This window comes from Rutidosis leptorrhynchoides, chromosome 5, assembly GCF_046630445.1.
Source record: "Rutidosis leptorrhynchoides isolate AG116_Rl617_1_P2 chromosome 5, CSIRO_AGI_Rlap_v1, whole genome shotgun sequence".
NCBI lineage: Eukaryota > Viridiplantae > Streptophyta > Magnoliopsida > Asterales > Asteraceae > Rutidosis > Rutidosis leptorrhynchoides.
Genome location: NC_092337.1, coordinates 296095575 through 296239753, shown reverse-complemented (window position 1 = coordinate 296239753; position 144179 = coordinate 296095575). Strand labels below are relative to the sequence as shown.

Genomic DNA, 144179 nt, shown 5'->3' with positions numbered 1-144179 from the left:
GATGGGGTTTGTTAGGCCCAATAGATCTATCTTTAGGATTCGCGTCAATTAGGGTGTCTGTTCCCTAATTCTTAGATTACCAGACTTAATAAAAAGGGGCATATTCAATTTCGATAATTCAACCATAGAATGTAGTTGCACGTACTTGTGTCTATTTTGTAAATCATTTATAAAACCTGCATGTATTCTCATCCCAAAAATATTAGATTTTAAAAGTGGGACTATAACTCACTTTCACAGATTTTTACTTCGTCGGGAAGTAAGACTTGGCCACTGGTTGATTCACGGACCTATAACAATATATACATATATATCAAAGTATGTTCAAAATATATTTACAACACTTTTAATATATTTTGATGTTTTAAGTTTATTAAGTCAGCTGTCCTCGTTAGTAACCTACAACTAGTTGTCCACAGTTAGATGTACAGAAATAAATCGATAAATATTATCTTGAATCAATCCACGACCCAGTGTATACGTATATCAGTATTGATCACAACTCAAACTATATATATTTTGGAATCAACCTCAACCCTGTATAGCTAACTCCAACATTCACATATAGAGTGTCTATGGTTGTTCCGAAATATATATAGATGTGTCGACATGATAGGTCGAAACATTGTATACGTGTCTATGGTATCTCAAGATTACATAATATACAATACAAGTTGATTAAGTTATGGTTGGAATAGATTTGTTACCAATTTTCACGTAGCTAAAATGAGAAAAATTATCCAATCTTGTTTTACCCATAACTTCTTCATTTTAAATCCGTTTTGAGTGAATCAAATTGCTATGGTTTCATATTGAACTCTATTTTATGAATCTAAATAGAAAAAGTATAGGTTTGTAGTCAGAAAAATAAGTTACAAGTCGTTTTTGTAAAGGTAGTCATTTCAGTCGAAAGAACGACGTCTAGATGACCTTTTTAGAAAACATACTTCCACTTTGAGTTTAACCATAATTTTTGGATATAGTTTCATGTTCATAATAAAAATCATTTTCTCAGAATAACAACTTTTAAATCAAAGTTTATCATAGTTTTTAATTAACTAACCCAAAACAGTCCGCGGTGTTACTACGACGGCATAAATCCGGTTTTACGGTGTTTTTCGTGTTTCCAAGTTTTAAATCATTAAGTTAGCATATCATATAGATATAGAACATGTGTTTAGTTGATTTTAAAATTCAAGTTAGAAGGATTAACTTTTATTTGCGAACAAGTTTAGAATTAACTAAACTATGTTCTAGTGATTACAAGTTTAAACCTTCGAATAAGATAGCTTTATATGTATGAATTGAATGATGTTATGACCATCATTACTACCTCGAGTTCCTTGGATAAACCTACTGTAAATGATAAAAATAGATCTAGCTTCAAAGGATCCTTGGATGGCTTGAAAGTTCTTGAAGCAGAATCATGACACGAAAACAATTTCAAGTAAGATTTCCACTCGAAATAAGATTGTTATAGTTATAGAAATTGAATTAAAGTTTGAATATGATTATTACCTTGTATTAGAAAGATAACCTACTGTAAGTAACAAAGGTTTCTTGATCTTGGATGATTACTTGGAATTGATTTAGAAAACTTGGAAGTAAACTTGCAATCTTGGAAGTATTCTTGATTTTATGAAACTAGAACTTTTGGAATTTATGAAGAACACTTAGAACTTGAAGATAGAACTTGAGAGAGATCAATTAGATGAAGAAAATTGAAGAATGAAAGTGTTTGTAGGTATTTTTGGTCGTTGGTGTATGGATTAGATATAAAGGATATGTAATTTTGTTTTCATGTAAATAAGTCATGAATGATTACTCATATTTTTGTAATTTTATGAGATATTTCATGCTAGTTGCCAAATGATGGTTCCCACATGTGTTAGGTGACTCACATGGGCTGCTAAGAGCTGATCATTGGAGTGTATATACCAATAGTACATACATCTAAAAGCTGTGTATTGTACGAGTACGAATACGGGTGCATACGAGTAGAATTGTTGATGAAACTGAACGAGGATGTAATTGTAAGCATTTTTGTTAAGTAGAAGTATTTTGATAAGTGTCTTGAAGTCTTTCAAAAGTGTATGAATAATATTAAAACACTACATGTATATACATTTTAACTGAGTCGTTAAGTCATCGTTAGTCGTTACATGTAAATGTTGTTTTGAAACCTTTAGGTTAACGATCTTGTTGAATGTTGTTAACCCATTATTTATTATAACAAATGAGATGTTAAATTGTTATATTATCATGATATTATGATATATAATATATCTTAGTATGATATATATACAGTTAAATGTCGTTACAACGATAATCGTTACATATATGTCTCATTTCGAAATCATTAAGTTAGTAGTCTTATTTTTACATATGTATTTCATTGTTAATACACTTAATAATATATTTACTTATCATTTAACATAATTAACCAAGTGTATCAATATCTTAATATGATTCATATGTACCTAGTAAGACGTTGTTATAACGATAATCGTTATATATATCGTTTTCGAGTTTCTTAAATTAATAGTCTCATTTTTATGTATATAACTCATTGTTAAAATACCTAATGAGATACATACTTATAATAAAATCATGTTAACTATATATATAACCATATATATATGTCATCGTATAGTTTTTACAAGTTTTAACGTTCGTGAATCACCGGTCAACTTGGGTGGTCAATTGTCTATATGAAACCTATTTCAATTAATCAAGTCTTAACAAGTTTGATTGCTTAACATGTTGGAAACACTTAATCATGTAAATAACAATTTCATTTAATATATGTATAAACATGGAAAAGTTCGGGTCACTACAGACACTTCACCCCGAGTGGTGTCTTAACACTTCGACACTTCACTCTTCATTTTAATTGAGGTGGCATCTTAACACGTCGATACTTCACCTCGAGTGGCGCCTTAACACATCGGCACTCCACCCGTTATTCTCTTGGAGTGGCATCTTAGCACATCGATACTTCACTCCGGGTGGTGCCTTATCACATCGACACTTCACCCCGTCACATTACTTTGAGTGGTGTCTTAGCACATCGACACTTCACTCGTCACGTGAAATGTGGTGTCTTAGCACATCGACACTTCACATCTCACGCTACAACAAATAAATACATTATATACCTACGCATATAATTATTCCACTCACTATATTAACCCTTCGTCATTGGGGTTATATAAGTCCACATCACACGCCCATGTGATAAAGTACACACAAAGTGTGCACCTCGCCAAAGTGGTCAACCAAAACGCACAACCGTGCCAATTGGACCTATACACAAGTCTAACAATTCCACCTATACGAGAAGCGAGCTCTATAAGCGAGAACCCCTTCACCCGACCCGCACCCATCCTACAAATACATATGCATATAGGATATTAACACTCACCTTGTCGCCTTGATGAATGCTTCCAAATAAACCGCCACGCGCCAATGGAAAGTACCTAATCTATCATCACAAACACAACAACACAATTAGGGTTGACTTACAACTCAACCCATATGACACTTAGTGCAAATTCGACCCAAATGCACTTTCAAGCACAAACCGCGTCCAAACTAACCAATAATCACTAACATGAGTGAAATTGGTCCTAACACACCGAATAAACCCGAACACAAGTGATAAACACGTGTCATAACCATTTTGACACCAAAACCCTAATTTTGACCCATTTCAAAATTAGTTAACCAAACTCACCCAAAAGGGTTCCAACACTTCCAAAATCACCAAAACTAGTGATTAAACTCATTATCAACCCTAATCAAGGCCAAATCGACAACCAACCCAAAACCCTCGAAGTGACAAGAATAACTAGTCACCATGAACCTACTTCATCATCAAAAAGGGTTTCACAACAATCTAGCTCAAAACCCTAACTTGAATATCAAATCTAACAAATGAAATTCGGAGTTTGAGCTTACCAATACCACCACAACGTAGCTAGGAGCGAGATGAACAACTTTAGAACCCGAGCTTTTACGAGAAATTGACTCCTCCTCTCCAAATCCACCTCTCTCTCCCTAAAACCCTTGCTCTCTCTCTAAAAATGGTTGAGAGTGTTTTGTTGGTGAAGATAAGGTTGAATTGTAGTGACCCGAACTTTTCCATGTTTATATATATTAATTGAGATTGATATTAACATGATTAAATGTTTCCAACATGTTAAGCAATCAAACTTGTTAAGAATTGATTAATTGAAATAGGTTTCATATAGACAATTGACCACCCAAGTTGACCGGTGATTCACGAACGTTAAAACTTGTAAAAACTATATGATGACATATATATGGATATATATATATATATATATAGTTAACATGATATTATGATAAGTAAACATATCATTAAGTATATTAACAATGAACTACATATGTAAAAACAAGACTACTAACTTAATGATTTTTAAACGAGACATATATGTAACGATTATCGTTGTAAAGACATTTAATGTATATATATCATATTAAGAGATATTCATACATGATAATATCATGATAATATAATAATTTAAAATCTCATTTGATATTATAAACATTGGGTTAACAACATTTAACAAGATCGTTAACCTAAAGGTTTCAAAACAACACTTACATGTAACGACTAACGATGACTTAACGACTTAGTTAAAATGTATATACATGTAGTATTTTAATATGTATTTATACACTTTTGAAAGACTTCCATACACTTATCAAAATACTTCTACTTAACAAAAATGCTTACAATTACATCCTCGTTCAGTTTCATCAACAATTCTACTCGTATGCACCCGTATTCGTACTCGTACAATACACAGCTTTTAGATGTATGTACTATTGGTATATACACTCCAATGATCAGCTCTTAGCAGCCCATGTGAGTCACCTAACACATTTGGGAACCATCATTTGGCAACTAGCATGAAATATCTCATAAAATTACAAAAATATGAGTAATCATTCATGACTTATTTACATGAAAACAAAATTACATATCCTTTATATCTAATCCATACACCAACGACCAAAAACACCTACAAACACTTTCATTCTTCAATTTTCTTCATCTAATTGATCTCTCTCAAGTTCTATCTTCAAGTTTTAAGTGTTCTTCATAAATTCTACAAGTTCTAGTTACATAAAATCAAGAATACTTTCAAGTTTGCTATCTCACTTCCAATCTTGTAAGGTGATCATCCAACCTCAAGAAATCTTTGTTTATTACAGTAGATTATCATTTGAATACAATATAATAATCATATTCAAACTTTGGTTCAATTTCTATAACTATAACAATCTTATTTCAAGTGATGATCTTACTTGAACTTGTTTTCTTGTCATGATTCTGCTTCAAGAACTTTCAAGCCATCCAAGTATCCTTTGAAGCTAGATCCATTTTTCTCATTTCCAGTAGGTTTATCCAAGGAACTTGAGGTAGTAATGATGTTCATAACATCATTCGATTCATACATATAAAGCTATCTTATTCGAAGGTTTAAACTTGTAATCACTAGAACATAGTTTAGTTAATTCTAAACTTGTTCGCAAATAAAAGTTAATCCTTCTAACTTGACTTTTAAAATCAACTAAACACATATTCTATATCTATATGATATGCTAACTTAATGATTTAAAACCTGAAAACACGAAAAACACCGTAAAACCGGATTTACGCCGTCGTAGTAACACCGCGGGCTGTTTTGGGTTAGTTAATTAAAAACTATGATAAACTTTGATTTAAAAGTTGTTATTATGGGGAAATGATTTTTACTATGAACCTGAAACTATATTCAAAAATCATGGTTAAACTCAAAGTGGAAGTATGTTTTCTAAAATGGTCATCTAGACGTCGTTCTTTCGACTGAAATGACTACCTTTACAAAAATGACTTGTAACTTATTTTTCCGACTATAAAGCTATACTTTTTCTGTTTAGATTCATAAAATAGAGTTCAATATGAAACCATAGCAATTTGATTCACTCAAAACGGATTTAAAATGAAGAAGTTATGGGTAAAACAAGATTGGATAATTTTTCTCATTTTAGCTACGTGAAAATTGGTAACAAATCTATTCCAACTATAACTTAATCAACTTGTATTGTATATTATGTAATCTTGAGATACCATAGACACGTATACAATGTTTCGACCTATCATGTCGACACATCTATATATATTTCGGAACAACCATAGACACTCTATATGTGAATGTTGGAGTTAGCTATACAGGGTTGAGGTTGATTCCAAAATATATATAGTTTGAGTTGTGATCAATACTGAGATACGTATACACTGGGTCGTGGATTGATTTAAGATAATATTTATCGATTTATTTCTGTACATCTAACTGTGGACAACTAGTTGTAGGTTACTAACGAGGATAGTTGACTTAATAAACTTAAAACATCAAAATATATTAAAAGTGTTGTAAATATATTTTGAACATACTTTGATATATATGTATATATTGTTATAGGTTCGTGAATCAACCAGTGGCCAAGTCTTACTTCCTGACGAAGTAAAAATCTGTGAAAGTGAGTTATAGTCCCACTTTTAAAATCTAATATTTTTGGGATGAGAATACATGCAGGTTTTATAAATGATTTACAAAATAGACACAAGTACGTGAAACTACATTCTATGGTTGAATTATCGAAATCGAATATGCCCTTTTTTATTAAGTCTGGTAATCTAAGAATTAGGGAACAGACACCCTAAATGACGCGAATCCTAAAGATAGATCTATCGGGCCCAACAAGCCCCATCCAAAGTACCGGATGCTTTAGTACTTCGAAATTTATATCATGTCCGAAGGAGGATCCCGGAATGATGGGGATATTCATATATGCATATTGTTAATGTTGATTACCAGGTGTTCACCATATGAATAATTTTTATCTCTATGTATGGAATGTGTATTGAAATATGAAATCTTGTGGTCTATTGTTACAATTTGATATATATAGGTTAAACCTATAACTCACCAACATTTTTGTTGACGTTTAAAGCATGCTTATTCTCAGGTGAATACTAAGAGCTTCCGCTGTTGCATACTAAAATAAGGACAAGATTTGGAGTCCATGTTTGTATGATATTGTGTAAAAACTGCATTCAAGAAACTGATTTCAATGTAACATATTTGTATTGTAAACCATTATGTAATGGTCGTGTGTAAACAGGATATTTTAGATTATCATTATTTGATAATCTACGTAAAGCTTTTTAAACCTTTATTTATGAAATAAAGGTTATGGTTTGTTTTAAAAATGAATGCAGTCTTTGAAAAACGTCTCATATAGAGGTCAAAACCTCGCAACGAAATCAATTAATATGGAACGTTTTTAATCAATAAGAACGGGACATTTCAGTTGGTATCAGAGCGTTGGTTTTAGAGAACCAGAATTTTGCATTAGTGTGTCTTATCGAGTTTGTTAGGATGCATTAGTGAGTCTGGACTTCGACCGTGTTTACTTGAAAAATGATTGCTTAACAAATTTTGTTGGAAACTATATATTTTTAACATGTGAATATTATGTGATATATTAATCTCTTAACGCGTTTGATATTATGTGATAGATGTCTACCTCTAGAATAAGTCCCATTGACTCACCTAATAATAATGAAGAGTCAAATGTAAATTGGAATGATTCATGGACTGATTCACAAGTTCCCGAAGAGGAACCGGAAGAAGATTCGGAACCGGAAGAAGAATCGGAACCGGAAGAAGAATCGGAACTGGATGAAGAAATAGAACCGGTGTGGGAAATAATAAAACGGTTAAGTAAAAGAAAATCCTCAACCAACCGACCAAGGTTAATTATGGTCAATGGTGTTTCCGCCAAGGAGGCAAAATATTGGGAGGATTACCAATTCTCCGATGAATCGGATTCCGACGAGAATTCCGATGATGTTATAGAAATTACCCCAACTGAATTTAAAAAGGCAAAAGAAAATAATAAGGGAAAGGGCATAAAAATAGAGAAATCTAATTCCAACCCCGATGAACTTTATATGTATCGTCAACCCCCGAAGTCCTTAAGTTGTAACAATGACCCGGGAACCTCTAAACCAATAAGTTTTTCTAAACCGTTGTGGAAAACGACAGCTCGTATTAGGGGAACATCATATATCCCTAGAAACTTGGCAAAACGAACCAAAACCGAAGAAGAAGAAACGAGCGAGTCAGAATAAGATAGTTGTATTCGTGTGGTGTAATATATGTAATATAGTGTGCTTATGCTTTATGATATATGTAAAAATTGCTTGTATTAATAAGTATTTTTTTTTTAAGAATCTAACTCTTGTCTATTTTACAGTATAAAAACACAAAATGGATAGACAACCCAATATTTTAAGAGACCTACCCGGAGACATGATTGATGAAATCTTGTCTAGAGTCGGTCAAAATTCTTCGGCACAACTATTTACGGCGAAATCAGTTTGTAAGACATTCGAAGAATGTTCTAAGAATGTCTTGGTTTATAAGAGACTTTCGTTTGAAAGATGGGGGATATCACATTGGGAAACCCATAAGTTACGATGTGTTTACTTTGACGCATATATTGCGGGGAACCCAAATGCAATTTTACGCAACGGGTTAAGAAATTATTTTGACTCAATGTATCCGAATATAGGACTTCATGATTTAGAAAAAACGGCTAACATGCAACATAAAGAAACATGCTATGCTTACGGGTTAGTAATGTTCGCTTCTCACCAAAGTGAGAAAAAGAACATCGGGCTACAACTATTAAACAAAACGTTCCCACAAGTGACGGAGTCGGTAATTGGGGTAAGAAATGAGGTTTTTAGGTTATTACGAGACTGTTGGTCATTACGTAACCCTCATCCCTTTGACGATGTTACAACACACTGTCTTATCAACGGCCATAACAGTTATGTTCCACAAGACCAAGGATGGGAAGTAGTCCTAGTAAAACCAGAATGCATGACTTGTTTCTGGACGTATGAATTACGTGTCTTTATTGCCTTTGCTGAACAACTTGTGTACTAGCTAGAATTATCTTCACAACTATCTTGTATCAAATTTATTGTGTGCTATATTTCATGCTATATGTAAAATAAGCGGTATTGTAAGTTTGTAAAATATTGTGTAAAAGTTTGAACGCGAAATATTATTATAATCAGTTTTTCATATAGAATTGTAGTAGTTGAATTGTATATTAGCTACTAAGTATGAACTTAACAGGTAGGTACTACCCGAATTTAAACTTATAAAACGCTAATATGAATAAAAAGCTTTTATAAATGAGTTCATATTATGCTACGAAATACTATTAACTACTCTTAATATTCTGTATGATTAACTTGTTCCATTTGACTATTTTGAAGGAAATGGCACCGACTACTCGACACACCATGAATATGAATGAAGAGGAATTCCGTACTTTTCTAGCTTCAAACATAGCCGCAGTACAGGCTGCGCTACATACCAACAATAACCTTGGATCTAGCAGTACAGGAAATCGTGTAGGATGCACCTACAAAGAATTCACTGCCTGCAAACCTTTGGAATTTGATGGAACCGAAGGACCGATCGGATTGAAACGGTGGACCGAGAAGGTCAAATCGGTATTTGCCATAAGTAAGTGTACTGAAGAGGACAAAGTGAAGTACGCTACGCATACCTTCACAGGTTCTGTGTTAACATGGTTGAATACCTATCTAGAGCAAGTGGGACAAGATGATGCTTACGCACTACCGTGGTCAGCATTCAAGCACTTGATGAACGAGAAGTACCGTCCCAAAACCGAGGTCAATAAGCTCAAGACAGAACTTAGAGGGTTACGAACCTAAGGATTTGATATTACCACGTACGAAAGATGATTCACAGAATTGTGCCTATTGTGTCCGGGAGCGTTCGAAGATGAGGAAGAGAAGATCGACGCGTTTGTGAAAGGATTACCGGAAAGAATCCAAGAAGATATAATTCACACGAGCCCGCCTCCATACAACAGGCATGTAGAATGGCTCACAAACTAGTGAACCTGATTGAAGAAAGAATTAAAGAACAGACTGCTGAAGAGGCCAATGTGAAGCAAGTCAAAAGAAAGTGGGAGGAAAAAGGTGATAAGAATCACCAATACAACAACAGCAATTACAACAATAATTGCAACAATTATCCCAACAATCTCAACATCAATCGCAACTACAACAAACGGCCCAACAACAACAACAACAACAACAACAATAACAACAACAACAACAACAACAACAACAACAACAACAACAACAACAACTACAACAATCATCCCAACAACAATAATAACTGCAACAACAACAACAATCAGAAGCAGCTATGTCAAAGGTGTGAAAAGTATCACTCGAGGTTCTGCACCAAATTTTGCAACAAGTGTAAAAGAAATGGTCATAGCGCGGCGAAGTGTGAGGTCTACGGACTAGGGGTTAATAGAACGAAAGGAACAAATGGTGTCGGAACGAGTAATGGCGGAGCAAGTAGTGTCAGAGCAAGTTATGCCAATGTAGTTTGTTATAAATGTGGAAAACCGGGCCACATTATTAGAAATTGCTTGAACTAGGAGAACACGAATGGACAAGGCCGCGGAAGAGTTTTCAATATTAATGCGGCAGAGGCACAAGAAGACCCAGAGCTTGTTACGGGTACGTTTCTTATTGATAATAAATCTGCTTACGTTTTATTTGATTCGGGTGCGGATAGAAGCTATATGAGTAGAGATTTTTGTGCTAAATTAAGTTGTCCATTGACGCCGTTGGATAGTAAATTTTTACTCGAATTAGCAAACGGTAAGTTAATTTCAGCAAATAATATATGCCGGAATCGAGAAATTAAACTGGGTAGCGAAATATTTAAGATTGACTTGATACCAGTAGAGTTAGGGAGTTTTGATGTAATAGTTGGCATGGACTGGCTGAAGAAGGTGAAAGCAGAGATCGTATGTTATAAAAATGCAATTCGCATTGTACGAGAAGAAGGAGAACCCTTAATGGTGTATGGAGAAAAGGGCAACACGAAGCTACATCTTATTAGTAATATTAAGGCACAAAAACTAATAAGAAAAGGTTGCTATGCTGTTCTAGCACACGTCGAGAAAGTACAAACTGAAGAAAAGAGCATCAATGATGTTCCCGTTGCAAAAGAATTTCCCGATGTATTTCCGAAAGAATTACCGGGATTACCCCCACATCGATCCGTTGAATTTCAAATAGATCTTGTACCAGGAGCTGCACCAATAGCTCGTGCTCCTTACAGACTCGCACCCAGCGAGATGAAAGAACTGCAAAGCCAATTACAAGAACTTTTAGAGCGTGGTTTCATTCGACCAAGCACATCACCGTGGGGAGCTCCTGTTTTGTTTGTCAAGAAGAAAGATGGTACATTCAGGTTGTGTATCGACTACCGAGAGTTGAACAAACTTACCATCAAGAACCGCTACCCACTACCGAGAATCGACGACTTATTTGATCAACTACAAGGCTCGTCTGTTTATTCAAAGATTGACTTACATTCCGGGTATCATCAAATGCGGGTGAAAGAAGATGATATTCCAAAGACTGCTTTCAGAACACGTTACAGTCATTACGAGTTTATGGTCATGCCGTTTGGTTTAACTAAAGCACCAGCTATGTTCATGGACCTTATGAACCGAGTGTGTGGACCATACCTTGACAAGTTTGTCATTGTTTTCATTAATGACATACTTATTTACTCAAAGAATGACCAAGAACACGGTGAACATTTGAGAAAGGTGTTAGAAGTATCGAGGAAGGAAGAATTGTACGCTAAGTTTTCAAAGTGTGCATTTTGGTTGGAAGAAGTTCAATTCCTCAGTCACATAGTGAACAAAGAAGGTATTAAGGTGGATCCGGCAAAGATAGAAACTGTTGAAAAGTGGGAAACCCCGAAACCTCCGAAACACATACGCCAGTTTTTAGGACTAGCTGGTTACTACAGAAGGTTCATCCAAGACTTTTCCAGAATAGCAAAACCCTTGACTGCATTAACGCATAAAGGGAAGAAATTTGAATGGAATGATGAACAAGAGAAAGCGTTTCAGTTATTGAAGAAAAAGCTAACTACGGCACCTATATTGTCATTACCTGAAGGGAATGATGATTTTGTGATTTATTGTGATGCATCAAAGCAAGGTCTCAGTTGTATATTAATGCAACGAATGAAGGTGATTGCTTATGCGTCTAGACAATTGAAGATTCACGAACAAAATTATACGACGCATGATTTGGAATTAGGCGCGGTTGTTTTTGCATTAAAGACTTGGAGGCACTACTTATATGGGGTCAAAAGTATTATATATACCGACCACAAAAGTCTTCAACACATATTTAATCAGAAACAACTGAATATGAGGCAGCGTAGGTGGATTGAATTGTTGAATGATTACGACTTTGAGATTCGTTACCACCCGGGGAAGGCAAATGTGGTAGCCGACGCCTTGAGTAGAAAGGACAGAGAACCCATTCGAGTAAAATCTATGAATATAATGATTCACAATAACCTTACTACTCAAATAAAGGAGGCGCAACAAGGATTTTTAAAAGTGGAAAATTTAAAGAATGAAATACCCAAAGGATCGGAGAAGCATCTTAATATTCGGGAAGATGGAACCCGGTATAGGGCTGAAAGGATTTGGGTACCAAAATTTGGAGATATGAGAGAAATGGTACTTAGAGAAGCTCATAAAACCAGATACTCAATACATCCTGGAACGGGGAAGATGTACAAGGATCTCAAGAAACATTTTTGGTGGCCAGGTATGAAAGTCGATGTTGCTAAATACGTAGGCGAATGTTTGACGTGTTCTAAGGTCAAAGCTGAGCATCAGAAACCATCAGGTCTACTTCAACAACCCAAAATCCCGGAATGGAAATGGGAAAACATTACCATGGATTTCATCACTAAATTGCCAAGGACTGCAAGTGGTTTTGATACTATTTGGGTAATAGTTGATCGTCTCACCAAATCAGCACACTTCCTGCCAATAAGAGAAGATGACAAGATGGAGAAGTTAGCACGCCTGTATTTGAAGGAAGTTGTCTCCAGACATGGAATACCAATCTCTATTATCTCTGATAGGGATGGCAGATTTATTTCAAGATTCTGGCAGACATTACAGCAAGCATTAGGAACTCGTCTAGACATGAGTACTGCCTATCATCCACAAACTGATGGGCAGAGTGAAAGGACGATACAAACGCTTGCAGACATGCTACGAGCATGTGTTATTGATTTCGGAAACAGTTGGGATCGACATCTACCGTTAGCAGAATTTTCCTACAACAACAGCTACCATTCAAGCATTGAGATGGCGCCGTTTGAAGCACTTTATGGTAGAAAGTGCAGGTCTCCGATTTGTTGGAGTGAAGTGGGGGATAGACAGATTACGAGTCCGGAGATAATACAAGAAACTACCGAGAAGATCATCCAAATTCAACAACGGTTGAAAACCGCCCAAAGTCGACAAAAGAGCTACGCTGACATTAAAAGAAAAGATATAGAATTTGAAATTGGAGAGATGGTCATGCTTAAAGTTGCACCTTGGAAAGGCGTTGTTCGATTTGGTAAACGAGGGAAATTAAATCCAAGGTATATTGGACCATTCAAGATTATTGATCGTGTCGGACCAGTAGCTTACCGACTTGAGCTACCTCAACAACTCGCGGCTGTACATAACACTTTCTACGTCTCAAATTTAAAGAAATGTTTTGCTAAAGAAGATCTCACTATTCCGTTGGACGAAATCCAAATCAATGAAAAACTTCAATTCATCGAAGAACCCGTCGAAATAATGGATCGTGAGGTTAAAAGACTTAAGCAAAATAAGATACCAATTGTTAAGGTTCGATGGAATGCTCGTAGAGGACCCGAGTTCACCTGGGAGCGTGAAGATCAGATGAAGAAGAAATACCCGCATCTATTTCTAGAAGATTCGACAACACCTTCAACAGCTTAAAATTTCGGGACGAAATTTATTTAACGGGTAGGTACTGTAGTGACCCGAACTTTTCCATGTTTATATATATTAATTGAGATTGATATTTACATGATTAAATGTTTTCAACATGTTAAGCAATCAAACTTGTTAAGACTTGATTAATTGAAATAGGTTTCATATAGACAATTGACCACCCAAGTTGACCGGTGATTCACGAACGTTAAAACTTGTAAAAACTATATGATGATATATATATATATATATATATATATATATATATATATATATATATATATATATATATATATATATATATATATATATATAGTTAACATGATATTATGATAAGTAAACATATCATTAAGTATATTAATAATGAACTACATATGTAAAAACAAGACTACTAACTTAATGATTTTTAAACGAGACATATATGTAACGATTATCATTGTAAAGACATTTAATGTATATATATCATATTAAGAGATATTCATACATGATAATATCATGATAATATAATAATTTAAAATCTCATTTGATATTATCAACATTGGGTTAACAACATTTAACAAGATCGTTAACCTATTGGTATATACACTCCAATGATCAGCTCTTAGCAGCCCATGTGAGTTACCTAACACATGTGGGAACCATCATTTGGCAACTAGCATGAAATATCTCATAAAATTACAAAAATATGAGTAATCATTCATGACTTATTTACATGAAAACAAAATTACATATCCTTTATATATAATCCATACACCAACGACCAAAAACACCTACAAACACTTTCATTCTTCAATTTTCTTCATCTAATTGATCTCTCTCAAGTTCTATCTTCAAGTTCTAAGTGTTCTTCATAAATTCTACAAGTTCTAGTTACATAAAATCAAGAATACTTTCAAGTTTTCTAGCTCTCTTCCAATCTTGTAAGGTGATCATCCAACCTCAAGAAATCTTTGTTTATTACAGTAGATTATCATTCTAATACAAGGTAATAATCATATTGAAACTTTGGTTCAATTTCTATAACTATAACAATCTTATTTAAAGTGATGATCTTACTTGAACTTGTTTTCGTGTCATGATTCTGCTTCAAGAACTTTCAAGCCATCCAAGGATCCTTTGAAGCTAGATCCATTTTTCTCATTTCCAGTAGGTTTATCCAAGGAACTTGAGGTAGTAATGATGTTCATAACATCATTCGATTCATACATATAAAGCTATCTTATTCGAAGGTTTAAACTTGTAATCACTAGAACATAGTTTAGTTGATTCTAAACTTGTTCGCAAATAAAAGTTAATCCTTCTAACTTGACTTTTAAAATCAACTAAACACATGTTCTATATCTATATGATATGCTAATTTAATGATTTAAAACCTGGAAACACGAAAAACACCGTAAAACCGGATTTACGCCGTCGTAGTAACACCGCGGGCTGTTTTGGGTTAGTTAATTAAAAACTATGATAAACTTTGATTTAAAATTTATTATTCTGGGGAAATAATTTTTACTATGAACCTGAAACTATATCCAAAAATCATGGTTAAACTCAAAGTGGAAGTATGTTTTCTAAAATGGTCATCTAGACGTCGTTCTTTCGACTGAAATGACTACCTTTACAAAAATGACTTGTAACTTATTTTTCTGACTATAAACCTATACTTTTTCTGTTTAGATTCATAAAATAGAGTTCAATATGAAACAATAGCAATTTGATTCACTCAAAACGGATTTAAAATGAAGAAGTTATGGGTAAAACAAGATTGGATAATTTTTCTCATTTTAGCTACGTGAAAATTGGTAACAAATCTATTCCAACCATAACTTAATCAACTTGTATTGTATATTATGTAATCTTGAGATACCATAGACACGTATACAATGTTTCGACCTATCATGTCGACACATCTATATATATTTCGGAACAACCATAGACACTCTATATGTGAATGTTGGAGTTAGCTATACAGGGTTGAGGTTGATTCCAAAATATATATAGTTTGAGTTGTGATCAATACTGAGATACGTATACACTGGGTTGTGGATTGATTCAAGATAATATTTATCGATTTATTTCTGTACATCTAACTGTGGACAACTAGTTGTAGGTTACTAACGAGGACAGCTGACTTAATAAACTTAAAACATCAAAATATATTAAAAGTGTTGTAAATATATTTTGAACATACTTTGATATATATGTATATATTGTTATAGGTTCGTGAATCAACCAGTGGCCAAGTCTTACTTCCCGACGAAGTAAAAATCTGTGAAAGTGAGTTATAGTCCCACTTTTAAAATCTAATATTTTTGGGATGAGAATACATGCAGGTTTTATAAATGATTTACAAAATAGACACAAGTACGTGAAACTACATTCTATGGTTGAATTATCGAAATCGAATATGCCCCTTTTTATTAAGTCTAGTAATCTAAGAATTAGGGAACAGACACCCTAATTGACGCGAATCCTAAAGATAGATCTATCGGGCCCAACAAGCCCCATCCAAAGTACCGCATAGCACCCTTTCTTAAAGCACTTTTGAGCTTTCAAATAACTAATGAGTTTTAGCTTTGAGTTACCCTTCTCTCCATAAATCATTACTGGCATTTTATCCTTACGAGGAATGCGAATTGCCTTCTTGGCGCACACAACTTCAGCTCCTATTTTGGACATCCAGTCCATGCCGACTATTACATCAAAACTTCCTAATTCTACGGGTATCAAATCAATCTTAAATGTTTCTCCGGCTAAATTTATTTTACAATCACGGCAAATTTTATCGGCTTTAATTAGTTTACCATTAGCTAACTCAATCATGTACTTAGCATCTAGAGGTAATGATGAACAATTCAATTTAACGTAAAAGTCTCTACTCACGTAACTTCTATCGGCACCAGTATCAAATATAATATATGCGGATAAGTTATTAATGGTAAACGTACCCATAACAAGCTTTGGGTCTTCACACGCCTCTTTAGCATTAATAACAAATGCTCTTCCACGTGCAGATCCATTATTCTTCTCTGGATTCGGACACTGGCTCTTATAATGACCCTGTTTCCCACACCCATAACAAGTAACAGTGGCCAAGGCAGTTCTATTTGCATTGGTGGCAGGAGTCTTGGTACTGTTTGTATTTGTAACGAGAGCCCTACAATCTTCAGCAAGATGACCCTTTCGATTACATTTGTTGCATACCACATTACAGTAACCAGAGTGATGTTTGTGGCATCGGTTGCATAAAGGATTTTTTCCTTTGTAACCAAAGCTTAAACCACTACCCGCACCTTGCGTGATTTCTTGTTTCTTAAAAGATTGTTGTTGGTTACCTCGATCATAATTTCCATTCCACTTTCTTTTGTTACCTGATACCTTCACATCAGTATTGGATGCTTTCTTATCCATGATGACCTGATCCATTAGCTCGTTTGCCATGGTTATAGCTTCATGAATTATCTTAGGTTTCGATGCTGTAACATTTGCCTTGACCTTTTTGGGCAAACCATCTTTGTACATTTCAATCTTCCGTTCTTCGGTTGGAACCAATTCAGGACATAGCAAAACTAATTCCATGAATCGCTGATTGTAGTTGGTGATTTCAGTACCAATAACCTTCAGACTTCGTAATTCATCTTCCAACTTCCTAACCTCGTTCCTTGGACAATATTCGTTGATTAACATTGTTTTGAATTCTTCCCATGGAGTATCATAAGCTACATCTCCTCCTACAGCCTTCACAAAATTTTTCCACCACGTGAGTGCACTATCTTGTAAAGTGCACGATGCATACTTGGTCATGTCCTTTTCAACACAACCACTGATTTTAAACACAGTCTCCATCTTTTCTATCCACCGGGTTAAACCGATCGGTCCTTCTGTTCCACTGAATGATGAGGGCTTGCAAGCTTGAAAAGTTTTGTAGGTGCATCCTACACGAGGATTTGGGTTAACTGCAGCAGCTCTTGCAGCCTCGACCCATAACATTCTGTCAACATAAAGTTGGTGAGATATAGGTTTAATGCCGGCAGCAATATATATATATAGACCACAAGATTTCATATATAAACATTTTAATAAAAATATTCTAAGTGGTTGAGCACTTGGTAACCATACTTAACATTTAATCACGTCGCATATTCCCTTTATTATGAAATCTTACTACACCGTACCAAGTGTAGTCACGAAACGAAGTACTGTGCAACCGTTGAATACTGGTCGTCCAGTCCGGTTGGGGTTGTCAGGCCCGATAGATCTATCAACAGGATTCGCGTTTACAATACCGCTATAAATAGTAGTTACCAAGCTACAGGGAAGTATGCCAGTGGTACAACTCAACGTAGAATATATTTTTCAGTTACTTGTGTCCATATCGTAAAACATAAAATACATGTATTCTCATCCCGAAATATTTAGAGTTTAAAAGTGGGACTATATACTCACTTTTGCCTTGAAGATATATATATTTTGACTTGGTCTCCAGTTGATATCACGAACCTATCCATATATAATTTATCAATATATTTTCATTTTAAACAATCGTCACATATATATACTTATAATACTTTTAATGTCTTCTTAGTCCGTAGTTAGTAATTCAATTTTTAATGGTTCATATTTAGGTGTTTAATAAATAAATAAAACCCCCATCGAAATAAATAAAACCCCCATCGTATTCGTATTGGTCGGGATTAATCTTGACCCACGGTACCGTGTTGTCAAATGACGTGTTGCGTACATAAAGTACCGGTGTTGTCAAATGACGTGTTGCGTACGTACATGAGGTCTTATGATTAACCTTCTCGTGTTGTTTACGGGTGATCCTGAAATATATAAAATTAAATTATGAGTACATATATATAAAATATCATGTTATTTTAGAAAGATGTGATTTATTTAATTTTTCTCCAATTATTTTCGTGGCTAAACTAGTTTTGGATATCCGATCTTGTTTTAGTCATAGTTTCTTCGTTACAACTCCGTTTTCATTGATTCAACTTGCCACTTCCTTGGATCGAGTCCTTCTTTAAGAATATGAACTGTAAATACCTTAGTTTGTATTCGAAATCACAGGTCATAGGTCAAATTTTGGTGAAACTTATGAAGTTAATCATTTTCCCTTATGTAAACAACATTAAATGATTATTTTTCTAAAATACTTATACTTTGAGTTAAATCATGAAATTTTTATGTGTTAACATATTCATAAGAAATATCATTTTTCCAGAATATAAACCTCCAATTCAAAGTTCAAGATGGTTTTTAATTATCCAACCCAAAACAGCCCCCGGTTGCACTCCGACGTCGTAAATTCAGTTTTTAAGGTGTTCTTTGAAAAACCAAGTTATACCTTGTTAAATTAGCATATATTTATGATATATTACAGGTCTTGAAGTATTTTAAAAGTTAAGTTAGAAGGATCTATTTAGTTTGCAAACAAGTTTGAAATCATTCAAACTATGTTCTTGTTGTTAAAATTGTATACCATAAAATAAGATAGCTATATATATATGAATCGAATAAGGTTATGAATAAAGTTACTACCTCAAGTTACTTGGACAAGATTACTGTAAAAGAGAAGTAAAAACCTAGAACCAAAAGAGTGATGGAGTTGAATGAAAGATTGGAAGTAAACTTGTGTTCTTGGAAGGATTCTTGAAGTGTTTTTGTAAGGGTTTTCTTATGGTTATTAAGTGATGTTTTTGAAGCTAGATCTTCATGGTTGTGAGCTGAGATGGTTAAGGTGTTTAAGGCTCATAAGTGTGTGTGTATTTAGCTAGAAAATTGAAGTAAAAATGAATCAAAATGATGATCCCCCCATGGTCCTTAAAAACGTGAATCAAAGGGAAACAAGGACAAGATTTTAGGTTGTTCTTTTGTGCAATTTGTCATACTTGCTTCCAAATTCAATTACCTTATACCTAGGGCATGAACAAGGGCTGGTTGGTGGTGATTTGATGTGTATATACCAATAGTAAATATGTATAGAAGCTAGGTATGATACGGGTACATATACTCTAGATATACGTATAGAATTCTTGTGAAAATGGAATGAGAATTCAAATATAGCTATCTTTTGTGAATATACTTATATGGTTTTATGTATTTAAGTCCTTAAAAAGTGATTAAATACATTATATATACGATATATGTATAAACATTATAGGTCATAAGTATTTATGTCAAATAACGTTACGTATGGTTATCGTTTTGAAAACTTAAGTTAGTAGTTTCAAAATATACTTATAACTTATTGTTATTAATACAAAATGAGATATTAAAACATCCATAAATCATGTTAAATATGTATATATACATATATATACACAAACGTATAATTATCATATGTTATATAGTTCGTGATATCATCGGTCAACTAGACGGTCAAACGTTGTGTAAAACTCTTTTCAAAAACATAAGTCTCAACAATTTGGATTGCTTATCATGTTGGTAAGGTTTAGTTTATGTAAATATTAATCTTATAAGTATAAATTGATCGAAAAAGTCCGGGTCATTACAGTACCTACCCGTTAAATAAATTTCGTCCCGAAATTTTAAAATTGTACCTATTATGCGTCATCGGAAAAACAGATGTGGGTACTTTTGTTTCATTTGATCCTCTCGTTCCCAAGTAAACTCGGGACCTCTTCGAGCATTCCAACGAACCTTAACGATCGGTATATTGCTCTGTTTGAGCCGTTTAATTTCACGATCCATGATTTCGATTGGTTCTTCGATGAATTGTAGTTTCTCGTCGACATGGATTTCTTCAAGAGGAATGGTGAGGTCTTTCTTTGCAAGACACTTCTTAAGGTTTGAGACGTGAAAGGTATTATGTACTCCGACGAGTTGTTGCGGTAACTCGAGTCGATAAGCTACCGGTCCAATGCGTTCGATGATCTTGAACGGGCCTACATATCTTGGGTTCAGTTTACCTCTTTTACCGAAACGTATTACACCTTTCCAAGGTGACACCTTTAGCATAACCATGTCACCGATCTAAAACTCTAATGGTTTCCTTCGGACATCGGCGTAGCTCTTTTGGCGACTACGGGCTGTTTTCAATCTCTCCTTGATTTGTACTATCTTCTCAGTCGTTTCGTGTATGATCTCGGGACCAGTTAATTGTCGATCTCCTACTTCATTCCAACAAATAGGAGATCTACACTTCCTTCCGTACAATGCTTCGAATGGCGCAGCTTTAATGCTCGCATGATAACTATTATTATACGAGAATTCTGCTAATGGTAGATATTTATCCCATCCGTTTCCAAAATCGATTACACATGCCCTGAGCATGTCTTCAAGAGTCTGAATTGTTCTTTCACTCTGCCCGTCGGTTTGCGGATGATATGCGGTACTCATATCCAAACGAGTTCCTAGTGCCTCCTGTAGTGATTGCCAGAACTTTGAGGTAAATCTACTATCACGATCAGATATAATGGAAATAGGTATTCCATGCCTTGAAACTATTTCCTTTATATATAATCGTAATAATTTCTCCATTCTATCCGTTTCCTTTATAGGCAAGAAATGTGCAGATTTGGTAAGACGATCAACAATTACCCAAATGGTGTCGTATCCCCAGGCAGTCTTTGGTAACTTCGTGATGAAATCCATGGTAATACCGTCCCATTTCCATTCTGAGATTTCTGGTTGTTGAAGTAACCCTGACGGCTTCTGGTGTTCTGCTTTGACTTTGGAACAAGTTAAACACTCCCCAACATATGTTGCAACGTCTGTCTTTAAATTAGGCCACCAATAATGTGTCTTAAGATCTTGGTACATCTTTCTAACTCCAGGATGTATCGAATATCTTGTCTTTTGTGCCTCGTTCAATATCAACTTCCTTAATCCACCCAACTTCGGTACCCAAATACGATTTGCAAAATATCGAATTCCATCTTCCCGCATAACGAGTTGCTTCTCATACTTCTTCATTATTTCATTTCCTATATTTTCTTTAGTAAGTGCTTCTCGTTGAACTTCTTTGATTTGTGAGTTGAGATTCATGCGAATTTTTATGTTCATCGCTCGTACTCGAATTGGTTCTCGTTCCTTTCTGCTTAGTGCGTCAGCCACCACATTCGCTTTCCCGGGATGATAACGAATTTCACAATCATAGTCATTTATTAACTCGACCCACCTACGTTGCCTCATGTTCAGCTGTTTCTGATCAAAAATATGTTGAAGGCTTTTATGATCAGTAAACACAGTGCATTTAACCCCATACAAGTAGTGTCTCCATATCTTCAATGCAAACATGACTGCTCCCAGTTCTAGATCATGCGTCGTATAATTCCGCTCGTGAATCTTCAATTGTCGGGATGCGTATGCAATAACTTTATTTCGTTGCATAAGAACACAACCAAAACCTTGTCGCGAAGCGTCACAATATATTTCAAAATCATCGTTCCCTTCAGGTAACGATAAAATAGGCGCCGTAGTTAACTTCTTCTTCAGTAATTGAAATGTGTTCTCCTGCTCCGAGGTCCATTCGTATTTCTTCCCTTTTTGCGTTAATGCTGTCAACGGCTTAGCTATTCGGGAAAAATCTTGAATAAACCTTCTATAATAACCGGCTAAACCCAAAAATTGGCGTATCTGCATTGGTGTTTTAGGAGTCTCCCATTTTTCAATGGCCTCAATTTTAGCTGGATCAACCTGAATTCCTTTGCTACTAACAACGTGACCAAGAAATTGCACTTCTTTCAACCAGAAAGCACACTTAGAAAATTTAGCGTATAGCTGTTCTTTTCTCAACAACTCTAATATTAACCTTAAATGCTGCTCATGCTCTTGCTCACTCTTGGAATAGATAAGAATGTCATCAATGAAAACAATAACAAACTTATCTAAATATGGACTACAAACTCGATTCATGAGGTCCATGAATACAGCTGGCGCATTCGTCAATCCAAACGGCATGACCAAAAATTCATAATGACCGTAACGTGTCCGAAAAGCAGTTTTCGGTATATCTTCTTCTTTGACGCGTAATTGATGATAGCCCGATCTTAGGTCAATTTTCGAGTACACACATGATCCTTGGAGTTGATCAAATAAGTTGTCAATTCTCGGTAGTGGATACCGATTTTTGATAGTTAACTTATTTAATTCACGATAATCTATACACATCCTAAAAGATCCATCTTTCTTTTTAACAAATAGAATCGGAGCTCCCCACGGTGAAGTACTTGGTCGTATGAATCCACGGTCCAGTAATTCTTTTAACTGATCTTGAAGTTCTTTTAATTCGGACGGTGCAAGTCTATATGGAGCACGAGCCATTGGTGCAGCTCCTGGTACTAAATCTATTTGAAATTCTACAGATCTAAATGGAGGTAATCCCGGCAACTCTTCCGGAAAGACTTCAGGAAAATCTCTTGCCACAGGCACGTCATTGATGCTCTCCACTTTTTCCTTCGTTTCGACTTTATTAACATGTGCTAAGATAGCATAGCACCCTTTCTTCAAGCACTTTTGAGCTTTCAAATAACTAATGAGTTTTAGCTTTGAGTTACCCTTCTCTCCATAAATCATTACTGGCGTTTTATCCTTACGAGGAATGCGAATTGCCTTCTTGGCGCACACAACTTCAGCTCCTATTTTGGACATCCAGTCCATGCCGACTATTACATCAAAACTTCCTAATTCTACGGGTATCAAATCAATCTTAAATGTTTCTCCGGCTAAATTTATTTTACAATCACGGCAAATTTTATCGGCTTTAATTAGTTTACCATTAGCTAACTCAATCATGTACTTAGCATCTAGAGGTAATGATGAACAATTCAATTTAACGTAAAAGTCTCTACTCACGTAACTTCTATCGGCACCAGTATCAAATATAATAGATGCAGATAAGTTATTAATGGTAAACGTACCCATAACAAGCTTCGGGTCTTCACACGCCTCTCTAGCATTAATAACAAATGCTCTTCCACGTGCAGATCCATTATTCTTCTCTGGATTCGGACACTAGCTCTTATAATGACCCTGTTTCCCACACCCATAACAAGTAACAGTGGCCAAGGCAGTTCTATTTGCATTGGTGGCAGGAGTCTTGGTACCGTTTGTATTTGTAACGAGAGCCCTACAATCTTCAGCAAGATGACCCTTTCGATTACATTTGTTGCATACCACATTACAGTAACCAGAGTGATGTTTGTGGCATTGGTTGCATAAAGGATTTTGTCCTTTGTAACCAAAGCATAAACCACTACCCGCACCTTGCGTGATTTCTTGTTTCTTAAAAGATTGTTGTTGGTTACCTCGATCATAATTTCCATTCCACTTTCTTTTGTTACCTGATACCTTCACATCAGTATTGGATGCTTTCTTATCCATGATGACCTGATCCATTAGCTCGTTTGCCATGGTTATAGCTTCATGAATTGTCTTAGGTTTCGATGCTGTAACATTTGCCTTGACCTTTTTGGGCAAACCATCTTTGTACATTTCAATCTTCCGTTCTTCGGTTGGAACCAATTCAGGACATAGCAAAACTAATTCCATGAATCGCTGATTGTAGTTGGTGATTTCAGTACCAATAACCTTCAGACTTCGTAATTCATCTTCCAACTTCCTAACCTCGTTCCTTGGACAATATTCGTTGATTAACATTGTTTTGAATTCTTCCCATGGAGTATCATAAGCTACATCTCCTCCTACAGCCTTCACAAAATTTTTCCACCACGTGAGTGCACTATCTTGTAAAGTGCACGATGCATACTTGGTCATGTCCTTTTCAACACAACCACTGATTTTAAACACAGTCTCCATCTTTTCTATCCACCGGGTTAAACCGATCGGTCCTTCTGTTCCACTGAATGATGAGGGCTTGCAAGCTTGAAAAGTTTTGTAGGTGCATCCTACACGAGGATTTGGGTTAACTGCAGCAGCTCTTGCAGCCTCGACCCATAACATTCTGTCGTTCACTCGCTGGTTGATGAATTCCTCGACTTCTTGTTCCGTCATTCGATTCAATCGCGCCATATTCTTCTATAAGAATGAAAAGAAAATAATTATTCACATGGAATATTATAGATGTGGTGTATATTTACAGTACATTATAGCTTATTAATAATATGAACCAGGTATTATTATAAAAGCCTTTTCTTCTTATTAGCGTTTTATAATTATATCTAGGGTAGTACCTACCCGTTAATGTTCATACTTAATAGCTTAGTACAGAACCAATTACTACCATCTAAATAATACTTAACCATGGGAAATTATTGCATTTCATACTTCACTATTTTACATATGCTTATCTTACATCGAACATTAAGCAAACCACACTAATAATATTATACAAAACATTATATGATCCCATGGTTTAATACGGCAGCGCATCGTTTGGTCTATTTTCTAGGACGTTTAGGTTCAAAGAATCGCTTAACGCTTATCCTGGCTGTCTGCCTATATTTTGGCTGTGGGGCTGAAGAACTGGATGCCGGGATAGAACGAATAGGAATAGCGGGAATAGGGGTGGTAGTGTCTAGTGGAGTTGGTGCCACATCATCCTTACTAAACTCGGGATTTGAATTTTCTAATTCATTAGCCTTTCGTTTCTTTCCTAGTTCGAACTTGTCTTTTGTAATTTCCTGTATTTCTTCCTCGGGTTCACTTTCCTCCTCGGGTTCACTTTCCTCCTCGGGTTCACTTTCCTCCTCGGGTTCACTTTCCGGGTTCTCTATAGTCGGTTCATCCGGAATTTGTGAGTCTTCCCCAAAGATATTATTTTCGTCATCGGATAGGTTAATGACTGGAACACCATCTGAAGATTCTGGTTCGGAGTCGCTGAATGTGATAACAAGTTTTGAGCCCGACATCTATCACACAACAACTAACCCATTAGTACTACATAATATTTACATATAAATTTTAACCAACAATGATAAGCAATGGTTTTTAAATCAGACCCGGTCAAAGTCCAGACTTACTAATGTATCCTAACGACTTATCAGTTAGACACACTAATGCAAACCTGGTTTGCTAAGACCACCGCTCTGATACCACATGTCATAACCCGTCCTTATCCATAAGAACGAGTTAGATAACGTATGATTTCATTGCGAGGTATTGACCTCTATATGCGACATTTTTAAAAGAACAACTGCATTTATTTTACATTACAAACCATAACTCTTATTTTAATACAAGCTTTAGACAATAAAAAGATGATTATCGTTTAGCGATAATCTTAGACTTACAAACTTTACATGTGATGATAACAATACGATTTCTAGCATATTTTACATTACAATTCCTCGGATATGCAGTTTTATTTTTGACACAAATATGCATACTCAAGATCTTGCTTAAATTCAACATGTTGCAGCGGAAGCTTTTAGTTATCACCTGAGAATAAACATGCTTAAAACGTCAACATAAAGTTGGTGAGATATAGGTTTAATGCCGGCAGCAATATATATATATATAGACCACAAGATTTCATATATAAACATTTTAATAAAAATATTCTAAGTGGTTGAGCACTTGGTAACCATACTTAACATTTAATCACGTCGCATATTCCCTTTATTATGAAATCTTACTACACCGTACCAAGTGTAGTCACGAAACGAAGTACTGTGCAACCGTTGAATACTGGTCGTCCAGTCCGGTTGGGGTTGTCAGGCCCGATAGATCTATCAACAGGATTCGCGTTTACAATACCGCTGTAAATAGTAGTTACCAAGCTACAGGGAAGTATGCCAGTGGTACAACTCAACGTAGAATATATTTTTCAGTTACTTGTGTCCATATCGTAAAACATAAAATACATGTATTCTCATCTCGAAATATTTAGAGTTTAAAAGTGGGACTATATACTCACTTTTGCCTTGAAGATATATATATTTTGACTTGGTCTCCGGTTGATATCACGAACCTATCCATATATAATTTATCAATATATTTTCATTTTAAACAATCGTCACATATATATACTTATAATACTTTTAATGTCTTCTTAGTCCGTAGTTAGTAATTCAATTTTTAATGGTTCATATTTAGGTGTTTAATAAATAATTAAAACCCCCATCGAAATAAATAAAACCCCCATCGTATTCATATTGGTCGGGATTAATCTTGACCCACGGTACCGTGTTGTCAAATGACGTGTTGCGTACATAAAGTACCGGTGTTGTCAAATGACGTGTTGCGTACATACATGAGGTCTTATGATTAACCTTCTCGTGTTGTTTATGGGTGATCCTGAAATATATAAAATTAAATTATGAGTACATATATATAAAATATCATGTTATTTTAGAAAGATGTGATTTATTTAATTTTTCTCCAATTATTTTCGTGGCTAAACTAGTTTTGGATATCCGATCTTGTTTTAGTCATAGTTTCTTCGTTACAACTCCGTTTTCGTTGATTCAACTTGCCACTTCCTTGGATCGAGTCCTTCTTTAAGAATATGAACTGTAAATACCTTAGTTTGTATTCAAAATCACAGGTCATAGGTCAAATTTTGGTGAAACTTATGAAGTTAATCATTTTCCCTTATGTAAACAACATTAAATGATTATTTTTCTAAAATACTTATACTTTGAGTTAAATCATGAAATTTTTATGTGTTAACATATTCATAAGAAATATCATTTTTCCAGAATATAAACCTCCAATTCAAAGTTCAAGATGGTTTTTAATTATCCAACCCAAAACAGCCCCCGGTTGCACTCCGACGTCGTAAATTCAGTTTTTAAGGTGTTCTTTGAAAAACCAAGTTATACCTTGTTAAATTAGCATATATTTATGATATATTACAGGTCTTGAAGTATTTTAAAAGTTAAGTTAGAAGGATCTATTTAGTTTGCAAACAAGTTTGAAATCATTCAAACTATGTTCTTGTTGTTAAAATTGTATACCATAAAATAAGATAGCTATATATATATGAATCGAATAAGGTTATGAACAAAGTTACTACCTCAAGTTACTTGGACAAGATTTCTGTAAAAGAGAAGTAAAAACCTAGAACCAAAAGAGTGATGGAGTTGAATGAAAGATTGGAAGTAAACTTGTGTTCTTGGAAGGATTCTTGAAGTGTTTTTGTAAGGGTTTTCTTATGGTAATTAAGTGATGTTTTTGAAGCTAGATCTTCATGGTTGTGAGCTGAGATGGTTAAGGTGTTTAAGGCTCATAAGTGTGTGTGTATTTAGCTAGAAAATTGAAGTAAAAATGAATCAAAATGATGATCCCCCCATGGTCCTTAAAAACGTGAATCAAAGGGAAACAAGGACAAGATTTTAGGCTGTTCTTTTGTGCAATTTGTCATACTTGCTTCCAAATTCAATTACCTTATACCTAGGGCATGAACAAGGGCTGGTTGGTGGTGATTTGATGTGTATATACCAATAGTAAATATGTATAGAAGCTAGGTATGATACGGGTACATATACTCTAGATATACGTATAGAATTCTTGTGAAAACGGAATGAGAATTCAAATATAGCTATCTTTTGTGAATATACTTATATGGTTTTATGTATTTAAGTCCTTAAAAAGTGATTAAATACATTATATATACGATATATGTATAAACATTATAGGTTATAAGTATTTATGTCAAATAACGTTACGTATGGTTATCGTTTTGAAAACTTAAGTTAGTAGTTTCAAAATATACTTATAACTTATTGTTATTAATACAAAATGAGATATTAAAACATCCATAAATCATGTTAAATATGTATATATACATATATATACAAAAACGTATAATTATCATATGTTATATAGTTCGTGATATCATCGGTCAACTAGACGGTCAAACGTTGTGTAAAACTCTTTTCAAAAACATAAGTCTCAACAATTTGGATTGCTTATCATGTTGGAAAGGTTTAATTTATGTAAATATTAATCTTATAAGTATAAATTGATCGAAAAAGTCCGGGTCATTACATGTGTAAACAGGATATTTTAGATTATCATTATTTGATAATCTACGTAAAGCTTTTTAAACCTTTATTTATGAAATAAAGGTTATGGTTTGTTTTAAAAATGAATGCAGTCTTTGAAAAACGTCTCATATAGAGGTCAAAACCTCGCAACGAAATCAATTAATATGGAAAGTTTTTAATCAATAAGAACGGGACATTTCATGAATGAGCTCAACCTTTGCCCATTTGTGGCTTAAAACCGGCCACCATGTGAAAAGACCAACATACCCCTCTAAAAATCTTGAAATCCCACAGCTGGCCCGACAGACACATGGGACGGCGTCCCAAATTCTTGGACGGCGTCCCGTCCTTCTTTGCTGGACGGCGTCCCGAAGGTTTGGACGGCGTCCCGAATAACTAAAATGTCAGAAACAGAAATAGGGTCTTACACAAAGTCTTAGCCTTGAACTCAAAGTATAAGATAGGTTTTTTATTCCCAACCCAAAACAGCCCGCTTTTTACCGAATGGAGATTAAAGGATATATGTTAAGTTTCAAGGTGTTCTTCATATGTACAAGTTATAAGTTCTTATATTAACTTAATATAACATCATAATACATATAAATAAGTGTTATTAGAGTTAAGTTAGAAAGATTGAATTAGTTTTTCAAACAAGCTTGGTGTTCACCAAATCAAGTTCTAGTTTTTACAAGTTTTATAAGTATAATAAGGTAGCAACTATACAAGGAATTGAACAAGGATTTTGAGAAGTATTTTACCTTGATTAAGAAGAGGAAAGTTGCTGAGATTAAAGTATGATATGAGAGCATTCAAGTGTGTGTTTTTAGTTTAAGAAAATGTGGAGTAAAATAAGTTAAAATGGTCCTTATTTATAAGCTTATAATTTTGGCTTTTAGTGAAAATATCTAAGATAAGTTAAATTGTATTAAGTCATGCATGACATATTAAATTGATTAGGTCATGGATGACATATTACACAAATAATTGCAGATTTCTATTGGTATATACCAATAGTAAATACTTGTAGAAGCTGTGTATAATACGGGTAAAAATACCGTATGAATGCGAGTAGAATTCTTTGAGGAAATTGAACGAAAATACGAGTATAGCTATCCTTTATATGTATTGGTATATTATAAAGTGTATTCAATACTTGTAAGGATGTATTTACACTCGTAATACATTATATGTAAATACATTTTAACATAAGTTAATTACGTCGTTTAAATAGTAATATATATATATATATATATATATATATATATATATATATATATATATATATATATATATATATATATTGTTTGAAAACTCTTTAAATTAGTAGTATGAAAATATATATATAATACTTTGTTAATATACTTAATGAGATATTTAATTATCATATTTTCAAGTTAAATATATATAAATCCATATATATACACAATAATTAAACAATTAAACAATTAAATCAAGTTATGACGTTTGTGAATCGTCGGAATAAAAGGGTGGCCAAAAGCTTGTGTAAAACTCTTTTCGGAGGTTCAAGATTTATTAAAATTCATTTCTTATCAAGTCGGAATTATATAAAGATTAAATTTAAATTTGGTCGGAAATTTCCGGGTCGTCACACAAGGTCTGTTGAAGAATGGTGACGCAGAGATGAGATGGCAAGGGAAGATAGAGAAAGAAGAATTAGAGTTCTACATCATCCACTCGACTGACAACACTACATCAATGCTACCAATCTGGGATGACAATAGGTGCGTACCTTGTAGTAAATGAGCTAAGACTAAGCACTCCTGAATATCAAGCTCTATTTGCTGAAGGTCGTCAATTGGTCATGGGTATGGAGGAATATATCATTATTCTAAGCACAGAAGAAGGAAGAATCATAGCAGCCACAACCAAAGATCTAAACATGACTTATGAAGACTACATACTTTCAATTCAAATTGAAAAGGAGATGCAATCTGATTGTGAGTTTGCTAGAGATCTGAATGTTGTCGAGCAAGAAGGGAAGCTTGAAGAACAGAATATAAAAGCAGCCAAGAAGAAGCCTAAACTAAAAGCTCAGCCTGGTTCTATAATTCATGAACTAAGTCCTGTAGCTCAAGCAACTTGGGATAAAGTGCTGAGGAAGAGGTATGCTGAAGTGATGACAAGGAGACACAATCAAGCAGAAATCTCCGAGTGTTAAAAATGTACTAACATAGTTTTCAACCTCAAAAGAGAAAACAATGTGATTGAAAGAGTTGATCTAAATCATTTAATGGACTATAGCTATACTGAATTGATTGAGCTGCTGGAAACCTTCAGAGAGAAAAATGGTGAGCTAAAGGATAATGCCATTAAACTATCAAAGGGATTGCACACGAAAAATACCTTGTATGCTGGAGCACCAGCCCTGACTAAAGAAGACTTTGAGAAGAAAAAGAAGAAAGTTGGGACTAGCTCCACATTCAACAGAAGAGAACCAATCATACTGCCACCAGAAATACCGAAGCTAAGATCGGAATAGCTTTAAGAACTATTCCTGTTGGCGCTTTGAACTGAAGGATGAACGAATGCCTATAAGATATAGATAATACTACAAAAGATCCTAGAAAAATTAACCTAAGAGACAATTCTTTTATTGATTAATCACTGAGTCCTTTTTCTGCTAAGCTTTACTGCTGCCTTTTCATGCTGTGGTTTTTCCATCATTAAATAGGGGGGATTGTTGAGTCTTCTACAAAATTAATGATTTAATTATGTCAAAACCACCAGCAGCACTAAGTTGTTCACAACCAGCATATGTTAATCTTGTGTAACCAGCAAAGGGGTAGGCTGGCCTCCAGTGTTTGGAGTGTGCTGCTATCGACTGTTAGCTCAATATAGTCAAGTATAATGGCTCTTCGAAACTAGCATGAGGGATGAACGTAAATCCAGCAGAAGACTAAAGAAGAACCATTAGAAAATGAAGAAGCATCACTAAACACTTAATCAATTTACGCTATTTAGAAGCATGCATGTTTCCAATGTTGTCTACATCACAAACGTTCCATTCAACAGACATCGAAGATGAAGTGGAATAGATAAGGACACAAGTCTACGGTTGACAAGTGACCTTACTAGACAACATGGAATGCAGAGGTATAACCCATGAAAAAGTTCATGGTTATACCTAATGTCAACGCCTTGAGAACTCATCATTCTATCTGTTTATTCAAATGGTATGTCCGCCTAAACTATGCAGTTCCAGAAATAGCTTATATATAAATTGTGAGCCACGTACTTACTTACAAGCTTGTCGGATGAAGTACAAACATGTCTTGGACCAGCAGACAACAGAGGTTTTACCCGGTTATTAGACTCTCCATATAAGTAAGACTCCACCTATGTTTTAGTCAGTGGTGTGGGTTTTATTAGATTAATAGAGTCTCTAATCTAGTATATATGCTTAAGAGTTTTCTAGGCTATCTAGGTGTAATCTGTATCAACCGGTCATCTCTTTCGCTACAAGATGACCTTCATTCTTTGAGATTATATCAATAAAAGAATAAAGTTAAAATATACACTTGACTCTGATTTATATTTTTGCTTAATCAATGTATTAAATGTGTCAAACTTACAAATTAACAAAAATATTCACCCCATCTACAAAACTTCATGTTATAAATTGAGACCAACAGGGTCGCCTTGTTGCTCAAGGGCAGTGGCGGATCTTGAACACAATTAATCTTGAACATAATTTATGAAAGGTTAATGTTGGTCCCGATTTAACAACCAAGAAGTTAGTAGAGAGGGGGGGTATACAATTCTTTTTGTTAATTAAGTAAATCAAACAGATTAAGCATATAATTAACAATCAATTAAATCAGAGTCATATGTAAGTTTCAACGATATTCTTTTATCAATTAAATTTCAAAGAATCATGATTATCCTTTGGCGGAATAGATAACCGGTTGATAAAGATTACACATAGGTAGCTTTCGAACGAATGAAGCTTATATAAGGTTTGAACTATATCAATTTAATACACACACCACTAATTTATACAATTGTGATTTCAGCTATTTATAGAAGACCAAAAAATTGTGTATTGATTTATTGTCCACTGGTACAATGAATGTTTGTACTTAGCAGACAACTGTGGCAGAGAGCACGTGACTCCCCTTTCCTTGTTCGGTAGCTAATTGCAGGAACACCTCTTTGGACATTCAAATTGATCAAACAAATAGTATGTTGAGTTCCCTAGGCGTTGACAAAGCATTAACCATGAACTACGCATGGGTCAAGCTTCTGCATTCCATAGTTATCTTGTAAGGTCACTTGTCAGCCGCCGACTCGTGTCCTTCTCTGTTCAACTTCGTCTTCGATGTCAGTTAAACAGTGCCAATTTATGTAGACAACACAGGAAACCATCATGCTTGTAATGAAGCATGATTTTACTAAGTGTTGTGTGCTGCTTCAGCCTCTGCTGGTTCTTCAGTTGTTGGTTCTTCTTTGAATACTCGTACTGGTTCTGCATACATCCTATGCTGGTCAGAAGTAACCTTGAATCTTTGAACTACCTTGTGCTGATAGTGAAGGAAGTACACTTAACACTTAAACACAGCATACCAAGGTTGGAGAATTCGGATCTCGGGGAGATCTCGTTTGAATTTTTTTTTGGGAGATCTCGGAATCTCAGAATAATCTCGGGTAGATCGGACGTTGACTTAAGTTGACTTTGTAGTTTTTTAAAAAAAATATACATAAAAACATAAATATATGTATATTTATATACGTCTTTACGAGATTTTACAAAAATATCCGAGAAATGAGCGAGAAAATCTTAGAAATTAAGAATTTTACAAGAAAATCTTACAAATTAGCAAGAAAATACGAGAAATCGTGGCTTTGACTAAGTTTGACCTCGTTGACCAGAAATCTCGGGAGATGAACATCTCGTCTCGGTTGCCTTCTAAAAACGAGATCTCGGGGGAGATCTCGGGAGATAACCCAATGCTGGCCTAATGCCGGCCTGCACATTACATCTAGTGTTTATAGTAATGTATTATCATAATTAAATCCTTAAATCTGCAGGGGACTCAACAGTTAATCATGAACATAATATACATAAATATCAATATAAATCATATAGCTTATTAGATATCATGTAGAAAAAATATTTAATTTGTAATTAATTTTTAGTTTTCATGTATATATTATTGTTAAAAAATTATATCTTAATTAGTAATTAGTAATATAGCAATGAGTAATGTAAAAAAATGACGACTAAAATATTGAAAAAATAGTAGTTGCGGGAATTTATCATGCACCAATCCTGAAATCAATATTTTGATATTGCATGATAACAAAAGCCACTTAACCAATTTGATTTTTGTGTACTATACTTCAAAGAACTAGTATTAACCCAATTTTTTGGGAGTGCCATAGCCCACTCATGTCTTCCCAAAAATCAGTCAATGCTCAAGGGTATTCACAACTATCCGGACTAGACTTTGAGGAACGTTTAACAATTGTTGTCAAACCCGTCACAATCTGTACCATTTTTCAGTATAGCCATCTCGTGTTACCAACATATTCATCATAAAGATGTGAAGAATGCTTTTATAAAACGGTGATCCTTTAGAAGAAAAAACCAAACATGTGAAAACTTATTTACATTTTAGGATATGCGTTGTCATTGGTCATGTACGTGTATCATGTGTAATCTGCTCATTACTTTACAGATATAGTTATAAAAGGTTTGCCTACACAACTATTTTTGAACTTTTTGTCCAGTTTGGGCATCCAGGAGCCTCCCGCTTCACAGGGTGTGTGTTATATAGTTGATTATATAGTATAAGTTTTATCGTGTAATATTAGTTGTATCCAATATTCCGATGATACGCAATACATAAACCTAACCGGAATTTCCAAAAACTCCAACACTTTTTTACCGCACTTTCCATCCCAATTGATAGTCCAAAAACAAAAAACACACAATGTAAGAGATATTATCATATTGAACTCACTATTTACTTTAATATTTTTTCTTTAATTTTTTCCTATATTTTTGTTCTATGTGCATTAAATAAGGTAATACAAAAGAACGTTACCTCATTATTCATATTTATTTATAAAAGTGAACAATTAAATTATAACATTCTAAAACAAGAAAAAGAGTTATTAAATTAAGACACACGTGTATTAAATATATCGTAATGGTATTACTGTACCTTTTTGACTTATGACGGATTGTTTTATAGTATATCATGTTCTATTTTCAATATATGTAATTAGTCAACGCGGATAGTTTAGCTCTAAAATATTCTTAAGGTCACATTTTAAACCATTTGACCCCTATGTGATATATACCACCTTCTTAAAAAGAGCATTGATACATTCATTATCCTTTTTGATACATTCATTATAAATGTAAATTAACAAGTTGCACAACATAACATGTGAATGCATCATTTATAGTAGATATGAAAAAAAAATAATGAATATATCACCACCCTTTTTAAAGACTAAATAACTAAATAAGTTGTTTATTAAAGTGATAACCTGAATATTAAGTAACATAACTTGAATTATAAGTAACATAACTAACATAACAAAAACCTAATTTTTTTATAGCAGCGGTTAGGAGTCACTGACGGGGGACCGAACGCGATGTCAGAATCCACTAACCCGATCATTTTCTTGATTGAACTATTACAGTCCTATCACCTCTTAGGAGGAAAAAACTCCACGACGAATCTATATGAGCATCGCGTGTGGGAAAATTCCCTCGAGTGAGGTTCGAACGCAAGATGTCAGTAACCTTCAAGACCTATAGAATAGGCGGGTAACAACAAAGAAAATTTTGTAATGAGTAAGAGTCGAACCCTGACCTCCTATATAGGAAGTCAGGTCACCACCACTACGTCAGCTCCTTGTTTTTGCATTACAAAAACCTAATTACAATAGCAAACTAAATAATTACTAAATATAATAAATCTAGTCTAAATAATAACTTCGTTAGATTTCTACTTGAATTTTATGGGTTCTATCCAATCAAAATTTCTATATGTATATACGCTAACATATTTTATATAACAAATACTAACATAATTTTCATAAAATTAATCCTTTCACTATATGCATATAGGCTAACATATATTTTGTATAACAAGTAACATAACAATTAATCCAATTATAATAGAAAACTTGATAATTAGTAAACATAATAAATTCAATCATAATAATAATATATTCTCTAGAATATTCACTAATAAGTTTAATTTTTACTTGAGCCTAACTTACCACAGTTTTATATGCAACTAAATCTCTTTAAATACTTCAGGAGTCTCTGCAATTAAATTACCATTTGTTCAACTTATAACTAAGCTAGTATATGAAAATCAGGCGCTATTAGCTAAACAAAAGGTGATGGAGCAGCAACATGCATCAATACATGGTTTTTGTAGCATGCTACTTAGTGACAATAATTTGTTAGATAAAAATTCAAATGCCGATGCAAAACTTGCCTGGTTACGTTCACAGATCATAGGTGGGGTCGCAGAGCTTCACACTCCATTTGGAATACGGAACCTTACTTATGCAGACCATACAGCTTCGGGTCGCTCTCTGTATTGTATTGAAGAATACATTATCAAGAATGTTCTTCCCTTCTATGGTACGGTTCAATTCCTTCTTATAGTACTTTTCTAGTTTTCTAATACTGAATTGAAGGGTGAGACGAAATAATGGGCAGTAGGTAATTATAAAGCATACACTTTTAATTCCTTTATGTTGACAGAAACTTAAATGCTTTGGATTTTGGTTATGGAATTACAGGAAACACTCACACTAGTGACAGCTATGTTGGTGAACATACTTCGAAAATTGTTCACGAAGCAACTGAATATGTTAAGAAATGTTTAGGCGGTACGCAGGATGATGCACTAATTTTCTGCGGATCAGGTACTACAGCAGCCATAAAACGGCTTCAAGAAGTCACAGGAATCGTGATTTCACCAATCCTAAAAGAGAAAGTACTAAACTCGTGTCTAAAAAATGAAGAACGATGGGTAGTATTTGTTGGTCCGTACGAGCATCACTCCAACGTTCTATCATGGAGGCAAAGCTTGGCAGAAGTAATAGAGATCGGTTTAGATGATGAAGGATTGATTGACATGAATAACCTGAAGCGCCAACTTGAGATTTATCAACGTACCGGTCGCCCAATGCTGGGTTCGTTCTCTGCTTGTAGTAATGTCACTGGAATTGTTTCTGATACGCGATCTCTATCTCGTTTGCTTCACCAGTTTGGAGCTTTTTCGTGCTTTGATTTTGCAGCAAGGTACATCTTTTTGTTAAACTATCAAACTCTGTAGGTTATTATCCTTTTTTTTTTTAACGACAATTCTGGCATCAAATCCTATCATTTGTCACTCACACACTCGTTAATGAGAAACTCCTCGCATCCATCGCGCAAAGCGTACCCGGAATGTTTTAGGTTAACTGCTTGGCCCGCACAGAGTGATGGCACAACCTTGAAGAAAACTCCCCCGAGTTTGAATTTATTCCTATTTTTCAAGGATACGGGCCCAGAACTAATTGAAGCTTTTTATTGATTCACTATATATAGATTATAACGAAACTCTAACGGACCTTAAGCCCACAAACGGACTTACTTAGGTGATAACGCTAAATAATGAATTAACTTTTTTTTCTTTATTTGTAGCACAGAAATATATTCACCAATTTAGTTGGGTATTACTTGATTGATACTTCTTTTGTGTCAAGTTTTTTTCTACGCCATGATTTGTAGAACTTGGGTAGCTGCAAACAAGAGGGCTAAGGTTTTTATTTTTTATTTTTGGGTTTTAGAACATAGCGAAGCTAGGTGGCTCATTCCCATGATGAACTTGGTGGTGAAAGAAAAAAATAGAAGCAAAAGAAGTAGGCGGTATGCAAAGTAAATGTTTGTTTAGATTGATTGTTTATACAAACAACGACAAACTAAATGATTTTTGTTATGTCAATTACGAAAAGAGATTACATAAAGTGTGAAGATATGTGATATTCGTTTGATTCATGGACAAAGAACGCAAGTTATAAAGAGAGTGCTCATGGTGCAGCCAAATAGGTCTTGGGCACAAACGGACTTGGACCATAACACTAATTTATAATCTAATACTTTATAGGTATAGTCTTTTAATACCAACGAACTATATATGGACATGAGACTAATACCGTTAATGTTGGATGTATGTGGAAGTGGCCCATATGTAGAGATTGACATGAGATCACGTGCTTTTGATGGCTACGACACCGTATTCTTAAGTCCACACAAGTTTCTTGGAGGGCCCGGATCGCCGGGCATTCTTCTAATGAGCAAGAACTTATACAAGCTCAAAAATTTTCCCCCATCAACAAGTGGAGGAGGGACTGTTCACTTTGTTAATTGCTTCAATGAAAAGGTATGTAGAGACATAATTCTCTGTTGAAAATATTGGCTATGAACTAAACTATGTATCTAAACGTACAAGTCTTTTTAAATATAGGACACGTTATATGTTAATGACATTGAAGAAAGGGAAGATGCCGGTACACCGCAAATAATTCAACGATTAAAAGCAGTTTTAGCCTTTCAAGTTAAAGAATACCTTGGATGTGAACTTATTGGCATAAAAGAAGTTGAATACATTGAAAAAGCACTTAATAGACTTGAAAAGAATTCAAACATATGGGTATTAGGGAATACTTCAGTTAAGCGACAAGCAATTGTATCGTTTCTAATATATACAACTACAAGCTCTAATAAGAGAGATAAGCCTCTTCATGGGGCGTTTGTTGCTAAGCTTATTAATGATCTCTTTGGTATTCAAGCTCGAGGAGGATGTGCATGCGCATCACCTTATGGCCATTGCTTGCTTGGTATTGATAAATCACATTCACTTGCAATAAAATCTGCAGTAAAACATGTAAGTGTTTAATTTCTCTGCGTTTATAAACAAAAAAACTTGATCTTAATTATATGGATTAGAAAAACTAATTAATGCCGAACAATTAAGGATGTGAGTTTTCAAACTTAAATTTATAAAAGGGTCCATTGGGGTTATTTAGCCCTCATAGGCTGTTAGAAGCTTCGACGAGCCCAACACACCCACTATAGAGGACCTAGATTATACTACACTCACTATACCAACACTTTGACGTTGGTTAGCCTTTAATTCTATAAATCCTTAGTGCAAAATAATGCTTAGGCGACAGTGTTGACCATATATCATTCAGGCAGTATAACCGACCATATCACTTAGGCGGCAGAGCCGACCATATAACAAGAATAACACAAGTGCACTAAGAACAAAAGTATAAACTAAGACTTAACCGGGAAACTTAACAAATAATACTTTTATTAATACAAAATACAATTACAATATTACTTACTTACAACACTATCTTTCTCTTCTATACTTATAAGCTTTCTTTCACTCACTCACTCACTCTTTTCTTACTTCTTCACTCCTTACTCACAACTTACTCACAAATGAAATCACCACCCATATTTATACTACTCCATAAAAATTTCTACACACTAGATATTTTCATGGATAAATATCTAGATATTTTTACCACATAAAAATATCTAAATTTTCTTTTACATTTTACCATCTAGATTTTTCTTTTACATTTTGATATCTAGATATTTTTCATATACATATTAATATCTAGATATTTTACCCATATACATTTATTAATTTCATATTTTTCTAAATTTGCATTGTATTTTAACACTCCCCCTCAATGCAAATTTTCTTTCAAGGATGTCTTGTAGACCATTCCAAGTACTTCTCTGAATTTTGTAAACTTCAGTTTACTTAGGCTCTTGGTGAATATATCTGCAACCTGTTCATCTGTCTTTGTTGGCATCATCTTGATCTTCCCTTCAAGGACCTTCTCGCGAACATAGTGATAGTGCACTTCTATATGTTTTTTTCTTGCATGAAAGACTGGATTCTCTGCTAGTCCTATAGCTGATAGGTTATCGCAAAGAAGATTTACTTGATAATCTGTTGATTGATGAAGATCTTCCATTAGTTGTTTCAACCAAGTAATTTCTTGTGTTGCTGATGATGCCGATCGATATTCTGCTTCAGTTCTTGACAAGGATACTGTTGGTTGTCTCTTGCTGCACCATGATATTACTCCCGATCCAAGGCTAAACATGTATCCAGTTGTTGACCGTAGTGTATCATAGTCTCCAGCGTAATCGGCGTCACAATATCCGGTCACGTGACATTCTTTTATTTTATTGTACAAAATGCCAAAGTTAATAGTGCCTTTAACATACCTTAAGATGCGTCGTACAACATCAAGGTGAGGCTTCTTTGGATTGCTCATGTATCGACTAGCCACTCCAATTGCATAAGATATGTCTGGTCGGCTTAGTGTGAGATAAATAAGACTTCCGACCAACTGTCAATACATGGTAACATCTTCTAGACGATTTCCTTCATATGCTCGTAGTTTTACATTCGGATCCATAGGAGTTGAGATAGGTTTGCAATTAAGCATCTCGTACTTTTGTAAAATATCTCGCACATATTTTTATTGTCCAATAAATAATTCTTCTCTTTTTTGCTCTATTTTCAGTCCAAGAAAATGTTTGAGTTCTCCAAGCTCCTTCATATGAAATCTAATAGAAAGATTCTCCCTTATTCTTTGGATCTCATCAAAGTGATCTCTCGTGATGATTAAGTCATCCACATATACTAGCACTATGGCTAGTTGTCCTTGATCATGTTTCACAAATAAACTAGAATTTAAAGGAGCAACTGTAAAATCACTTTGTACCAAGAACTCACCAATTTTCCCGTACCAAGCTCTTGGAGTCTGCTTCAAGCCATATAATGCCTTCTTTAATTTGCAGACATGCTCAGGATGAATCTTGTTCTCAAAGCCTCTTGGTTGCTCCATATAAATATTTTTGTCAAGTTCTCCAAGTAAGAAAGCGTTCTTGACATCCCTCTGCCACAACTTCCAAGATTTTCTAGCAGCTAAAGCTAGTAGAACTCGAATTGTTGTGATCTTTGCCACCAGACTAAATGTTTCTTCATAATCCAGCCCATATTGTTGAGAAAAACCTCGAGCAACAAGTCGAGCTTTATACCTTTCAATGGAGCCATCTGATCGAGTCTTCATGTAACACCCTGATTTTTTTTTTTTAATCACAGCGGAAGTACATTTAGTTACTAAAATAACCCTGGTTAATACTTACAAACCATAGTTAACAAATCAACTTAGTTAACGTTATTACAATATTCCAAAACATCAGTGTTACGTGAAAACATCATTAAAATAGAAAACATCAGAGGTAATCACATAGTCCAACATGCCTTCAAACCCGTCCGCAACACCCATCCTAAACAGCAGTACCTAAACCTGCAAGGGTGGAAATGTGGGAGAATTAGCACAACTGCTAAGTGAAGGGATACTATCTAACAGATCAAGCATAAGCAACTAAATATGCAAGGGTCACAGATATGCTAACGTCCTGAACTAGCATATAAAAACAACTGACAATATGAGGATCGGCGGCTTGTACGAGCACACGACTTAGTTGATCAAGCTACAGTCTACTGATAGTCCGCTTTACTGACTCCACTGCATAACCGTCCAGATGCAACACATGCGTCCTTCTATGCTATACTGAACAATCAGTAACACCATAACCCGACCAGACTACCACAGTCGACCTCACATCAACCCTACCTTGCCGCCTCGATTGGTGTCCAACTAACAGTGCGCACATAAGAACACAGATAATCAGTCATGCAATCGTCCTAACTAGCATGGAAATAATTAACTACACATGGTATTCATACTGAACATAAACATAAGTGTAAAGAGTCTGAACAAGTAGCGAGTCAGCTACTTAATACTCTATCCGGAGATAGACCCACTCACCGAATACCAACAACTAGCTCAGATAATCTATCACTGAGCGGCTTCCTTATCCTTATCACCTGAACATAAGGCAAATCAAGTTAGTTTCTGTCTGTTAACACAAAACAGCACAATACCGTAAATCAGTCACAAAAAGCACCGCTAAAAGTCCACCTAACACTTATGCATTTTCAGAATTTACATCCTGATCATCATAAGTTACGCAGACAGCATAACGGCTAGAAAACAACTAAATTACACAATACTGCATCACTGATCTACATCTGTACGGTTGCACATGCATCCTTACGATTGCAAGTCCATCCGTACAGTTGCATAGTGCATCCGTACGGTTTCACACTTTCTGCCCGGTTGCACCACACCACTGCATCCGTACGGTTGCACATGCACCCGTACGGTTGCACGGTGTACCCGTCCGGTTGCAAGCTGCAACTGTACAGTTCTGTTCATCGAGCAGCAGCAACATAAAACTGACAGGTTTCATCCTCAATTCACCAAATCTCGATTTTGGACTCATTTTTTATCCTGAAAATGGTTACATCTCTTGCACAAAACCTTTTGGGACTTAAACCCACAAATTTCATACTCAAACAATATCAAATTAGACCAATTTGACATCAAAACCTACTTTAATAAAAACCTAACTTTAAAAGCTATTTTGACACAGATTCAAGCACGAATTGGAACGATTAATACCTTGTTAGAACACAAGAAATCACTAGACACTGATCTCCAACTAAATTAAAGATCAACAACAAGTTTTGGTGAATCTAGGGTTTGAAAGTAGAAGAGAAGTAGGTACGGTGTGTGTAGTAAGATTCAAGGAAAAATGTGAGAAAAGGCTGGTTCCTTGCTTATATATTTATGTTAAAAAACAATACCCCATCACACACGAGTATTTACCAGTTATCTGATAACTTTCGTACTTAATTTGACTGCCCTAACGGAGTCCAAATTAAATAAACGAACCTGTTCTGTGACCCTTGTCACAAACTGGTCTTAACCAAATAATAAAATAACACCAAGCATTTTATTAAAATAAAAGTATAATTAACCACACCATTATGCCTAAGGGTAAAATAGTCATCTTACGTCTAGGCCCGATCTGAGGATGTTACAAATCCACCCCCTTAAAGAGATTCTGTCCTCGAGATCTGGTCTTGGTCAAACAGACGCAGATAACGAGCATTCATCAGCTCTTGGGTCTCCCACGTAAGGTTCGATCCTAAACTATGCTTCCACTTAACAAGCACTATATGGATCTTCTTCTTTCTCAGCTTAGTTACCTTTCTATCGACTATCCTAACCGGTTCTTCAACTAACTTTTGATTTAAGTCAACCCTCAAATCACTCAACGGAACCAGTTGCGTTTAATCATCGACTTTACACTTCCGAAGGTAACACACGTTGAAAGTGTTATGTATCCCTGCTAACTCTGCTGAAAGCTCTAACACAACCGTCTGATCATTAATCCTCTACATAATCTTGAACGGCCCAATGTATCTCGGAGCTAACTTTCCCCGCTTACCAAACCTGATAACACCCTTCCAGGGAGAAACTTTCAAGTAAACACGATCACCCACCTCAAAGTTTACTGGACGTCTACGTGGATCAGTGTACATTTTATGTCTGTCACGTGCCGCTTTTAACTTTTCGCGCGCTATCGCTACCTTGTCGGCTGTTATCTGAACTAATTCTGGACCTGCAAACTGTTTCTCACCGGCTTCTAACCAACAAGTCGGCGTTCTACACTTGCGACCATACAACATTATATAAGGTGGCATACCAATACTCGAATGGTAAGTATTATTGTAAGCGAACTCGATCAATGGTAGATGTATATCCCACGGACCACCATACTCTAACACGCAGGATCGAAGCATATCCTCTAGTGTATGTATTGTACGCTCACTCTGACCGTCGGTCTGTGGATGATACGATGTACTCAGATTTACCCTCGTTCCCAAACTTTTCTGTAAACTGTTCCAGAAGTTTGATGCAAATCTAGAATCCCTGTCGGATACGATAGACAACGGAACTCCATGTCGACTAACTATTTCTTTCAAGTACAATTCTGTCAAAGTACTCAACGAAGCTATCTCTTTTGTAGCTAAGAAATGTGCACTTTTCGTCAGTCGATCAACAATTACCCATATCATATCATTACCTCTCTGAGATCTAGGTAACTTGGTTACAAAATCCATCGTAATATGATCCCATTTCCACTCTGGAATCTTCAATTGTTGTAACGAACCATAAGGTTTCTGGTGTTCAGCTTTAACTTGAGAACAAATATGACATCTTTCTACTAATTGAGCAACATCTTTCTTCATCGTTGGCCACCAATACATCAGATTTAGATCATTATACATCTTGGTACTATCCGGATGGACAATTAACCTCGATTTGCGCGCTTCATTTAAGATCAATTTTCTTAAATCTCCAAGCATAGGCACCCAAATTCGGTTCTTAAACGTCTTAAGTCCACAGGAATCGTCAGTCAATTGGTCCTTGATTTTGGTCATCAGTTCAGTCTTTAAGTTCTCCTCCAATAAAGCTTGGGCTTGAACTTTTCTTATCTGTTCAATAAGGTCTGAAACTATTTCGGTTCTCATAAATTTCACGGTCTCTACGGTCTTTTTACGACTTAAAGCATCGACAACAACATTTGCTTTACCCGGGTGATACTTTATTTCACAATCGTAGTCTTTTATAAGCTCAATCCACCGTCTCTGTCGCATATTCAATTCTTTCTGCGTGAAAATATATTGGAGGCTCTTATGGTCTGTACATATCACACACTTTGTACCGTATAAGTAGTGTCTCCATAACTTCAACGCAAATACCACTGCGCCCATTTCTAAATCATGAACTGGATAATTACGTTCGTGTGTCTTTAAATGACGAGAAGCGTACGTAATAACTTTATCTCTCTACATCAGTACCCACCCTAACCCGGCAATTGACGCATCACAATAAACCACAAAGTCATCTGAACCCTCTGGCAATGCTAACACTGGAGCCTGACACAATAACTGTTTGAGCGTCTGAAAAGACTGTTCCTGTTGGTCACTCCAAAGAAAACTTACGTCTTTTCTGGTCAATTTAGTCAACGGACCCGCTATTTTAGAAAAATCTTTGATAAATCGGCGATAATAACCCGCAAGACCCACGAAACTCTTAACTTCTGTCGGTGTCTTCGGCGAATTCCAACCCATTACCGCTTCTATTTTCGACGGATCCACTTTAATACCTGCCTCACAGATAACATGACCCAGAAACTGTACCTCTTGAAGCCAAAACTCACACTTCGAGAACTTAGCATATAATTGTTCTTTCTTTAACAACTCTAACACCAATCGAAGATGTGTCACATGATCAGTCTCTGTCTTTGAATACACCAATATATCATCGATAAATACAATAACAAACTGATCTAAATACGGTTTACAAACCCTGTTCATCAGATCCATAAAGACTGCTGGAGCATTCGTCAACCCAAATGGCATAACCAAGAACTCGTAATGCCCATATATCGTTCTAAACACTGTCTTCGGTATATCTTATTCTGCAACCCGAACCTGATGATACCCGGATCTAAGATCTATTTTCAAAAAGTATGACGCACCCTGAAGCTGATCGAATAGATCATCGATTCTAGGCAACGAATATTTATTCTTAACCGTTCTCTTATTCAATTCTCGATAATCTATACACATTCTCGGAGTACCGTCTTTCTTCTTTATAAACAACACCAGCGCACCCCACGGCGAGGAACTCGGTCTTATAAACCCCCGTCTAACAATTCCTGTATCTGAGACATCATCTCTCTGATTTCAAAAGGTTCTAACCTATAAGGAGCCTTAGCCACTGGAGTTGTTCCCGAAACCAACTCAATCTTATACTTTACTTCTTTTACCGGTGGCAACTCCGGTAATTCATCAGAAAACACCTCAGGAAATTTCGAAACCACTTGAATATCAGTAACCGATCTCTTCTTTATCTTAGCATCAATAACATAATCCATAAAAGATTCACACCCCTTAGAGAGTGACTTCTTCGCCTTCATCATAGAAATCAACGGAAAACTAAACCCACTTCGTTCCCCTCGGGCCACAATACGGGTTCCATCATTCAAACGAAAGGTCACAATCTTCTTATCAAACTTAATGTGAGCCTTATGTAGGCTCATCCAGTTCATCCCTAACACTACGTCAAAACTAGAGATAGGCAACACTAAACAGGACATAGCAAGCGGTCTACCATAAATTTCTACACTAGCTCCAAACACATACGTGGTGACTGGAACCGTCTTACCATCAGCTACTTCTACTCTAACAGGCTCAGGAAGTACAATAGCAGGTAACCCTAACTTAGTATAGAAATCTATAAACATAAACGTTGTATTTGCACCCGAATCAAACAATACTCTAGCAGGTATTGAGTTGATCAAGTACATACCAGTTATGATGTCATCATTATTAGCTGCGGCCTCAACTGTCATCTGAAAGGCCCTGGCTTCCGCAGTCGGCAGGTTCTTTCTCTTCTGTCCACTAGAGGCTGTGGAACCCCTGACAGATGCCAAACGTGCCCCTGACCCTGCCCCGGAACTTGCGCCCTTTGACGCCTGACAACTAGCTGAACGGTGACCTGGCTGGTGACAACTCTAACACACATTCTCCCTGAAGGAACACCCCTGAGACTCATGACCTACTATACCACATCTCAAACATCTTCTTGTTGCCTCAGAACACTGCCCACTGTGAGAAGACTTACAACCTTTACACCATTCTCTCTTTCTCGAAACAGACGCTATGCTTGGTTGATTACCATTACCCTTCGGTCTAAATTCAAATGGTTTCTTAGACTTAGAACCTGACTGAGACTGACTGGTAGCCTGACTACCCTGTGGTACCACATGCCCTATATTCATGCCCCTTGCTGCTCTAACATCACTTTCTACCATCTTTGCCATCACAAAAGCCTGAGATAACATCGATACTGACCTCACAAACGTCCTGCATTCCGGCAAGATCATATTCACAAAATGTTGGATTCTTGATTGTTCATCAGGCACCCATTGTTGTACAATCCTCAACTTATCCATGTATTTCTGAATTACCTCATCAATTCACATCTGAGGTGTCATCTGCATCTCCAAAAACTCTATTTTGATTCTATTCATGTCAAACACATTGCAGTACTGCTCACATATCTTACCGTAAAACTGCTCCCAAGTGATCATTCGAACTTGTTCTGGAGGAACACTTGCTATCACAGAATCCCACCACACCATAGCTCTGTCTTTCAACAACCTACTCGCATAAGTTACCTTCAATTCTAGCTCACACTGACATGCCTCGAATTCCTTTTCAACTTCCCTTAACCAGTTGAGAGTTGTGGTTGGGTCAGAACTTCCTGAGTAGGGAGAAGGTCCATAATCTCTAAATTATTTAAAGGTACATCTTTTTGGTGGCTGGTATTGTTGTTGGAATTGATGTTATGGAAATGGTTGTTGATATATGGGTGGCTAAACTTGATTCATCATCATCGAATTTTGATACTGGTAATAATTATGTGGTGGCATGACATGCTGAGGGAATTGGTTCTGTAATGGGTATTGGTACTGGTTCTGGTTTATCTGTGGTACGGTATGCGATTGAGCAGTGGTAAAACCTGGTAGTGTATGCTCATTACCCGACTGTCTAGCTAACTCAAGCTCAGCAATATTTTCCTGAGCTTCCTTAAACTTACTTTCAAGCTCATGCACATAATCAGCATCGTAAACCCCTGCCTCATCCTCCACATCTGGCGCACTGAAAGTTTCGGGGTGAATTGGGTTTGTAGCGTTCGCATCCCTGTTATCTGCCATCTGTGCTACAAAATACTTGCACAAAAGCTTAGTGGATAACTGTTAGTTTACTAAACACTAACATGCACAAACATCTTACATTCACTTAGCCCCCATCCTACTGACATGTTTGACTTAACTCAGGGTTTAGGAACAAATATGCGCACGTACTTACTGCTAAACAACGATCTGATACCAAGTTGTAAAACAACTTGAGGACACATCCCACGCAGTGCCGGTCCTGCGCACAAGGTGACCATTGAGTGTACCTCAAAGCCTGGTTTTACAGCCCGCGTCTTCGCACAGTCAGCCAACCCTTTACACATAAAGGGATCGCAAGGGGTAAGAGCTAATGCTTCGTCACAGGTCGCCACTGTGAGAACCCCGTCTACGATTAACCTGCCAGTCAGATTAAACCAGCTCTGATACCAAGTTGTAACACCCTGATTTTTTTTAATCACAGCGGAAGTACATTTAGTTACTAAAATAACCCTGGTTAATACTTACAAATGATATTTAACAATTCAACTTAGTTAACGTTATTACAATATTCCAAAACATCGGTGTTACGTGAAAACATCATTAAAATAGAAAACATCAGAGTTAATCACATAGTCAAACATGTCTTCAAACCCGTCCGCAACACTCAACCTAAACAGCAGTACCTAAACCTGCAAGGGTGAAAATGTGGGGGAATTAGCACAACTGCTAAGTGAATGGATACTATCTAACATATCAAGCATAAGCAACTAAACATGCAAGGGTCACAGATTAACGTCCTGAACTAGCATATAACAACAATTGACAATATGAGGATCGGCGGCTTGTACGAGCACACGACTTAGTTGATCAAGCTACAGTTTACCGATAGTCCGCTTTACTGACACCACTGCATAACCATCCAGACGCAACACATGCGTCCTTCTATGCTATACTGAACAATCAGTAACACCACGACTCGACCAGGCTACCACAGTCGACCCCACATCAACCCTACCTTGACGCCTCGGTGGGTTCCCAACCTTGCCTCCTCGGTTGGTGTCCAAATAACAGTGCGCACATAAGAACACAGATAATCAATCATGCAATCGTCCTAACTAGCATGGCAATAATTAACTACACATGGTATTCATACTGAACGTAAACATAAGAGTAAAGAGTCTGAACAAGTAGCGTGTCAGCTACTTAATACTCTATCTGGAGATAGACCCACTCACCGAATACCAGCAACTAGCTCAGATAATCTATCACTGAGCGGCTTCCGTATTTTATCACCTGAACATAAGGCAAATCAAGTTAGTTTCTGTCTGATAAGACTAAAAAGGAACATATATTTCATAGCAATATCCCTCCTAAATAATAGGTTTTCATATGTAATTGTATTATATTTTCATTGTAATTGTTTAAATAAATAAGTGCAAGACAAAAGGCGAAAACGAAGATTTGAAGACAAAAACGTCCAAAAAGCTCAAATGTACAAGATACAATCCAAGTGGTTCAATTTATTGATGAGAAACGTCTCAAAATAACAAGAGTACAAGTTACAAAACGCAAAGTACGTGATATTAAATTGTACGCAAGGACGTTCGAAAATCCGGAACCGGGACATGAGTCAACTATCAACGCCCGACGCAACGGACTAAAAATTACAAGTCTACTATGCACAAGAATATAATATAATATATAAATAATTATGTTAATTATTTATATTTTATATTTATATATAAATTATGTCGACAAGCAAGGTTCCAAAATTGTGTGAGCTGGATTTTCAAACTCCACGACTCGTGGAGTTTGCAGGCTTAAAACTCCATGACTCGCGGAGTTTGAAAAATCAGAATTTCCCTATAAAATGAACGAGCTTATGCCGAGTTCAACCATCCCCAATATCAATCTCTCTCTGATATATATATATATATATATATATATATATATATATATATATATATATATATATATATATATATATATATATATATATATATATATATATATATATATATATATATAATATAAATTAGTTTAGTTTTATATTAGATTAGTTTGGGTTATGCAAAGGTTATTTTACGGGTTTTAAAGTCGGAGCTCTGTCCGTGTAACACTACGCGATAAATAATCAATGTAAGCTATGTTCTCCTTTTTAAATTAATGTCTAGTACTTAAGTTATTATTATATTTATTTAAGACGAAGTAATCATGATGTTGGGCTAAAAATATCTAAAATTGGGTAATTGGGCTTTGTACCATAATTGGGGTTTGGACAAAAGAACGACACTTGTGGAAATTAGACTATGGGCTATTAATGGGCTTTATATTTGTTTAACTAAATGATAGTTTGTTAATTTTAATATAAAGATTTACAATTGGACGTCCCTATAAATAACCATATACACTCGATCGGACACGATGGGCGGGATATTTATATGTACGAATAATCGTTCATTTAACCGGACACGGGAATGGATTAATAGTCTATGGAATTATTAAAACAGGGGTGAAATTATGTACAAGGACACTTGGCGTAATTGTTAACAAAGTATTAAACCTTGGATTACACGCAGTCGATATCCTGGTGTAATTATTAAACAAAGTATTAAAACCTTGTTACAGTTTAAGTCCCCAATCAGTTGGAATATTTGACTTCGGATATAAGGATAATTTGAAGAGGACACTCGCACTTTATATTTATGACTGATGGACTGTTATGGACAAAAACCATACAGGCATATTAAATAATCCAGGATAAAGAACAATTAACCCATGGGAATAAACTAAAAATCAACACGTCAAACATCATGATTACGGAAGTTTAAATAAGCATAATATATTTTATTTCATATTTCCTCGTACTTTTATTTATTGTCATTTTAATTATTGTTATTTATTTTATATTGTTAGTTAAATATCATCATTTACTTTACGCTTCGCTTAAAATATAAAATCGACAAACCGGTCATTAAACGGTAAAACCCCCTTTTATATATTATTAATATAATATATTTTGTACGAATATAATTGTTTAAAATATAGTGTGAAATAAGCCAGCTCCCTGTGGAACGAACCGGACTTACTAAAAACTACACTACTCTACGATTAGGTACACTGCCTATAGTGTTGTAGCAAGGTTTAGGTATATCCCATTTGTAAATAAATAATTAAAACTTGTTATATTTTGTGTAAAATTGTATCGTATTTAATATTTTTCCAAGAAAAATATAAACTATTTCGTACCCCCACGCTACGACATCAAGTTTTTTGGCGCCGCTGCCGGGGACTTCGGCGAAACGCTATATTTTTAATTTATTTTTGTATAAATATATTTATATATCAATTTAGAAAAACAATATAAAATTTAAAAAAAAAAAACGTCTTGCAAACTCCACGACTTGCGGAGATTTTCTGCTACGTGGCACCGCGACTCGCGGAGCCACCCTGACAGGCGCACCCAGGAACCCTACTTCGCATTTATTACGGAATATTATTAACTATTATTATTTTAAAACCCTAATTAGGTTTAATTAATTTAATATTTAATTTTTAGTTTTAATTAAATTTGTAATAATTACTTTTAATTAGTTTTATTATATATAAAAATTAATACTTTTATAAAATAAAAATATAAAAATAATATTTTATAAAAATTGTACTTTTTACAACTTTAAGTTTATTTTTATTTTTTTTGTTTATTTTTATTTGTTTTTAGCATAATATTTGTATTTTTATTGTTCGTAGCTAGTTTTAAATTTAGTATTTTGCCGTAGCTTATTTTTATTTCTAGATTTTTAGGCTTTGCCGTAAAATCCCATAAGTGCTTTTTCTTTAGATTAAGATTTAGGCGCTTTAGAATTTTACGACGCCATTTTAAATTTTAGTGCCTTTTAAGTTATTGCCGTTTTAGATATAGAATTCCTGTAAGCTTTAATACCTTTAGGCGTAACTTTTAGATTTAATTTTTAGACTTTTAAGTTTCGACGTTTTTCTTTCTTATTTTTATTTTTCGACGTTGCACTCTTTTTCTTTCTTGTTTCTCGCCACGCTAGTTTTAGGACTTAGAAATTTTCTCTACTTCTTCAAAACGAAAAATTATTTTAAGCGGTTAAATTGATAGACATCCAAATTTTCTACTTCGTAGTAATAGTTGGATTTGTTAGTGGCTGAGTTGTGAGCTTCTGATTTAAAGGGTTCTGGCTCCCTGCTACGTCTTTTGGCTATTCGAAACGTGGGCAAAAGCAGAAAAGTCTATTAATTTGATAACTTTAAATAATTTTTATCTTTTTATAACTAATAGGATAATTAGTGAATGCACCACATTGTAGCTAAAATTTGGCCATCGCAATAAAATGGAAAATTTTGAAAACAAGGCCTTGGAAACTCTTTATGACATCCGAAATCAATTTAATTAATACTCTCAAACGGGTGTTGATGACAATTCGTTCGGTCAATCTTGGATCACGAATGACGAAACAATAACTGGTTATGAAATCTGTGGAGATTATCACTCAACATGGGAATGTTATTATTACGTTCCTATGGAAAATTATGCACCCATGGAACCTGAATGGAACGATTATGAGGAATACAATTCTAATTGGGATTATTTCCAAGAATATATCCAAACTCAACAACCAGAAGACGAGGAAAATTATGTGCCTGAAAATTCTTTAGATTATATGAAAATCAAACTCGAAGAACTTGATGCTCAAAATGAACAAATGAGAGAGTTTGTAAATCGGCAAGTTGAAACTCTATCAGATTACACACATGTTGATCTGAGGAGTCTTGTGCAAGAAAATCTCATATCATCGAATTTTGATGAATTCGAGAGCTCCGAAATCACCAATTATCCCGATGATACTTTTTATTCAGCTTTAGCAATTTCACAACATATCGACACATTAGCCTCAACTGACGAAATCATCGATCCATCTATGGATGAAGAAGAAGTAAGGATGACAAATTGGTACTCTTGGGAAAACGATAACATTGAAAATTTTACCCCCGAGACCAAAATGGTGGGACCGATAAGTACCGTTAATGAAGAAGAATTTGCTTCAATCCAGCCACAACCTTCCAACCCAATATTCTCAATAGACGAGTCATCTACCAAAGATGAACTACAAGCTGTAATAGATATTGACACCTCGAATTTCATTCAATTGGGTAATAGAGGTGAAAACTTTGATTCCGAGAATGAACGAAAGGAAGTGTTAGGAATTGTCCACCCTATAGAAATATGTATGTCGGTGTATATCGATCCATTTGACCAAGAACCAGAAAAGAGACATATCCATTTACTAAAAGCTACACTTAAAAAAGAATTAAGTAGTGATATTTGGGTGGGTCTAAACTTTAAACCCATTGATATATTTTATACCACCCGAGATGTAAATAACTGGCTCACTATTTTAATTCGTGGAACTTATTCTACCGACTTCACATGTCGTCAGCTAAGTGCGGGGAAGTCTAACCCCACTTAATGTTAAATTAGGGGTTCGGGTTAGTGCATAACTCGTTAATAAAAATGCATGATGAGTTAGGGTAAAAGACGTATTTTCAAAACTTAGATAACAGTTCAGAAAAGCAACCGTTTTTGAAGAAAAACATGTGTGATAAAACAAGAAGGAATGAACGACGAGGCGAACCATCTATCATTCGATGAGCTTTGTAATTACAAACTGGGTATTTTCAATCACTTTTCTACACTAATCACCCTCGTGAATTTATAATTATAGTCTGATTTCATGCAAATGAGGGCATTGCATGATCTCAAGTGTGGGGAAAGGTTATAAATTCTCTCGGGTTTGCACTTAGTTTATTTGCCAAATTTTGTGAAAATTTTAAAAATTTTCAAATAAATGAATTCAAAATCATGTTTATACATATTTATGAACGATGAAAATTAGGTGTTAATACCGAAATTATCGTTACCTCGGAAAGGACATAAATTGAGAAACACCCTAAAACGATTGAATTCATTTAAAATGGAATAAAGGAGAATAAAAAGGCAAAGAAAGAAACTAAATGTGGGGAGAATGTACCAAGTTATTCAATTAAAAACTATCTATCACATGTTTCTGTAAAGTTATTGCAGGTACTTTTGTTTTGGACGATTTTAATCAGTTTTACCCGATTTACTGTAATATATTTGAAAGAAAAGATGGATCTACACGATGAATCAATTCCATCATTAAAAGGAAGTAAAGTCTTCCAAAAAAGACACGCGCTTCTTGATTTAGGTCAGGAAGTTTTCGTCCAGACCAGCTTGTAACGACCCGGAAAATTTCGACTAATTTTAAACCAAACTCTCGATACAATTTCGTAGTCTTGACACGATAAGCAAAGTCTGTTAGGTTGAGTCTCAAAAATTTTTGAACTGTTTACATACATTCCTTTAACCTCGACTAGTTTCGACGATTCACGAACCATTATTTGTTATTAAATGTGTATATATATAAATATAAATACATGTATATATAATAACTAAAAATAATAATATGTGATATAATTAAATTGTTATTAAAATAAATCTATATATAGAGAGAGAGAGTATATTAAATATAGTTAATTTAAAAATTTGGGATTTTTTTTCGGAATGCTTTTATCTGCCACTGAGTAACGATGGGGTACAATATTTCAATTCGAAGAAAACTTTCGGTAGTATACAACCAACTAATTGTCACAAGATGTTAAATTATTTCTGTTTATTGCAGTTGTTTCCCATTATCACAATCACAATTCTATATATATATTATATGCACATACATAAGATACATACTACCACACCCCAAATTGTGTTTTTTCTTCTTCCTCACTTCACAGTCAACCGGAGCACCACTTCCACCTTCATCCTCGTCATCTCAACACCACCGTAGCATTTCCATAACACCATCTGCAAACTACAACTCGAAGCCAAAACCAAACCCATTTAAAATACCATCATCCCTCACCATGAAAACATATATATATATATATATATATATATATATATATATATATATATATATATATATATATATATATATATATATATATATATATATATATATATATATATATATATATATATATATATATATATATCTTTATTTTTGTTTCTGTTGACGAACTAAACCACCAAGACTACCACCACAGCCACCCTTTTTGCTACCATGCTTCATGTTAAACGATCAATTTAAGATCACCGGTCACCACCATGCAAAACTTGAACACCCCCGGTCACTATGAACAACCAAACACCACCACTTCTTCTTCCCTCTACCGCCACCCTCCTCCACTCCATAACCACCATGAACCATCACCACGAGCTGTCACCACCCATAATCGCCATCTTTACATGATCACCACATGCCACCACCATCAACGTAAATTTTTTTATTGGTGATTTCTGTTTCTTTTCGAATCACAAAACCACAAATCCACTTGGGTATTTTTGTTATTTGAACTTCAAAACCCATTTATTGTTGATACACCGAGACCAAGAACCACCGGGAATCCACCACCACTTCCACCGTCACCACTTTAACACTACCACCACCATCACTATGATTATAGTTCAACCACAATTACTACGACTTGTTTTCTGTTCGTTTCTGTTTTCGGCCGAAGATCAAACAAAACCCACCATTAAAAATCGATACTCTATATCACCACATAACAGCCGTAAGACCTATCACAATCTCCACCACTGTCTGTCCAAACAGCCCACGAGAAACTCACCTGCTATTGTCGTGTTTTATGTTTCAGTCTGACAAAATAGTCCACGTAAACGTCTACATACTGCTTCAGCTATTTACTTGGTTTTCCTGTTATAAACAATGGGAGAAAATGATAAATATAAAGGAGTCAAAACAAGTTAAAGTGTGATAATTTCCCCATAAACAAAAGGTGCAGCTGTCCACCTACTCTTTCTTTTTGGTCGCAAGAAGACACGAGCACTCTTGTTTAGTTATTTTTTTTTCTCTTTCCTTCTTATCTGATTTACTACTTTGGCTATCACTAAATGGATTGATATCCAAAAATACTTTGGGTCAGATCAATAAACGAGCTCTATGCTCGTTAATGTTCGATGAACTAATGATAATAATATAAGGATATTAAGGTAAAACGATTGGGCTGTAATTCTATTTAGTTAAATGGACTGGGAACTAGTTGTACTACTCGTTGGGGCACCACAAATCATTATTTCTATTGGACCGTGAATGATGGAGTAGTTAACGGGCCGATATACAACTACCATATTGTTGTTGGGCCGGAGTGGTCGTGAGCATAAGTAAAAAAAAAAGATAACGACGATGAATATGATGTCGATGACTATGATGATCTTGTGAGGATATACATGAAAGGATAACGAAAATAAAGATGATGATAAAAATAGTTTTTGTGTTGATGACGATAAAATGATGCGGGTTCGAGCCCGATCGGGGGCATTATTTTTGGAAAAGCTTTTTAAGGTAGTTATTATTATCATTATTATTATTGTTATTACTATTATCATTAAGTATTAGTATTATTATTATTAAGTATTCTGTGTTGGTCCCTTAATAACAACAGGAGTATTGTAGAGGGGGGGGGGTGAATACAATTCGTTTCTTAATTAACTAGTCAGTTAAACACGTTTAGTATTCTGTAGTAAATAAGATAGAGTCACAGGTAATTTTCAACGGTTATTCTTTATTGATTAAATCAGAAAGAATCACAACTATCCTTGACGGAAATGATAGTTGGTTGATACAGATTACCTAGATTATAGCTAAGAGATAAACTAGAGCTATTACAGGTTTGGACTCTAACAGATAAACCCACACCACTAGTTTTTACAATAGTGGATACAACAATATATATAGTAGTTCTATTAACCGTGTAATTAATCTATTGTCCACTAGTACATTGGATGCCTTGTACTTGTGGGGACAATTGTGTCAGAAGGCGTGCTCTCCTTCTTTCCTCTTAGGTAGCTATTTGCAGGAACACACCAATTCGGTTTGGCACTACCATTTGATTTAAACAAATGGAATGTTGTGTTCCCTAGGTATGAATAAAGTATAACACATGTCTGCACATGCGTTCCACTTCTGCATTCCCACATGGTCTTGTAAGGTCACTTGTCAGCCGCCGACTCCTGTCCTTTTCTGTTCAACTTTGTCTTCGACTTCTGTTGAATAGTGCGTTGATGTAGACCACTCTGGGAAACTACCATGCTTGTAATGGAACATGGCTGTCTTGTGTTGTATGCTGATATCCAGACTTACTGGTCCTTCATATGCTGAGTCACTTGATATTCTTGATTTGCTGGGTGCACATCCTGTGCTGATTCGAAGAATACATTTCTACATTGTGCTGATAGACTAGGAAGCATACTAAACACTCGACACAGCTATATTAGCTGACTATACATAAACAAACTTGTGCTGGCTGCACATAACACTTTAGTGCAAATAAATATTGTTTTGTCATAATTAAATCCTTAATTATTTTGGGGACTCAACAATCTCCCCCTATTTGATGATGAAAAAACCTATGACTTGAAGAGAAAACACTAAAGCCAGCACTTAGGGACCTAGTGAGAGTAGACAGTAAATTCGTCCCTTTAAGTTTGTTTTGGGATCTTTTGCTGAGTAATCTATATACAATAATTACAATTTAATTCGTAATGAAAAGTAAATTACAAAAGATACAATTTAAGCACATAGGAGACTATCTATCTTTATCCCTTTCTCTTTCTTCATCAGATAGCTCCTCTTGTTTAATCTTCCAGGCTTCAGGGAACAGGAGAGGTAATTCAGCAGGGTCAAAAACAGGGATGAAAGGAGGTAGAACAATTCGGCTTCTCCCAGTTGGTCCTTCACCAGTAGGTTGCTTCCCTTTAGGCTTTTGAGCAAGAAATTCATCAACATCAACTACTGGTGCATTCCCAAACTTAGTTGCCTTCTTGAACAGCTGTTGGAGTTCAGTCTTAAGAGCACTCTTGATAGCACTCTCACGTTTACCAATGAAATACTCCAAGATTTCTATCCATTCACTGAATCCAAGAGTTCTTAAGTCATCAAAACTAATCCTTTCTTGAACATTGTTATCCCTGACAACATTGAAAGCCCTTTTTGTCCCTCTGTTTACCTTGATAATTCTGCAGGGATTAGATCTTCTATTCATCACATTACCATACCTGCTCTTATAATAAGGATCAGGAAACTCAATATTGTGATCAGGTACTACAGGAGCAGTGGTAGGTACTTTCTCAGCAGCTTCTATCTTATCAAAAACCTTATCCTGTTCTTTAACAATGGCTCTGGCTAGTTTGAGGGACTCAGCCTGTTGCTTTCTGTCAGCAGCCAATCTGTCTTCAATATCCTGAAGCCTTGATCGTTCAGTAAGTTCAGCATCAGCAGCTTCTCTGGCTTCCCTTTCAGCAGCTAAACCCAACAGATAATCATCATAAGAAATGTTCAGGGATCTTACTGCTTCAACCATCTTTCTACCCTCTTCAGTACTAAGGGCAGCACAATACTCCCTTATATCCATACCCAGCTGGAGAGCATCTTCAAAATGAATTCTTTCATCAGTAGTGGAGAGCCTGAGACCACTGTTATTCAAGTACACCCTAATGTCAATGCCATGGGTTAGTGCAGCAATATAGTGTGGCTGATCAAGAGGATGATGCAGCAGCCTGACTTGACGAATTCTTTCATTAAGCTCAATTTGTCTTTGTTCAAGCAGCTCTGGAACAGTGATCTAAAGTCTGTAGGCTTCTCTTTCATCTGGGTTCATTTTTCTGATGTTCGGCTCACCATGGGTTACTGAGTCATCTTCCCAAGTGATATGTTTGTCATGAATCCTTGGGGAAGATGGAGGATACATAGATGATTCATAGCTGCCAGATGAACTAACTGGATGCTGATTGACCCGGTTATCCTGTGTTCTGTCAAAGTAAGCTTGAATCTGGGGAGGAAGAGGAGATAGAACAAGTGTTTGGCCGTCTCTTCCCCAGACTGTAAAGTCAGCAGGATCAACCGTTTCATCATCTACTTGTTTAGCACCCAGCTCAACCGACTTTGCTGGGCCTTTAACACTTGTACTACCCAGCAGCACACTTCTGGCTGGGTCTTCTATCACAGCACTCCTTGCTGTGTCTTCAATGCCAGCTGACTGATTAGTATCAGCTGGCTCAACCACTTTAGTACCTTCATCAGCTGCCTCGAATAGGGGTCCTTTCCTCAGGGGCTGATTGTCCCTAGGAGCAGATTTCACCCTGTATTTATCAATAGGCCTGGGTTCAGCTGATGGTTCTTGTGTCGATACTGGTTGAATAGGAGGCAGGTAAGGAACAATAGCAAGATGCTCCCCCTGACTAATAACATCATCATCATCAAGGATGATTGTTTCTGTTGGCTGTGTTTGTTGTGTAGCTGGCTGAGCAGCAGATGCTGGTTGAGGAGTAGAGCTGGCTTCTAACATAGCATCAACCCATTTCATGAAAATATCAGCTCTAACTCCACCAGTTGATTCAGTAGAATCAAGGTAATCCTTCATCTCAGCAGGAGTCATGTTCCTGATTCTTTCTGCTCTCTGTGCATACAGCTTTGCCCTCTGTTTGTCGTATTTGACCATGAACTTGGCATTTCTTTTTCTTGCCTCTTTTCTGTGTTTATCAAAGGCAGTCAGGTCATCATAGATTGCCATTGCGTTTGGACTCAGCCATCTTCTGTGCATAATCTTACGACGTTTAAGTTCAGCAAAGGCCTCAAACTTGGCATTGAAGGCATCATCTAGTTCCTGCTGTCGCTTTTGATGTCTCTCTAACTTCCTCTTCATTTTACGTTCAATAGATTGAGACAGCACAAAAGCTTCAGCTACAGCCATATCAGAAACATCACTAGGCTTCCTGCCAGAACCAATATCATCTACTGGTGTGGCAGACACACTGGGTTGAGTACCACCAGTTGCCTGTGCACCACCAGCTTCAGTATGAGCATTGCTGGGCTTAGGGCCAGTGTCTTGACCATCACCATCACCATCTCCATCTCTCCTGGGTTGTTTAGGAGCCTTTTCATGTTCATGCTCCCCCTCAGACTGTTTTCTCTTTTTAGATTTCTTTTTGGACTTTTTCTCCCCCTTTTTGTCATCAGCACGGGCAGTAGGGTGAATAGAAGGGGAGACAGTAGCATCAAGATCACTGTCTGACTGAGGAGCAGAGAAGGCAAAATTGTTTCACTCAGCAACCTCTGGAGTAAGATGGGCACCAGGATCCACACCAAATTGTCATAGCAGAAGATTGGAGGATCTAACTTCATTCCTGGCTACACCCATAGCCATTTGTTTAACGATGGCTCGAACATCACCTTGCAAAGCAGCCATTCGTTGCATGTTTTCAACCATCTGAACATAGGCAGCAGCAGGAATCATGTTAGCCATTTGAGCTTCCTGCGATTCCAATCTCTCATGTAACACCCTGTTCTCCTCATTTAAGAAAGTATTTCTGCGGTTAGCAGCATCCAAATCAGCTTGGAGTCGGGTGATATTTTCACAGTACTCATTGTGAGAGATAATTCGCCTTTCAAGCTCTTCTTCATCTTCGTGGTGCTTTGTGATTGCTTCGACTGCCACATCAGCAAAAGCACACACCTGCTGGAGTTTAAGATCAATAGGAGTTGTAACAGCCTCTCCAGCAGATCTGACAGCAGCAGAGACACTATCAACAATAGCTCTGCGAATAGTTTCCTCCAAATTTGGTGTGATCCCTTGCAGTGTCTTATAGACAGCAAAGGTAGAAATATCAGCAACCTCATCTGCATTAAACTTTAAGTATGCAGAGGTTGAAGGTTGGTCAGCACCAGCTAACAGAGGAGTATCACCGTGGGGTGGTGGAGGTGGAAGGTCAGGAGCTGACTCATCACCATGATCACCATCGTTTTTACCTTCGCCCGAAGGCTTAGAACCACTGATATCCTTGTCAGCATTATTATCAGCATTGTCATCAGTAAGATCCACTGGTTTGTCTTTGAAACCAGTCACGTTATCATGAATGACTGGTTCGCCCTTACCAGTGTAGTGACCCGAACTTTTCCATGTTTATATATATTAATTGAGATTGATATTTACATGATTAAATGTTTCCAACATGTTAAGCAATCAAACTTTTTAAGACTTGATTAATTGAAATATGTTTCATATAGACAATTGACCACCCAAGTTGATCGGTGATTCACGAACGTTAAAACTTGTAAAAACTATATGATGACATATATATGGATATATATATATAGTTAACATGATACTATGATAAGAAAACATATCATAAAGTATATTAACAATGAACTACATATGTAAAAACAAGACTACTAACTTAATGATTTTTAAACGAGACATATATGTAACGATTATCGTTGTAAAGACATTTAATGTATATATATCATATTAAGAGATATTCATACATGATAATATCATGATAATATAATAATTTAAAATCTCATTTGATATTATAAACATTGGGTTAACAACATTTAACAAGATCGTTAACCTAAAGGTTTCAAAACAACACTTACATGTAACGACTAACGATGACTTAACGACTCAGTTAAAATGTATATACATGTAGTGTTTTAATATGTATTTATACACTTTTGAAAGACTTCAATACACTTATCAAAATACTTCTACTTAACAAAAATGCTTACAATTACATCCTCGTTCAGTTTCATCAACAATTCTACTCGTATGCACCCGTATTCGTACTCGTACAATACACAGCTTTTAGATGTATGTACTATTGGTATATACACTCCAATGATAAGCTCTTAGCAGCCCATGTGAGTCACCTAACACATGTGGGAACCATCATTTGGCAACTAGCATGAAATATCTCATAAAATTACAAAAATATGAGTAATCATTCATGACTTATTTACATGAAAACAAAATTACATATCCTTTATATCTAATCCATACACCAACGACCAAAAACACCTACAAACACTTTCATTCTTCAATTTTCTTCATCTAATTGATCTCTCTCAAGTTCTATCTTCAAGTTCTAAGTGTTCTTCATAAATTCCAAAAGTTCTAGTTTCATAAAATCAAGAATACTTTCAAGTTTGCTAGCTCACTTCCAATCTTGTAAGGTGATCATCCAACCTCAAGAAATCTTTGTTTCTTACAGTAGGTTATCATTCTAATACAAGGTAATAATCATATTCAAACTTTGGTTCAATTTCTATAACTATAACAATCTTATTTCAAGTGATGATCTTACTTGAACTTGTTTACGTGTCATGATTCTGCTTCAAGAACTTCGAGCCATCCAAGGATCCATTGAAGCTAGATCCATTTTTCTCTTTTCCAGTAGGTTTATCCAAGGAAATTAAGGTAGTAATGATGTTCATAACATCATTCGATTCATACATATAAAGCTATCTTATTCGAAGGTTTAAACTTGTAATCACTAGAACATAGTTTAGTTAATTCTAAACTTGTTCGCAAACAAAAGTTAATCCTTCTAACTTGACTTTTAAAATCAACTAAACACATGTTCTATATCTATACGATATGCTAACTTAATGATTTAAAACCTGGAAACACGAAAAACACCGTAAAACCGGATTTACGCCGTCGTAGTAACACCGCGGGCTGTTTTGGGTTAGTTAATTAAAAACTATGATAAACTTTGATTTAAAAGTTGTTATTCTGAGAAAATGATTTTTATTATGAACATGAAACTATATCCAAAAATTATAGTTAAACTCAAAGTGGAAGTATGTTTTCTAAAATGGTCATCTAGACGTCGTTCTTTCGACTGAAATGACTACCTTTACAAAAACGACTTGTAACTTATTTTTCCGACTATAAACCTATACTTTTTCTGTTTAGATTCATAAAATTGAGTTCAATATGAAACCATAGCAATTTGATTCACTCAAAACGGATTTAAAATGAAGAAGTTATGGGTAAAACAAGATTGGATAATTTTTCTCATTTTAGCTACGTGAAAATTGGTAACAAATCTATTCCAACCATAACTTAATCAACTTGTATTGTATATTATGTAATCTTGAGATACCATAGACACGTATACAATGTTTCGACCTATCATGTCGACACATCTATATATATTTCGGAACAACCATAGACACTCTATATGTGAATGTTGGAGTTAGCTATACAGGGTTGAGGTTGATTCCAAAATATATATATAGTTTGAGTTGTGATCAATACTGAGATACGTATACACTGGGTCGTGGATTGATTCAAGATAATATTTATCGATTTATTTCTGTACATCTAACTGTGGACAACTAGTTATAGGTTACTAACGAGGACAGCTGACTTAATAAACTTAAAACATCAAAATATATTAAAAGTGTTGTAAATATATTTTGAACATACTTTAATATATATGTATATATTGTTATAGGTTCGTGAATCAACAGTGGCCAAGTCTTACTTCCCGACGAAGTAAAAATCTGTGAAAGTGAGTTATAGTCCCACTTTTAAAATCTAATATTTTTGGGATGAGAATACATGCAGGTTTTATAAATGAATTACAAAATAGACACAAGTACGTGAAACTACATTCTATGGTTGAATTATCGAAATCGAATATGCCCCTTTTTATTAAGTCTGGTAATCTAAGAATTAGGGAACAGACACCCTAATTGACGCGAATCTTAAAGATAGATCTATTGGGCCTAACAAACCCCATCCAAAGTACCGGATGCTTTAGTACTTCGAAATTTATATCATATCCGAAGGGTGTCCCGGAATGATGGGGATATTCTTATATATGCATCTTGTTATTGTCGGTTACCAGGTGTTCACCATATGAATGATTTTTATCTCTATGTATGGGATGTGTATTGAAATATGAAATCTTGTGGTCTATTGTTACGATTTGATATATATAGGTTAAACCTATAACTCACCAACATTTTTGTTGACGTTTAAAGCATGTTTATTCTCAGGTGAATATTAAGAGCTTCCGCTGTTGCATACTAAAATAAGGACAAGATTTGGAGTCCATGTTTGTATGATATTGTGTAAAAACTGCATTCAAGAAACTGATTTCGATGTAACATATTTGTATTGTAAACCATTATGTAATGGTCGTGTGTAAACAGGATATTTTAGATTATCATTATTTGATAATCTACGTAAAGCTTTTTAAACCTTTATTTATGAAATAAAGGTTATGGTTTGTTTTAAAAATGAATGCAGTCTTTGAAAAACGTCTCATATAGAGGTCAAAACCTCGCAACGAAATCAATTAATATGGAACGTTTTTAATCAATAAGAACGGGACATTTCAGTTGGTATCCGAGCGTTGGTCTTAGAGAACCAGAAAATTTGCATTAGTGTGTCTTATCGAGTTTGTTAGGATGCATTAGTGAGTCTGGACTTCGACCGTGTTTTCTTTAAAAATGATTGCTTAACATTTTTGTTGGAAACTATATATTTTTTAACATATGAATATTATGTGATATATTAATCTCTTAACGTGTTTGATATTATGTGATAGATGTCTACCTCTAGAACAAGTCTCATTGACTCACCTAATAATAATAAAGAGTCAAATGTAAATTGGAATGATTTGTGGACTGATTCACAAGTTCCCGAAGAGGAACCGGAAGAAGAGTCGGAACCGGAAGAAGAGTCGGAACCGGAAGAAGAATCGGAACAGGAAGAAGAATCGGAACCGGATGAAGAAATAGAACCGGTGGGGGAAATAATAAAACGGTTAAGTAAAAGAAAATCCTCAACCAACCGACCAAAGTTAATTATGGTCAATGGTGTTTCCGCCAAGGAAGCAAAATATTGGGAGGATTACCAATTCTCCGATGAATCGGATTTCGACGAGAATTCCGATGATGTTATAGAAATTACCCCAACTGAATTTAAAAAGGCAAAAGAAAATAATAAGGGAAAGGGCATAAAAATAGAGAAATCTAATTCCAACCCCGATGAACTTTATATGTATCGTCAACCCCCGAAGTCCTTAAGTTGTAACAATGACCCGGGAACCTCTAAACCACCAGGTTTTTCTAAACCAATGTGGACAACGACGGCTCGTATTAGGGGAACATCATATATCCCTAGAAACTTGGCAAAACGAACCAAAACCGAAGAAGAAGAAACGAGCGAGTCGGAATAAGATAGTTGTATTCGTGTGGTGTAATATATGTAATATAGTGTTCTTATGCTTTATGATATATGTAAAAATTGCTTGTATTAATAAGTATTTTTTTATGAATCTAACTCTTGTCTATTTTACAGTTTAAAAACACAAAATGGATAGACAACCCAATATTTTAAGAGACCTACCCGGAGACATGATTGATGAAATCTTGTCTAGAGTCGGCCAGAATTCTTCGGCACAACTATTTAAGGCGAGATCAGTTTGTAAGACATTCGAAGAACGTTCCAAGAATGTCTTGGTTTATAAGAGACTTTCGTTTGAAAGATGGGGGATATCACATTGGGAAACCCATAAGTTACGATGTGTTTACTTTGACGCATATATTGCGGGGAACCCAAATGCTATTTTACGCAACGGGTTAAGAAATTATTTTGACTCAATATATCCGAATATTGGACTTCGTGATTTAGAAAAAGCGGCTAACATGCAACATAAAGAAGCATGTTATGCTTACGGATTAGTAATGTTCGCTTCTCACCAAAGTGAGAACAAGAACATCGGGCTACAACTATTAAACAAAACGTTTCCACAAGTAACGGAGTCGGTAATTGGGGTAAAAAATGAGGTTTTTAGATTATTACGGGACTGTTGGACATTACGTAACCCTCGTCCCTTTGATGATGTTACAACACGCTGTCTTATCAACGGCCATAACGGTTATGTTGCACAAGACCAAGGATGGGAAGTAGTCCTAGTAAAACCAGAATGCATGACTTGTTTCTGGACGTATGAATTACGTGTCTTTATTGCCTTTGCTGAACGACTTGTGTACTAGCTAGAATTGTCTTCACAACTATCTTGTATCAAAGTTATTGTGTGCTATATTTCATGCTTTATGTAAAATAAGCGGTATTGTAAGTTTGTAAAATATTGTATAAAAGTTTGAACGTGAAATATTATTATAATCAGTTTTTCATATAGAATTGTAGTAGTTGAATTGTATATTAGCTACTAAGTATGAACTTAACGGGTAGGTACTACCCGAATTTAAACTTATAAAACGCTAATATGAAGAAAAAGCTTTTATAAATGAGTTCATATTATGCTACAAAATACTATTAACTACTCTTAATATTCTGTATGATTAACTTGTTCCATTTAACTATTTTGAAGGAAATGGCACCGAATACTCGACACACCGTGAATATGAATGAAGAGGAATTCCGTACTTTTCTAGCTTCAAACATAGCCGCAGTACAGGCTGCGCTACATACCAACAATAACCTTGGATCTAGCAGTACAGGAAATCGTGTAGGATGCACCTACAAAGAATTCACTGCCTGCAAACCTTTGGAATTTGATGGAACCGAAGGACCGATCGGATTGAAACGGTGGACCGAGAAGGTTGAATCGGTGTTTGCCATAAGTAAGTGTACTGAAGAGGACAAAGTGAAGTACGCTACGCATACCTTCACAGGTTATGCGTTAACATGGTGGAATACCTATCTAGAGCAAGTGGGACAAGACGATGCGTACGCACTACCGTGGTCAGCATTCAAGCACTTGATGAACGAGAAGTACCGTCCCAGAACCGAGGTCAATAAGCTCAAGACAGAACTTAGAGGGTTACGAACCCAAGGATTTGATATTACCACGTACGAAAGACGATTCACAGAATTGTGCCTATTGTGTCCGGGAGCATTCGAAGATGAGGAAGAGAAGATCGACGCGTTTGTAAAAGGATTACCGGAAAGAATCCAAGAAGATATAAGTTCACACGAGCCCGCCTCCATACAACAGGCATGTAGAATGGCTCACAAACTAGTGAACCAGATTGAAGAAAGAATTAAAGAACAGACTGCTGAAGAGGCCAATGTGAAGCAAGTCAAAAGAAAGTGGGAGGAAAACGGTGATAAGAATCACCAATACAACAACAACAGCAATTACAACAATAATCGCAACAATTATCCCAACAATCGCAACATCAATCGCAACTACAACAAACGGCCCAACAACAACAACAACAACAACAACAACAACAGCAACTACAACAATCATCCCAACAACAATAATAACCGCAACAACAACAACAATCAGAAGCAGCTATGCCAAAGGTGTGAAAAGAATCACTCGGGGTTCTGCACCAAATTTTGCAACAAGTGTAAAAGAAATGGTCATAGCGCGGCGAAGTGTGAGGTCTACGGACCAGGGGTTAATAGAACGAAAGGAACAAATGGTGTCGGAATGAGTAATGGCGGAGCAAGTAGTGTCGGAGCAAGTTATGCCAATGTAGTTTGTTATAAATGTGGAAAACCAGGCCACATTATTAGAAATTGCCCGAACCAGGAGAACACGAATGGACAAGGCCGTGGAAGAGTTTTCAATATTAATGCGGTAGAGGCACAGGAAGACCTGGAGCTTGTTACGGGTACGTTTCTTATTGACAATAAATCTGCTTACGTTTTATTTGATTCGGGTGCGGATAGAAGCTATATGAGTAGAGATTTTTGTGCTAAATTAAGTTGTCCATTGACGCCTTTGGATAGTAAATTTTTACTCGAATTAGCAAATGGTAAATTAATTTCAGCAGATAATATATGTCGGAATCGAGAAATTAAACTGGTTAGCGAAACATTTAAGATTGATTTGATACCAGTAGAGTTAGGGAGTTTTGATGTGATAATCGGTATGGACTGGTTGAAAGAAGTGAAAGCGGAGATCGTTTGTTACAAAAATGCAATTCGCATTATACGAGAAAAAGGAAAACCCTTAATGGTGTACGGAGAAAAGGGCAACACGAAGCTACATCTTATTAGTAATTTGAAGGCACAAAAACTAATAAGAAAAGGTTGCTATGCTGTTCTAGCACACGTCGAGAAAGTACAAACTGAAGAAAAGAGCATCAATGATGTTCCCATTGCAAAAGAATTTCCCGATGTATTTCCGAAAGAATTACCGGGATTACCCCCACATCGATCCGTTGAATTTCAAATAGATCTTGTACCAGGAGCTGCACCAATAGCTCGTGCTCCTTACAGACTCGCACCCAGCGAGATGAAAGAACTGCAAAGCCAATTACAAGAACTTTTAGAGCGTGGTTTCATTCGATCAAGCACATCACCGTGGGGAGCTCCTGTTTTGTTTGTCAAGAAGAAAGATGGTACATTCAGGTTGTGTATCGACTACCGAGAGTTGAACAAACTTACCATCAAGAACCGCTACCCACTACCGAGAATCGACGACTTATTTGATCAACTACAAGGCTCGTCTATTTATTCAAAGATTGACTTACGTTCCGGGTATCATCAAATGCGGGTGAAAGAAGATGATATTCCAAAGACTGCTTTCAGAACACGTTACGGTCATTACGAGTTTATGGTCATGCCATTTGGTTTAACTAATGCACCAGCTGTGTTCATGGACCTTATGAACCGAGTGTGTGGACCATACCTTGACAAGTTTGTCATTGTTTTCATTGATGACATACTTATTTACTCAAAGAATGACCAAGAACACGGTGAACATTTGAGAAAGGTGTTAGAAGTATTGAGGAAGGAAGAATTGTACGCTAAGTTTTCAAAGTGTGCATTTTGGTTGGAAGAAGTTCAATTCCTCGGTCACATAGTGAACAAAGAAGGTATTAAGGTGGATCCGGCAAAGATAGAAACTGTTGAAAAGTGGGAAACCCCGAAAACTCCGAAACACATACGCCAGTTTTTAGGACTAGCTGGTTACTACAGAAGGTTCATCCAAGACTTTTCCAGAATAGCAAAACCCTTGACTGCATTAACGCATAAAGGGAAGAAATTTGAATGGAATGATGAACAAGAGAAAGCGTTTCAGTTATTGAAGAAAAAGCTAACTACGGCACCTATATTGTCATTGCCTGAAGGGAATGATGATTTTGTGATTTATTGTGATGCATCAAAGCAAGGTCTCGGTTGTGTATTAATGCAACGAACGAAGGTGATTGCTTATGCGTCTAGACAATTGAAGATTCACGAACAAAATTATACGACGCATGATTTGGAATTAGGCGCGGTTGTTTTTGCATTAAAGACTTGGAGGCACTACTTATATGGGGTCAAAAGTATTATATATACCGACCACAAAAGTCTTCAACACATATTTAATCAGAAACAACTGAATATGAGGCAGCGTAGGTGGATTGAATTATTGAATGATTACGACTTTGAGATTCGTTACCACCCGGGGAAGGCAAATGTGGTAGCCGATGCCTTGAGCAGGAAGGACAGAGAACCCATTCGAGTAAAATCTATGAATATAATGATTCATAATAACATTACTACTCAAATAAAGGAGGCGCAACAAGGAGTTTTAAAAGAGGGAAATTTAAAGGATGAAATACCCAAAGGATCGGAGAAGCATCTTAATATTCGGGAAGACGGAACCCGGTATAGGGCTGAAAGGATTTGGGTACCAAAATTTGGAGATATGAGAGAAATGGTACTTAGAGAAGCTCATAAAACCAGATACTCAATACATCCTGGAACGGGGAAGATGTACAAGGATCTCAAGAAACATTTTTGGTGGCCGGGTATGAAAGCCGATGTTGCTAAATACGTAGGAGAATGTTTGACGTGTTCTAAGGTCAAAGCTGAGCATCAGAAACCATCAGGTCTACTTCAACAACCCGAAATCCCAGAATGGAAATGGGAAAACATTACCATGGATTTCATCACTAAATTGCCAAGGACTGCAAGTGGTTTTGATACTATTTGGGTAATAGTTGATCGTCTCACCAAATCAGCACACTTCCTGCCAATAAGAGAAGATGACAAGATGGAGAAGTTAGCACGACTGTATTTGAAGGAAGTCATCTCCAGACATGGAATACCAATCTCTATTATCTCTGATAGGGATGGCAGATTTATTTCAAGATTCTGGCAGACATTACAGCAAGCATTAGGAACTCGTCTAGACATGAGTACTGCCTATCATCCACAAACTGATGGGCAGAGCGAAAGGACGATACAAACGCTTGAAGACATGCTACAAGCATGTGTTATTGATTTCGGAAACAGTTGGGATCGACATCTACCGTTAGTAGAATTTTCCTACAACAACAGCTACCATTCAAGCATTGAGATGGCGCCGTTTGAAGCACTTTATGGTAGAAAGTGCAGGTCTCCGATTTGTTGGAGTGAAGTGGGGGATAGACAGATTACGGGTCCGGAGATTATACAAGAAACTACCGAGAAGATCATCCAAATTCAACAACGGTTGAAAACCGCCCAAAGTCGACAAAAGAGCTACGCTGACATTAAAAGAAAAGATATAGAATTTGAAATTGGAGAGATGGTCATGCTTAAAGTTGCACCTTGGAAAGGCGTTGTTCGATTTGGTAAACGAGGGAAATTAAATCCAAGGTATATTGGACCATTCAAGATTATTGATCGTGTCGGACCAGTAGCTTACCGACTAGAGTTACCTCAACAACTCGCGGATGTACATAACACTTTCCACGTCTCGAATTTAAAGAAATGTTTTGCTAAAGAAGATCTCACTATTCCGTTAGATGAAATCCAAATCAACGAAAAACTTCAATTCATCGAAGAACCCGTCGAAATAATGGATCGTGAGGTTAAAAGACTTAAGCAAAACAAGATACCAATTGTTAAGGTTCGATGGAATTCTCGTAGAGGACCCGAGTTCACCTGGGAGCGTGAAGATCAGATGAAGAAGAAATACCCGCATCTATTTCCAGAAGATTCGTCAACACCTTCAACAGCTTAAAATTTCGGGACGAAATTTATTTAACGGGTAGGTACTGTAGTGACCCGAACTTTTCCATGTTTATATATATTAATTGAGATTGATATTTACATGATTAAATGTTTCCAACATGTTAAGCAATCAAACTTTTTAAGACTTGATTAATTGAAATATGTTTCATATAGACAATTGACCACCCAAGTTGATCGGTGATTCACGAACGTTAAAACTTGTAAAAACTATATGATGACATATATATGGATATATATATATAGTTAACATGATACTATGATAAGAAAACATATCATAAAGTATATTAACAATGAACTACATATGTAAAAACAAGACTACTAACTTAATGATTTTTAAACGAGACATATATGTAACGATTATCGTTGTAAAGACATTTAATGTATATATATCATATTAAGAGATATTCATACATGATAATATCATGATAATATAATAATTTAAAATCTCATTTGATATTATAAACATTGGGTTAACAACATTTAACAAGATCGTTAACCTAAAGGTTTCAAAACAACACTTACATGTAACGACTAACAATGACTTAACGACTCAGTTAAAATGTATATACATGTAGTGTTTTAATATGTATTTATACACTTTTGAAAGACTTCAATACACTTATCAAAATACTTCTACTTAACAAAAATGCTTACAATTACATCCTCGTTCAGTTTCATCAACAATTCTACTCGTATGCACCCGTATTCGTACTCGTACAATACACAGCTTTTAGATGTATGTACTATTGGTATATACACTCCAATGATCAGCTCTTAGCAGCCCATGTGAGTCACCTAACACATGTGGGAACCATCATTTGGCAACTAGCATGAAATATCTCATAAAATTACAAAAATATGAGTAATCATTCATGACTTATTTACATGAAAACAAAATTACATATCCTTTATATCTAATCCATACACCAACGACCAAAAACACCTACAAACACTTTCATTCTTCAATTTTCTTCATCTAATTGATCTCTCTCAAGTTCTATCTTCAAGTTCTAAGTGTTCTTCATAAATTCCAAAAGTTCTAGTTTCATAAAATCAAGAATACTTTCAAGTTTGCTAGCTCACTTCCAATCTTGTAAGGTGATCATCCAACCTCAAGAAATCTTTGTTTCTTACAGTAGGTTATCATTCTAATACAAGGTAATAATCATATTCAAACTTTGGTTCAATTTCTATAACTATAACAATCTTATTTCAAGTGATGATCTTACTTGAACTTGTTTACGTGTCATGATTCTGCTTCAAGAACTTCGAGCCATCCAAGGATCCATTGAAGCTAGATCCATTTTTCTCTTTTCCAGTAGGTTTATCCAAGGAAATTAAGGTAGTAATGATGTTCATAACATCATTCGATTCATACATATAAAGCTATCTTATTCGAAGGTTTAAACTTGTAATCACTAGAACATAGTTTAGTTAATTCTAAACTTGTTCGCAAACAAAAGTTAATCCTTCTAACTTGACTTTTAAAATCAACTAAACACATGTTCTATATCTATATGATATGCTAACTTAATGATTTAAAACCTGGAAACACGAAAAACACCGTAAAACCGGATTTACGCCGTCGTAGTAACACCGCGGGCTGTTTTGGGTTAGTTAATTAAAAACTATGATAAACTTTGATTTAAAAGTTGTTATTCTGAGAAAATGATTTTTATTATGAACATGAAACTATATCCAAAAATTATGGTTAAACTCAAAGTGGAAGTATGTTTTCTAAAATGGTCATCTAGACGTCGTTCTTTCGACTGAAATGACTACCTTTACAAAAACGACTTGTAACTTATTTTTCCGACTATAAACCTATATGTTTTCTGTTTAGATTCATAAAATAGAGTTCAATATGAAACCATAGCAATTTGATTCACTCAAAACGGATTTAAAATGAAGAAGTTATGGGTAAAACAAGATTGGATAATTTTTCTCATTTTAGCTACGTGAAAATTGGTAACAAATCTATTCCAACCATAACTTAATCAACTTGTATTGTATATTATGTAATCTTGAGATACCATAGACACGTATACAATGTTTCGACCTATCATGTCGACACATCTATATATATTTCGGAACAACCATAGACACTCTATATGTGAATGTTGGAGTTAGCTATACAGGGTTGAGGTTGATTCCAAAATATATATAGTTTGAGTTGTGATCAATACTGAGATACGTATACACTGGGTCGTGGATTGATTCAAGATAATATTTATCGATTTATTTCTGTACATCTAACTGTGGACAACTAGTTATAGGTTACTAACGAGGACAGCTGACTTAATAAACTTAAAACATCAAAATATATTAAAAGTGTTGTAAATATATTTTGAACATACTTTAATATATATGTATATATTGTTATAGGTTCGTGAATCAACAGTGGCCAAGTCTTACTTCCCGACGAAGTAAAAATCTGTGAAAGTGAGTTATAGTCCCACTTTTAAAATCTAATATTTTTGGGATGAAAATACATGCAGGTTTTATAAATGATTTACAAAATAGACACAAGTACGTGAAACTACATTCTATGGTTGAATTATAGAAATCGAATATGCCCCTTTTTATTAAGTCTGGTAATCTAAGAATTAGGGAACAGACACCCTAATTGACGCGAATCCTAAAGATAGATCTATTGGGCCTAACAAACCCCATCCAAAGTACCGGATGCTTTAGTACTTCGAAATTTATATCATATCCGAAGGGTGTCCCGGAATGATGGGGATATTCTTATATATGCATCTTGTTATTGTCGGTTACCAGGTATTCACCATATGAATGATTTTTATCTCTATGTATGGGATGTGTATTGAAATATGAAATCTTGTGGTCTATTGTTACGATTTGATATATATAGGTTAAACCTATAACTCACCAACATTTTTGTTGACGTTTAAAGCATGTTTATTCTCAGGTGAATATTAAGAGCTTCCGCTGTTGCATACTAAAATAAGGACAAGATTTGGAGTCCATGTTTGTATGATATTGTGTAAAAACTGCATTCAAGAAACTGATTTCGATGTAACATATTTGTATTGTAAACCATTATGTAATGGTCGTGTGTAAACAGGATATTTTAGATTATCATTATTTGATAATCTACGTAAAGCTTTTTAAACCTTTATTTATCAAATAAAGGTTATGGTTTGTTTTAAAAATGAATGCAGTCTTTGAAAAACGTCTCATATAGAGGTCAAAACCTCGCAACGAAATCAATTAATATGGAACGTTTTTAATCAATAAGAACGGGACATTTCAACCAGTACCTTCATCAGCATCACCATCAGAAGAAGATGATGAGGAAGAAGCTGAGGAAGAAGAAGGTACTGGCGAATCAGGGACATTTTGCATAACACACTTACCAGTAGTAGGATCGATGACAAACTTGAGAGGCCTCCATGTACCAGGAAATGGCGAAGCAGCTGGAGCCATACCAAAAACATGATAGTAAGGCTGTTCATTGATTTGCTCCAGCAGGGCTATCCTCTCATAAATTTCTTCTCTAGCTGGTCTATCAAGCTGAGATAATAGCTCAACCATCTCTTCACGAGGTAATCTGCTGGCTGAGACTATTGCAGATTCGGGATCAATGGTCAGCTGATCGACCAGCATAGCAATCTTGGGAGAGATCGAAGCTCCCTTGAAAATGAAGTTAGGAACAACTTCATCTGGATCTGGTACCTGCACAACATATGGCTTTTTTTCCTCAGTAACAGGAGCCTTAGTCGAATCAGTAGTTGTGTTAGCAGAGGTACCAGCATCCTTAACATCAGCAACCTGTGCACCAGTATCAGAAGGAAAAGTAGCACTAGTACCAGCATCCATAGCAGAATCAGATGGAAACGTAGCACTAGCACTAGCATCAGCTGTAACAATACCAGAATCAGAACCAGGAATGACAATAACATTAGCTGCATTCGGCTGAATGGTTTCAAACTCCATCTCAGCAGTTGGTTCAGTAGCAACCAAAATTGGACCAATAGGATGACGAACTGCAGATTCTGTAAGAACTTGACGTTCCATAGTAGAAGAATCAGAAGAATCAGCAGGCTCATCAGACATTAATGCAGAGTCCACTCTTGGCTGGGTGACAGGTTCATCAAGAAGAACATCCTTGACAATATTGTCAATAACCTTCTCAAGAACAGGAGGTTCTTCCATGATAACATCTTCCACATCATGCTCAGTAGTGGAAGTAGTGGTACTGAGAGTTTGAGGAGGAACAGTAGTAGTGGCCAACTCCTCAGTAACACCAGCAGCAGCAGAATCAACAGTACCAGCATCAGCACCACCAGTAACAGAATCAGTGGCACCAACACCAGTAGCAGAGGCAGCAATATCACCAGTAGGAATAACAACATCTTTATTTTGCTCCCCCTCTGCCTGTTCATCTACCCTACTAAGAACTGAAACAATAGAACAAGTTATGTTAGCAACTGTAGAACCAAATAAATTTGACTCAACAATTGCATCTGTTTTTGGTCTCTGGGGACAGACTTGTGATTTGGTCAGCCCTTCGAATGAGACAGAAGAAGGTGTCTGTAAGTACAGCGGTGACTCTGCTGACTCATTGGCAACACATGTTGACCCAGATAGTGTAAGAGATCTGGCTGGTAATGATGTAGGAGTGTGACTCTTATCAGTATCCGAGTAACATACTGGCTGTGCAGTCACCTGAGCTGGTTCAACACGATGAAGACCCAGCTCAAGCCTGCTTTAGGGGTCAGTTATGTTCTCTGCTGGTTGTAGTGTCAGCAGAGAGTATTGCATTAAGTTTATTTCAGAAAAATGTGGAAGTGCCTGGTTAGAAGAGTATGGGTTGCTACTCTTCTTGACACCTGTTTTAAAACCAGTCAGCTTGGGAGCCAGGGTTATACCTTTAACTCCCTCAACATTTTTCAAGTCAGTAGTTAAAAATTTTTCAATTAAGTTAGATTGTTCTGCTGTTTGGTCTAGAAACGCACCAGGTTCCATAGCTACATCCTTTGCAGGAGCAGCAGCTGAGACTGGTGCAATCTCCCCTGTGGTTCGCTTGGAGCCAGCTTTAGCACGCTTAGGTTTGCCTGTTACCAAGAAATAGATGAGCAACAGATTCCAACACTAGAATTGGGTAGTCAGTATATAAGACTAGGGCTGTTCTTTTTTATCAGAGAGCACTAGATTCTAATACAACTACTGCTTTACCAGTATATGAGACGGTGGCTGTACTAGTTGAGGTAGCTGGCTGCTTCCTTCGCGTTGCTGGCTTTCACTGAGGACCCTCCCCCTCAGCTGGTGCAGAACCAGAGGCAGTCGATTGGGTGGCTCCACGACGAGCAGCAAGATACTCGTTCATTGCTGGTGTCAACTCAGCATATGGAGCAGCAGGTACATCCTTTGGCATACCCCCTTATTTTACTGGGACCTCAAATGATTGATCAGCAATTTGCTGATAAGCTTCACCCAGTTCACTTTCAAATACCAGGCTTAAGAATCGTGGAAATGGAATCAAGTTGGTTCTTACTCTAGCAGTCACCATTTCCCTTAGCCTCAAAAAAATTTCAAGGGCGTAATCGATGTTCCTGTTGAACAACAACCCATGACCAAGCTTGAGCTCAAAATCTGAGCATTGGTCAAAGCTTCCTGACTTTTGACTCATGCACTGAGTCATCAACCCAAAGAAGTAGTACCACAGTGGTGGCATATGCTTTCTCAACGGTGTATGTGCCACTGGTCCAGCAAACCCAATGGTCTCCAACACCTCCCTTCTGAATTCGTCACTAGTAGGTGAATCAACAAATGGTCCACCGGGCAATTGAAGAGCACGTCTAATAGCTTCGACGGTGACAGAGCAATTTAGGGTTTCAGTCACCATGCCACGAATACATGGAACGTTGCCGGGAGTGGTGGTAACAGTGGTAGTATACCAAAATCGTGCCAAACAGGCAGCATAGAATCGGGAAGGTACACCGGTGATGGCTCTTGCCAGAGGTGATTGACGGATATATTCGATGAGGGCCTCATACCCTTTGTTAACCTTCGATTTGGGGATAGAGAGGGCATGTGCAGCATTGCCTCTAGATAGGCGAATCAGTGAGTGATCAGGTGCATTGGGAGCCCTAATCAGGTTGGGGTGGAGATTGAACAGTGGTCCTTGAACGACTTGTTCTTGAACCACCGGTTCCTCCGGTGCCGGTGCTGGTTGCGGTTGTGGGGCAGGTTGTGGTTGCTGTTGTGGTTCGACTGTTTGAGGTTGTTGTTGCTGTTGTTCCTCTTGCTGGCTTGCAGCATGTGGTGATTGTTATTGTTGTTCTGCCATTGATGAATGTAGGATGAAGATTTGAAGATTGAAGATTGAAAAGATTTTGAGAGTAAAAGTGTGTGTGTTTTGAAAAATGAATAACCGAAGGTTATTATGTAAGATGAAACACACTTTTATCCGTTGTGATTGGGTGAAAAAGTGCAGGAGAGAGAAAATTACTGTCATTTGCAGGCGCGTGGGCAGATGTGACAGACTGGCACGTTTTCAAGGGGACACAGACTGTTGACATGACATGTATACGGCTTAAACACTCATTACTCCCATACAGCATTAAATGCATCAGATTTCATTTCAAACAAATTGATTTAAAACCTCAAAAATAATTTTTGTATTAAATACAAAATACTTTTGTTACATTTAATATGTCATGAATTTAATTTAAATCATTGGAAGTAAATGAGTTTCCAGTTTTAAGGAATCATTAAATTTGGAGAGCTATTTATTATTTCATTGAAAACATTTAAGTAACCAAAATATAAAAGACCTTGCTGTGCTGGTTGTTTGACATGTAGGCAGTAAGTAAATAAATATGACTTACTGGTTTGCCCTACACGTTGTAGAGCCAGCACACCAACAAAAGTTGTCTTTTATTTAAAGTTCAAGCATACCCAGCTCAGAGATGAGATAGTTAAAACGTTTCTCATCTAATGGCTTTGTAAATAGGTCTGCTAATTGCTGGTCTGTAGAAATAAAATGTAACTCAACGTCACCCTTTTGAACATGATCCCTTATGAAATGATACCGAACATCGATGTGCTTAGTCCTTGAGTGCATCACAGGATTGTTGGTGATAGCAATTGCTCTAGTGTTGTTACAGTAGATTGGAGTTTTTGTAACATGAACACCATAGTCCTTTAGCTGGCTTTGCATCCACAGTACTTGAGCAGTACAACTACCAGCAGAGACATATTCTGCCTCAGCAGTAGATGTGGACACAGTATTTTGCTTTTTGCTTGTCCAGCTGACTAGCCTACTACCCAGTAACTGGCAACCACCAGTAGTACTTTTCCTGTCTATTTTACACCCTACAAAGTCAGCATCTGAATACCCAATTAGTTCAAAATCCTGGTCTTTGGGATACCAAAGACCATGTTTAGCAGTACCTTTTAGGTATCTGAATATTCTTTTTACTGCCAGCAAGTGTGACTCTTTAGGATCAGCTTGATATCTGGCACAGAGACATGTGGCGAACATAATATCTGGTCTGCTGGCTGTGAGATAAAGTAGGGATCCAATCATACCTCTATATTCAGTGATATTGACTGGTTCACCATTTGGATCAGCATCTATTTTAATGGATGCTGCCATTGGAGTCCCTATGTCTTTTAAACAGGTCAGATCAAATTTCTTTAACATATCTTTGATATATTTATCTTGACTTATAAATATTCCATCATCAAGTTGTTTGATCTGCAATCCTAAAAAGTATTGCAGATCTCTTTGTAAACTCATTTCATATGCCTTTGACATACGTTTTGAAAAATCTTGACAATGTTTTTCATTTTTAGAACCATAAATAATATCATCCACATATATCTGTACCAACAAGAGATCACCATCTATCTCTTTTGAGAATAGAGTGGTATCAATTGTTCCAACTTTAAAACCTATACCAGTGAGATACACATGAAGTGTCTCATACCATGCTCTTGGAGCCTGTTTAAGGCCATAAAGAGCTTTGTCTAATTTGTAGACATGGTCTGGATATTTACTGCTTACAAAACCAGGAGGCTGTTTGACATAAACTTCTTCTTGCAGCTTCCCATTCAGAAATGCAGATTTAACATCCATCTGAAATACTCTAAAGTTCATCCTAGCAGCATATGCTAAGAACAATCTGATAGCTTCCATCCTAGCCACTGGTGCATAAGTTTCCCCATAATCCAATCCTTCTTCCTGTCTAAACCCTTGAGCAACCAATCTTGCTTTGTTTCTGATAACGACACCATCTTCATCCATCTTGTTTTTAAACACCCACTTAGTACCAATGATCTTCTTTGTCTTATCCTCAGGTTCAGGTACCAATGTCCACACTTTGTTCCTATCAAACTGAGTAATTTCTTCTTGCATTGAACCAACCCAGCTAGGATCTTGAAGTGCTTCCTCAGGACACGTGGGCTCAATGGTAGATACAAAATTAACATGCATACAAAAGTTGTTGGTTGCATGCCTCCGTGTTTTAACACCACTCGCAAGATTACCAATAATCTGCTCAATCGGATGCTCCCTTGTCCATTTGGTGTTATGAACAGGTGAGCTGGTTGTAGAACACACAGCATCTTGATCATCAGCTGGTTCAGATGAGTGAGCAGCAACAGAAGGTTGCTGATCAATATCAGTAGAATCAGTACCAGCTTGTGATCTCTCAGAACCAGCAGACCTAGGCTCAAGTTGCAGCACTTCAGTAGAGCCAGTAGGTCCACTTGGTTTAGACACAGATGGAACGGAATGTTCCATTTCATTATCAGAGAACCCAGCAGCATGGATTGGTGAGGGTTGTGCCGCTGGCTCTTCATCATCAAGAGCTTGCTGAGTAGGCTCTTCAAACAGTAACACTTCATCTTCACGATCAGTAGATGAAGCAGAGGCAGTTTCATCGAATGTAACATTAATGGATTCTTCAAAACAACCCCTTCTTTTGTTGTAGACCCTATATGCCTTTGACATGTTGGAATATCCAAGGAATATACCTTCATCAGCTTTAGCATCGAATTTGCCCAGCTGATCCCTATTATTTAGAATGTAACAGGGAGTGCCAAATACATGAAGAAATGAAATTAAGGGTCTTCTTCCTTTGAGAACTTCATAAGCAATTTTCTGATGTCTTTTCACAATAAGAGATCTATTCTGGGTAAAACAGGAAGTATTCACAGCTTCTGCCCAGTAGAAATTCTTCAACCCAGACTCAGCCAACATAGATCTTGCTGCTTCAATGAGAGTTCTGTTTCTTCTTTCTGCAACACCATTTTGCTGAGGTGTTCTCACAGCAGAGAAATTTTGGGAAATACCTTTGTCAGCACAAAATTCTTCTAATGTAGCATTTCTGAATTCTGTACCATGATCACTTCTTAGTTGCTTCACCAGTTGCCCATTCAAAAGCTCCATTCTTTTGATAAAATTGATGATTTCATCAGCAGCTTCATTATTTTGCCTCAAAAAGAACACCCAAGTGTATCTCGAGTATTCATCAACAATAACCAGTGTATACTTCTTCCCACTACAGCTGGCCACATTCACTGGACCAAATAGATCCATATGAAGTAAGTGAAATGGTTTCTCAACAGATGAGATTTGCTTTGATTTGAACGAGGCATGGTGATGTTTCCCCTTTTCACAACCAGGACACAATCTGTCCTTCACATAAGACATTGTGGGTAGCCCAGACACCAAACTTCTACTGGATAATTTGTGAATATCTTTGAAGTTGAGATGTGAGAGTCTCTTGTGCCATAACCACTTCAGGTTGTCTGCTGCCTTCGAATAGAAACAAGTATCAGTTGTTGTGACTGCTGTGTTCATGTCAATTTGATACATGTTTTCATGACGTTTTGCAGTCAGCAGTGGCTTCCCTGTCTTATCAAAAATAGTACCAATTTTCTTTCTGAATTGGACTATCTTATTCTTGCTTGTCAGTTGGCTTATGCTGAGTAAGTTATGTTTAAGCCCAACTACATATGCAACATTTGAGAACGTGACATTCCCATTTGTCAAAGTACCAAAACCCTTTGTGTAACCCAACGAATTATCTCCATACGAAATAACTGGACCATCCTTTTCCTGATAGTCCATCAGCAGGGACTTACTTCCGGTCATATGTCTCGAACAACCACTATCGAGATACCAGATTTGCTTGTTTTGAATGCCCTGCACAATAGCTTAGAGATTAGTTCTTTTTGGGAACCCATCCAAGGATGGGTTCTGAAGGAGTCACCTTTGATGACTTCTTCTTTTCTACTGGCTTGCTAGAAGAAGCAGCAGATGGGGTTTGGGTTTGAGTACACTGGTTAGCCAAGTGAGCTTTGCTGCCACATTTGTAGCATTTTCTCACTTTTGGCTTTTGTGGCTGGTCATGCACAGATCTAATAGGGGCAGTAGGATCGGGTCGACTTTTGGTTACTGCCTCAATTAGCTGGTCAAGCTTGACTGTCATTATCTCAGTGATAGACAGCTCATCAGTCGAGTCAATTTTTGCTTTTCCCTTATGGGCAGCTTTCCTTTTGGAACCAGTACCATGACCATGGCGAACTGTCTTTCCTTTATCATTTGACAAGTTAGCGTGGGAAGTTGCTGGCTTGTCTTCTGATGCTGATGAACCAGTAGGTATCTTAACTGCTGCCTTAGATTTTCCAGTATTTCGTTTCACTGGCTTGTCTGCAGCTACTGGGTGACTAGTAGATTGTTCATCAGCTGGCTTAGCACTGGTAGAACTCGAACACGAAGGGGAATCAGTTGGTTTAACTTTTCTCAAATTGTTTTCAGTGATTTCCCTTTTAATACGTCTTTCTTTCGGAGTCATGTAGTAGATGCTTGAGGGGTCAGTAGTCTCATCAATTGAGTTACTGGCTTCTATTGCTCTAACTTCATCCTCCAAAATTTCTTTCATGGCAGGTGGTGGGGACACAGTAGGTCTAACAAATTTATTTGTCACAACCTTTTTACCTTCAACTATCTTGGCAAAAGTATTTGGCAAGACAGCTTCAGGATCAGTTTCAAGAATCGGGTCCATGAAAGTAACTTCTGCAATAGCAGCAGCAGCAGCATAGTCACCAGCAAAGAAGGCTTGAACTTGGGCAGGCACCTGCTCGTTAACACATTTAGCTGTGCGTTGAGCAGATGTGCACCATGAAGCAACAACTCTTTTGAGATTGTCCAGCTGGGTCTTGACTTCTGCTGCCTCAACGTGAAGAGTTTCTAAAGCAAAGTTTTGTTTTTCAAGTTTGGAAATTGTATCTTTTAAGATCTTAATTTCATCATTTTTGCCTTTGAGTTTTTCATTTAAAGATTTGTTATTAGATTTCAAACTCTCTTCACGTTTGCAGCTTCTGCATAAGTCAATTCTTAGGTAGTCAAACATTTCAGCTTTTTCATCATCAGTATAAGTTCGAAAATTATCAACCTTATACATCATTTCAGTTTTCCATTGAGGAGAATCTCTGTTTTGATCAGCTTCCCTCATATCAGCCAAAAACGTACTACCACCATCATCCTCATTAGACTCCTCGACCTCTTTGGCCATCAAACACAGCTTTTTACCAGTAGCGTAACCAGCACCATCATCATCAGTATCACTATCAGAAGATGAGGACGTGCTGGCTTCATCCCAGTCATGATGTTCAGTAACTAGAACCTTTTCTGGCTGTTTACCCTTCTTGTCAGTCTTTGCACTTTCCTTCATCTGAGCTTTCATAGCTTTGTACTTGTTTTTGTACTTATCAGCTTTTGAGAAAGAGTTAGCATGTGACGTGGAAGGTTTCTTGGACATGCATTCAGCAGCAAAATGTCCAACCTTCCCACAATTAAAGCACTCAGATTTAGGACCCTTGACTGACTTGCTGTTGTACCTAGCACTTGGCTTTTTGCTCCCTCTGTATGACTTGCTGGTTCTACTACGATTGAACCTTTTGAACTGCCTAGCCAGCAGAGCCATGCCTTCAGCAAACCCTTCTACATCACTTTCATCAGTACTGCTTTCTTCAGACCCAGTACCACTTTCCTCAACACTATCAGCTGACTCTTGTTCTGCCAGTAACTTTTGAACCAGTAAAGCTTTTTGAGCTTTCTTCCATTTAGCAGCAGCAATAAGAGCAGCATCATCATTTTTAGATGATTTTGAAGTGGTGGGGGAAGACCTAAAGTTTTCTTTCATGTTAAGTTCAAACTTGGCTTCTACCTTCTCATGATTCCAAAGGGAACTGTAGAGAGAAGACAGGTTAAAGTTCTTTAGGGTCTGTGTGGTTCTTAATGGGTCAGTAACAGGTTTCCATTTACATGGCAGTGCATCAATGAATTTGTTCACTTGTTCAAATTTAGTGTAGGTCACATTTAAAGTGATCAGGTCTGCTATCAAAGAGTTAAACCTAATGAAGGTTTGCTTAAGGGTTTCATTCTTATAGGCAAAGAACATTTTATATTCTCTTTTAAGAGCAATCATCCTGTTCTGCCTAACTTCTCCCATACCCTCATAGGTGACATCTAGGTAGTCAAGCATAAGCTTAGCATTTTCTTTTCCCTTGATCAGTTTGAACAGTGGGTTAGGCAAAGTTATGGCTAACAGGGTTCTGATTTTAGGGTCAAGACCAACTCGACGTTTATCCTCATCATCCCATCTAGAGGGAGTGAGAATAACCTCTCTGCCAGGGATGGCAGGAGTGTCAGCTGTTGTTGGTGCACTACCAACTGTCTCAGTGGGAACAAAAGGGCCATCTTTGGCAATTCCAGGCATGAGTGAATCCACAGACTCAAGATGGAGCATGAACCTTGCCTTCCAGGTTTCATACTCATCTTCATCAAACTTAGGTGGTCTGTTAGACGAGCCATTCTCAAGGTAAGCTGAGTTTGAATACGAAGCCATAAGAGAATTCAGATCCAAGATATTAATTATCAAGACTGAAGCTCTGATACCAGTTGTTGGTCCCTTAATAACAACAGGAGTATTGTAGAGGGGGGGGGGGGTGAATACAATTCGTTTCTTAATTAACTAGTCAGTTAAACACGTTTAGTATTCTGTAGTAAATAAGATAGAGTCACAGGTAATTTTCAACGGTTGTTCTTTATTGATTAAATCAGAAAGAATCACAACTATCCTTGGCGGAAATGATAGTTGGTTGATACAGATTACCTAGATTATAGCTAAGAGATAAACTAGAGCTATTACACGGTTTGGACTCTAACAGATAAACCCACACCACTAGTTTTTACAATAGTGGATACAACAATATATATAGTAGTTCTATTAACCGTGTAATTAATCTATTGTCCACTAGTACATTGGATGCCTTGTACTTGTGGGGACAATTGTGTCAGAAGGCGTGCTCTCCTTCTTTCCTCTTAGGTAGCTATTTGCAGGAACACACCAATTCGGTTTGGCACTACCATTTGATTTAAACAAATGGAATGTTGTGTTCCCTAGGTATGAATAAAGTATAACACATGTCTGCACATGCGTTCCACTTCTGCATTCCCACGTGGTCTTGTAAGGTCACTTGTCAGCCGCCGACTCCTGTCCTTTTCTGTTCAACTTTGTCTTCGACTTCTGTTGAATAGTGCGTTGATGTAGACCACTCTGGGAAACTACCATGCTTGTAATGGAACATGGCTGTCTTGTGTTGTATGCTGATATCCAGACTTACTGGTCCTTCATATGCTAAGTCACTTGATATTCTTGATTTGCTGGGTGCACATCATGTGCTGATTCGAAGAATACATTTCTACCTTGTGCTGATAGACTAGGCAGCATACTAAACACTCGACACAGCTATATTAGCTGACTATACATAAACAAACTTGTGCTGGCTGCACATAACACTTTAGTGCAAATAAATATTGTTTTGTCATAATTAAATCCTTAATTATTTTGGGGACTCAACGTTCTGGATATTATTGTTATTATTATTATCATTAGTATTGTTATTATATTTATAATTATTATTATCATTATCATTATCATTAAAAAAAACTATTATTATTATAAAAAGTAACATTTTTATTAAAGTTATCATTATAATTAATTTTATTTATTTAAAAGTATCATCAAAAGTATCATTATTATAATGACCATTATTTTAATATATTATTATTATTGTTATTATTAATACTATAAATAAAATGACTTGTATTATTATCAAAAATTAGTATTGTCATTATTAAAACTAATTATTATTATTATCAACACTATTTTAGTATTAGTAAGGTCATTATTTTAACAAACCACAAGTTATCTATATAAAAATGTATCAAAAACATATATAATAACTATATAAATATTACAGTACTATTTTAAATAAGTAATATATAATTATTATATACAAACAGATTTGATTATTATTACTTGTTAATTATATGTGTTAATATATATATATATATATATATATATATATATATATATATATATATATATAAATAATATAGGTTCGTGAATCCGAGGCCAACCCTGTGTCGTTCAATATAGTCATATGTATTTTTACTACAAAATACAGTATGGTGAGTTTCATTTGCTCCCTTTTTAATTGCTTTTGCAATATATATTTTTGGGCTGAGAATACATGCGCTGCTTTTATAAATGTTTACGAAATAGACACAAGTACTTAAAAATACATTCTACGTTGAGTTTTACCACTGGCATATTTCCCTGTAGCTTGGTAACTACTATTTACATGGGTATTGTAAACGCGAATCCTGTTGATAGATCTATCGGGCCTGACAACCCCAACCGGACTGGACGACCAGTATTCAACGGTTGCACATTACTTCGTTTTGTAGGCTACACTTGGTACAGTGTAGTGAGATTTCATAATAAAGGGAATATGCGACGTTGATTAATAGTTAAGTATGGTTACCAAGTGCTCAACCACTTAGAATGCTTTACATACACTTGTGAGTGTATTATGTTTATGATAACGGAAATCTTGTGGTCTATTAATATATTGAAATGATTATCATGATAAACCTATGAACTCACCAACCTTTTGGTTGACACTTTTAAGCATGTTTATTCTCAGGTACGAATTAAGTCTTCCGCTGTGCATTTGCTCATTTTAAGGACATTACATGGAGTCATTCTTGGCATATTTAGGAGAGTACCTCACAATGGGACCAGATGTTGATGATTTCGTCCAGGTGGATAAGGATGGGTCGTTTCATGTGGTATCAGAGCGGTGGTCTTAGCGAACCAGGTCTTGCATTAGTGTGTCTAACTGATAGTTGCTTAGATGCATTAGTGAGTCTGGACTTCGACCGTGTCTGCATGTCAAAAGTTTTGCTTATCATTTCTAGTCAGAAATCATCTACTTATCATCCGTAGGAAATTACCTTCTATTCATTCTTAAAATCTAAACACGTCTTATTGCCTCTATTGCATAGACAGTGTATAGATAAATTCATATCTTAGTGTATCTGTTATTGTTACCTTTGCCTGACAGTATCCATAGATTCCTCCATAACTTATAGGATTTTAGTATTATATATGCATATGTAAACTATGTATTGCAGGGCACTAATCTACATCCTATAATCTATTTCTTATCGAAAATCCTTCATCTGATCGTACGAGATGAATCACTCAACCAGTTCGAGTCCCTCAGATTTCGATAGCTATTCCGATAGTTATTCTGACAGCTATTCCGACATGGATATTCACCTAAGCTCCGAAAGCGATGTCACCAGAGTGAATCAATCAATCAGCCATCCCTAATTCATCTGATGGGTTCGTAGTCGACTTAATCAATGGAGACGCGAAGAAGGCGATCCTTTCCATCCACCAAATTGCCTTCTTGGCGAAGAACCTGAAGCACCTACCGGAGAATCTATCTGAAACACCATTTTCAACCTCATTTCCAGAGTAGTTCGACACGATTATATTCTATCCTCAATTCTAAACCTTATTCATCCGCTCATTCCGACCAACAATCATCCCTGAATAATAGAAGAAGTTAGCGAACTTCGCTCTTGAGTAATCAATTTGAAGAATATGGTGCAAAATCTACCAGCTTTCGCAACATCACCTGCATCAATAGCACCATCAGTAACAGCACCAGTACCATCAACAATCCATGCCTCAACGTCTCATTTTGTACCTCGAGTATAACTATCATTCTACGTATCGTTCTACATCAATTATCTTCGTTCGACATGTCAATTATGTAATCTCTAATGTTTTAAAGATTATATATCCTTGTTCTAACAGTAAATCAAATGAGTCTAATATCATATTAACTCATTAAATCCATGATTTCATCTGAAGAAAATATATATGTATATATATTTTCATAAAGATTGTAATTAAAAATTCTTTTGCACAAACTGTTAATGGTGAAAATATTTTAACGGGTAGGTAATACCCGAAGAATATTGAAGTTTCACATTAATAAGTTACACTGTACATTCTTCGAATCTGATTCAACAGTCATTTACTATCCTTCTTACATTCATCGATATACAGATCCGTTCACCACAGAATAACCATTTTCATTCAATTTCATATTGGGTTTTGACCTATCAGAATCCAACAAGTGGCATAATGAAGAAAACATTGGACAAATGAAATTTGTTAGAAACAAATGAACTAATTAATTGAAATATTGTTAAGAATCCACGCTAACTGTTCCTAGCTAACTGGTTACACTTTATTTGTCGCAATTTAATTATCGCAATTTATATTCTCGCAAGTTTATTTATTGTCATTTAATTTCTGTTATTTATTTTACGCACTATAAATAACGGGACACGTATACAAGGTTTCGACATATCATATCGACCCATCTATATATATATTTCGGAACAATCAAAGGCACTCTATATGCAAATGACAGAGTTAGCTATACAGGGTTGAAGTTGATTCCAAAATATATATATAGTTTGAGTTGTGATCAATACTGAGACCGGTACACGGGTCACGATACGTATTAATTAATTCGAATATTATATATTCAACTATATATGAATTGTTGGACTATTGGATTATTGGACTGCTAACTTTGGACAATTAAAATGAATTAAAATACTGATTATAACATATGAAACTAAACATCTCTTCAAGTTTGTCACTTGATATCTGTGACAACCCGGAAATTTCAACCAAATTTAAACTTTAATCTTTATATGTTTCCGACACGATAAGCAATATTTGTTAAGTTAAATTTCAAGAATTTTAAACTATGTTCATACATTCATTCAACCTCGACCAAGTTCCAACGATTCACGAACCATTAAACGAATATGATTATATATGCATATGTGTATATATTATAACTTGAAATGTAAACAAAAATATTAGATTAAATACTTTATATGATTGTATCTGTTTCAAAATGTTTATCAATGGAATTAGAAGATAAGATCAAATGATTGAATTATCAGATATATTGAATTATGATTACAAGTCTCTGTTGAAAGGCCCACGTTGATTTGAAAAATCTTTCCATTTTAACAATATTCGGAAAATGGTAAAGTGATTTATAAATAAGAATAAATTGTCAATCATTGAGAACTAGACAAAGGATAGTGGAAGATTGAATTTCATAAAGACTCGATTGATCTATTTAGTTTCAAACGTATAAAAACGTTTTCAGTTTAAAAAGAATTTTATTATTAAAACGTATATAAATATCTAGAACTACTTTTGACAACTCATTACTTAACTAGTATGATAAAGATAACGATATTTATATTTTATTTTATTAAGTATATATAACGATTTAAATTAATATTATATATATTTATACGCGTATTATACGTACATAGTTTTATACTTTTACTATACTTAAACTTTACCTTTACTTTATTTTTACTTTACTTTAACTTTAATAATTCACTTTAATAATTTATACTTTAATAATTCACTTTAATAATTCATACTTTAATAATTCACTTTAATAATTCATACTTTAATAATTCACTTTAATAATTCATACTTTAATAATTCACTTTAATAATTCACTTTAATAATTCAAAAATCTATTATAAATAGAATTCAATAGGTTTCATTATTTCATAGGAACTTGAAAATATTTTTCTCTAAACTCTCTCAATCGATTTATATATATATATTTACTCCGTATTATTTCAAGATATTATTAGTATGCATAAAATATTACGACGGATTGCTGTCCGAGTGATTTCGAAGTTGTTTTTCGAGTGGGATAGGATTAAGGAAATTATGGGTTATAGCTATGGAGGTGATTGAGTATGGTTCATGGGTATGCTCGTGAGGTCAATATAGTGTTTATCATTTCCGTTGCGTCTACGTACCTTTCTTGCAATATTGAATCTCAATATTGATACGTGAGTACTCATAATTTAACTTTTACATACTAATAGTGTATCCCTGACTAGTGCTCGAGTATTTAGGATTATGCATGCTTGTACTTTTGATATTGCCCTTAGACAGGTTAGGTTGAATCTTGAATTAGTTACACTTGCGGTTGAGATAAGGTACAAGATATGCATGTCCTTGGAAAGCTAGCGAAAAATTAAGAACTTTTCCTTTAGATATCGAATGGTTTCGATGAACGGATTAGAAGTTATAATCAATTGAATTTTCGATATTTTTATTAAAAAATGATTATTATTATCGTCGTTTTTATCGTCGTTCTAGTTTTATCTTATTATTATCATTATTATTATCTTTATCAATAAAAGGGATTTATCATTAAAAAATGTTATTTTTATTTTATTTTATTATTACTATCGTTATTATCGTTAAAATTATAATTAGTATTATTATTATTATCCAATTATTATTATTATTATTATTATTATTGGTATTATTATTATTATCATTATTAATATATATCATTATTTAAAAATGGTTATTGTTATTGTTATTATTATTATTACTATATTATCATTAAGATAATTATTAGTATTATCGTTAATAATGTCATAGTAACTATCATTATTAATATTAGTGTAATTAAAACAAATATTTGTAACACCTAATTATTTTGATTACTATTATTATCATTATTATGAACACGATATAAAAGACGATTAAAAGCTATTAAACGAAACGATTAGGAAATAATGGGTAAGAGTATCATGATGAAATTAAAATATTATATGATATTGATTTAGATAAAATTATCATTCATATTATTTTTATCATTACTATTATTATTAAAAGTATCGTTAGTATTAAAACTATCATTTTAACAAAAATTATCATTTTAATAGAAATGTCGTTGTTACTATAAAATATCATTATTATTATTATTATTTTAGATAGAATTATTATTTTAAAGATAATATTAAAATTATTGTAAATATTAAAGTTATCATAATTAGAATTATCATTTTATCATAATGTCATCTTAGTAATTATAAATATTGATATTTTTATAATAATAATTATTATTACAAAATAATACAACTTTTACTTACTAACATTATAGATATTATTTTATCAAATAAATATGTGATACAAACATATTTTACTATGTGTAATAACTTACTTTAATAATACCTATCATATTATCTTTATGATATTAAATGAACCCTATAAATTTTATTACTTAATATATATAAAAGTATATTTTATTATATAAATTTAATATAAAATTTTATTTATTAATAAATAAATTATATTATTTACTCTATTAAATCTTTTAAAAATATTTAAAAATATAAAACAACGATATTTAAACTATATATTAATCATGTATAGATTTTTGGAAATTATTTTGAGTCAAATTTACTTTTGTTGACTTTTGCATATTAGTCTCGAGCATTAGGATTGTGGTACACTATGACTTGACCTAATTTGTTAGACAAATATTGACTAACACATAAATATATATAATTAATTTAGGTTCGTGAATTCGAGGCCAACCTTGCACTTGTTCAATGACGTTATATGTATTTTTACTACGAAATACAATATGGTGAGTTTCATTTGCCTTTTTACCCTTTATATTTTTGGGACTGAGAATACATGCGCTTTTATAAATGTTTGACGAAATAGACACAAGTAATTAAAACTACATTCTATGGTTGAATTATCGAAATCGAATATGCCCTTTTTTATTAAAGTCTGGTAATGTAAGAATTAGGGAACAGACACCCTAATTGACGCGAATCCTAAAGATAGATCTATTGGGCCTAACAAACCCCATCCAAATTACCGGATGCTTTAGTACTTCGAAATTTATATCATGTCCGAAGGAGGATCCCGGAATGATAGGGGATATTCTTATATGTATCTAGTTAATGTCGGTTACCAGGTGTTCACCATATGAATGATTATTTTTGTCTCTATGCATGGGACGTATATTTATGAGAACTGGAAATGAAATTCTTGTGGTCTATTAAAATGATGGAAATAAATGATTATGATAAACTAATGAACTCACCAACCTTTTGGTTGACACTTTAAAGCATGTTTATTCTCAGGTGTTAAAGAAATCTTCCGCTGTGCATTTGCTCATTTTAAAGATATTACTTGGAGTCTTTCATAGCATATTTCGAAGAACGTTGCATTCGAGTCATTGAGTTCATCAAAGATTATTATTAAATCAATTTATAGTTGGATAGTGGATATTATGAAATGGTATGCATGCCTGTCAATTTTCGATGTAAAGAAAGATTGTCTTTAAAAAACGAATGCAATGTTTGTATAATGTATCATATATAGGTTAAATACCTCGCAATGTAATCAACTATTGTGAATCATTTATAATGTATATGAACGGGTCCTTTCAGTTGGTATCAGAGCGGTGGTCTTAGCGAACCAGGTCTGCATTAGTGTGTCTAACTGATAAGTCGATAGGATGCATTAGTGAGTCTGGACTTCGACCGTTTCTGCATGTCAAAAGTTTTGCTTATCATTTTGTGTCGAAAATTAACTACTTATCATCCTCAGAAAATTACCTGCTTATCATTTTTAGTCTAAGACACGTCTTGCTGCATTGATTGCATGAATAGTGTATAGACAAAAATTCATATCTTAGCATATCTGCTAAATCATATCTTATCGTATCTGTTACTTTAAACTTTGCCTGACATATCCCACAAAGTCCTCCGTAATCTACGAAATTTTTTGATCTATATATATATATATATATATATATATATATATATATATATATATATATATATATATATATATATATATATATACTATGTAATTAGAATACCATCCGTTAGCCAAAATCATTTCATATCGAAAAAAAAATCCTTTATCCAATCGTACGAAATGGAATTCATCATCAGTTCAAGTCACTCAGATTTCGAAATGGAATCCCATTCAAGCTCCGAAAGCAGTGTGACCGGAATAGATCAACCAATCAGTCATCACCTATTCTGGATGAATTGGGGATGGATTCGTAGCCTCCTCAATCATTGGAGACAAGAAGAAGGTGATCCCTTCCATCCACCACATTGCCCTCTTGACGAAGAACCTGAAGCACTTACCGACGAACCTGTCCGAAATACCATGTTCTCGCTCATTTCCAGAGTATCTCGTCACGATTATATATTACATCAAATTTTAGATTTTATTTATCCGCTCGTCCGAACCGACAATCACCCCGGTGTAATAGAAGAAGTCAACGAGCTTCGCGCTCGGGTAGTGGCTTTGGAGAATATGGTGCAGAGATTACAAACACCAGCAGCAGCATCAGCAGCATAACCAGTACCACCATCATCAATGCCAACAGTACCATTACCACCTCCAACCACAACCGCGTCGTAAACCTCAACTTCACAATCTGTCCCACGAGCATCAACGTCATACGCACCATAGATACCAAGGAGTACCAACAACAATAACTGACGAAGTATTAATTCATAACTTCATTGGAGAAACATTCCGCAGCGTTTATGTAATCTCTAAAGTCTTAGAGATTATCTAATCTAGCCCTAACCATAAATCAGTTAAGCGAACCAAAATGATAGAAGGAAGAGTAGAAACCCTGACAAAAATGGTGTGTGATTAACAACCTAAACTTGCTTTACCAACAGCATCAACAGTACCGTCAGCGTTACCATCATCGTCAGTACAGTCAACATCCGAATCAACAACCCCGATAACATCACAAACTCCGTCAGTTCAAGAATCACTGTGGACATCATTACGAATCAATAACGTGTATATTGTATCAACGAGTTATGAAGAATTAACTCATTCCCTCTGAAGAAATTATATGTATATTATATTTATATATATATATATATATATATATATATATATATATATATATATATATATATATATATATATATATATATATATATATATTTTGAAATAAATCTTTCCGTGCTAAGCTATTGTGTGTGAATCTTAACTACTCGGTTAATTCATATTACAAATATACAATAATGTACGTCCTTCGGCCGCAACTTAACTAGCGTTAACTACAATCTCTGTCGCAATTCAACAAATTCCAATTCATAATAAATCAAGTATATATTTGATTTTACACTTTCATCATCGATGTACCCGAAACTTTTCAGATAACATCATTCGTACTTTGCGAAATTCACAAGAATTCCACGAACCGAACATCATACATCAACAAATAACGAAGTATTGATTCATAATTTCAATGTCATTAAAGAAATACTGCGTAAAAGTTATGTACTTTTTAAAGCCTTTAGGGATTATTCAATTCTAGTTTCAACCGTAAATCAAATGAGTTTAATTTAACATTAACTCATTAAATCTATGTTACATCTGAAGAAAATATACATATATATATTTTCATAAAGACTGTAATAAAATTCTTTTGTACAAAATATTAATTGTGAATTTTTTTTTTTAACGGGTAGGTAATACCCTAGAGATATATAAATTCACAATTAATATGTTACATTCTTCAAATCTGATTCAGCAAATCATCCATTATACTCCCTACTTTCACAACAATATACATTCTTTTATAGAAATCAAAACAACCATACTCATTCAAAATTTAATTACATATTCTGATTTTGAAATCTCAAAATTCAACTTGAGATATGACCAAAATCATCACTCTTAGATCTTTACATCTTTCACAAGCTATATTTTGACTTCAAAACTGTGTTAGAAAATCAATTGTATGTTAACGATTACAATCTGTGTTCAAACCCTTCGAAAATTTCTGAAGACACTTCGAATGATGAGCAATCGAGATGATGATCCAACCACATGTTACCCACAGTTATGTACCCGAAAAACTCTTGAAACCAAAATAAAAGTTTAAACAATGTATCCGCGTCAGATTCTTTGGCATTTATTAGCAAAAATAACTTTGCGACTCCTATTCAAAGTAGCTAGTTTTGTCACAGCTCCAGCAAGTTAACTTCGACTTTTCAGTCAGACTAACCTTATTATAACCTTGAGATATACACCAACGTTACCAGGGAACCTTTTACATTCCACCACATTATTAGCAGATGTACCAACAACTTCATTACCCTTTGACTTTAGCCTCTCCAAAAAGTCATTATAATTATTCATTGAAACCCCATCATTTACTCATTCGCATCTTGTAATGAGAATTGCCATACGAATCATTGGGAATTAGCAATCAGTATTTTGAAATCTCGCAGCATGTCTACGCCAACAGTTATATGTGTATATATATCGTCTATCTTCTGGACTTAATTTGAATGTGAAGTTTCTGAAAAACACTCCGAACTACGAATTGGTTCTCCGAAAAAAAATGCTGATGAAGCAGCAAAAACTATAAACGACTTTAAACGGTAAAAGCTGGATGATAATGATGAAGTGTGCTGGCAAAGCGCAGAAAAAGAGAAGTTTTGGAACTGGAAAACGGATTGAGCAAAGTAGGAAGGAGACTGTGGACAAATTATAAAGACTGAACCTGACTTCAAAGGATCCAAATGATTCAGTACCTGCTGAAGTCATTAACGAATACCTTGCTCCTGACTCTAAACCCCTGCGGACAATTTTTTTCATCATCCTCTGATATTAGAAATTCTAAAATATCATCATATCTTTCATTATAAATATCCTCCATATTTCTGAAGATATTTTCTTAATTTTTCTTATTTGAAATCATTTACTTCTTCGCGCTATCTGTATTATATCATAAAAGAAACTATTTTAGTTTCTAAATTCTGAAACATTCAAGTTTAAAAAAGGAATATTTTGAAGTAGTGTTGGGAACTGAAGCATGAATTAGTATAATATAATGACACTTGATCAATGTGATTATATTACAGTAAGTCATGCTGAGTTTCTAAATGGAACGTGATGATTCACAGATCATAACATCATCATGTGCCATGTTATACGACTCTTGTATTCTATTTAACCTCTAAAATATCAAGAAAATATTTCTTGATGATTCGGCCTTTTCCAAGGTATTCTAGTAATTTGACAAGTCAAGATCGTGCCATCATAATTTTCTTCCTAGAACATTAACAATGTTCATTCCGAAATTCATATCTGTGAATTCTGGACCATTACAAGCGGTGCTTAATCGCAAGAAGAAGAAACAAAAGGACAAAACTCCGAAATAGAAATTGGGGTATAAATTACAGCAAATAAAAGAGAGCATTAACTATGAATGATAATTATTATAGAAGACAGAAGCAGAGACTTTGAAATATAAGGGAACATATAAAGTTCAACGACAAACCAGAAATTATAAACCATATATATCGATGCATATAGCAATATAAAGACATGGGAGAACTAGAAACACTATAAACCCAAGAGTATAGTAGAAGTAAATAGATTCTTCCAGCGGTAGATGAAAAAGAAGAATGACCGATATGAAAGTTAGAAGTATATCGAGAATCAGAACTGGATGGAGCATATTGATGAATACTTTAAAATATGAGTTGAGGGGGAAAGAATAGAAGGTGATGAAACATGATAAGGAACTTAGAAATCAACAGATTTAACTCACACAATGGCGGAATAAGTGAATCAAACCCTCTAGTGAATAGGTTAAGTTTTTTTTTTTTATTAATTTAGTCAAACCACAACTAAATCAAGTGTGATTAGATAAACACCTAGAGCTATTATTCACCACCTGGGTGATTTGGACTGGGAGAGAATCGGAGGAGCTCACTAGATCTGAGTGTGTGTAACAAATAAGAGGCTTAACCTAAAATGAAGAACATAAGACTTTATATACCCCTGCTGTTGACTCACCCATACGATTCATTCATCACACGTACGAGTTGGCTTCATCAGCCGTACGGGTGATCACTCACTCGTGTCTTCTCATTTAGGTTGTAATTGTGACTTAGCTCAGCATCAACAGTGCGTATGAGCCTATCAGCCGTACTAGTGAGGCTTCACTCGTACGTCTGACTAAGTCTAACATAGTCAAACATCTAAATCACATTCCTGCAGTTCCTGTAACCACATACAAAACGGATAGGATAATAACGAGCAATCATGGTGGCCTGTAAACTGTTGTACCTGCAATGGACGTGGGTAGATGTCTAGGGACTTGCATAAAATGCATCAACAGAAGGTGTGAGTTGTAAGGAAACGAAGGAGGTGAATTTATAATAAAATCTCCGACAGAACAATTAAAAAGGACGATCGCATTTAAAGCGGATCCTAATTCCCTTGATTACCGGAGAGTCAAATCTAATTAAGAAGATTTTCTTCAAATCCCTTGAAATCTGGGAATCAATCATATCTACTTCAAATGATAAGATGAATCTACACTTACTCATTTCACTCTTCTATGTTAGCTTCATTCGTACTCTTCATATAAATGGATTGTTTATCCAAATTATTCGCTGATGATAAAACTCTAATTTTCAGCCCGTATGCATCATGAAAACATACTTATTATCATTCACGACCTTTTCACGCAAATTTCGGGATGAAATTTCTTTAACGGGTAGGTACTGTGACAACCCGGAAATTTCAACCAAATTTAAACTTTAATCTTTATATATTTCCGACACGATAAGCAATATTTGTTAAGTTAAATTTCAAGAATTTTAAACTATGTTCATACATTCATTCAACCTCGACCAAGTTCCAACGATTCACGAACCATTAAATGAATATGATTATATATGCATATGTGTATATATTATAACTTGAAATGTAAACAAAAATATTAGATTAAATACTTTATATGATTGTATCTGTTTCAAAATGTTTATCAATGGAATTAGAAGATAAGATCAAATGATTGAATTATCAGATATATTGAATTATGATTACAAGTCTCTATTGAAAGGCCCACGTTGATTTTAGAAATCTTTCCATTTTAACAATATTCGGAAAATGGTAAAGTGATTTATAAATAAGAATAAATTGTCAATCATTGAGAACTAAACAAAGGATAGTGGAAGATTGAATCTCATAAAGACTCGATTGATCTATTTAGTTTCAAACGTACAAAAACGTTTTCAGTTTAAAAAGAACTTTATTATTAAAACGTATATAAATATCTAGAACTACTTTTGACAACTCATTACTTAACTAGTATGATAAAGATAACGATATTTATATTTTATTTTATTAAGTATATAAAACAATTTAAATTAATATTATATATATTTATACGCGTATTATACGTACATAGTTTTATACTTTTACTATACTTAAACTTTACCTTTACTTTATTTTTACTTTACTTTAACTTTAATAATTTACTTTAATAATTCATACTTTAATAATTCACTTTAATAATTCATACTTTAATAATTCACTTTAATAATTCATACTTTAATAATTCACTTTAATAATTCATACTTTAATAATTCACTTTAATAATTCATACTTTAATAATTCACTTTAATAATTCATACTTTAATAATTCACTTTAATAATTCAAAAATCTATTATAAATAGAATTCAATAGGTTTCATTATTTCATAGAAACTTGAAAATATTTTTCTCTAAACTCTCTCAATCGATTTACATATATATATTTACTCCGTATTATTTCAAGATATTATTAGTATACATAAAATATTACGACGGAGTGCTGTCCGAGTGATTTCGAAATTGTTTTTCGAGTGGGATAGGATTAAGGAAATTATGGGTTATAGCTCTGGAGGTGATTGAGTATGGTTCATGGGTATGCTCGTGAGGTCAATATAGTGTTTATCATTTCCGTTGCGTCTACGTACCTTTCCTGCAATATTGAATCTCAATATTGATGCGTGAGTACTCATAATTTAACTTTTACATACTAATAGTATATCCCTGACTAGTGCTCGAGTATTTAGGATTATGCATGCTTGTACTTTTGATATTGCCCTTAGACAGGTTAGGTTGAATCTTGAATTAGTTACACTTGCGGTTAAGATAAGGTACAAGATATGCATGTCCTTGGAAAGCTAGCGAAAAATTAAGAACTTTTCCTTTAGATATCGAATGGTTTCGATGAACGGATTAGAAGTTATAATCAATTGAATTTTCGATATTTTTATTAAAAATGATTATTATTATCGTCGTTTTTATCGTCGTTCTAGTTTTATCTTATTATTATCATTATTATTATCTTTATCAATAAAAGGGATTTATCATTAAAAAATGTTATTTTTATTTTATTTTATTATTACTATCGTTATTATCGTTAAAGTTATAATTAGTATTATTATTATTATCCAATTATTATTATTATTATTATTATTATTGGTATTGTTATTATTATCATTATTAATATATATCATTATTTAAAAATGGTTATTGTTATTGTTATTATTATTATTACTATATTATCATTAAGATAATTATTAGTATTATCGTTAATAATGTCATAGTAACTATCATTATTAATATTAGTGTAATTAAAACAAATATTTGTAACACCTAATTATTTTGATTACTTTTATTATCATTATTATGAACACGATATAAAAGACGATTAAAAGCTATTAAACGAAACGATTAGGAAATAATGGGTAAGAGTATCATGATGAAATTAAAATATTATATGATATTGATTTAGATAAAATTATCATTCTTATTATTTTTATCATTACTATTATTATTAAAAGTATCGTTAGTATTAAAACTATCATTTTAACAAAAATTATCATTTTAATAAAAATGTCATTGTTACTATAAAATATCATTATTATTATTATTTTAGATAGAATTATTATTTTAAAGATAATATTAAAAATTATTGTAAATATTAAAGTTATCATAATTAGAATTATCGTTTTATCATAATGTCATCTTAGTAATTATAAATATTGATATTTTTATAATAATAATTATTATTACAAAATAATACAACTTTTACTTACTAACATTATAGATATTATTTTATCAAATAAATATGTGATACAAACATATTTTACTATGTGTAATAACTTACTTTAATAATACCTATCATATTATCTTTATGATATTAAATGAATTCTATAAATTTTATTACTTAATATATATAAAAGTATATTTTATTATATAAATTTAATATAAAATTTTATTTATTAATAAATAAATTATATTATTTACTCTATTAAATCTTTTAAAAATATTTAAAAATATAAAACGACGATATTTAAACTATATATTAATCATGTATAGATTTTTGGAAATTATTTTGAGTCAAATTTACTTTTGTTGACTTTTGCATATTAGTCTCGAGCATTAGGATTGTGGTACACTATGACTTGACCTAATTTGTTAGACAAATATTGACCAACACATAAATATATATAATTAATTTAGGTTCGTGAATTCGAGGCCAACCTTGCACTTGTTCAATGACGTTATATGTATTTTTACTACGAAATACAATATGGTGAGTTTCATTTGCCTTTTTACCCTTTATATTTTTGGGACTGAGAATACATGCGCTTTTATAAATGTTTGACGAAATAGACACAAGTAATTGAAACTACATTCTATGGTTGAATTATCGAAATCGAATATGCCCCTTTTTATTAAAGTCTGGTAATCTAAGAATTAGGGAACAGACACCCTAATTGACGCGAATCCTAAAGATAGATCTATTGGGCCTAACAAACCCCATCCAAAGTACCGGATGCTTTAGTACTTCGAAATTTATATCATGTTCGAAGGAGGATCCCGGAATGATAGGGGATATTCTTATATGTATCTAGTTAATGTCGGTTACCAGGTGTTCACCATATGAATGATTATTTTTGTCTCTATGCATGGGACGTATATTTATGAGAACTGGAAATGAAATTCTTGTGGTCTATTAAAATGATGGAAATAAATGATTATGATAAACTAATGAACTCACCAACCTTTTGGTTGACACTTTAAAGCATGTTTATTCTCAGGTGTTAAAGAAATCTTCCGCTGTGCATTTGCTCATTTTAAAGATATTACTTGGAGTCTTTCATAGCATATTTCGAAGAACGTTGCATTCAAGTCATTGAGTTCATCAAAGATTATTATTAAATCAATTTATAGTTAGATAGTGGATATTATGAAATGGTATGCATGCCTGTCAATTTTCGATGTAAAGAAAGATTGTCTTTTAAAAACGAATGCAATGTTTGTATAATGTATCATATATAGGTTAAATACCTCGCAATGTAATCAACTATTGTGAATCGTTTATAATGTATATGAACAGGTCCTTTCAATATCATCTTAAATCTCATTTGAATCTTGACGATTCCAATCCATGTTCAAATCTTTCATGATTCTTGAAAATACCTCAATCGAGAAGATGAACCAACCGCACTTCATCTACGGAAGAAAAAGTTTATGCATACAGTTATGCAGCTGAAAAACTCTTGGAACCTGAGTAAAGGTTTAACACGTATATGCGCTAGCTCCTTTGGCGTTATTATTACCCAAAATATCTTTGCAATCCCTTTCAAATTAGCCAATTTTGTCACAGCTTCAGCAAATCAACTTTGACTTTTCATTCGAACAAACCATATTATAACTTTGATATATAAGTTGCCCTCTATCATCATTACCGGAGAACCTTTTATACTCCACCATACTACCATCAGCATTTAATCATCTAAAAACACAATTCTCTTGAAAACCCTCGATTTGATAACCGATGATCCAGATCCGTAAACTTTGAAAATGCTAACGAAGCAGCATGTTGTAGATGGTCTTAATGGCCAAAAGTTGATGATAAAGAATGAAGTGTTGGGAACGCTCGATAGAAAATTTGGTACTGAAAAATGGATTGAGCTAATCATGAAGGAGACCAAGGACAAATACAAGGACCAAACTCTATATTCAAAGAATCCAGGAAATTCTGGATCCGCCGAAATCTTTAAAGAAAATCTTGCTCCGAAGTCATGTTAAAATCCTTGCGGAAACTTTTTCTACATCATCCTTCGATCTAGAAATTTCAAAATATCGTCATAAATATCTTCAATATTTCTGAAGATATCTTCATAAATATCTTCGTCCGAAATTATGTATCTTCTCGTGCTATCTATGTTACCTCATAAAAGAAACTGTTTCAGTTTCTATCCTTCTATAAAATTTGAGTTTAAATTATGGATGATTTTTGGAGAAGTGTAGGGAATTGAAGCATGAGTTAGTATAATATAATGACGTCGGGCCAACGTGGTTATATTACATTAAGTTATGCTAAATTTCTAGTGGAACGTGATGATTCACAGACAATATCGTCATCATGTGCCATGTTACATAACTCTTTCATTCTACTTAATCTCTAAGCATATCACGAAAATATTTCCTTGATATTTCTGTTCTTCCGTAATTCCAACATTTGCTAATAATTCGTGCCATTATAATTCCTTTCTGCTTAGAAGATTTTCTTTAAATTCCATGAACTCCAGAAATCCACCATGACTACGTCAAAAGTTAAGATGAAACTTTTCACTATTTTGTGATAGCTTCACTCTTACGCTTCGAGTAATCGAATTGTTTTATCTACATTATCCAATGGTGATAAAACTCTATCTGTCAACTCATATTGTCATGAAAAACATTCTTATTGTTAGCTATGACGACCTCACTCAAATTTCGAGGACAAAATTTCTTTACCGGGTGGGTACTGTAACGACCCGGAAAATTTCGACTAATTTTAAACCAAACTCTCGATACTATTTCGTAGTCTTGACACGATAAGCAAAGTCTGTTAGGTTGAGTCTCAAAAATTTTTGAACTGTTTACATACATTCCTTTAACCTCGACTAGTTTCGACGATTCACGAACCATTATTTGTTATTAAATGTGTATATATATAAATATAAATACATGTATATATAATAACTTAAAATAATAATATGTGATATAATTAAATTGTTATTAAAATAAATCTATATATAGAGAGAGAGAGTATATTAAATATAGTTAATTTAAAAATTTGGGATTTTTTTTTTCGGAATGCTTTTATCTGCCACTGAGTAACGATGGGGTACAATATTTCAATTTCGGAGAAAACTTTCGGTAGTATACAACCAACTAATTGTCACAAGATGTTAAATTATTGCTGTTTATTGCAGTTGTTTCCCATTATCACAATCACAATTCTATATATATATTATATGCACATACATAAGATACATACTACCACACCCCAAATTGTGTTTTTTCTTCTTCCTCACTTCACAGTCAACCGGAGCACCACTTCCACCTTCATCCTCGTCATCTCAACACCGCCGTAGCATTTCCATAACACCATCTGCAAACTACAACTCGAAGCCAAAACCAAACCCATTTAAAATACCATCATCCCTCACCATGAAAACATACATATATATATATATATATATATATATATATATATATATATATATATATATATATATATATATATATATCTTTATTTTTGTTTCTGTTGACGAACCAAACCACCAAGACTACCACCACAGCCACCCTTTTTGCTACCATGCTTCATGTTAAACGATCAATTTAAGATCACCGGTCACCACCAAGCAAAACTTGAACACCCCCGGTCACTATGAACAACCAAACACCACCACTTCTTCTTCCCTCTACCCCCACGCTCCTCCACTCCATAACCACCATGAACCATCACCATGAGCTGTCACCACCCATAATCGCCATCTTTACATGATCACCACATGCCACCACCATCAACGTAAATTTTTTTATTTGTGATTTATGTTTCTTTTCGAATCACAAAACCACAAATCCACTTGGGTATTTTTGTTATTTGAACTTCAAAACCCATTTATTGTTGATACACCGAGACCAAGAACCACCGGGAATCCACCACCACTTCCACCGTCACCACTTTAACACTACCACCACCATCACTATGATTATAGTTCAACCACAATTACTATGACTTGTTTTCTGTTCGTTTATGTTTCTGGCCGAAGATCAAATAAAACCCACCATTAAAAATCGATACTCTATATCACCACATAACAGCCGTAAGACCTATCACAATCTCCACCACTGTCTGTCCAAACAGCCCACGAGAAACTCACCTGCTATTGTCGTGTTTTATGTTTCAGTCCGACAAAATAGTCCACGTAAACGTCTACATACTGCTTCAGCTATTTACTTGGTTTTCCTGTTATAAATAATGGGAGAAAATGATAAATATAAAGGAGTCAAAACAAGTTAAAGTGTGATAATTTCCCCACAAACAAAAGGTGCAGCTGTCCACCTACTCTTTCTTTCTGGTCGCAAGAAGACACGAGCACTCTTGTTTAGTTATTTTTTTTCTCTTTCCTTCTTATCTGATTTACTCCTTTGGCTATCACTAAATGGATTGATATCCAAAAATACTTTGGGTCAGATCAATAAACGAGCTCTATGCTCGTTAATGTTCGATGAACTAATGATAATAATATAAGGATATTAAGGTAAAACGATTGGGCTGTAATTCTATTTAGTTAAGTGGACTGGGAACTAGTTGTACTACTCGTTGGGGCACCACAAATCATTATTTCTATTGGACCGTGAATGATGGAGTTGTTAACGGGCCGATATACAACTACCATATTGTTGTTGGGCCGGAGTGGTCGTGAGCATAAGTAAAAAAAAAGATAACAACGATGAATATGATGTCGATGACTATGATGATCTTGTGAGGATATACATGAAAGGATAACGAAAATAAAGATGATGATAAAATAGTTTTTGTGTTGATGACGATAAAATGATGCGGGTTCGAGCCCGATCGGGGGCATTATTTTTGGAAAAGCATTTTAAGGTAGTTATTATTATCATTATTATTATTGTTATTACTATTATCATTAAGTATTAGTATTATTATTATTATTAAGTATTATGGATATTATTGTTATTATTATTATCATTAGTATTGTTATTATATTTATAATTATTATTATCATTATCATTATCATTATCATTAAAAAAACTATTATTATTATAAAAAGTAACATTTTTATTAAAGTTATCATTATAATTAATTTTTTTTTATTTAAAAGTATCATCAAAAGTATCATTATTATAATGACCATTATTTTAATATATTATTATTATTGTTATTATTAATACTATAAATAAAATGACTTGTATTATTATCAAAAATTAGTATTGTCATTATTAAAAATAATTATTATTATTATCAACACTATTTTAGTATTAGTAAGGTCATTATTTTAACAAACCACAAGTTATCTATATAAAAATGTATCAAAAACATATATAATAACTATATAAATATTACAGTACTATTTTAAATAAGTAATATATAATTATTATATACAAACAGATTTGATTATTATTACTTGTTAATTATATGTGTTAATATATATATATATATATATATATATATATATATATATATATATATATATATATATATATAATATAGGTTCGTGAATCCGAGGCCAACCCTGTGTCGTTCAATATAGTCATATGTATTTTTACTACAAAATACAGTATGGTGAGTTTCATTTGCTCCCTTTTTAATTGCTTTTGCAATATATATTTTTGGGCTGAGAATACATGCGCTGCTTTTATAAATGTTTACGAAATAGACACAAGTACTTAAAAATACATTCTACGTTGAGTTGTACCATTGGCATATTTCCCTGTAGCTTGGTAACTACTATTTACATGGGTATTGTAAACGCAAATCCTATTGATAGATCTATCGGGCCTGACAACCCCAACCGGACTGGACGACCAGTATTCAACGGTTGCACAGTACTTCGTTTTGTAGGCTACACTTGGTACAGTGTAGTGAGATTTCATAATAAAGGGAATATGCGACGTTGATTAATAGTTAAGTATGGTTACCAAGTGCTCAACCACTTAGAATGCTTTACATACACTTGCGAGTGTATTATGTTTATGATAATGGAAATCTTGTGGTCTATTAATATATTGAAATGATTATTTGATAAACCTATGAACTCACCAACCTTTTGGTTGACACTTTTAAGCATGTTTATTCTCAGGTACGAATTAAGTCTTCCGCTGTGCATTTGCTCATTTTAAGGACATTACATGGAGTCATTCTTGGCATATTTAGGAGAGTACCTCGCAATGGGACTAGATGTTGATGATTTCATCCAGGTGGATAAGGACGGGTCGTTTCACAGCTGTAGGTTGATGAAAAATCTAGAAAAGTCATCACTAAAATCAGCAGTAAATCCACGGACCTCAGCATCAAACAGGGTCGCCAAGTGGTCAGACTTATCCTAACCATGAGAGGATCTGTCTCGTAAAATAGGGAGGGCGCCGTTCAAATTAGCTTGATAAGACTAATGAATCAGACCCCCAGAAAAGATAATCTCCTTAAAGATTAAAAATCAGCTTTTAAGCCTGATATTACTCAATCCTTGAGATTGACCTTAAAGATTGAGAATTACAAACTCATGGAATTCGATGATATCTAAACTCGAGCTTGAACGAGAAAATATTTTGATCAAAATTACAAACCGATTTGTTTTCTGAAAACCAATTTTCAATGCGTTCATTACCATTGAACGTAAAATCCTAGGAATTTACCTGGAATTCATTAGGTCACCTGAACCAAATCGGGTGTCAACCGTAAGAACGGTGGTTGCATAGCATGGTCGAAGACAGGACCTTGTGCCAGACCAAAAAATCATAGGATGATCTTTACTATTGCTCCGACAAAGGATATTAATAGCATCCGACAGGTTTTTGGACCATAATCAAATGCATGTCATTAGACATTGCCTTAACAGTTGCTTGTTCATCGCTTTCCTTTACAACTGGACGGTAGTTTGTCGAAAGGTAATATACGGGACAAGTGAACTGGACGTGTTGCTTTCCTAATACAAGATTAGCAAGTGGGTAACACAAAACCACAAGTGTTGAGCTAAAATTTTCAAATCTGAAACCCACACAACTGAAAGGACCCGTCCTAATCCATCCGGACGAAGTCCATATCGATTATAAACGATTCACAACAGTTGATTACATCACGAGGTACTTGGCCTCTATATGATACGTTTTACAAACATTGCATTCGTTTTTAAAAGACAAACTTTCATTTACATCGAAAGTTGACGGCATGCATACTATTTCATAATATAATAATCTATAATTGACTAAACAATAATCTTGATGAACTCAACGACCCGAATGCAACGTCTTTTGAAATATGTCATGAATGACTCCAAGTAATAACTCTAAAATGAGCAAATGCACAGCGGAAGATTTCTTTCATACCTGAGAATAAACATGCTTTCAAGTGTCAACCAAAAGGTTGGTGAGTTCATTAGTTTAACATAAATAATCATTTCATAATTTTAATAGACCACAAGATTTCATAGTTCCATTTCACATAAACATACGTCCCATGCATAGAGAAAAAAAATATCATTCATATGGATTGAACACCTGGTAACCGACATTCACAATATGTATTTAAGAATATCCCCATCATTCCGGGATCCTCCTTAGGACATGATATAAATTTCGAAGTACTAAAGCATCCGGTACTTTGGATGGGGCTTGTTGGGCCCGATAGATCTATCTTTAGGATTCGTGTCAATTAGGGTGTCTGTTCCCTAATTCTTAGATTACCAGACTTAATAAAAAGGGGCATATTCGATTTCGATAATTCAACCATAGAATGTAGTTTCAATTACTTGTGTCTATTTTGTCAAACATTTATAAAAGCGCATGTATTCTCAGTCCCAAAAATATATATTGCAAAAGTATTTAAAAAGGAAGTAATGAAACTCACCATGCTGTATTTTGTAGTAAAAATACATATGACGTCATTTAACAAGAGTAGGGTTGGCCACGGATTCACGAACCTATATCAATACTATATATATTAACACATATAATTGTAATCGAACAGTTTTATATATTATTATTAGTGATGTATTTGTTATAATTAATAATTTATAGGTGTTATAAATAATTTAATTAAATATATCTATTTTATATACTTTAGATAAATAATTAGTAGTTATGTTACATGTATGTAGTTATTTATAGATAAAAATATTTATTTGTTATAATAATAATAATATAGTAATGATAGTAATAATAAAATTAATAATTTTATTTAATTTGTAACTTAATTGTTTCCATAATAATATTGGTATCTATACTCATAATAATAATAAGAATGTTACTAATATTAAAAATGAAAATAATGATAATAATAATAATAATGATAAAAATTAATAATAATAATGTTGACAATAATTTTACTAAAAATGAGAATTTTAACAATCATGCCAATATTTATATTCCTAGTAATGATAATATTGATAATTGATAATAATAATAATAATAATAATAACAATAATAAAAATAATGAAATATTAATCATAATAATAACAGTAATAGTAATATTTCATTTAAATTTTAATTTAATTATAGTTTAATCATTTTTGTGATAATAGTTGTATTCATAATTTTTAAATTTAAAAAGATAATTATTAAAACATTTTAACCAAGTCAATAACAATAATCATAAATCTTAATTTTTAACTATCTTTTATGTTATTAAAACCTTCTTGATATATATTAACCGTAATTTATAACTCGAGATTAAAAAAAGGTTAAGTTTTAGTTATACCATTAAGTAATCGAGCAAGGGAAAAAAAATGAATGTGTGTTTCGTCGATCGGGATGGCGTTCTCTACTAATCACAGTATCGAACAACAGAGGAACAAGTAGTAACCATCATCATCATCAACACTATTATACCCATAATCATAATAACCTATCATCGTCATTTAATTCATAATTATCATTATCCTTATAACAGTTAGCGTGTACCATCATATTATCATTATGGTTAACATCTTATTCAACATTTACATCATCATCAGTCTTTCATTATTTTATGTACATCATCGACAATCATCATTATCATAATCATCATCATCATTAATATCATAACCCTCATAGTTCTCGATTATCATTATCAATTCACCACTTCATCATCATAATACCGAATCCATTATCATCATCATACATCGTAACAACCATCATCATCATCACCGTACACTTATCATCTACCATATCATCATTATCTTATATCATTCAACATTCCCGTCATCATCATACCCGTAATATCTATACATGATCATCATCATACACTCACGTAATCCTATAACATTATCATAATCTAATACGTATCATCTATGTCGAGAATTTACCATCATTGTCTACTTATCACTATCATCAATTTCTCGGGCCCAAAGAGAATTGAATAATAGCCCAACAACACCACTAGTATACTGCCCAACTAGAAATCAGAATTCTCGGCCCACTAATAAAAGAATTACGACCCTAAAATATAAACAAAATCACGGTCCTAAATGGAAAACGTATAACAGTTTGGTTTAATTGCAAGTGGATAGTTTGCTTTAAGAATTGTCGGCCATACCTCTTTTTATCTTAGGGGACCGACAGATCAATCATTCAATCCTTATCATTCTTGCAATCATTCCAAATACAAATATCATTATCCATGATCACATAATAATAATTGGAGATGGGTGGTGTTTTGGGTTGGGTTTACTCGATCAAGAAGACAAACATCAAGCTTCAAGGTTTTTAATTCTTGTTGCAAGCTGTAATAGAAGGAATAGCAGGTTGTTCACGTTGATGGAAGAAGAAGAAGAAACTGTAACAGTAGTAGGTTTAACGAACGTGAAGGTGTTCAAATGGTGGTAGTACGGTGATGACAGTTGGGGTTGAAGGTGGTGATGATGATTTTCGGTTGAACTTGAAACATAAATAGGAACATGATGGTGGTGGTTTCAGTTTCGGTTGAAGTTGGTGATCAAGGAGATGGTTGCTATGGTGCTCGACAAGAAGAAATGGGAAACATAAACCAAACGATTGCGGTCTTCACGGTGGTGATAGTGGTTGTTATGTTAGATGAACAAAATATCAATAAAATAATAGAAGTGGTTTTTCAGTTGTGGGTCGATGATAGTAGAAGCAGAAGCTTAGCTAGCTGCAGGTTTTTAAATGGTGAGGTGGGTGACGAATTGTAGTCTTATGGTGATGGTGTTTGATTTCACGAAAGAGAGGAGTAACAATGGTGAGTTGTGGTGTTTGCTACGGTGATTCATGGTTATAAGATGGTGACTGTTTTGTAGTGGTGATGATGGTTGTAAAGGTGGCGATGTGGTTTCTGGCTGTCTTCGTATAGGTAAAAATAAAACAAGAATGGTGGATGGTGACGGTTCTTAATTTGATAAGAAATTGAAAGTAGTAGGTGGTGCACCTTCTTATTATGCAGAAGAATAATTATATAGAAGAAGAAAAGTAGAGAATGCACTAGTATTATTGTTGTACTATTAAATATATTAACACATGCACAATTAGGTACAGTTTAGCCATCGGATGGATTTACTCTACCGACACTAATTCACGGGTCATTATATCGTGGCCCGTTGTTACTCAATAACGGATAAAAGTCTTCGGAAAAAGAATCCCAAATTTTTACATTAACTATATTTATTTATTATGGTCATTATGGTATGAAATTCGATCTTTAATTTGTTAAATAAAAATTACATCAACTGCCCCTCTCATTCATGGGTAAAATATAAAAAGTGTTAAAATTTAATAATTAGATCTCAAATATACTTTTAATAAGCCTATAACTTATATAACTCATTTTTGGATCACCTTTTATTTTAAAATCATATAAGTTTGAATTTAACTTGCTTAATATTAATCGAAATATCAAACAAGTATTACTATCATTTAATATTTATTTTTAATATACTTTATTTATATATAAAAATATATTTTAAATAATAATTATTATAATATCCTATTTTTATTTTATTAATTTTTAATAATAACATATAATACTTCAATTTATATTTCGAATTATTATTTATATATACATACACACATATCTAATTACAATTAATTGTTCGTGAATCGTCGAGAGCAGTCGAAGGTCAATTTGAATATATGGAACAGTTGGAAATATTTGTGACTTAACATTACAGACTTTGCTTATCGTGTCGGAAATATATAAAGATTAAGTTTAAATTTGGTCAGAAATTCCCGGGTCATCACAACAACCCACAAAAATATTTTGCAAACACCGGTGAAGGGTTATTCCGGAAAACTTGTCTAGGGTAAAAGCTAGATTGAATTTTTAAAAGATCAAATGTTTTCATAAAGATCCAATTTCCCAACGGATCTAAATTTTCATAGTCATGTGGGACTGTAAACCGCCTTTCAAATGTGCACTTTGCTTTGGAAACCGAAAGTAAATCGGCTATTTGATTGCAAGTGTCGTTGACCTAAACCCGAGGCAACTGTGGATGACACACCCACCTTTAACCATGGTTCTATCGTTACTATCATTGTTTATACCACCATATCAAAATCACTAATGTACAAAGTGTGATGAATAAAAAAGTGATTCATGTATGTTTTTATTTCAAGTTCTGTATTGCTTGAGGACAAGCAACGCTCAAGTGTGGGGATATTTGATAAGACTAAAAAGGAACATATATTTCATAGCAATATCCCTCCTAAATAATAGGTTTTCATATGTAATTGTATTATATTTTCATTGTAATTGTTTAAATAAATAAGTGCTAAGACAAAAGGCGAAAACGAAGATTTGAAGACAAAAACGTCCAAAAAGCTCAAATGTACAAGATACAATCCAAGTGGTTCAATTTATTGATGAGAAACGTCTCAAAATGACAAGAGTACAAGTTACAAAACGCAAAGTACATGATATTAAATTGTACGCAAGGACGTTCGAAAATCCGGAATCGGGACATGAGTCAACTATCAACGCCCGACGCAACGAACTAAAAATTACAAGTCTACTATGCACAAGAATATAATATAATATATAAATAATTATGTTAATTATTTATATTTTATATTTATATATAAATTATGTCGACAAGCAAGGTTCCAAAATTGTGTGAGCTGGATTTTCAAACTCCACGACTCGCGGAGTTTGCAGGCTTAAAACTCCATGACTCGCGGAGTTTGAAAAATCAGAATTTCCCTATAAAATGAACGAGCTTCTACCGAGTTCAACCATCCCCAATATCAATCTCTCTCTGATATATAATATATATATATATATATATAAATTAGTTTAGTTTTATATTAGATTAGTTTGGGTTATGCAAAGGTTATTTTACGGGTTTTAAAGTCGGAGCTCTGTCCGTGTAACACTACGCGATAAATAATCAATGTAAGTTATGTTCTCCTTTTTAAATTAATGTCTCGTACTTACGTTATTATTATGTTTATTTAAGACAAAGTAATCATGATGTTGGGCTAAAAATATCTAAAATTGGGTAATTGGGCTTTGTACCATAATTGGGGTTTGGACAAAAGAACGACACTTGTGAAAATTAGACTATGGGCTATTAATGGGCTTTATATTTGTTTAACTAAATGATAGTTTGTTAATTTTAATATAAAGATTTACAATTGGACGTCCCTATAAATAACCATATACACTCGATCGGACACGATGGGCGGGATATTTATATGTACGAATAATCGTTCATTTAACCGGACACGGGAATGGATTAATAGTCTATGGAATTATTAAAACAGGGGTGAAATTATGTACAAGGACACTTGGCGTAATTGTTAAAAAATTATTAAACCTTGGATTACGCGCAGTCGATATCCTGGTGTAATTATTAAACAAAGTATTAAAACCTTGTTACAGTTTAAGTCCCCAATTAGTTGAAATATTTGACTTCGGATATAAGGATAATTTGACGAGGACACTCGCACTTTATATTTATGACTAATGGACTGTTATGGATAAAAACCAGACGGGCATATTAAATAATCCAGGACAAAGAACAATTAACCCATGGGAATAAACTAAAAATCAACACGTCAAACATCATGATTACGGAAGTTTAAATAAGCATAATATATTTTATTTCATATTTCCTCGTACTTTTATTTATTGTCATTTTAATTATTGTTATTTATTTTATATTGTTAGTTAAATATCGTCATTTACTTTACGCTTCGCTTTAAATATAAAATCGACAAACCGGTCATTAAACGGTAAAACCCCCTTTTATATATTATTAATATAATATATTTTGTACGAATATAATTGTTTAAAATATAGTGTGAAATAAGCCAGCTCCCTGTGGAACGAACCGGACTTACTAAAAACTACACTACTCTACGATTAGGTACACTGCCTATGGTGTTGTAGCAAGGTTTAGGTATATCCCATTTGTAAATAAATAATTAAAACTTGTCATATTTTGTGTAAAATTGTATCGTATTTAATAGTTTTTCCTAGTAAAATATAAACTATTTCGTACCCCCACGCTACGACATCACTGTCTGTTAACACAAAACAGCACAGTACCGTAAATCATTCACAAAAAGTGCCGCTAAAAGTCCACCTAACACTTATGCATTTTCAGAATTTGCATCCTGATCATCATAAGTCACGCGGACAGCATAACGGCTAGAAAACAACTAAATTACACAATACTGCATCACTGATCTACATCCGTACGGTTGCACATGCATCTGTACGGTTGTAAGTCCATCCGTACGGTTGCATAGTGCATCCGTATGGTTTCACACTTTTTGCCCGGTTGCACCACACCACTGCATTCGTACGGTTGCACATGGACCCGTACGGTTGCACCATGTACCCGTGCGGTTGCAAGCTGCAACCTGTTCATCGAGCAGTAGCAGCAGCATAAAACTGACGGGTTTCATCCCCAATTCACCAAATCTCAATTTTGGACTCGTTTTTTACCCTGAAAATGGTTACATCTCTTGCACAAAACCTTTTGGGACTTAAACCCACAAATTTCATACTCAACCAACATCAAATTAGACCAATTTGACATCAAAACCTACTTTAATAAAAACCTAACTTTAAAATCCATTTTGACACAGATTCAAGCACGAATTGGAAATATTAATACCTTGTTAGAACACAAGAAATCACTAGACACTGATCTCCAACTAAATTAAAGATCAACAACAAGTTTTGGTGAATCTAGGGTTTGAAAGTAGAAGAGAAATAGGTATGGTGTGTGTAGAAGATTCAAGAAAAAATGTGAGAAAAGGCTGGTTCCTTGCTTATATATTTATGTTAAAACACAATACCCCATCACACACAGGTATTTACCAGTTATCTTATAACTTTCGTACTTAATTCGACTGCCCTAACGGTGTCCAAATTAAATAAATGAACCTGTTCTGTGACCCTTGTCACAAACTGGTCTTAATCAAATAATAAAATAACACCAAACATTTTATTAAAATAAAAGTATAATTAACCACACCATTATTCCTAAGGGCAAAATAGTCATCTTACGTCTAGGCCCGATCTGAGGATGTTACACTTAAACTTGTAAACCCACTTACAAGATATTGGTTTCACATCTTTTGGCTTTGGAACTAAATCTCATGTCTGATTTTCTTTTAGTGCATTGATTTCTTCTTCCATCGCTTTTTGCCACTCTCTACTTTGTGCTGCTTCTTCATGAGTGGAAGGCTCAATAGGTATTGATTCATCCACATGAGCAACATTGGCATACATTAGATTAGGTTGTCTCATCCTTGTTTATCTCCGTAATTCCTATGCATGCTCCTCGCCTTCCATTTGGCTTGGACGAACCTCCTCGGATATAGATTGATGCACCCCAATTTTCCATGGACTCTTTTCCTTAGAGTACGACCCTTCTCATTCTTTAGTTGGATCCAATATATGCTCCTTACGTTCTTCTTTTTCTTCCGGAACTTCTTCCAATCCATGAGATTCAGGAAGCTCTATCTTTTGAGGTGACCATCATGAAGAAGCTTCGTCAAATACCACATTTCTTGAAGTATGGCACTTTCCAGTATTTGGATCACAGCATCTCCATCCTTTTCTTGATTCATCATAACCGACAAAAAATGCATCGAATTGCCTTCTTATCAAATTTGCTTCGTAGATGATCTGGCACGAAGACATAGCATACACATCCAAAACATTGAGATGGTTGATGATTGGCTTGATCTTCCATAATCTTTCATATGGTGAAATATATTCCAACTTTATTTGTGGGAGTCTGTTAATCACCTACGATGCCGTCCTCATACATTCGGCCCAAAATCTGCCTGGTACATTCTTACCATGAAGCATACTTCGACAAGTTTCGGCAAGGTGACGATTCTTGCGTTCCGCCACTCCATTCTACTGTGGAGTACTGGGGCAAGTTAATTTCCTTCTGATCTTGTGCTTCTCAAGATAGATATTGAACTCAGTCGATAAATATTCTCTTCCATTATCTGTGCATAGGCACCGAATCTTATATTTGAGCTCACTTTCTATCTTCTTCTTAAACTCTTTAAACTTCAGAAAAGTCTTCAACTTCTCTCATGAAGTAAACCCACACATACCTTGAGAAGTCATCAATGAATGTCACCATATACTTCATACCTCTAAGTGATGTTTGTTTCACCTGGCCAAATACATCTGAGTGTATGAGCTCTAGTGGTGTCTTGGACTGATGCCCTGACTCTTTGAATGGCAATTGATGAGCTTTGCCAAATTGATATCCAACACAAATTGTATCTATTCGGATATCAATTTGAGGAAGCCCATTTACTTTGTGTTTCACCATCATTTCCTTTAACTTGTTGTAGCCTACATGCCCAAGACATTCATGCCAAAGATCAGTCGTCTCATTCTTTCGAGTCTTATCCGCATATGCTGTTTCAGCAGATAGTACATAGACTGACTATATTCTTCTTCCTTGCATAATTGGATTGCCAACCACCTTCAATCTCTTGTATACTGACACATCTTCTGCTCCAAAGAGCACATAAATTCCTTCTAATGTCAATTGTGGTACTGACAGTAAATTCTTCTTTAGGCCAGGGACAAGATACACCTTCTCGAGTTGGAGCTAATGAGAGTCGCCTTCATTTGGAATTATTGTCTTTCCGATATGAGAAATAGACAACCTTGAATTGTTGGCTGTCAACACGACTCTCTTTCCTTTGTAAGCATCCATCTCTTGCAGCTTCGTCACATCATTGGTCATATGATTTGAGCACCCAGAATCGATGATTCAATCATCTTTGTAGTTTATTGTTGACTTTAAGGTTTCTGCAAGAGCTTGTTCATCCAGGTCAGCCTCAACAGAGAATCCAACTTCTGCATCCCATGTTTCCTCATTAATGATTGCTTCAAATGTGACCTTTTTCTTCTCATCTCTTGTGGTAGACACATTTCCTTCGAAAGTTCGCCTTCTAGGGAATCTACATTCTCGAGCAAAATGACCCTTCTTGCCACAATTGAAGCATTCACCATTCTTTCTCTTATCATTCTCCCCATATTGTTGGTGATGATCTTTTCTTCCTTATTGAGCTCCCCCTGAAGCATTGCTTTTTGGTTTTAAATGACCTTTGCCTCCATATGTATGTGTTTCTTTCGTCACTTCTTGTCTTCGAGACATAGATTTCTTTTTATTGGTGAAGAATGCTTCTTCTTCGCCTTTTATGCTCACTTCATTCATCTCTTTGGCTAGTGCCTCTTGGTTAGCCAATAAATTCTCCAGCTCTATTAATGATGGTTGAGTAGGCCATCCTCTCACAGCGGCTATAAATTCATTATACTCGGGTCTTAGACCGAGGATGATAATTCTCTTCATCCTTGCATCATTCACTTTCTCTTCTGGAGCAAGTTGAGATATCTCACGGCAAATATATTTCACCTTGGTGAAATACTGAGAAATAGATAGACTTCTTTGTGAGATACTCGCGAGCTCATTTTCCAAGAGCTAGAGGCGTGCTTCATTCTTCTTTGAAAATAATTTTTCAAAAGTTTCCCAAGCTGCCTTTGGTGTTCTCTCGTCACAGATGTGCTCCAATAGATCCTCCTCGATTGTAGTCTTCAGTATAAATAAAGCCTTCCCGGCCTTAATGTTCCATTTTCTCAAGGCTTCGGCATTTTCTTTCGGTGGAGGCGTTGTGTCACTGCCAGCAACTATTTCCCATAAATCATGTCCTTGTAGGTAGGATTCTATACAAGTCCGCCAATAACCATAGTTGTGGTTATTGAGACTCTTGATACCACTGCTCGTACTTGCAAGATCCGCCATCATGACGTCCAACGTCCAATAAGCTTGGTCCCAGACCGATGAGCTTTCACAGTTCCTAACTGTGCTCCGACAGAATCTCTTTTAGAGCTTCGGTGTTAATAAGTCGAAGTAAACGTCCATCGTTTACCGATGTTTTCCTCCACTAGAAATGGTCCCCAACAGCCTGCTCTGATACGAATTGTTGGAAGCTTCGACGAGCCCAACACACCCACTATAGAGGACCTAGATTATACTACACTCACTATACCAACACTTTGGCGTTGGTTAGCCTTTAATTTTATGAATCCTTAGTGCACAATAATGCTTAGACGACAGTGTCGATCATATATCATTCAGGCAGTATAACCGACCATATCACTTAGGTGGCATAGTCGACCATATAACAAGAATAACACAAGTGCACTAAGAACAAAAGCACAAACTAAGGCTTAACCGGAAAACTTAACAAAAAATACTTTTATTAATACAAAATAGAATTACAATATTACTTACAACACTATCTTTCTCTTCTATACTTATAAGTTTTCTTTCACTCACTCACTCTTTTCTTAATTCTTCACTCCTTACTCACAACTTACTCACCAATGAAATCACCACCCATATTTATACTACTCAATGGAAATTTCTACACACTAGATATTTTCATGGATAAATATCTAGATATTTTTACCACATAAAAAATATCTAGATTTTTCTTTTACATTTTATCATTTAGATTTTTCTTTTACATTTTGATATCTAGATATTTTTCATATACATATTAATATCTAGATATTTTACCCATATACATTTATTAATTCCATATTATTCTAAATTTGCATTGTATTTTAACATAGGCTAAATGGCTTAATATGGAATTAACTACATAAAATTGAAATGGGTCACATGGGTTGAACGGATCAATTTTTTTGTTGAACATCAGTTTGGAATCACCCACGGGGGACTAAACCACCCACGCGTTCATCTCCCGTACTTGCATAACCTGCCCCCAACTACTGCACTGGAGGAAAGTCGGACCAATCCGAGGGCATGGCCGGTAAAACCCTCGTTCCCCCGAACTAAGCGAAAGGCGACCTAAGTGGATACCTCAAGTCAGGAATAACATTGAGTGCAATGACGCAGCCCAGAGGAGTCGAACTCCTGACCTCTCGCTAAAAGAGACAAATCACTTACCAGCTGAGCTACAACTCAATGTTTTAAATGGGTCAAGTGGGTTAAATGATGGCTATTACATCCTCTTAAATTTGTTGTTTCAAATATTGGATATATATTCTAACATTGCTCTTACAATAATAATGTAAATATATCCTTAGCTAGTAACTAAAACGAGATAACAAAACAATTTTGGGTCAACTTGACAAGTACTATTTAGAAAGTTTGAGCATATAATTAAAGAACCATGACATGAGTGTCTTATTCTATTTTTTCTTGTTACACTAAAAGGGATACAATGGAGCAAGGTTGGGTTGGACAAGAGTAAGCTTTCCATACTACATGTCAAATGAAGAATTCGAATTTATTTTGTCCGCGATAGAATTTATAGCTATTTATGGTCATCGATTTCTTCCTCTATACGATTTCAATTGGAACACTGGCAGTTGGACTTTCAAGTCAACTACTTTTCAGGAAACTTTGCTCAATGAGACAGAATGTGAACTTTGTGCTTCATTTTGTGACGGTGTACCAAAACCATTACAAGTGATAACAGACAATTCAGTGACCACACAAAAGATTACAGATAGTAACACAATGGATACCAAAGGGCTACTCGGCCAGCGGTATCAACGAGACTCATTAACCTTAAGGTTATGGGTTCGAATCCTGTCATGGACACAAATGGATGTGTGTGTTTGCCGTTCAAAAAAGAAAAGTAACGCAATGAATGATGCTGATCACTTTGATGATAAGTATGCGTTCTATTTGGAGGTTGCAATGCACATAGGGAACATACTTCCTTTATTCCCATGTCAATTTCAAGCCCCGGAGGACATAAACCTTGACCATGTGGTTTTTCGAGTATAGTTGAAAATTGGTGAGATGTGAAACTATATATGTAAAACAAATTAATAATAATTATCAATTCTGTTACATATAATATCGATTGATCTAGTAAGTATTACTATATATGTTACTATATGTACTTTACTTTTGGTATGTAGTTCAACTATAAAATGGCTTAGTTATCAAATCATTCCTACGATGAAATGAGTTATTCATATAATTCATGTTTATATCTTATTGAACACAAAAGTGAGGAAGGATGGTTAATTTTTGGTGGTCCTCATGAGAACTACAAAAATCGCCATTCATGGAGGCAAAACCTAGCTAGCAGAATAGATTGGTTTAGACAATAAAGGACTGATCCATATAGGTGATTAAAAGTTCTGAGTTTTATAAACATACTGGGCAACCAATGATTGGTTCATTTTCTTCTTGTTGTAACGTTACCACAATTTATTCTGAAAACCATTCTCTTTTTCCTTCGTTTGCTTCATCATTTTGCAGCTTGGATTATTCTGCAAGGTACATCATTTGATGATTTGTATTCTCATCAATAATAACTGCCGCCATGAGACTCTGAGACCGATACCGTTAGGTTGTGTTTGTAAACGATTGAATGGTTTGAATGTGCTTGTTTGGAATAAAAAAACCACAACTCCTTTTATACCATTAACCCATACAAAAAATTGATCACTGTAAAAAAAAAGGTAACTTTTAAATAGCGTTTAACTTTTTACTAGAGGTTTAGGGTCGTTTTTTTTACCGTTTATCCTTTTAATTTTCAATCAAAAATTTTGTTATCAAATTTCAAAGTTGATCGTGAAAATTTTTTTGTACTATCACTGACAAAATATTCTAGATCCGCCACTATATGAATCACATTCACTTGCAATAAATTTTGCATTTGAAATCGTAAGTCGTTTTTTGCATATCTTTATACAAATTTTAAATTATTAGGATTTATAAATCTAGTGCCTACAACTAACAGGCGGAACATGTATAGAGCAAGGAGTCAAGTGGGCTCACTCATTTATCATTAACTAAATTTTACATGTGAACCGGTTATTAAAATAAAATAATAGTACCTCTGTCCCACCATAAGTGTCTGCATTTCTATTTTGGGATGTCCCATTACAAATGTCCACTTTGTATTTCAACCAATGAGAAGAGGTTATTCTGGAGAGAGAAAATTTCTGATTGGTGGAGAATAGAGTTAGTGGGATTTTCTAAAACTGTGTGCAAAAAGTAAGTGGACACTTGTAATGGGACGGAGGGAGTAAAAGAAAAGTTTGCAAACACAACTGTTGAAGCTATTCGGATCTTCGGACGGGGTTTTTAGCGAATCGTTAACTTTCGGGTATCCGTTTTAGTCGAACTGGATCGAATATATCGCATTAGATCGATGCCTAGAATCGTTTATTCGATTTGGGGTTTTCGGATCAATTAGGAACTAGAGAGAAACGGCTAGAAACTCAATAGGGTAATTAACCTACAAATGAAACATTCAACCTCCTTATATACTGCATGGGCCTTCTGTCGGTCGACGACGGGCCTAACTGTCGATCGAAGACTCCGTCCGTCGGTCGACAGTCTTGTCTGAAATTTAACTTGTGTCGTTTGATTAGAACTGGGGACTTAAATATGAACCAACAAACTCCCCCTAGGACCTAGTTCTATCAACATTACTATAGAGTGGTAAGACATCAACACCAGCAATTGTTAAAGAGCTCGGAAGCAGGAGATGTGACGTTACCACTAAAACACGACAATTGGTGGCCACCACCAATGGTCAGTGCACCACCATCCGCAACCATAAAGGGAAGCTCAAGCGAAGCCTAAGTGCTAGAAAGGAGGTAGAAACATGTGGCATTAGAATATTCCAAATTACCATAGCCAAACCCACGACGACTACAGCAGCGGAGAGAGGCCACAACCGTCAGATCAACATCAGACAAACGGGGAAGGATATGCGAAACTATTGGGAAAAATAACGGCGAGACAAAGCTAGAAAAGAATATGGAGAGTAAATCTGAGAAAGTGAAAGGAGAAAAGAAAGGAAAAGCAAAAAAGACTATCTCCTGAAATTGGACCTCCGGTGTAAGATCCTGTTTTCTCAGAGGTATGGGACGCCGTCCAGAATTATGGGACGCCGTCTAAGTATGTCACGACCTGGAAAATTTCGACTAATTTTAAACCAAACTCTCGACACGATCTAATATTTTCAACACGATATGCAAAGTCTGTAATGTTGAGTCTCAAAAAGTTTGAACTGTTTCATATATTCAATTGACCTTAGACTGCTCCCGACGATTCACGAACAATTGTGTGTAAATAAATAAATATATATATAATTAATAAAAATAAATAAATAAATAAATAATAAGCATGTATAATAATTTGAAATAATAAGATACAATATAATTATTAGTATTATTTTGATATTGTTATTATTATTAATAATATTATTATTATTTCTATTATCATTACTATTATTAGTATTTATTATTATTAATAATAATATTAACAATATTTTATCTTGTAACATAATTATATCTATTAATCAATATTAGATGTAATGAATCAAATATATATACAAATTCTGTTATCAATCACCTTTCACTTTATTTTTTTTTTAATTCTTTTCTTCACTGATTGAAACATGTCAATCAATCTTTACTACAAAACAATTGAAATCGAATATGGTACTGTGTCTAATTGAAATTGGGTGTACTAATTCTTTTGTTTCATTCACTTTCTGTTTAACATCATTTTCACCAATTAAGATTTCATATTACATATTATGTATATACAATTACATATGCTTATAGGAAAGGAAAATCCCATTGAACTCTTTCCCTTTGCTACTTTATTTGTTTCCTGCTTCTCTGGCCGATATTGAACACAAGCATACATACAACACACTATCATTCTTCCTTTTACTTCTATTCAAACGTAAATATGAAACCCAACACCATCTGATTTCCTTTTCATACTTCAACCATAAGCTATCACCACTTCTTGATTCACTTTCCTTTTCTTCTTCCCCGGAACACACAAACTTAACCCATCACTATTCAACAATCACCTTTGAGCTCTCTAAAAACCGATCAAGATTTGGTTTTGTTAGCCGAGACAACCAACAACACAAACCACCATCTTGTTTCAATCCTTATCTACGATCACCTTTATCCTTTTCACGACAACCTTCCACGACCACCTTCCTGAATCGGGTTAAAACTCCATCTTGAACAAACACCACTTCGATCACCATTAGAACCATCAAGACCCGTCACCATTTCTTCCATTATGTTTGCATTTGAACCATCAATCTTAGAACCACAAACACCATCCTCTTCATCTTGTTCGCTCAACCACCATCCTCTCTACACCATTATAATCACAACACCCTCATAGCCACTGTTCACTATCATTTAGATAAATTGCCATTCTAGTTTCTAATCAAAACACCAACTTATTGTTCTCCTTTAAACAAACATCACCCATTCACCATTTTTTTTACGGGCCACCTTAACTTCCATCACCGCCTCTAACACCGAAAACTACCACCACCTTCTATCTCTCTAGCGTCTCTCTCTTCTGTTATAATTCGAATAACTGCAACACCACCTTTCTTAATGAAACTCACAAACCATCAAAATCGATCACCACTTCACCACCTTATCACCACCACAACAATCGTTAAACGTTTGTTGAAGCTCCTGCTCGCCACCCAAGAACACCACCTGCAACCTTCAATATCATCACTTCTATTGTTACTCCTGCGGTTCCTATCCTATTGCCCAAAAACCAAAGTTAAAGCAACCCAAAAAAAAAAAGAACCGCTATTCTTTTCTATTTCTGTTCAAAATAAACAAAGATGATGTAAGGAAAAGAACATGACATGATTTATGATTGAGAAAAAGATAAAGTAGGATATATTTAAATCCCAACCTTTAATTATATGTCGGGAATGTGGCTATTAATTAAACGACCCACTTGTGATTTCTTCTTGATATTCTTGTCATAAACGGCCCCACCATCAAATCAACCGACGATTGCTATCTAACCTATTTGTATTTCTGCTCGTCCCTTTTCGCTTTTAATATGGTTGGGCTGTAGCTAGCTGTCGAATGGGGTAAACGAAGGCCAAGCCCACTAAAGAAATAACTGGACTGACGTGTCGTTGGGTTTCCAGTGTATAATCCAGGCCTTTGATTAAATGGGCTATAATGGGGCTGCAAATAAATCGAGATGATCATGAAGTATGAAGATAATAATTAACGAAAATAATTAAGATGATGATACAAAATATGTTTTGTTAATAATAAAGGGTTATCATGATGAGAAAGACTATGGATAATTAAACAACGATGAAGATAAAATAATGGATGATGATTGTGTATTATTTCCTGCTTCTGTCGGTGTAAAAGGAGAGGAAGAAAAAGACCCTAAATCCCTACTTTTGTTGTGAGCCGAGATTTTTTTTATTTATTGTGGGTCGATTACTTTTATCAATTAACAACCTTGGGCCTATCAAGTATTAAACTAAGATATATGGACTGTGTGGAAAAGGATTGCATACGTCCCAATGATAAACAGACGTTGGGTTATAAGCTTTAAATCGTGACATAAAATAGAAAAATTTAACAGATCAGTTGGTTAGGTGTGTTGGGTGTGAACGAGGGGTCACGGGTTCAATCCTGGCTTTGGGCAGTTTCTTTTTAAAGAATTTCTTAAGGTAGTTTTTATTTCTAATTTTGATATTGTTATTATTATTATTATTATTATTATTATTATTATTATTATTATTATTATTATTATTATTATTATTATTATTATTATTATTATTATTGTTACTATTATTATTATTATTCATATAAATATTAGTATCATTATTTTTATAGTTATTATTATTAATATTCATTATTGTTAAAAATTAACATTTTTACTAAAAGTATCATTTTTATTAAAGTTATCATTTTTATTATTATTAGTAAAAGTATCTTTATCTTTGTTTTTTTTAAATTTATCATTTTTATTACTATTATTATTATTTTTATCATTATTATTATTATTAGTATTATTAATATATCAAATAAAGATTTTCTATATAAAAATATATTATTTACATAAAACACAACTATATTAATATGTTTGTAATAAATATTAATTATCTATTTAATGTATATAAAAATAAATATAGTTAATTTACTTATTAATGAAACACATAATTAAAATAACAATTAATTCACTAATAATACATAAATTTGTTCAATTACAATTATGTGTATTAATATATATATAAATGATATAGGTTCGTAAATCTAAGGCCAACCCTACATTTGTTCAATGACGTCATATGTATTTTTACTACAAAATACAGTATGGTGAGTTTCATTTGCTCCCTTTTTAATTGCTTTTGCAATATATATTTTTGGGCTGAGAATACATGCGCTGCTTTTATAAATGTTTACAAAATAGACACAAGTACTTAAAAATATATTCTACGTTGAGTTGTACCACTGGCATATTTCCCTGTAGCTTGGTAACTACTATTTACATGGGTATTGTAAATGCGAATCCTGTTGATAGATCTATCGGGCCTGACAACCCCAACCGGACTGGACGACCAGTATTCAACGGTTGCACAGTACTTCGTTTTGGTGACTACACTTGGTACGGTGTAGTGAGATTTCATAATAAAGGGAATATGCGACGTGATTAAATGTTAAGTATGGTTACCAAGTGCCCAACCACTTAGAATGCTTTACATACACTTGCGAGTGTATTATGTTTATGATTATGAAATCTTGTGGTCTATTAAAATATTTAAATGTTTGTTATGATAAACCTATAAACTCACCAACCTTTTGGTTGACACTTTAAAGCATGTTTATTCTCAGGTACGAATTAAGTCTTCCGCTGTGCATCTGCTCAATTTAAGGACATTACTTGGAGTCGATCATCGCAATGGGACCAAATGTTGATGACTTCGTCCAGGTGGATAAGGACGGGTCATTACAGCTGGTATCAGAGCGTTGGTCCTAGTGAACCAGGTCTTGCATTAGTGTGTCTAACTGATAGTTGTTAGGATGCATTAGCGAGTCTGGACTTCGACCTTAGCTGCATATTATACGTATTGTTTATCATTCTTAGTGGAAAATTACCTGCTTATCATTTCTAAGTCTAGACACTACTTCCTGCACTTATTTGATAGATAGTGTACAGATAAATTCATATCTTAGCGTATCTGCTAATTCATATCTTAGCGTATCTGTTACTGTAGACTTTATCTGACATGTTTCCTTAATTCCCTCCGTAATCTACGGGATCTCCTGTACTATGTATAGGTATTCTATGTAATTAGAATATCATCCGATATCCGAAAATTATTTCTTATCAAAAAATTCTTTACTCAATCATACGAAATGGAACTCACCAATAGTTCAAGTCCCTCGGATTCCGACATGGAGTCCCACTCAAGCTCTGAAAGCAGTATGACCGGAATGGACCAATCAATCAGCCATCCTCAATTCATCTGATGGATTCGAAGTAAACTTAATCAATGAAGACGAGAAGAAGGTAATCCTTCCATCAACCTTATTCACCTCTTGGCGAAGAACCTGAAGCACTTACCGGCGAACCAGTCCGAAACACCATTTTCACACTCATTTCCCGAATATCTCGCCATGATTATATACTATATCAAATTCAAAACCTTATTCATCCGCTCGTTCCAACCGTCAACCATCCCGCGATAATGGAAAAAGTTAACGAACTTCGCGCTCGAGTAGTGGCTTTGGAGAATTTGGTGCAAAACTTACGAGCACCAGCAACATCACCGGCACCAGTAGTACCACCAACATCAACACCAGTACCACCAACAACCCAAGTTTCAACATCACATGCCTCAACATCTCATTCTATACCTCGAGCATAATTATCGTTCTACGTATCGTTCTATCTACTTTATCTTCGTTTTACATATTGTTCTACATCGATTATCTTCGCTCGACATGGCGATTATGTAATCTCTAACGTTCTAGAGATCATGTAATCTAGTACTAACGATAAATCAAATGAGTTTAATATTTTATTGACTCATTAAATCCAAAATTACATCTGAAGAAAATATATATGTATGTATATTTTCATAAAGATTGTAACTAAAAATTCTTTTGTACAAACTGTTAATGGTGAAAATATTTTAACGGGTAGGTAACACCCGAGGAATATTTAGATTTCACATTAATAAGTTACACTGTACATTCTTCAAATCTGATTCAACAGTCATTTACTATCCTACTTACAACCACCGATAGATGTATCCGTTCACCACAGAATAACCATTTTCATTCAGTTTTATATTTGGATTTTGACCTATCAGAATCCGACAAGTGGCATAATGAAGAAAACATTGGACAAAATAAAATTTGTTAGAAACAAACAAATTAAGTATGAGAAATTTTGTTAAGAATCCACGCTAACTGTTCCTAGCTAACTGTTCCTAGCTAACTGTTAATTCTGTATTACCTTTTATTTATCGCAATTTATTTATCGCAATTTAATTATCGCATTTTATTTATCGCAATTTTAATTCTCGCAATTTTATTTATCGTCATTTAATTTCTGTTATTTATTTTACGCACTTTAAATATCGGGACACGTATACAAGGTTTTGACATATCATATCGACGCATCTATATATATTATTTGGAATCACCATAGACACTCTATATGCAGTAATGCTGGAGTTAGCTATATACAGGGTTGAGGTTGATTCTACAATAATATATATAGTTTGAGTTGTGGTCGAGTCTGAGACATGTACACGGGTCACGATTAATTCGAATATTATATATTAAACTATATACGAATTATTGGATTGTTAACTGTGGACTATCGACTGTGGACTAATAACATTGGACAATTAAAATGAATTAAAATATTAATTATAACATATGAAACTAAACATTTCTTCAAGTTGCCACTTGATTTCATCTTAAACCTCATTTGTAACTTCACGATTACATTCTGCGTTCAAACCTTTCATGGTTCTTGAAAATATCTCAATCGAGAGGTTGAACCAATCGCACTTCATTTACGGAAGAAAAGATTTATGCATATAGTTATGCACCCGAAAAACTCTCGAAACCAAAGTCATAGTTTAACACGTATCGCGTCGAATTCTTTATCATTTATTAGCAAAAATAACCTTACGATTCCTTTTCAAAGTAGCCAATTTTGTCACAGCTCCAGCAAATCAACATCGACTTTTCATTCGAAACAATCTTATTATAACTTTGATATATATGTGCGCTCTTTATTATTACCAGGGAACCTTTCATATTCCACCATTTTACCACCAGCGTTTAATCATCTAAAAACACAATTCTCCTGAAACCACTTCGGATTGATAACCGATGATTCAGATATCGTAGCATTAAATGCAGAGGAAACAGAAAAATAGTAGAGGGTCTAAACGGCCAAAAGTTTGATGATAAAGAATGGAGTGTTGAGAACGCTCGATAGAAAATTTAGTACTGAAAAACGGATTGAGATAACCATGAAGGAGACCGAGGACAAATACAAGGACCAAACCCTATATTCAAAGAATCCAGGTAATTCTGGATCCACCAAAATCCTTAGAGAAAATCTTACTCCGAAGTCATGTTAAAATCTTGCGAAAAACTTTTCTTCACCAATCTTCGAACTTAGAAATTTCAAAATATCATCATAAATATCTTCGATATTTCTGAGGATATTTTCATAAATATTCTTGTCCGAAATTATCTACCTCTTCGTGCTTTCTGTATGCCATTATATTGGAAACTTTCATAAAATCTAAGTATAAAAAAAAATGAATGAATTTTGGAGAAGTGTTAGGAATTGAAGCATGGGTTAGTATAATATAATGACACCCGGCCAACGTGATTATATTACAGTAAGTCATGCTGAGTTTCTAATGAAACGTGATGATTCACAGATCATAACGACATCATGTGCCATGTTACATAACTCTTTCATTCTACTTAATTTCTGAACATATCAAGAAAATGTATTCTTGATAGTTTATTTTCTGTAATTTTGATAAATTTGAAAATCAAATCGTGCTATCACGTTCCACCCTGCTTAGAACATTATAATCATTCGAAACTCTATATCTACGAATTCTGGACCATTATTCGTTTGACTTGAAGTCGGGAAGAGAAAACAAAAGCATAGAGCTTCGAAATATAAGGGAGAATATAAAGCCCGATAACAACGCATAAATTACAAACCGTGTATGTCAATGTTTATCGCAACATAAATACACGGGAAAATGAAAAACACTATAACCCCAAGGAAATAGTAGAAGTTAACAGATTCCTCCGGTAGTAGATGAAAAAGGAGGAAGACAGAAGCGATTGTCAGGAGAAGGACAAGGATCAGTACTGGATTAAGCATTTTTACAATCATTAGAAGTATGGTTAAAGAAGAAAGTATAGGAATGGTGAAAATAATAAAACGGAAAAGGTAAATTTATGATGGAAATATCCGACAGAGCAATCGAGGTAGATGATCGCATTTAAAGCGGATCCTAATTTCCTTGATTACCGAAGAATCAAATCTTATTACTAAGATTCTCTCCAAATCTCTTGAACCTGGAAATCAATCCTATCTACGTCAAAAGATATGACGAATCTACACCTACTCATTTCACTCTTTTGTGATAGCTTCACTCGTACTCTTCACAAAATTAAATGGTTTTATACATATTACTCAATGCTGATAAAACTCTATTTATCAACTCATATTCGTCATGAAAACATTTTTATTGTTAGCTATGACAACCTCACTCAAATTTCAGGACGAAATTTCTTTAACGGGTAGGTATTGTCACGACCCGGAAAATTTCGACTAATTTTAAACCAAACTCTCGACACGATCTAATATTTTCAACACGATATGCAAAGTCTGTAATGTTGAGTCTCAAAAGGTTTGAACTGTTTCATATATTCAATTGACCTTAGACTGCTCCCGACGATTCACGAACAATTGTGTGTAAATAAATAAATATATATATAATTAATAAAAATAAATAAATAAATAAATAAATAATAAGCATGTATAATAATTTGAAATAATAAGATACAATATAATTATTAGTATTATTTTGATATTGTTATTATTATTAATAATATTATTATTATTTCTATTATCATTACTATTATTAGTATTTATTATTATTAATAATAATATTAACAATATTTTATCTTGTAACATAATTATATCTATTAATCAATATTAGATGTAATGAATCAAATATATATACAAATTCTGTTATCAATCACCTTTCACTTTATTTTTTTTTTAATTCTTTTCTTCACTGATTGAAATATGTCAATCAATCTTTACTACAAAACAATTGAAATCGAATATGGTATTGTGTCTAATTGAAATTGGGTGTACTAATTCTTTTGTTTCATTCACTTTCTGTTTAACATCATTTTCACCAATTAAGATTTCATATTACATATTATGTATATACAATTACATATGCTTATAGGAAAGGAAAATCCCATTGAACTCTTTCCCTTTGCTACTTTATTTGTTTCCTGCTTCTCTGGCCGATATTGAACACAAGCATACATACAACACACTATCATTCTTCCTTTTACTTCTACTCAAACGTAAATATGAAACCCAACACCATCTGATTTCCTTTTCATACTTCAACCATAAGCTATCACCACTTCTTGATTCACTTTCCTTTTCTTCTTCCCCGGAACACACAAACTTAACCCATCACTATTCAACAATCACCTTTGAGCTCTCTAAAAACCGATCAAGATTTGGTTTTGTTAGCCGAGACAACCAACAACAAAAACCACCATCTTGTTTCAATCCTTATCTACGATCACCTTTATCCTTTTCACGACAACCTTCCACGACCACCTTCCTGAATCGGGTTAAAACTCCATCTTGAACAAACACCACTTCGATCACCATTAGAACCATCAAGACCCGTCACCATTTCTTCCATTATGTTTGCATTTGAACCATCAATCTTAGAACCACAAACACCATCCTCTTCATCTTGTTCGCTCAACCACCATCCTCTCTACACCACTATAATCACAACACCCTCATAGCCACTGTTCATTATCATTTAGATAAATTGCCATTCTAGTTTCTAATCAAAACACCAACTTATTGTTCTCCTTTAAACAAACATCACCCATTCGCCATTTTTTTTACGGGCCACCTTAACTTCCATCACCGCCTCTAACACCGAAAACTACCACCACCTTCTATCTCTCTAGCGTCTCTCTCTTCTGTTATAATTCGAATAACTGCAACACCACCTTTCTTAATGAAACTCACAAACCATCAAAATCGATCACCACTTCACCACCTTATCACCACCACAACAATCGTTAAACGTTTGTTGAAGCTCCTGCTCGCCACCCAAGAACACCACCTGCAACCTTCAATATCATCACTTCTATTGTTACTCCTGCGGTTCCTATCCTATTGCCCAAAAACCAAAGTTAAAGCAACCCAAAAAAAAAAAGAACCGCTATTCTTTTCTATTTCTGTTTAAAATAAACAAAGATGATGTAAGGAAAAGAACATGACATGATTTATGATTGAGAAAAAGATAAAGTAGGATATATTTAAATCCCAACCTTTAATTATATGTCGGGAATGTGGCTATTAATTAAACGACCCACTTGTGATTTCTTCTTGATATTCTTGTCATAAACGGCCCCACCATCAAATCAACCGACGATTGCTATCTAACCTATTTGTATTTCTGCTCGTCCCTTTTCGCTTTTAATATGGTTGGGCTGTAGCTAGCTGTCGAATGGGGTAAACGAAGGCCAAGCCCACTAAAGAAATAACTGGACTGACGTGTCGTTGGGTTTCCAGTGTATAATCCAGGCCTTTGATTAAATGGGCTATAATGGGGCTGCAAATAAATCGAGATGATCATGAAGTATGAAGATAATAATTAACGAAAATAATTAAGATGATGATACAAAATATGTTTTGTTAATAATAAAGGGTTATCATGATGAGAAAGACTATGGATAATTAAACAACGATGAAGATAAAATAATGGATGATGATTGTGTATTATTTCCTGCTTCTGTCGGTGTAAAAGGAGAGGAAGAAAAAGACCCTAAATCCCTACTTTTGTTGTGAGCCGAGATTTTTTTTATTTATTGTGGGTCGATTACTTTTATCAATTAACAACCTTGGGCCTATCAAGTATTAAACTAAGATATATGGACTGTGTGGAAAAGGATTGCATACGTCCCAATGATAAACAGACGTTGGGTTATAAGCTTTAAATCGTGACATAAAATAGAAAAATTTAACAGATCAGTTGGTTAGGTGTGTTGGGTGTGAACGAGGGGTCACGAGTTCAATCCTGGCTTTGGGCAGTTTCTTTTTAAAGAATTTCTTAAGGTAGTTTTTATTTCTAATTTTGATATTGTTATTATTATTATTATTATTATTATTATTATTATTATTATTATTATTATTATTATTATCATTATTATTATTATTATTATTATTATTATTATTATTATTATTATTATTATTATTGTTACTATTATTATTATTCATATAAATATTAGTATCATTATTTTTATAGTTATTATTATTAATATTCATTATTGTTAAAAATTAACATTTTTACTAAAAGTATCATTTTTATTAAAGTTATCATTTTTATTATTATTATTAAAAGTATCTTTATCTTTGTTTTTTTTAAATTTATCATTTTTATTACTATTATTATTATTTTTATCATTATTATTATTATTAGTATTATTAATATATCAAATAAAGATTTTCTATATAAAAATATATTATTTACATAAAACACAACTATATTAATATGTTTGTAATAAATATTAATTATCTATTTAATGTATATAAAAATAAATATAGTTAATTTACTTATTAATGAAACACATAATTAAAATAACAATTAATTCACTAATAATACATAAATTTGTTCAATTACAATTATGTGTATTAATATATATATAAATGATATAGGTTCGTAAATCTAAGGCCAACCCTACATTTGTTCAATGACGTCATATGTATTTTTACTACAAAATACAGTATGGTGAGTTTCATTTGCTCCCTTTTTAATTGCTTTTGCAATATATATTTTTGGGCTGAGAATACTTGCGCTGCTTTTATAAATTTTTACAAAATAGACACAAGTACTTAAAAATATATTCTACGTTGAGTTTTACCACTGGCATATTTCCCTGTAGCTTGGTAACTACTATTTACATGGGTATTGTAAACGCGAATCCTGTTGATAGATCTATCGGGCCTGACAACCCCAACCGGACTGGACGACCAGTATTCAACGGTTGCACAGTACTTCGTTTCGGTGACTACACTTGGTACGGTGTAGTGATATTTCATAATAAAGGGAATATGCGACGTGATTAAATGTTAAGTATGGTTACCAAGTGCTCAACCACTTAGAATGCTTTACATACAGTTGCGAGTGTATTATGTTTATGATTATGAAATCTTGTGGTCTATTAAAATATTTAAATGTTTGTTATGATAAACCTATGAACTCACCAACCTTTTGGTTGACACTTTAAAGCATGTTTATTCTCAGGTACGAATTAAGTCTTCCGCTGTGCATCTGCTCAATTTAAGGACATTACTTGGAGTCGATCATCGCAATGGGACCAAATGTTGATGACTTCGTCCAGGTGGATAAGGACGGGTCGTTACAAAGTATAAAGGGCTGGACGCCATCCAGAAACATGGACGCCGTTCAGTTGAACTCGCAGCCAGCTGTTTTGTTTTTAGATTTTACAAAGGGGTAGTTTGGTCTTTTCACCTTGTGGACGAATTTAAGGCTCTAGATCAGCTTTTGGAGCACCATTTACTCCATCTTCAACAACCACATCTTTTCCACTTAAATTCTAGAGAGAGAGAAAGATCTAGAGTGAGAGATCCCAAATCAAGGAAGGAGAAGCTTGTTTCGGGTTATAGTGCAAGTTCTAAAGTTGTCCATCTAGTCTCTAGTTACGTAGTGGTTGTGGTGGTAAGCCTTAACCTTGATTTCCTTATTTAATTAGTTTAAGGGTTAGGGTTTGGGTAGTGTTGAACATAAAACCCATTTTGTTAGTGAATTGGGGTTTTTGGGTAAGTTTGGGTCACGAGGACTCAAAGATGAGTAACCTAGGATTTTGAAATGTTAAATATGTTTATGGGTCTTAAATTGATTAGTTAACTACTAGCACACCTGGATGTTATGTAAGTGGGTATTAATTGGGTATGTGGTGACCCAAATGGGTGTGTAAACTTTGAAATGGGTCAAGGGAGTCTTTGATGACCCAAGTTGTCTTATGTGTGTGAAAATGCGATAAACTTGTGTTAAAAAATGTACGAAGACCATATTTGGCTATTGTTAGGGTTTTTGGCGAAGTTGACCCAAAATTAGGGTTAAAAGTGCAAATGGGTCAAAATTTCACTAAGGGTCAAAATGACACTAGGATGGTAAGTGAGTTGGTTGACCAACTTGAGTTTGTGATTGATTATATGCATAATATAATAGGTATGTTACATTGAAGGTTGCAAGTTCGGTTATCTTTCACAAAAGACTTTAAGGTGAGTGGAATAATTATATGCATAGGTCTATAATGTATTTATTTGTTGTAGCGTGAGATGTGAAGTGTCGAAGTGTTAAGACACCACGTTTCACGTGACGAGTGAAGCGTCGAGGTGTTAAGACGCCACTCGGGGTAAAGCATCAAGGTGTTAAGATGCCACCTAGGAGTGAAGTGCCAAGGTGTTAAGGCACCACTCCGTAAGATAAAGGGTGAAGCATCGAGGTGTTAAGATGTCACCCGAGGGTTTAGTGATAAGAGGTGTTAAGTACACTAACGAATGTTATGAACACCGATGGCCTTTCGCAAGTGACATTCCCTTGTACGATTGGTTAACCATGGTTGTTGTGTTGTAGCGTAAGCATATTACATTGTTCGAGTTATATATATGTTATTGTTGTGCTAGCTTGCGGTACCGAAGGTTAATAGCTTTGTATTTGAGATGATAAGCTAATTGTGTTGTTAGCATGTATGCAGTATGTGTGTAAGTGTTTGCAAGTAGGTATATTATATATGTATGTGTATAATTATTGCATTCACTAAGTGTTTCGCTTACCCTCTCGTTGTTTACTCTTTTTAGGCTCAAGCGTGGACAAGGGTAAGGGTGTTCGATTGGATTAGAGGCCTCCCGCTCGTTTTGGATAAGGGACGCTTTTGAAAAGTTTAGTTTTTGAAGTTTGACCAAGATGTGGGTAAGATGTGGGTAGTTTAACTCCAAACACCATGCTCTAGGTGTCGTTTGGAATTTAAACTCTTAAGGTCGAAACTCGTAATTTTGAACGAAAGTCGTAAAACGGTCGATGTGGGCTCGATGTTGTAAAACCTGCTTTTATTATGGAAATCTTTTAATTATATTGTCATGTTGTAAAAAGGGTTTCGTTCGAAAGTGTCGGGAAGCGGGTTTTTCGCTCACGTAAGTTGAGCACGGGGAGCAGTAGCTGACAGTTCATTGGGACGCCGTCCCACATGTTTGGACGCCGTCTTGGCCTTCAGAGCTGGACGCCATCCAGATAGCTGGACGCTGTTTAGATGTACTGATCCAAAAAAAAAAAATTGAGGCGTGTTTTTGGTATAACGAGGTTTGGGTCGTTACATCCGGCTAGGTGTCGGAGGTCAACGACACTGGATAGTTAGGGTTACAGCAAGGGGAATAGTGAGGGGACCGAAGCAGTTATATTTGAGGAAGACAAAACAGGGAAATATCAGAGGGAGAAATAATAATGGAAAGAGAATATAAATTCAAAAAGAGATCTACACGTTTGGCTAGTAAGAAAAGAGAGGTTGCGTTACATGTACATGATGCGTAAATAAAGAGTTGCTTTATTGGCGAAAAACGAAATTATCTATACAGTGCTTATCATTCTTCCATGGGAATGATGTCATAAATAACTCCTCCCTAAGCCAAAAAAATAAATTAAAATAAAAAAGAAAATTTCTTAACCACTCTTGCTGATGTCATAATAAAATTTATTTTGAAGAAAATACATAGTATAATAACTCTTTGAAAACCATCCAGGATTATACAAAACCATATTTTTACTTTAAATCTGATTTCCAACATCATAATTAAAAATGCACGCTCGATTATTTCCAAGAACACTTCCTCTCTTCAAAAAACTTCCTTCTACCATACACTTTCATATCGTTTCAATATCACCGATCTTCAAATCCATCGATCTCATCTCTGTTTCAATATCATCGATCTCATCTCCGTTTTAATCATAGAGCAGCAATTCTTCGATGTTCTTCAACCTTCATCAAGAATCTTGCTGAAAGGTTAGTATTTCATGTTTTGTATTTAACTTTTCCTTCAAATTATAGTTAGTAGCTGATTTAGTATATTAGGGCTTTTGTTTTATCTGTTAATGTAACACCTCGTCTCACATTAGTTATGGATTGAAAGTATTGGTCCCTTATAAGCTTAGAGTTATGTCTAATTAGTATCACCCACCATGGTTTTTAGTTGAAACCTAGAGATATCCGATTAGTTCACTGATTACGCTTATAAGGGACGATTGTCTCTCGAGTGGTAATGGGCACTCGGCTCGTGCATCTCTTGGGGACGATTCAAGGGTCGTTTCATCTGGTATCGGAGCCATAGGCCTCTCGGGGTGTAACGGACACTCGGTCCGTGCATCTCCTGAGGTATCCTCACTGGGTGTGACGGGCACGATGCTCGTATATCTCATGAGGTATGGATCCAGGGTACTGATTATGTTATGGCCTGAAGAGGACATCATGAATTTAAGTGGGGGAGTTTGTAACACCTCGTCCCACATCGGTTATGGATTGAAAGTATTGGTCCCTTATAAGATTAGAGTTGTGTCTAATTAGTATCTCCCACCATGATTTTTAGTTGAAACCTAGAGATACACGGTTAGTTCACTGATTATGCATATAAGGGATGATTGTCTCTCGAGTGGCGACGGGCACTCGGCTCGTGCATCTCTTGGGGACGATTCGAAGGTCGTTTAAAAAAAATCCGTTGTAGTCTAGTTGGTTAGGAATTTAAGTGGGGGAGTTTGTAACAACCTCATCCCACATCGAATATTGTAAGAAAGTATTGGTCCCTTATAAGCTCAAAGGTGTGGATAATTGATATCTTCCACCATGGTTTTAGTTTTTAATCTGGAGATACCCGATTAGTCCACTGCTTTAGCTTGTGAGGGGCGATTGTCTCTCGAGTTGTGACGGGCATTAGACACGTGCATCTCTTGGGGTCGATTTGCGGGTCGTTTCAGTTAAAATGTACAAATAATATTTAGTTATGTTATGTTTGTTTCAAATTTAGTACGGAGTATCGAATCACCATGTGTGTTTCGATTTATTACAAATAATATTTACCATGTGTGTTTCGATTTTGGCTCATTCAGGTGGGTATTTGTTCACAAGTATATATGATTGTTTCGATTTTTTGATATTGTTATTATCATTGAATTATTGGTTACTAATTATGAGTTTGTTGGTTTAGAGTTTGTAAATTACTATTTTGGTGCTGATTTTGTAAATTAGTATCATGACTTTTACTCTAAGTAGATTTGTGGTAAAACGCTGTTATTTTGCAAATTATATTTCAGAAGATCGATTCATCAGGTAAGCTTTCAACTTTCATCATGAAAAAAATTCATAAACATCATTCCTTTGAAAGTCTAACGTTTTATATGAGGATTTGTGATTCGGTTTTGGTTGGGTTAATGGGCTATAATCTGTTTGGGCTAGGTATTGGTATGTTTTTCTTGAATTATAAATTCAAAGGGCATAGAATAATGGTTTATTTTGGATGACTGATGAGGATTTTAAAGTGAAATGGGCTTGGTCATTTCTTTTGGGCAGAGTGTCAAATATTCCGGTAGAAGATTTGATGAGCAATTATAAGAGTGCTCTCAACCATGACAGCATTTCCTTCAGGACTAACAAACCATTCAGCGCCACATCTCACTTCCATCTCACTTCCTTCTCAGGACTAAACACTCCCAACAATGACATTCCTCCTTTCATATATTTTTTCTTTTTTAATTTTTTATATTATCAAATATAGTTTTTATTTATTATTTATATATCATAATCAAATATAATATAATTTCTTTAAACTTAAATATAAAATAATATAACTATATGCTCTCATACTCACCACAATTAAAATAAAAATACTGAACACAACGTGAATCATATAATGATCACAAATTTTATGGGACCACAATTAAAATAAAAAAATAAAATATCACCATCTTATCTTCATCTATTCACTTCTTCTTTAACACCCTCATCCTCCATTTTATTAAAGCTTCATCCTCCATCTTATTAAAATTTCATCATCCATTTATTTTGTGATTATCCTCCATTTCATAAAAAAAAGAAAAAGAAAAGAAAAAGGTCAAGTTCCGTCCACAAATATGCTATGAACGGATGAAGTCGGGGACGGAGGAGCTGGGCGAGCCCCTGGGCGGGGGCCTGGGCGAGATCGTGCCATCGGCGCTCTGGCTGGGCGGTTCTCCTGGACGCACCATTAGGACCGCTCTAAGAAGATGCATAGTTTTGTTTTTATTGCAGTTCTTGTCCTTTTACTAGCTTTCACTTAACTTTGGTCATTTTAAAAGAGTTATTTGTAAGTATTTGGGATGTACGCTAAAAACGTCCCTTCTTTTTTGTAACTGTTTTAGTTTTTTAATATATAAAATTTCCCGGGGTTCCATCTCTTTTGTTACCGTTTTTGTTATTCTGGACATGGTTAGCTTTACCCCGAGCATTAGTCGTTTCTGCTGATTCTTAGTTAAGCATTAACTCTTCAGTTTTTGTTAGTATTCTTCATTCACAACATTACTAAGATCAGATTATGGATATTTGTATTACTCTATTTCAGTTTTAGTTTATGTGTAGCAACTTAGAATCATTTACTATTTAGCAAATTTGAGCTTTGATTTAGTTTTATTGATCATTTATAACCTATATTATTCAATAATTTCTCCTTTAAAATCATGTGATTCCAATGATCTCTGCACTAGCATTATCAAGATTATTTATCAAAAAAAAAAAAAAAATCAAAGAACCAATAAAGACAATGAAATAATCGTGGCATGCCTCGCAAATAAAAATCAATCTAGAAGCCAAACTAGGCGTGGTAATATATAGGGATGACATTGGATCGGGTTTCGACTGGGTTTAAGTAATCTCAGACCCGAACCCAATTAGAAAAACCTGTCCCAAACCCTAACCCGTCGGGTCTCCATTTAATTACTAACTAGTGGGTAATCGGGTTTCTTCACGGGTATTTGGGTCCCCATTTACTTAGGAACTATTGGATAAATGAGTTATCCCACGGTTATTCGAGTCTTTTTTTTCAGGTATACGGGCAGGGTAATCGGGTATACGGGCCGGGTAATCGAGTATACGGGCTGGATAATCGGGTAAACGGCCGAGTAATCGGGTATACGGGTCGGGTATATGGACTCGGGTCTTTTTCGGGTATATGGGGCGGGTAATCAGGTTTGTGTCTAAAACCATTCCCGGACCCGAACCCGAACCCTCAAAAAAATTAAAAGCTATCCCCATACCCGACCCTAGACCCATTTACCAGGCCCAAACCCCACCCAAAAATATCGGGTTTCGGGTTTTCCTATCAGAGTACGGGTTTTTTATGCCATCCCTAAAATCTATAATCTATAATCTATCTATATCTATCTATAATCTATCTATCTATATCTATCTTCTAAAACATTATATAAATCGTGAAGCATAATCTGATGTGTCAAGCCATCATTAAGTCTTAATCTAACCTGATGACGTGTTAATCTATGTGATAATCACAATTACCCTAACTAATATCCACGCTGTCAAATGGAATCGACGTTTATCTCAAAGCCAGTGTTGTAAAAGTCGGCCGACTTGGCCGATGCGTCGGCCGATGCGTCATTTTTTTGGGTTCTCCGTCCCGTTATTTCTGAAAACGACTCAAAATACGGTCAAAGCTAAAAGTTCGGTCAAAGTCTGTCAAAGACAGTCAAAATTGGTCAAAAACGGTCAAAGTCAATTAAATTTTCGTCAAGATCTGATATATTTTAAATTTATGGTTTGTTTTCATTTTTTGAGCCGCTCTTTTCTCTGTGTCCTTACTAATTATGTACTCGGTATCATTAATTGAGTTTTAAGTTTGATTGTTTTTAAATTCAAGTTCTTATTTAAGAAATTTATGGTACATAATCAACTATTTTATATATTTATAAATATTTATTTAAGAAATTATTAATAAAGTCAACGTTGTTCAACGACCGATGCGTCCACGACGCGTCCCCCGACTCGGCCGACGCGTCTTTTTTAGGTCTCGACTGTGACGACCCAGAAATTTCCGACCAAATTTAAACTTAATCGTTATAAGATTTCAACACGATAAGCAAAGTCTGTAATATTGAGTCTCGAAAAACTTTGGAACTATTTCATTATACCATTTGACCTTTGACTAGTTCCCGATGATTCACCAACTATTATGCGTAAATAATTATGTAATTAAATATATATATATATATATATATATATATATATATATATATATATATATATATATATATATATATATATATATATATATATATATATATATATATATATATATAAGTGTATATATATATTTTGAATTAATAAAGTGCAGTTAATCATTTGGGATCAAAAATGTAAAATAATAAATAGAACAAATAAGTTACTATTATAAAAATATATTATTATGAATCTGTATATAATTTCTATTAATAATTATTAATATATTGTGATATATAATATTTAATAAATATTATTATATAATATAGTGTAAAGTTAATATATTATATGTAATTACAAGTTTAATTATGGTTATTATATTATTTCTACATTCATTATTATTAATATTAATGTTGGTATCATTAAAATTATAATACGAAATTTAGTATATTTAATTTGTTACCTTTACTAATATAATTATATTCATTATTAATATCATTATTATTATAATTGATAAAAGAATTTTAATTTTAATTATTATTAAGTTTATTATTATTTTATTACTAAAATCATCATTGGTATTATTCTTATTATTATTATTATTATTATTAATGTAATTATTATTATTATTGGTAGTATTATTAATATATTTAATTAATTATTAATATTTATTAAATAGAAAATATAAAAGCATATGGATACAAATTTCTGTTTTGTATCAACTTCAAATGGAAGCAAAATTCTGGACAATCAACGTCGACATCCAAATTCACTATACAACAATTTAGGATCGATCATAAGTGTTAGACTTCATTCAATTACACATACAAATCCAATTAACACTGCAACTCAAAAATTAAACAGAAAAATAAAGAAACCCATTATCTAAACATCTATTCTTACACTTTTTGGTCATATATCAATTTCGAACAAATTTTAAAAATGTGTTAATGCAATCTTGTTAGGAATCTTATACTCAAACATTCTGCAAAATCTCAAGATCCAATTCCTTATAACGAATTCGAATTTTGGAGTCAAAGTTTTAAATTTAAAAGTCAACAGATTTGTTCTTGGTAAAATTTGAGTTTGTTATAATGTTTCAGGTTCGAGTAATGATTCCAATAGCTTCTAGGATTAATTTGCAATGTATTTCATGATATAAACTTTGTCTAAAACTTTCTCATAAGTGAAATCAATTTTTTTTCCATTACATCTAGCGACAGCAGCTTCGCAGCTTTTGCTGTTCCTACTTCGATTTTTTTTTTCTTTTTTTCTATTTTAAGATCACACTTATGATTTTATTAATGTTTACAAGTCCTAATTGAAGCTATAAATTCCATATATTGGTTTTGAGACTTTTCTGATCGACTTTGCTAAGGAAGGAGACGAAGGACAGGAAACAATTGAATTACAGTATATATTAATTAAAACAGAGTAATATAACAGAAAAACAGGGACAGTGGAATGGTTAAGGGGGTGTGCGGGTGAGCGGGAGGTCATGAGTTCGAGTCCCGGCTTGGGAGATTTTGATATTTTTTTAAGCCTTTAAGGTAGTAACCAATTTTATTATTATTATTATTATGTTTATTATTATTATTATTATTATTATTATTATTATTATTATTATTATTATTATTATTATTATTATTATTACTACTACTATTTATTACTATGATTATAATTGCTATTATTATGATTATTATTGTTATTGTTATTGTTCTTATTAGTATTATAATTATTATTATAAGTAGCATAATTGTTGTTATTATAATTATCATAACTATAATTACTATTAAAATCATTAGTATTAACATTAAAATTACTATTATTTTTACTACTAATATTATTATATTATAAATATTATTATTACTAAGTAGTATGAATATCAGTTATCATTATTATTATTATCATTATTGCTATCATTATTATGATTATAGATACAAGTATAAATATTTGTAGTATTATGGTTATTATTATTATTATTATTATCATTAATATAATTATTATTAACATTATTATCTTTATCAGCGATATTAATTACTATAATTATTATTATCTTTACTAATATTAATATGATTTCGGTATCAATATAATTACTATTTTTAATCAACAAATAATATATATATAAAAAGAATACACTTAATACTTATAACATAATAAAATCTATATTTTCATATACAAAAAAAAAATGTATGAGACATATATATATATATATATATATATATATATATATATATATATATATATATATATATATATATATATATATATATATATATATATATAATGATATAATTAATAGATTAACTATATATAAACTTATTAGATTACAATAATGTGTATTAATAAATATACAAATGTTATAGGTTCGTGAATCCGAGGCCAACCCTGCATTGTTCAATGACGTCATATGTATTTTTACTACAAAATACAGTATAGTGAGTTTCATTTGCCTTTTTACCCTTTATATTATTGGGCTGAGAATACATGCGCAATTTTTATAAATGTTTTACTAAATAGACACAAGTAATCGAAACTACATTATATGGTTGAATGATCGAAGCCGAATATGCCCCTTTTACTTGGTAACCTAAGAATTAGTAAACCAGTCTACTAATTGACGCGAATCCTAAAGATAGATCTATTGGGCCTAACGAACCCCATCTGTTGTAGCGGATGATTTAGTACTTCGATGTTGTTTTACCGTGTCCGAAGGATTTCCCAGAATGATAGGGGATATTCTTATATGCATCTTGTTAATGTCGGTTACCAGGTGTTCAATCCATATGAATGATTATTTTTGTCTCTATGCATGGGACGTATTTTTATGAGAAATGAAAATGAAAATCTTGTGGTCTATTAAAATGATGAAAATGATCGATTATAATAAACTAATGAACTCACCAACTTTTTGGTTGACACTTTAAAGCATGTTTATTCTCAGGTATGAAAGAAATCTTCCGCTGTGCATTTGCTCATTTTAGAGATATTACTTGGAGTCATTCATGGCATATTTCAAAAGACGTTGCATTCAAGTCGTTGAGTTCATCAAGATTATTATTAAGTCAATTATAGTTGGATGTATTATGAAATGGTATGCATGTCGTCAACTTACGATGTGATGAAAGTTTGTCTTTTAAAAACGAATGCAATGTTTGTAAAATGTATCATATAGAGGTCAAGTACCTCGCGATGTAACCAAATGTAATGTATTCGTCCAGATGGATTAGGACGCCTGGTTAGAGTTGGTATCAGAGCGGTGGTCTTAGCGAACCAGGTCTTGCATTAGTATGTCTAACTGATAGTTGTTTAGATGCATTAGTGGGTCTGGACTTCGACCGTGTCTGCATGTCAAAAGTGTTGCTTATCATTTCGTGTCAAAAATCATCTACTTATCATCCTTAAGAAATTACCTGCTTATCATTCCTAGTCTAGACACATTTTACTGCCTCTATTGACTAGATAGTGTATAGAAAAAACTCATATCTTAGCATATCTGCTAATTCATATCTTAGCGTATCTGTTACTGTTACCTTTGCCTGACAGCTTCCGTAGATTCCTCCGTAACTTATGGGATTTTAGTATTATATATGCATATGTAAATTAGGTATTGCAGGGTACTAATCTACATCCTATAATTTGTTTCTTATCAAAAATCCTTCATCTGATCGTACGAGATGAATCCCTCAACCAGTTCGAGTCCCTCAGATTTTGATAGCTATTCCGATAGTTATTCCGACAGCTATTCCGACATGGATGTTCACCTAAGCTCTGGAGTCCGCGTCACCAGAATGAATCAACCAATCAACCATCTCCAATTCATCTGATGGGTTCGTAGTCAACTTAACCGATGAAGACGAGAGGAAGGCGATCCTTTCCACCCACCAACCTGCACTCTTGGCGAAGAACCTGAAGCACTTACCGGCGAACCCATCCGAAACACCATTTTCAGCCTCATTTCCATAGTATCTCATCACGACTATATACTATCTCAAATTCTAAACCTTATTCATCTGCTCGTTCCGACCGACAATCATCCCGGAATAATAGAAGAAGTCAACGAACTTCGCGCTCTAGTAATCAATCTGGAGAATATGGTGCAAAATTTACCAGCTCCAGCAACATCACCGGCACCAACAGTACCATCACTAACAGCACCAGTACCATCAACAATCCATGCCTCAACATCTCATTTTGTACCTCGAGTATAATCATCGTTCTACGTATCGTTCAACATCAATTATCTTCGTTCTTCAAGGCGATTATATAATTTCTAATGTTTTAGAGATCATATATTCTTGTTCTAACGGTAAATCAAATGAGTTTAATATCATATTAACTCATTAAATCCATAATTATACCTGAAGAAAATGTATATGTATATATATTTTCATAAAGATTGTAATTGAAAAATTCCTTTGTACAAACTGTCAATGGTGAAAATATTTTAACGGGTAAGTAATACCCGAGGAATATTTGGATTTCACATTAATAAGTTACATTGTACATTCTTCGAATCTGATTCAACAGTCATTTACTATCCTACTTACATCTACAGAGATACGTATCTGTTCACCGTAGAATAACCATTTTCATTCAATTTCATATTTGGATTTTGACTTATTAGAATCCAACAAGTGGCATAATGAAGAAAACATTTGACAAAATAAAATTTGTTAGAAACAAATAAATTAAATATGAGGAATTTTGTTAAGAATCCACACTAACAAAATCCTAGCTAACTGTTAATTCCGTATTACCTTTTATTTATCGCAATTTATTTATCGCAATTTATTTATCGCATTTTATTTATCGCATTTTATTTATCGCAATTTTAATTCTTGCAATTTTATTTATCGTCATTTAATTTCTGTTATTTATTTTACGCACTTTAAATATCGGGACACGTATACAAGGTTTTTGTGACAACCCGGAAATTTCCAACCAAATTTAAACTTTAATCTTTATATGTTTCCGACACGATAAGCAATATTTGTTAAACGATTCACGAACCATTAAACGAATAAGATTATATATATATATATATATATATATATATATATATATATATATATATATATATATATATATATATATATATATATATATATATATATATATATATATATATATATATATATATATATATATATGTATATATATTATAACTTGAAACGTAAACAAAATATTAGATTAAATACTTTATATGATTGTATCTGTTTCAAAATATTTATCAATGGAATTAGAAGATAAGATCAAATGATTAAATTATCAGATATATTGAATTATGATTACAAGTCTCTGTTGAAAGGCCCACGTTGATTTGAGAAATCTTTCCATTTTAACAATATTCAGAAAATGGTAAAGTGATTTATAAATAAGAACAAATTGTCAATCATTGAGAACTAGACAAAGGATAGTGGAAGATTGAATCTCATAAAGACTCGATTGATCTATTTAGTTTCAAACGTACAAAAACGTTTTCAGTTTAAAAAGAACTTTATTATTAAAACGTATATAACTTTTATAAATATCTAGAACCACTTTTGACAACTCATTACTTAACTAGTATGATAAAGATA

At 34.4% G+C, this 144179-nt stretch overlaps 1 protein-coding gene across 1 annotated transcript; it reads left to right on the top strand.

Moving 5' to 3' along the window:
- The first annotated feature begins 35616 nt into the window (after nucleotides 1–35616).
- Nucleotides 35617–118003, top strand: LOC139849436 (uncharacterized). The gene is made up of 6 exons (XM_071839093.1): nucleotides 35617–35671; nucleotides 36199–36531; nucleotides 36693–37197; nucleotides 38119–38320; nucleotides 38405–38824; nucleotides 117425–118003. Exons 1-6 carry the CDS (start codon nucleotides 35617–35619, stop codon nucleotides 118001–118003), a joined length of 2094 nt encoding a protein of 697 aa, XP_071695194.1.
- Nucleotides 118004–144179: the final 26176 nt, after the last annotated feature.

Coding starts and splice junctions, on each gene's coding strand:
- LOC139849436 (XM_071839093.1), top strand. CDS start 35,617: ATGAGCATCGCGTGTGGGAAAATTCCCTCGAGTGAGGTTCGAACGCAA. Junction 36,532..36,692: donor GAATGTTCTTCCCTTCTATG/GTACGGTTCAAT, acceptor ATGGAATTACAG/GAAACACTCACACTAGTGAC. Junction 38,825..117,424: donor TAAAATCTGCAGTAAAACAT/GTAAGTGTTTAA, acceptor TTACACTAAAAG/GGATACAATGGAGCAAGGTT.